This window comes from Ranitomeya imitator, chromosome 2 (assembly GCF_032444005.1).
Source record: "Ranitomeya imitator isolate aRanImi1 chromosome 2, aRanImi1.pri, whole genome shotgun sequence".
Lineage (NCBI taxonomy): Eukaryota > Metazoa > Chordata > Amphibia > Anura > Dendrobatidae > Ranitomeya > Ranitomeya imitator.
The window spans coordinates 368,838,806-368,978,423 of NC_091283.1; the positions used below are offsets into that span (position 1 = coordinate 368,838,806).

Below are 139,618 nucleotides of genomic sequence, written 5' to 3' on the forward strand. Positions count from 1 at the left end.
GTACCAGACCGGAGCACACTCTGCAGCAGTTCCTCTGAAGCCAAGCAGTTACTGCCCCTCTGGAGCCATGGTTTGAGCCACAAAGTGACGTCAGGTAAGTATAGGAGAATGTGCAGGATGGCGGGAGCTCAGCACCGATGCATCACCACAACCAATGATCTTGGATGTACCTATACGTCCAAGGTCGTTAAGGGCATGAAAATTCATAGTTACAAAGTTGTGAAATATCTTCACAAATAAAAGTAAAAAATATTGTCCTTAAATTACCACAAACATTAAAGGGAACCTGTCACATCATTTTGATGCTATAAGATGCGGCCACTGCCTTTCGGAGCTTATCTACAGCATTCTGTAATGCTGTAGATAAGCCTCCGATGTATCTTGAAGGAAAAGAAAAACAAGTTTTATTATTCTCACTCAGGGGCGGTCAATCTGATGGGTGTCGCAGGTCCCGGGTCATCTTCATGTGATGACGTCCTCTTCTTTTCTTCCTGCCGCGGCTCCTGCGCAGGCATACTTTAGCTGTCCTGTTGGGGGCAGAGCAAAGTACTGCAGTGCGCAGGCGCTGGGCCTCTCTGACCTTTCCCGGCGCCTGCCCACTGCAGTACTTTCTTCTCCCCTCAACAGGACAGCTAAAGTACGCCTGCGCAGGAGCCGCGGCGGGAAGAAAAGAAGAGGACGTCATTGTATGAAGATGACCCGGGACCTGCGACATCCATCAGATTGACCGCCCCTGAGTGAGAATAATAAAACTTGTTTATCTTATCCTTCAGGTTACATCGGGGGCTTATCTACAGCATTACAGAATGCTGTAGATAAGCTCCGAAAGGCAGTGGCCGTATCTTAAGGTACTGTCACATTTAGCGGCGCTGCAGCGATCTAGACATCGATCCCGATCACTGCAGCGTCACTGTGTAGTCGCTGGAGAGCTGTCACACAGCTCTCCAGCGACCAACTATGCGAAGTCCACTGGTAACCAGGGTAAACATCGGGTTACTAAGCGCAGGGCCGCGCTTAGTAACCCGATGTTTACCCTGGTTACCAGTGCTAATGTAAAAAAAAACAAACACTACATACTTACATTCCGGTGTCTGTCGCGTCCCTCGGCGTTCTGCTTTCCTGCACTGACTGTGAGCGCCGGCTGGCCGTAAAGCACAGCGGTGACGTCACCGCTGTAATCTGCTTTACGGCTGGCCGGCGCTGACAGTGCAGGGAAGCAGAACGCCGAGGGACGCGACAGACACCGGAATGTATGTATTTTTTTTTTTTTTTACATTTACACTGGTAACCAGGGTAAACAGCGGGTTACTAAGCGCGGCCCTGCGCTTAGTAACCCGATGTTTACCCTGGTTACCAGTGAAGACATCGCTGAATCGGCGTCACACACGCCGATTCAGCGATGTCTGCAGGAGATCCAGCGACGAAATAAAGTTCTGGACTTTCTGCTACGACCAACGATGGCACAGCAGGATCCAGATCGCTGCTGCCTGTCAAACACAACGATATCGCTATCCAGGACGCTGCAACGTCACGTATCGCTAGCGATATCGTTGTGAAGTTGGTCAGTGTGAAGGTACCTTTATAGCAGCACAACAAGACGACAGGTTCCCTTTAAGTATAATGTGTCACAACAAAATAGTCTCAGAATCACTGGGATCGAAGCGTTCCACAGTTATTACCTCATAAAGTGACACTGGCCAGAACTATAAAAATTTGTACTAGTCATGAAGGTGAAAAGCACCTTGACAACCAGCACAGCAGAGTCCTTTATAAGCTGAGGCCCCTGATCATGTGACCCCTGACCCCTCCCCTCCTGTGACCTCATCACAGGTCCTGTGTGCACAGAACAGCCATATATGTGGTGTGCGGCTCTGCAGGTGGAGGTAGGTGCTGGAGATTCCCCATTACTGGGTGGGGGCAGTAACCCCTCCATTCCCGGAGATAGTGCCCCCAGCTCTGCCATGTGTATATGTACAGTAATAGAACGCTGGCTGTGCTCATGTATACAGGGGAGGGCGCTCTGGTTTGGGGACAGATGACGCTTTCTCTCTGGGGTGGAGATTTAGAGAGGACGGTGCTCTCTTTGGAGCGCTGCACCCGCTGACGCTGCAGGAGCTCAGAGTGCACACGGTGTCAGTGCAGTCAGGCTCTCACCCCCTCTCCTGTTTGCTGCACCTGCACTGACACCGTGTGAGCTCTGGGCTCCAAAGCGAGCATGGATTGGTCAGTCACACCAAGGAGTGTGGAGGACGGTAATTGTTGTGGGGGCAGAATGGTCCCTAATTTACATATGTAATAGAACATACAATGAGGAGCAAAAGGGGTAACCGTGTTTTGAACCATTCACCACAGCTTCTAGCTAGTGATGAGCGAGCTTGCTTGGTAATACTTTGATATCACTCAAGTATCTGGGTGCTCGGCATTAGCCAGTGCTGAGAGGTTGTCCACTACTTTCAATTAACCCCCCAATGTATCCCCCCGTTTTTGCCTGTGAGCGGCGCTATTCTGGTTGCTGAGTCCGGGTCACGTGACCCCAGGCTGCAGCCGCCGCTCATTTCCGCTGACATCACGTCAATTTCCAGACTCTCGAAATTGACGTGACGTCAGCAGCAGGCGTGACCAGCCCCCACAGTCAGCAGTCACTCATCAAGAGTGACTGGGCTGTGGGCGGGGCTACCTGCAGGGCTGTGCTGGGGGTGGGCGGGGCTGTGCTGCTGTCGCTGGGGGTCTGCGCGCCGATGTCTGCCCGCCGGCATGTGTGTGCCGGCGCTGTGTGTGTGTGTGCGCAGGCATCGTCCAATGGGACTACAAGTCCCATCGGGCTCTGCCTGCTACACTGACAGTGAGTGACACATTAGCCAATGATGAGACAGTAGTAGTCCCATCATCCGGCTAATGTGTTGAATGTAAAAAAAAAACAAACATACATACATACAACATGCACCATGCAACGACATGCACCATGCGACATGCATGCACCATGTGACGACATGCTACATGAACCATGCGACGACATGCACCATGCGACGACATGCACCATGCGATGACATGCTGCATGCACCATGTGACGACATGTACCATGCGACAACATGCACCATGTGACGACATGCACCATGCGACGACATGCGACATTCACCATGCGAAATGCACCATGCGGCGACATGCACCATGCGACGACATGCACCATGCGACGACATGCGACATACAGTACATACATACATACTACAGACATACAGTACATATAGCATAGAGTAAATACTCACCATCACTTGTCACTTTGTTCCCCGAAGCCATTGTCACCTGTAAATAATATTAAAATAATAAACAAACAATATACTCTCTGTCCGCAGAAATCCAATTAAAACGAGTGTCCCACGACGATCTCCCGTGGAGAGCAGCGACATCAGCTGATGCGACCACTCTCCAGGGCTCCAGGAACACAATGATGGAAGGTATCCTTCCATCATGTATTCCTCACAAAGTATTCTTCAAAAAGTTAACACGTCACTCCTCTTATGCTTCGGTGCCTGAAACAGGGGTTACCACACCCTTATAATACAATGTAAAAAATGTAACGGCACTCAAAATGTATATGCTTGAAGAAGAAATTCTTTTATTGAGGATGCAAATTCCAGAATATCACTGTGATATTCTGGAATTTGCATCCTCAATAAAAGAATTTCTTCTTCAAGCATATACATTTTGAGTGCCGTTACATTTTTTACATTCCTCACAAGGTATTCCTATGCCCCTGTGAGAAAATAGTCCCTAGTCTCACTATTGGCATTGCTGGGTGAAACATTTTCCCACGCAGCAATTGCCATAAAGTGAGACCAGTGAACTAGAGTAACCTCAGTGGCCGGGGCCAATATCTGTAGCCTGCTATGAATACCAGCCCGCAGCTGTCTGCGTAGCCTTTCTGGCTATAAAATATAGGGGGACCCCACGTCATTTTTTTTGGGGGGTCCCCCTATGTTAATAGCCAGTAAAGGCTACGCAGACAGCTGCGGGCTGGTATTCATAGCAGGCTACAGATATTGGCCCCGTCCGTCAGCTTTCCCCCTCTGGCACAGAAAATTGCGCGAGAGCCCACGCCGTTTTTTTCCGCTTTTTTTTTTTTCTTTTTAAATTCAACGCTCATTAAGGCCTCTTTCACTCTTGCGTCGGTACGGGTCCATCGCTATGCGTCGGGCCGAACGTACCGACGCACGTTGTGAAATTTATGCACGACGTGGGCAGCGGATGCAGTTTTTCAACGCATCCGCTGCCCATTCTGAACTGCGGGGAGGAGGGGTCAGAGTTTCTGCCGCGCATGCGCGGTAGAAAATGGCGGGCGAGACGGCCAAAAAATTTTTCAATTGAACGTTTTTTCGTGCCGACGGTCCGCCAAAACACGACGGATCCGTAGCACGACGGAGGCGATGTCTGGCCATCCATCACGATCCGTCGCTAATACAAGTCTATGGGTAAAACTCATCCTGCGAGCACATTTGCAGGATCCGTTTTTTTGCACCGGATCGTTTTTTTCCGCCAGATCCGTTTATTTCAACCGGATCCGTTTTTTTCCGCCGGATCTATTTTTTTCCACCGGATGTTTTTTTTTCCCGCCAGATCTCTTTTTTTTCTCATAGAGTTGTATTAGCGCCGGATTGCGCCTGGTGGCCACACGTTTAATCCGTTTTTGCAGGATCCGTTAAAAAAGCTGTTTCCGCCGGACGGAAAACACATACAGAGGAACGGTTTTTCGGTACGTCGAAAAAATGCACAGCGACTGATCTAGCAAAAAACGGATGAAACGTGTGGCCATCAGACGCACTCCGGCGCTAATACAACTCTATGAGAAAAAAACGGATCTGGCGGGAAAAAACGATCAGGTGGAAAAAAACGGATACGGCGGAAAAAAAAGATCCAGCGAAAAAAAACGGATCCTGCGAATGTGTTCGCAGGATGCGTTTTGTACCCATAGACTTGTATTAGCAACGGATCCGTCGTGTTTTGGCGGACGCGACGCACAAAAAAAGTTCAATGTAACTTTTTTTGTGCGACGTGTCTGCCATTTCCGACCGCGCATGCGTGACTGGAACTCCGCCCCCTCCTCCACGCTCATCACAATGGGCAGCGGATGCGTTGTAAAACTGCATCCACTGCCCACGTTGTGCTAAATTTAGCATAACGTCCGTCGGTACGTCTGGCCGAACGTTTGCGACGGCCCCGTACCGACGCAAGTGTGAAAGTAGCCTTACATCTGAATTTGCTGAGTATAATGCAGCCACCCCAGAGTATAATGTAACACCCCAAATAATATAATGCAGCCCCCATAGAGTATGATGCAATCACCCCTCATAGAATATAAATATAATACAGCCCCCCATAGAATATAATGTAGCCCCGAATAGAATAGAATGCAGCCCACCTCCCCATAGAATATAATGCAGCCCCATCAAAGAGTATGATGCAATCATCCCTCATAAAATCTAATACAGCCCCCCATAGAATATAATGCAGCCCACCTCCCCATAATATATAATGTAGCCCCCATTGAATATAATGTAGCCCCCATAGAATATAATGCAGCCCCCCATAGTATATGACAGCCTCCCCTGTTATGAAAGGCAATTCAGAATCACAATGGACATGGAGGTCAGAGCACATACAGTGAACTGACAATAACCCAAAATAATAGAACGAGCTCTGAGACGTGGGAACTCTGCAGACCGCAATCCCTAAGCCTATCAAACCACACCAAAGGTAGCCGTGGAGCGCTCCTGACCAGAACCTAGGCGCCTCGTCACAGCCTGAGAAACTAGCTAATCCTGAAGATAGAAAAATAAGCCTACCTTGCCTCAGAGAAATTCCCCAAAGGAAAAGGCAGCCCCCCACATATAATGACTGTGAGTAAGATGAAAACACAAACATAGAGATGAAACAGATTTAGCAAAGTGAGGCCCGACTAGCTGAACAGAACGAGGATAGGGAAGATAACTTTGCGGTCAGCACAAAAACCTATAAAAAACCACGCAGAGGGGACAAAAAGACCCTCCGCACCGACTAACGGTACGGAGGTGGTCCCTCTGCGTCTCAGAGCTTCCAGCAGGCGAGAAAAACCAATAAAGCAAGCTGGACAGAAAAATAGCAACAAAATAACATAAGCAAAACTTAGCTTTGCAGAGCAGCAGGCCACAGGAATGATCCAGGGAAAAAACAAGTCCCACACTGAAACATTGACAGGAAGCATAGATCAAAGCATCAGGTGGAGTTAAGTAGAGAAGAAGCTAACGAGCTCACCAGATCACCTGAGGGAGGAAACTCAGAAGCAGCAGTACCACTTTCCTCCACAAACGGAAGATCCCAGAGAGAATCAGCCGAAGTACCACTTGTGACCACAGGAGTGAACTCTGCCACAGAATTCACAACACTCCCCCATTAAATATAATATACCCCCCATAGTATTTAAGACAGCCTCCCCATAGAATAGAATATACCCCCGCAATAGTATATAACACAGCCACATAGTATATAGCACGGCCTCCCCCATAGAATATAATATACCTCCCATAGTATATATCAAAGCCCGCATATAATATAGCACAACTTGCATAGTATATAGCAGAGCCTGCATAATATAGCACAGCCCGCGTAGTAGTATACAGCACAGCCCGCGTAGTAGTATACAGCACAGCCCGTGTAGTAGTATACAGCACAGCCCGGGTCGTAGTATATACAGCACAGCCCGCGTAGTAGTACTGGTATATACAGCACAGCCCGCGTAGTAGTATACACAGCACAGCCCACACAGTGATATATACACAGCACAGCCCACACAGTGGTATATACAGCACAACCCACACAGTGGTATATACACAGCACAGCCCACACAGTGGTATATACACAGCACATCCCACACAGTGGTATACACAGCACAACCCACACAGTGGTATATACACAGCACAGCCCACACAGTGGTATATACACAGCACAGCCCACACAGTGGTATATACAGCACAACCCACATCTCATCCCCCCGATAATGGCTCCACAGTCCAGTAAAAAAAAAAAAAACACTCTCCTCACCTTTCCTCTTGCCCGCGCTGCTCCTGTCTCGGCGGCTGCAGTCTGCCCGGGACACAGCAGGCGTGCGATGATATGACGTCATCACGCACCCGCAGTGTCAGAGGCAGAGCGGGGAATGATGGGAGAGGGAGCGTCAGCGGACGTGCTCTCCTCCATCATTGCATTGAACTATACCGGTGTCATAGATGCCGGTATAGTTGAATGCGGCGGCGGCACTGGCGGGAGTAGGGGGGAAAGAGTGCAGCGGCCCACTACTGGCATCGGCCCTTCTGGCATTTGCCAGAAGTGCCCGATGGCCAGTCCGGCCCTGGTCACTGCCCACACACTTCCCTCCTGAACTGTAGCGTTTCTTGGACCCACATCCGCAACAAAACTGCAGATATTTTTTACATCTCAATGAAAGTCTAAGGCTGGAGTCACACTACAGCGAGATACGGCCGAGTCTCGCAGGTTAAAGGGAACCTGTCACCCCGAAAATCGCGGGTGAGGTAAGCCCACCGGCATCAGGGGCTTATCTACAGCATTCTGTAATGCTGTAGATAAGCCCCCGATGTTACCTGAAAGAGGAGAAAAAGACGTTAGCTTATACTCACCCAGGGGCGGTCCCGCTGCTGGTCAGGTCAAACGGGCGTCTCCGGTCCGCTGCAGCGCCTCCCATCTTCATTACAAGACGTCCTCTTCTGATCTTCAGCCACGGCCGGGCCTCTGACCTTTCCGGCGCCTGCGCACTGCAGTACTATCCTCTGCCCTCAACAGGGCAGAGCAAAGTACGCCTGCGCCGGAGCCGTGGCTGAAGATCAGAAGAGGACATCTTGTAATAAAGATGGGAGGCGCCGCAGCGGACCGGAGACACCCATCCGACCTGACCAGCAGCGGGACCGCCCCTGGGTGAGTATAAGCTAACGTCTTTTTCTCCTCTTTCGGTAACATCAGGGGCTTATCTACAGCATTTCAGAATGCTTCAGATAAGCCCCTGATGCCGGTGGGCTTACCTCACCCGCGATTTTCAGGACGACAGGTTCCCTTTAAATACAAGCTCTGGCACCGGCACTCCGGAGCGGAGCGTGCGGCTCCATGTATTGCTATGCGGCCGCACGCTCCGCTCCGGAGTGCCGGTGCCAGAGCTTGGTTTTAACCTGCGAGACTCGGCCGTATCTCGCTGTGTGTGATCCCGGCCTAAGGGTGCAGAAACGCTGCAGTTCGGCACAAAAGAAGTGACATGCTGCGGAGAGAAAAAAAAGCTGCGTTTCGGTGCGGCCTTTTCCGCAGCATGTGCACAACAAGTCTGCGGCTCCCATAGACTTACATTGGTTGTGCACTACACTGCGGATTTGATGCAATTCCGTACGGCAAGAAACACTGCGATCTGCAATCAAATCCGCAACGTGTGCACACAGTCTTAACATTTAGTGAACCTCGCAAAAAGGCAAGCAAAAAACAAGTGTGGGATTGCACTTTTTTTGCAATTTCATTGCACTTTGAATTTTTTTTACATTTTCTGTTACACGATATGGTAAAACCAATGGTGTCGTTCAAAAGTAGAACTTGTCCCGCAAAAGATAAGCCCTCACATGGCCATAGTGACCGAAACATTATGGCTCTGGAAAGAAAGGGAGCGATAAACGAAAAAAGCTCCAGGCGTGAAGGGGTTTAGAAACATGGATATGGACATATCTATGGAAATAGATATATAGATATATACTGTATGTATCTATCTATCCCATATCTATCTAATTCTATCTATCTGTCTGTCTGTGTCTATCTATCTATCTAATATCTATCTAATATCTATGTAATATCTATCTATCTATCTATCTATCCCATATCTATCTAATTCTATCTATCTATCTATCCCATATCTATTTATCTAATATCTATCCCATATCTATCTATCTATCTATCTATCTATCTATCTATCTATCTATCTCTGTGTGTAATGGAGTGTAGGTTGGACAAATGTAAAAGAAGAGTTGGACGGAAATGACACCACAAATCTTTTTGGAGGGAGGGGTTTGGGTGTGTTTTTGGAGTGGGTGTGGTAGGTTCGAGCTTAGTGGCAGTGCAAAGCATCATGGAACTTGTAGTATTAGAGCACAATAACTCAGGAGAAAGGAAGTTGTCGATTAACCCCATGAGAGCTGAATCCAGCACTGAAGATGTGCTGCTACAGCATGATAACAGGTAAAATTGCTAAAATAAACACAGTAGATGTTTTCAGTGGCACATAATATCAAGATTTATGAAAAAAAAAAAACCTTTATAGTAGTGGACAACTTCTTTAATGCTCGTATCCCCGCCCTGCATGTTTGGCACCTCTTCCTCAGCCAATAAACATGCGGGGATTGTCTGCTAGCTACTGATTGTAATGCTGTTGCCGTCATGGTGGTGGCATTACCTCATCAGAGGTTATAAAAGGTCCGGCACAACCACGCTCGGCTCACTGATGCCATTGCACAGTTCAGGAACAGGTGTGATTGGAGGGAGAGAGTAGTTGTACAGGCCTGTGTGTGCACAGTTTCAGGAATCTGAGTCCCCTAGTGTTGATACTGGTGCTGATGCTGAACCACCATACGAAAAGTCCTTCTTAGGCTGGTTTCACATTTGCGGTTGTGTCCGCAGCGTTTCTACTGCATATATCCGCATGCGTTGTGTATTCCTATATTTAACATTAGGGACGCATGCGTTTTTAATTGTTCGCGTTTTGCCGCGTTTGAGTATGCATGCGTCGTTTGCGGCTTGGCGCGGAAATGCAACATGTAGTAATTTTTAGAGGCGTCAATTTACTGCCTGAAAACGCATGCGGTCGATTGCGCAAGGTTTGCGACAAAAAAAAAAATTGCTGTCTATATGAACGCATGCGTTCACAAGCACATGCATTTGGTTGCGTTCGTGAACGCATGCGTTTCAAGTGAAAAAAACATGTCTAGACACTGATAAGCCACCCCCCACATAGTAGGTGATAAAGGGAGGTAGTGGACATTTGCAGGTCACTACTCAGCAGACACTGAAGCAGACAAGACACAGGCTACATCTTGGAGGAAAACAAGACACTGAACAATGTGAGTATATCCTAGCCAATGCCTATTTTCTGTCTCTACATGTCCTAATTTCTTGCATTTCTTTCCACATGCATCAGAATGTCTTCTTCTTCTTCTTCTGATGAGGAGCAACGCCCTGGCATGGCCTTCCATACCGCCACCACCACGATGCAGCAGGACCCTGGCATAACCTTCCGTACCGCCACCACCACCACGATGCAGCAGGACCCTGGCATGGCATTCCGTACCGCCACCACCACGATGCAGCAGGACCCTAGCATGGCCTTCCGTACCGCCACCACCACGATGCAGCAGGATCCTGGCATGGCCGTCCTTTCTACGAGCGCTATGGACTCTGGCATGGCTGCCCATTCTACGAGCACAATGGACCCTGGCATGGCCTTCCGCTCTACAAGCACTATGGACTGTGATATGGCTGCCCGCTCTATGAGCACAATGGACCCTGGCATGGCCTTCCGCTCTACAAGCACTATGGACTCTGGCATGGCTGCACGCTCTACAAGCGCTATGGACTCTGGCATGGCTGCACGCTCTACAAGCGCTATGGACTCTGGCATGGCTGCACACTCTACGAGCACAATGGACCCTGGCATGGCCTTCGGCTCTACAAGCACTATGGACTGTGATATGGCTGCCCGCTCTATGAGCACAATGGACCCTGGCATGGCCTTCAGTTCTACAAGCACTATGGACTCTGGCATGGCTGCACGCTCTACAAGCGCTATGGACTCTGGCATGGCTGCACGCTCTACGAGCACTATGGACTCTGGCATGGCTGCACGCTCCACGAGCACTATGGACTCTGGCATAGCTGCACGCTCTACGAGCACTATGGACTCTGGCATGGCTGCACGCTCTACAAGCACTATGAACTCTGGCATGGCTGCACACTCTACGAGCACTATGGACTCTGGCATAGCTGCACGCTCTACAAACGCTATGGACTCTGGCATGGCTGCACACTCTACGAGCACTATGGACTCTGGCATAGCTGCACGCTCTACAAACGCTATGGACTCTGGCATGGCTGCACGCTCTACGAGCGCTATGGAATCTGGCATGGCTGCAAGCTCTACGAGCACTATGGACTCTGGCATGGCTGCACGCTCTACAAGCGCTATGAACTCTGGCATGGCTACACACTCTACGAGCACTATGGACTCTGGCATGGCTGCACGCTCTACAAGCGCTATGGACTCTGGCATGGCTGCACTCTCTACGAGCGCTATGGAGTCTGGCATGGCTGCACTCTCTACGAGCGCTATGGACTCTGGCATGGCTGCATGCTCTACGAGCACTATGGACTCTGACACAGTGCAGCCGGACTCTGACAGGTCCCCCACCACCACTCCATGCCATATGAGCCCACCAAGGCTTCCCAGAACACGGCAAACCCCCCAAAAAACAGATGACTCTTAGTATTCCTACCCCTTCACCTTCCAATGTGTCTGTAATGTCAGGTTTGTCTCGCCCTTCCAGTGCGTCTCAAGCCTCTCATGTGTCAAACCCCATCCCCGAACTTCCAGACCCCACTAGTTTCATTGCCCCTTCTCCTGTCACTTCTGCGTCGTCCACGGTTAGCCAGGCCTCAGTGCTTCACACCCAACGTTTACATCACTCTACCCCAAGCCGGCGCAGTTAAATAAATTTTTTGGTTGTTACAAAATAAATACAATTTGATTTGCCCCAATTATGTTTGGTTTATTGTGTCTATCGCGCCGGCAACACACACCGTGCACCAAATAAGAAACTTCGTCACACACTAAATTTTTGGGCCACATCATATCTCCAGTAGTTATAAAAAAGACTGCAGCTTTGTGTGTCTTTAGTATAAAGATACGAGGTGGGCCAAAAAATAATAGATGTATTATCTCCATAATCTCTTCTTTCTGCTTAGTCTGTGACTAGTGTTGCAGTCTGAAGAGAAAATGGCGGAAATACAGGGCAGAACTCTACTGAACAGGTCAGGTGTCAAAAAACTCATTAGTTAGGACACCTGACCTGGTGAGTAGAGAACTGCCTTGTATAACCTCCATTTTCTCTTCTGTGTACATAATTTATTACACACAAATTGAAGGGACGATGGTGGTCACACACAGCATATCTATGCTTACCTGCACAGGTGTCAAAAATAGTGAATTCATGAGGCTGTTATATGTGCATCATGAATTCATTATTTCTGACACGCTTAAATCCAGGTTGAAATAAAAGCTCTCCATGCGAAGATCCATCATGACACAGGATACAGGAGCAAAATCTGAAGATTACAGCTGTTCAGGGGTCTATATAAAGAAATACCATAATACACGCCCTCTGTAGTTCCATTGGCGGTGTCTGGTTATCTTGATTTTTCTCTTGAGAAATTTCTCATCATGCGCACCAAAAACGCAAACGCAGAAAAAACGCATATGAACGCGTACAAACGCGGTGTTTTTTTAAACCGCATGCGTTACCACATGCGTCTAAAAAACACCGCGTTTGTACGCGTTTATATGCGTTTTTTCCACCACTTGCGGATGCTGATTAAATGCTGCGGTTTTAAACGCAAATGTGAAACCAGCCTAAGGCTGCCGTCACGCTAGCAGTATTTGGTCAGTATTTTCCATCAGTATTTGTAAGCCAAAACCAGGAGTGAAACAATTAGAGGAAAAGTATAATAGAAACATATGCACCACTTCTGCATTTATCACCCACTCCTGGTTTTGGCTTACAAATACTGATGAAAAATACTGACCAAATACTGCTAGTGTGACGGCAGCCTAAGGACGATCATTGTGCTTTGATGTTTCTATGAGAAACATTGTGCATTTAGGAACAGCTGCTGGAGCAGGGAGAATGGCTGAATATAGCCTCCAGGCAGGGCTTAGGGCATTGCAGTCAGTTGCTAAATATATAGCTGCTGCAGGTGACCACAATATGTTTGTTTGTTTTTTGTCCAAAAATTTACTTTTGTCATCCATACAGTTTAATCTGATTCCTGTGAAATTACTGTGATTTTAAATTAAAAAAATGCTTTCCCTGTTGCAGGTGACCAATTTTTTGTTAAATTATTAACTCCTTCACGACATGCGCCGTACTAGTACAGTGCATGTCGTGTCTCCCCCTTTGATGTGGGCTCCGGCGCTGAGCCCACATCAAAGTTGCGACATGTCAGCTGTTTTGTACAGCTGACATGTGCGCGCAATAGCGGCAGGTGGAGTCGCGATCCACCCACCGCTATTAATTAGTTAAATGCCACTGTCAAACGTTGACAGTGGCATTTAACTACCACTTCTGGCCAACCGGCCGGAAATGCACACATCGCCGACCGCTGTCATGTGACATTGGGTCAGTGATGTGTCGGCATAACAACCAGAGGTCTCCTTGAGACCTCTATGATTGTTGATGTCGGATTGCTGTCAGTGCCACCCTGTGGTCGGCACTCATAGCAATGCAGGGATTCAGCTACATAGGAGCGATCTGAGCATCACTTCTATGTAGCAGAGCCGATCAGGCTATGCCAGTTTCTAGCCTCCCATGGAGGCTATTGAAGCATGGCAAAAGTTTAAAAAAAAAAGTTTTAAAAAAATATGAAAAAGTTTAAATCACTCCCCTTTCGCCCCATTCAAAATAAGACACTAAAAAAATCAAACATGCACATATTTGGTATCGCCGCATTCAGAATCGCCCGATCTATCAATAAAAAAAGGATTAACCTGATCGCTAAACGGTGTAGCGAGAAAAAAATTAAAAACTCCAGACCTACATTTTTTGGGTCGCCGCCACATTGCATTAAAATGCAATAACGGGCGATCAAAAGAATGTATCTGAACAAAAGTGGTATGATTAAAAACGTCAGCTCGGCACGCAAAAAATAAGCCCTCACCCGACCCGAGATCCCGAAAAATGGAAACGCTACGGGTATCAGAAAATTGTGCAATTTTTATTTATGTTTTTTAGCAAAGTTTGGAATTTTTTTCACCACTTAGATAAAAAATAACCTAGACATGTTTGGTGTCTATGAACTCATAATGACATGGAGAATCATATTGACCGGTCAGTTTTAGCATTTAGTGAACCTAGCAAAAAAGCCAAACTAAAAACAAGTGTGGGATTGCACTTTCTTTGCAATTTTACCACACTTGGAATTTTTTCCCGTTTTCTAGTACAAGACATGGTAAAACTAATGGTGTCGTTCAAAAGCACAACTCGTCCTGCAAAAAATAAGCCCTCACATGGCCATATTGATGGAAAAATAAAAAAGTTATGGCTCTGGAAAGGAGGGGAGCAAAAAACGAAAATGCAAAAACTAAAAAAGGCTGCGTCTTGAAGGAGTTAAAATTATTTTCAATGAATAACGGAAACAGAGACCTAGCAATTATAAAATGCCTATGATGTACAGTAAGAGACGGGGAAGTAGAAATGCTAACGATGTTGCGCACAGACAGCAAGAACGTGATGGGGGTTTGACTACGCCTATTGCTGTAGCACAAAGCTACACGCTCATCCATGGCACATAGGTTCCTGTCCCACTTTGCAAGAAGGCACAGTACACCATTTTTGAAGCTAGACCAATGCAAACAGGTGGTCAGCTGGATAGCAGATGATGCTTCCAGCATGCTTGCCAGCACCACCCAGTCTTCCTCATGGTCCAGTCTCACTAGCCAAAAATCTGGATCACTTAATCCTCAACCTGATCTTCCTTTCTCCCACCATGTCAAGTCCCGGGAGACCAGTGATTACACATTAGGACACTCCGAGGAGATCTTTACATCATCATTTCTTGATTGTGGCTAGACATGAATGAATTTCAATGTTTGGTTCAGCTCACGATTGCCGAATTTGCATTATTCGCAGATTTAATCACCGAATATAGCCGTGCTGGAGTCCTGGGCTCAAATCCCACCACGGACAACATCTGCAAGTAGTTTGTATGTTCTTCCCGTGTTTGCGTGTTTCCTCCGGGTACTCCGGTTTCCTCCCTCATTACAAAGACACACTGATAGGGAATTTAGTTTGTGAGCCCCATCAGGGACAGCGATGATAATGTATATAAGGCGCTGTCAAATATGTTAGCGCTATATAAAAAAAAATAAAGATTATAAAATAAAGATGATAAAAGATCAAAAAATGTCACCTGCCCAAAAATGGTAAAAATATAAATGTCAGCTCGCCCCACAAAAAACAAGCTCTCACATGACTCTTTTGGCCGAAATATGTAAAAATTATAGCTCTCAAAATATGGTGATGTAAAAACTAGATTTTGCAATAAAAATCGTCTTTTAGTGTGTGACAGCTGTCAAACATAAAAACCCGATATAAATCTGGTATCACTGTAATCGCACCGAGCCGAAGAATAAAGTCGCCTAATCACTTATACTGCATGAGGAATGGCGTAAAAAAGAAATAAAACCAATTCTTCACCTGCTGTTGATTTTTTTTTTTTTTTCATTCTGCCTCCCAAAGATCGCAGTAAGGCTCGGTGCACTTTTATTCAGCGCTCAGTGCTGAGCGCTTACACCGGGGTGTCTCTGTAAATCTCTGAAATTCATGATTCAGACAGAACCTCTGGCAGAAGATTCCCTATAATGAGGCAGATGGAGGCACTGTGGGCGCCATAGGACCTGTGATCCGGCAGTGTCCATCTTTTTAGGATTGCATAATAGTGCCGTCGGCCACAGTTTTGTGAACTTCTGAAAAAAGGGAACCACGGAACAGAGGCCAGATGGAGTCCAGAATAACTCTGCTGCCTCACTATAGAGGATGGATCCATCGGGGGTTTTATCTGAATCCCGTAACTCATACATTTAGATGGAAACCGCAAAGTACCGTATTTTTCGGACTATAAGACGCACCATACCATAAGACGCACCCCAAATTTGGGGTGAAAATTGCAGAAAAAAAGATTTTTTTATAAGATGGGGGTCCGTCTTATTGTCCGAATTTAAGATCTCTTACCTGAGGGCAGGCAGTGGCAGAGCAGGGTCACAGGAGGCATGGTGGTGGCAGAGGTGAGGTGATGCTGAGGTGCGATGGGCGGAACGGCGTGCACCTGAGCAGGGTCCCATCCTGCTTAGGTGGGCGACTCCATGGCCTGGTGTCCATGGGGAGGTTGCGGCAGTGCTGTGGCGGCGGCAGGTGTGCAGTCACATCCTCAGATGGCGGCAGCCAGGTTCCCTTCCACATTTGAGGTGACGCCACGGCAGTATTGAAGGAGAGCAGCAGAGCTGGGTGAGTCACGGTTTTCCCGGTGGCAGCGGGCTTACTGGCATTGTGGCGGTGACAGAGGTGCAGGGATGATGTGGCATGGTGACCGGTATGGCGTGAGCAGGGTCCCGTCCACATTTGAGGTGAATCCGCGGCCCGGTATTGAAGGAGAGCAGCAGAGCTGGGTGAGTTACGATTTTCCTGGTGGCGGCGGCCATCTTTCTGAGGCAGCACATGCGCAGATGGAGATCGCGGCGGCCATTTTCCTGAAGCCGAGATCTCAATCTGCGAACTCTGCTTCAGGAAAATGGCCGCCGCGATCTCCATTTGCGCACGCGCGGCCTCCCGCGGCCATTTTCCTGAAGCCCCAGGAAGCAGAAAACTCAATCTGCGCACGCGCGGCCTCAGGAAGATGGCCGCCGCCACCGGGAAAACCGTAACTCACCCAGCTCTGCTGCTCACCTTCAATACCGGGCCACGGATTCACCTCAAATGTGGACGGGACCCTGCTCACGCCATACCGGTCACCGCGCCACATCATCCCCGCACCTCTGTCGCCGCCACACTGCCGGTAAGCCTATGTTCCAACTATAAGACGCACCCCCCATTTTCCTCACAATTTTGGGGGGGAAAAAGTGCGTCTTATAGTCGGAAAAATACGGTAAGTGCTCAGCGTAGAGCGCCGGAAAAATGTGATTCCTAACGTTACACTCAATCCACAAAAAAAGCACGTCCCCACTCAGATCTGTCATGTGTTAGTGGAAATATAGAGGGCTTCCACGTTGCTGGTAGTACAAAGGCTCTGGAAAAGCGAAATGTCTCCTCACCTGCCAAAAGAAATTCAGCAAATTCTCCGCTCTCAAATCCAAATTTAGCGGCCACATGTTTGGCATTTCTGTAGTGATGACAGCCCGCCTAATTTACAGGTGCGTGTCTCCAAAAGCATGAGCTGGGCATAATGTACTGGTCACTACAGCATACTGGTCACTACAGCGTACTGGACACTACAACAGCAGTTTGCAATTTTCACTCTGCAACATCCACTGCTCCCTGTCCCAAAGGGGTCTAGTTTCCAAAATGGTGTCACTTGTGGGGGGTTTCCACTGTTTAGGTACACCAGGGTCTCTCCAAACACGACATGGCAACTGCTAATTATTCCAGCATTTTTTACATTAAAAAAATGGCGCTCCTTCCCTTCCAAGCACTGCCATGTGCCTAAACAGTAGATTTCCCCCACATATGGGGTATCAGCATGCTCAGGAGAAATTGCACAACAAAATGTATGGTCCATTCTCTCTCAAAAGTAAAAACAAAATAGGTATGAAGGAAAATTTTTGTGAAAGAAAAGCAAATTTTTTTCTTTCCACATTCCAAAAATTCCTGTGAAGCACCTGAAAGGTTAATAAACTTATTGAATGCAGTTTTGAGCACCTTCAGGGGTGCAGTTTTTAGAATGATCTCATTTCTGGGCATTTTGTCATATAGGCCCCTCAATGTCACTTCAAGTGTGAGGTGGTTGTTTAAAAAAAATGGTTTTGCAAATTTTGTTGTAAAAATGAGAAATCACTGGTCAACTTTTAACCCTTCTAACTTCCTAACGAAAAAAAATGTTTCCAAAATTGTGCTGATGTAGACATGTGGGAAATGTTACTTATTAAATATTTTGTTCGATATGACTCTCTGATTAAGGGTATAAAAATTAAAAGTTTGAAAATTGCTACATTTTTAAATTTTTCACCAAATTTCCATTTTTTTCACAAATAAACGCAAGTTAAATCGAAGAAATTTTACTGTTATCGTAAACTACAATATGTGAAGTAAAAACATTCTCATGATCACCAGGATCCCTTGAAGGGTTCTAGAGTTATGACCTCATAAAGTGACAGTGGTCAGAATTGTAAAAATTGGCCTGGTTATTTAGGTGAAAACAGGCTTTGTCTCAAAGGGGTTAAAAAAAATAATTAAAGAATGGTGTGGGGTCCCCCCCATTTTTGACAACCAGCCTTGCAAAAGCAGACAGCTTGGGGCTGGTATTCTCAGGCTGGTAAGGGGCCATGGATATTGGCCCCCCCAGCCTAAAATTAGCCACCTGCAGCTGCCCAGAAAAGGCACATCTATTAGATGCACCAATTCTGTCACTTTGCCCAGCTCTTCCCACTTGCCCTGTAGCGGTGGCAAGTGGGGTTCATATTTGTGGGGTTGTTGTCACCTTTGTATTGTCCCGTGACATGAAGCCCATGGATTACTAATGAGATACCTATCCATTACTAATCCTATAGTCAGTATCGTAGCTACCGGGGGGGCAGAGGGGGCCATCGCCCTGGGCCCGGTGCTCAAAGAAGGCCCATCCGGAGCTACGCTACTACTGCTGCGTGCCGATACAGTTGCCTTCTGCGGCAGAGCAGGGAGAATCTATCTCCCTGCTCTGCCGCCCGCTATGGGGCCGCTGAGCAGGCCGGGGGGGGACCCGATTTCAGTAGTAGGCCTCCCGCCCGTCACCGCACTGATGAGGGAAGGAGCTCCTACGCTGCGCTCCTTCTCCCATCATCCCCCTGTCAGCGTCTGGTGTCGCCGACACCGACGCTGACAGTGGCCGCGATTACGTCACCACCCAGGCGCCCGCTGTCAGAAGATGAGCGGGAGGTCGGAGCATCGCTGGAACAAGGAGGAAGAGCGGTGAGTATTTATTTTTTTATAGGGGCTGCCTTATACTTCAGGATCTGCCTATAAGAGTGCTGTCTTAAACTTCAGGATCTGCCTAAAGCGGGGCTGCCTTATACTTGTAACAACTCTGCTGGCATCACTGCATGGCCTCCCATCCCCCACCTGCATGACACTCAAACTCACTTACTTCACTGGGCCTTGTGGTGACTTCTCTCTGCTGCCAGCTCCATGCTGTGTGCCTCATGTCTGCTGTTTGCTCTGTGCATGCTCTGTCTGTGTGTATAGGGGGGCGGCGCCGCCAACTCCTGTTTCTTATAGAGACTGTGTGCACCTTGCTAAGGTGTCCCTGGCCAATCGCCATGAGGCTTCCTGTATTTAAGACATCCCCACCCATTGGTGGGGGCCTGTGCAACTTACTCCCTCAGTCAGTTCTTAGCTGCTGAGGTGCCAGGCCCTATCTCGTTAACTCTCATGTCTGCCACCCAGGGGGGCATTGTATCCTGGTCTGTGTCCTGTGTAGCCACCCAGCGGGGCTTCGTACCTTGGCCTATGTCCGCCACCCAGAGGGGCATCGTACCCTGGCTTGTGTCCATGTCTCTGTGTCTTGTCTCGTTCCTGACTCTGTCTTAGTTTAGTCCTATTCCGGTGTCCGTTTATATCCCTGTCTTGGTTTGCCTTTTCTGCTGTGCGTACTCTGTGTCTTGCTCTGTATTCTCACTCTGCTCTCAGCTCTGCACTCTGTGGCTTTGCTATCAGCTCTGCTCTCTTTAGCTTTGCTCTGTTCTCTGACTTTGCTCTGCACTCTGTGGCCAGGCACTGCTCAGCTCTCGCTCTGCGGCTCCGCTTCTTGTGGTCCTACCTTGCTCCACTCCTTGCGGTCCTACCTTGCTATGCTTCTTGTGGTTTTACCTGGCTCCGCTCCTTGCGGTTCTACTTCTCCAGCTCTTGGCTCCGCCTCCAGCTCTTGGCTCTGCCTCCTGCATTTCTGCACTTGGCTCCGCCTCCAGCTCTTGGCTCCGCCTCTTGCGTTTCTGCACTTGGCTCCACCTCCGGCGTCTCTGTTATTGGCTCTAGCTCCTGTGCTTTCGCTCTGCATCCGCTCTTGCGGTCTTCCTCTACCTCTAAGTCCTCCTGTCTGAACAGGTTCTTACCTGTTTTACACACCTGTCTGCAGACCGGTCCCTACCGGTTCTTGCAGTGTACCAGCCTTGTCCGCCTGTCCTGCCAGAGAGCCAGCCGTGCCCGCCTATCTGCCAGTGTCTCTGTTGTACCTGTCTGTCTGCCTGTGTCCCAGCCGTGCCCGCCTATCTGCCAGAGTGCCAGCCATGCCCGCTTGCCTGTCTGTTCCGTTCCCCGGTGGGATCAGCAGCCACAGCCAGACACCACCCTGGAGTGGTACCTGGTAGCTTCCTATTGCACAAGTCTGACCTCACCATCAGAGGCTCCAGTGAACACCTAGGAAGCTACTTAGTTACGCCCCTTCCAGGGAAGTTTGGTCTGTGGTCCAGTGGGGCCACACCCCCACGCCTACCAGTCTGGGCGCGAGCGTGACAATACTTCAGGATCTGCCTATAGGGGGTCTGCTTTATACTTCAGGATCTGCCTATAGGGGGGCTGCCTTATACTTCAGGATCTGCCTATAGGGAGGCTGCCTTATACTTCAGGATCTGCCTATAAGGGTGCTGCCTTATACTTCAGGATCTTCCTATGGGGGGCTGTCTTATACTACAGGGTCTGCCTATGGGGTGCTGCCTTATACTACAGGATCTGCCTATGGGGTGCTGCCTTTTACTAGAGTCTGCCTATGGGGTACTGCCTTATACTACATGGTCTGCCTATGGGGTGCTGCCTTATACTACAGGGTCTGCCTATGGGGCGCTGCCTTATACTTCAGAATCTGCCTATGGGGTGCTGCCTTATACTACAGGATCTGCCTATGGGGTGCTGCCTTTTACTAGAGTCTGCCTATGGGGTACTGCCTTATACTACAGGGTCTGCCTATGGGGTGCTGCCTTATACTAGAGGGTCTGCCTATGGGGTGCTGCCTTATACTAGAGGGTCTGCCTATGGGGTACTGCCTTATACTACAGGGTCTGCCTATGGGGTGCTGCCTTGTGCTATAGAGTCTTCCTATGGGTACTGCCTTGTGCTATAGAGTAGGCCTATGGGGAGTGCATTATACTATATGGAGGCTTATGGGGAGTGCATTATACCATAGTTAGGATGATCTGGTGCATTATACTATATGGAGGCCATCTAGTGGGCCATCATACAGTGTTGGAGCCTTCAAACAGTTTAGGGACTACTAAGAGGTCAGTATACTGTGTGGATGGTACTATACAGTGAGGGGGCATTATACTATATAGGGGAGCTGTACAGGGTGGCAGACTCGGGACATTATTAAGTGTAAAGTGGGCACGTCTTGTTATAGGGGATCTCAGGTTACTGTGACTATCAAAGGGGCACACAGGGCATTATTACTTTTTAGGGAGTAAAATATGGGCACTGTTTTCTAGGGCACTTGCACCCGGCATTACTATATTCTAGAGGGGTGCTTTAGAATTTAGAAGGCACAGAGAACCACACAGCAGGTGCAGTAATAGGGACACATACTGCAGCAGCGGCTCAGTATTGGGGTATCAGCAGGATGAGGAGTTTGTTGGGAATAGATGGTGATGGGGCTGGAATATGAGATGTGAAATGTGTCTTTGTTGTATTCTCAGCAGACGAGTCCTGGCTGGAAGAAGTTGTCATGTCGGTCTGAGCCAGATGGAAAAGACGGGAAAAATGAACGATTCCATCAGAGAACATCAGCGGTAAGACATTATCTGTAACTGTACAGTGATCTCTTATATGTTCTGTAGGGCTGGTATCTACCACTGACCATATGGCGGTAATATCTATGTTGTTCGTTATATAGGGATTATCTTCAGTTACAGCACGGTCATCTGCTGAGGTTCTCCTCCACTATTAGGGGGCGTCACCGAGTTGTAATGAAGGTTACCTGGTTAGGCCCACTCAGAAGCTTCGTCCCCCCCCCCCGAACCAAAACCCTAGCTACGCCTCTGCCTATAGTTGTATGGTAAATAAAGACACAGCGAGAATAAAGTCCTGTATTTGAAATAAGAAATTAAACTAAACACAGTTTTCCATACTTTTTATGCTTAGGCACGTGATGGTGCACAGGGGAAAGGACCTGTCTAGGATGATAGGGAGCGCATGTGTCAGCATAAGGTGAGTGTTGAGAGGTCACTATCTTATACCTCTCCCTACTGTCAGGGCTCCCCTTTATCAGTTTCATCACCATGCAATAGCGTGACAGGTGCAGACACCTCCCGCCTTGCACCTCTCCTTGTACATTCTGAGGCACCATCATCAAGCACTTCCAAATCCTTGTGCCAGCACAACATTCGGCTGTCCCTACCACAGGCCTCGGAATGAAAAAGAAAGTTAACAGCCACTCACACACAGGCTCAAACGTTAAGCAGGCACATCCCTAGGTTGCTTGCCATTGAAATGTTGCCGTTTAGCCTTGTGGACATGGAGGATCAACGTCGACTCATGGCTGCAGTCATGACTTGGTACTTGGTCCCCAGCTGCAACTATTTCTCCCAGTGTGGCCAAGTCTGTGGAGTTGGTGTCCATGTTGGTGAAGTCGGTATAAAATGGACGGACTTCTAAAATAATAAATTCTGTAGTTCAATGCAGTATGTGCTGTAAATGTTTTCATAAGAATTAGGAAAAGTTATGAAACGTCCTATAAATGTCTGTTCTATTCCTGTTCTAAGGATCTAGGCTTTTTGTTGAGATGAATCTGTGCTGTGTTTTGTCTACATGCTCAGTAGTGAGGCATTGCTGTGGAGTTGGAGTCAGAGTCAGGCAAATTGGCAAATTGCTATGGCTATGCTTGGCCCACGTGCTCATTAGTGGTTCAGCAATTTCTGAAAACATACCCAAATTTACCAGAACTACTTGTCAAGGTACGGCGAGTGAGTGCCTATTTCTGAAAGTCAGCTACAGCTGCCACCGCTCTGGCAATGCTGCAGCAGTTCATGCAAGTGCTAGTTCACCAACTAATGTGCGACATAATCACACTCTGGAACTCCACACTGCACTTGCTGGCAAGGCTTTGGGAACAGCGGTGGCCAGTTGTTGAATACCAGCTCCAACATGCCTGTTTATATTGTGGTCAGCCTCCGCACATAGCAACTGTAAAATGGGCTTGTATGTCTGACATTTGTGCGGTTCTCCAAGACTTTGAGGATGCCACAAAGATGGTGAGCGGCGATGATGCCATAATTAGCGCAACAACCCCCCTTCTGTGCCTACGTAAACAGTCGCTTCCCCATTATCCCATAGAATGTAAGTCCCCAAGGACCGGGTCCTCTGCCCTCTGTACCAGTCTGCAATTGCAAATTTGTTTACTGTAAGGCCGGCGTCACACTAGCAGTATTTGGTCAGTATTTTACATCAGTATTTGTAAGGTTCAAATAATTATATATTTTAGAGTAGGCTTTCTTGAAAATCATAGGTAACTCAAAAAAACAAAATTTTATTAAATAGTTAAATACTTTAAAAGGCCACCAACCTGTGGCTAAACCAAACACCCAAAAAAACAAACACTGTGAAAAAAAAGCTAGTGAGGATAACTAGTAATACCCTACAAATGATCTACGTAGTGGTCTGCCTAACAGCGGGGGTTGGCACCCTATGGGATAACGTTATGGCGCCCCCGCTCAACGTCGGCTCACCCTGGGGTCCCTATAAGGCCCTATTAACACTATGGGCCCCTCTACCCACACAATCGTGTCCTAAAGGACCCCTACCGACTATACATAGACCAACCTACGTCTAGGGAATCCTGCACCCCACAGCGTGATTAAAAACAGAATAGAACACATGTGGACGAAGGCATATGACGGCAAATAGTACTTTGTACAGCCCGCTATTTGATACTTATATAAATTTGCGTTGCTTACTAAAAAACACAAGAACCATACAAACTGGCGGTGCTGCTTATAAACAAGGAGGAAACGGCCAATTCAAAATATGGCACCAGATATCACGCTTAAGATATTAATGCTTAACTAGATAACGTACAAAAGAGCGTGTGGAGTAGTAAGTGTCTAAACCGTCTCCAATTAACCTCCTTCTTTTAGAATGCCAATCTTAGCTAATGTCTCCAGTTATGTAGGACAAATATTCAGATACAGTCCATTTTTTGTCCCTAGACAGCATAACCATCAAATTCCATCAGGAATATAAACCGATAACATGGCGCTGCATTAGGTACTCATCCTGGGGTTAATGTGCCGTTCGCCTCGTCACTGTGTAGCCTCAACGCGTTTCGCCCCTCTGGCTCATCAGGAGGCTCGATCAAATCCCATGTGTCTGGATGAGTGATAATCCTCGGTATTTGTAAACCAAAACCAGGAGTGGAACAATTAGAGGAAAAGTATAATAGAAATATATGCACCACTTCTGCATTTATCACCCACTCCTGGTTTTGGCTTACAAATACTGATGTAAAATACTGACCAAGTACTGCTAGTGTGACGGCAGCCTAAACGATATTTGTAACTCTGTATGTAACCCCTTTCTCATGTGCAGCACCATGGAATTAATGGTGCTATAAAAATAAATAATGATAATAACACTCACAATTAAAGATGAAGATTTGCATTTGGATCAGGTGTAGATAGAAGACATGATCCATGGAGATACTACCCATCACAGCCTCCTCTCACTCATTCAGCGTGGATTGAGTATCAATGAGGAGCTGGATGCCGAGGAACAGGAGCTTATTGGTAGTGTAAAAATTACAGGCTGATCCAACTTCAGTGGAAATGCCTCAGGACAAGGAAATGGTGCTCAGTATTGTGTGTGGCCTCCACGTGCTTGTTTGACCTCCCTACAATGCCTGGGCATGCTCCTGATGAGGCCGCGGATGTTCTCCTGAGGGATCTCCTCCCAGATCTGGATTAAAGCATCAGTTAATTCCTGGACAGTTTGTGGTGCAAAGTGCCATTGGTGGATAGAACGAGACATAATGTCACAGATGTACTCGATTGGATTCGGGTCTGGGCAACGGGCTGGACTGTCCATAGTCAGGGCCGGTTTTAGACAAAGTGGGGCCCTAGGCAAAAATTTAAAGTGGGGCCCCAAATGCTAACATTGTAAAATCACATAAACATTTAGGTTACATTACATGAGCAGGATGCGGATACAGTTGGTGGAGGGGCCTGGAGCCAGTGCTCACATTGTGGCCCCCATATTTAGGGGTCTTAAATCGGCCAACAGGTCTGCCACTATTAGATGTATGCAATGCAGGGGCGTTGCTAGGGTCAGAAAAGTTTTGGGGCCCAAGCCCCAAGACGAAGAGTTGCCCCCAACCCCCTCTTAATTTTTTTTTTAAACAGCACAGATAATACAGTGATAACTCTGAGTACAGATAATTTAGTAGATGTCACCTGCAGTCCTATGTAACACCAGAGATAGACATAGTGTTTCAGAGTAAGGCTATGTGCACACGTATAATGGTCCACTGCGGATTTTTCCGCAGCGGATTTGATAAATCTGCAGGGCAAGAACGCTGCGTTTTTGCTGCAGATTTACCACGGTTTTTCTGTGAATTTCACTGCGGTTTTACAACTGCAGTTTTCTATAGGAGCAGCTGTATAACCGCTGTGCAATCCGCAGAAAAAAGTGACATGCTGCGGAATGTAAACCGCTGCGTTTCCGCACAGCAGTTTTTGTTTCCCATAGGTTTACATTGTAATGTAAACTCATGGGAAACTGCTGCGGACCCCCCAGCTGCGGATATGCAGCGTTTTCCTCATCGTGTGCACATAACCTATGACTATGTTCACATGCAGCATTTTTTTCAGTAGCCAAAACCTTTTCTATTGGCAGTAAAAAATGTTGCCTTCAAAACACCCGTTTTTCAGCTTGTTTTTTGTTGTTCTTCATACTTTTTTCAGCTTTTTTTGGAGTGAGGATGTTTGCTTTGTCTACAGTATGTTTAAGACCACATTCAGTATTTGGTCAGTATTTAACATCAGTATGTGTAAGCCAAAACCAGGGGGGTGATAAATACAGAAGTTGTGACGTGTTTCTTAGGGTATGTGCACACGCTGCGGATTTTGCTGTGGATCTGCAGCCATTTTCCATGCGTTGTACAGCACCATGTAAACATATGGAAAACAAAATCCGCCATACACATGCAGCGGAAAATACCACGCAGAAACGCTGCGTTGTATTTTCTGCAGCATGTCAATTCTTTGTGCAGATTCCTCAGCGTTTTATACCTGCTCCATAATAGGAATCCGCAGGTGTAAAAACGCTGTTGAAAACCGCACAAAAAACGTAATTCCGCCGTAAATGTGCAGGTAAAACGCAGGGCGTTTTACCTGCAGATTTTTAGGAATCTGCATGGAAAAATCCATCGCAGATTCCGCAACGTGTGCACTTAGGCTATGTTCACACATAGCGTCCTGTCCCTGCGGGTTCTCCCGCAGCGGATTTGATAAATCTGCAGGGCAAACACGCTGCGGTTATCCCTGCAGATTTATCGCGGTTTGTCCTGCGGGTTCCGCTGCGGGATTTTACCCCTACTATTGATGCTGCATATGCAGCAATATGCAGCATCAATAGTAATGTTAAAAATAATAAAATCATGATATACTCACCCTCTGACGTCCCGATCTCCTCGGCGCTGCAGGCGGCGGTCCGATTCCAAAGATGCTGTGCGAGAAGGACCTTCGTGACGTCACGGTCATGTGACCGCGACGTCACCGCAGGTCCTGGTCGCATAGCAAACCTGGGACCGGACGGCTGCGTGCAGCGCTGAGACTTCAGAGGATGAGTATATCATGATTTTTTATTTTAATTCTTTTTTCTTTTTTTTACAATTATATGGTTCCCGGGGCCTGGAGGAGAGTCTCCTCTCCTCCACCCCGGGTACCACCCGCACATTATCCGCTTACTTCCCGCATGGTGTGCACAGCCCGATGCGGGAAGTAAGCGGATCAATGCATTCCTATGGGTGCAGAATCGCTGCGATTCTGCACAAAGAAGTGACATGCTGCGGTTTTTCCCGCAGCATGTGCACAGCGGTTTGCGGTTTCCATAGGGTTTACATGTTACTGTAAACGCTATGGAGACTGCTGCGGACCCGCAGCTGCAAAATCGCCGCGGTTCCGCGGTAAAAACCGCAATGTGTGAACATAGCCATAGCCTCATTGTTCCACTGCTGTTTCTGCATTACAAATACTGACCTAATAGTTTAATTCACCAAAACCACTTAAAGGGACTCTGTCACCTGAATTTGGAGGGAACAATTTTCAGCCATAAAGGCGGAGTTTTCGGGTGTTTGATTCACCCTTTCCTTACCCGCTGGCTGCATGCTGGCTGCAATATTGCATTGAAGTTCATTCTCTGTCCTCCGTAGTACATGCCTGCACAAGGCATATCTGTATTACGTCGCAACTGAACCGGAGCCTCCCGACACTGCTGACTAGTGAGCGCTCTGTCTAATTTACCCCGACCCCCGGCCCCATCCTTGACCGGTGCCAGAGGGTTCCTCGTACTCACGTCCCCAGTCGCCTCTGCAACCATACACTCCTGGCTCTTCTCATACCTGTGTCTTTTATACCTGCGTCTCCATGTGGGACCCTGGATCTGAGCTGTCCCAACCTTACCAGGGAACATCTCCAGCTCTGGGTTCGATGGGGTCCCCATGACCTCTACTGCCACATCCTCTAGGGTTAGCCTATCGGGGTTACACTCTAACCCTAAATTAGCGACCCCTGTGGCATACATCTTAGGATCTTCAGGTTCTACCCCGAAACATCATCTTTAGTTTCTCCTGCTATTACCTCTAGGGCGAGCCTATCGGGATTACACTCTGTCCTTAGGTTGGCGACCCCTATGGCAGGTATCTCAATATCTTTGGGTTCTTTACCCAGTACAACACTTTCCGTGAAAGGGTTGACTCTGGTTTCCCACAGGGACCAAAACGGGCAAATCTCTCCCCAACACAGCCCCATATGGAAGGGTCTTTGCCACTCCCACCACATGCTTAATGTCCCCACATAGTATGGAAAAATTAACCTCCGCGGTCAGGTACTCCTGATACCCATCACCTCCACTTTCGGTCCTTTGGTGTTGTCCTCGGCAAGGGACCAATGGACCAGAGTCACTTTACTCTCCGTGTCCAGGAGAGCCTCTGGTCGGCACCCATTCACAAGTACCTGGCACAATTCTGGTTCGCTGCCGGCTGTGCCCGTAGTGGTGACTGAGACTGGCTGGGCACACATAGACTCCTGACCGGTGTTCCCACAGTCCATGGGCATAGATGTCACCGAACAGTTACTAGCCCCATGCCCGGGCTCTGGTGCAATGTCCTGAGTGGACTTATACCGCTCAATCAATTCTATCACCAGTTATTATTATTATTATTATTATTATTTATTGTTATATCGCCATTTATTCCATGGCGCTTTACATGTGAGGAGGGGTATACATAATAAAAACAAGTACAATAATCTTAAACAAAAGAAGTCATAACTGGTACAGGAGGAGTGAGGACCCTGCCCACGAAGGCTCACAGTCTACAAGGGATGTGTGAGAATAGAGTAGGTGAGGATAGAGCTGGTCATGCAGCGGTTTGGTCGATCGGTGGTTAATGCAGGTTGTAGGCTTGTCGGAAGAGGTGGGTCTTCAGGTTCTTTTTGAAGGTTTCGATGCTAGGCGAGAGTCTGATGTGTTGTGGTAGAGGGTTCCAGAGTAGGGGTGATATGCGAGAGAAATCTTGTATACGATTGTGGGAAGAGGAGATAAGAGGGGAGTAAAGAAGGAGATCTTGTGAGGATCGGAGGTTGCGTGTAGGTAAGTACCGGGAGACGAGGTCACAGATGTATGGAGGAGACAGGTTGTGGATGGCTTTGTACGTCATCGTTAGGGTTTTGTAGTGAAGTGTCTGGGCAATGGGGAGCCAGTGAACGGATTGACAGAGGGGAGAGGCCGGGGAATAGCGGGGGGACAGGTGGATTAGTCGGGCAGCAGAGTTTAGAATAGATTGGAGGGGTGCAAGAGTGTTAGAGGGGAGGCCACAGAGCAGGAGGTTTCAGTAGTCAAGGCGAGAGATGATGAGGGCATGGACTAGGGTTTTTGCAGATTCTTGGTTGAGGAATGAACGGATTTGTGAAATATTTTTGAGTTGAAGTCGACAGGAAGTGGAAAGGGCTTGGATATGTAGTTTGAAGGAGAGATCAGCGTCAAGGATTACCCCGAGGCAGCGAGCTTGTGGGTTCCAGTTCGAGGTTGCCTAGGTCCCTTAGCCTGACCTAACGCTGCATGGCGTCCGGCAGAGTCCTCACCATCCGGACAGCCACGATTCTCTCCATCATTTCAAATGGGGAAAAAAAACTCAGGCTGGAGCCATTCTTCCACCAATTGCAAGAAGTCATTTGCTTGAGACCCGGCAGGCTGAGTCTCTACATAGGACCACTGATACAACCAATGATCGCCCCTTACCTTTGGGGTCTCTTCAGGACTCTGCTGTACACCCCCCATTTTAGGGGTCTCCTTTTTAACATGGTGAAGCTCTACTAGCTTCCACTGCAGCGCTTCCTGCTGCCGCTGCTGAAGATGCAGCTCCTGCTGCTGCAGAACTTCTTACTGCAAATGCTGGAACTGCAGCGTCTCTTGCTGAAGCCTTTGCTGATTGAGCACAACCTGCTCCAAAAGTTCCTCCATTTCTCCAGCAGACTTGCGCAATGATCTACAGCACTCTGGGGTATGCCGTAGTTAACATGGCCCGCATTATTTCCACCATATGTGATGCAGCGGTTGTACCATACGCAGTGAAATGGCAGTGACCCAAGCAAGTTCAAACAAAACGTTTCTTTATTGTGTTACTTCACACAGTCTATTAGCAATACACAGTAAACGGCTTCTTCATCCAGACCACTGGAATATACACAGTACATGGCTTCTTCACACAGTCCATTAGAAATACACAGTAAACAGTTTGTTTTCTGTCCCTACGCAGGCCATACTTCCCTTTGTCCAGTTTCCCTGGGGCTACCGTCCGCCGGTACCAAGTCTCTTTACTCACGCCGTGCACCATACGCTATCCTCTGGATTGCAGTCTGGCAAATACAAGACGGCCCAGGACACAGGGTGTCAGTCCCCTTGGTTCCTCTTGCCCCTGTGTTGCTCCACACAGAAAGAGCTCTGCAGACAACGGCTCTGTCTGCTTCCAAACCAACACTGACTCACCTCCCCCTCTACTACAGGGCTTTTAATCAGTCACTGCTTCACCATTCTAATTACAGATATAACTTTTTCTACAGTACGCCCTCATGGCCTCACTATGTCTCCGTGCGCATTCTGGAGAGCACACAGTGCCCCTAGCTGTAACAAGGGTCACTGCCTCACACCGCATATGTGTGTGTGCATGTACCTACGCACACACAAATTGTACACGTGTATTGCCACTATGAGGTGTGGCTTCATCAGGGACAAACTGTATTTGCAAGCGGCTCTCAAAATCATCTACACTGTGTGAAGAATTATTAGGCAAGTTGTATTTTGATCACATGATACTTTTTATACATGTTGTCCTACTCCAAGCTGTTCAGGCTTGAGAGCCAACTACCAATTAAGTAAATCAGGTGATGTGCATCTCTGTAATGAGGAGGGGTGTTGTCTAATGACATCAAAACCCTATTTAAGGTGTGCTTAATTATTAGGCAGCTAACTTTCCTTCAGAAGAGAGTTTGACGGGCTCTGAAAAGTCCAAAATTGTGAGATGTCTTGCAGAGGGATGCAGCAGTCCTGAAATTGCCAAACTTTTGAAGCGTGATCACCAAACAATCAAGCATTTCATGGCAAATAGCCAAAAGGGTCACAAGAAGCGTGTTGGGCAAAAAAGGCGCAAAATAACTGCCCATGAATTGAGGAAAATCAAGCGTGAAGCTGCCAAGATGCCATTTGCCACCAGTTTTGCCATATTTCAGAGCTGCAACGTTACTAGAGTAACAAAAAGCACAAGGTGTGCGACACTCAGGAACATGGCTGTAAAACGACCACCTTTGAACAAGAAACATTAGATAAAACGTCAAGACTGGGCCAAGAAATATCATAAGACTGACTTTTCAAAGGTTTTATGGACTGATGAAATGAGAGTAACTCTTGATGGGCCAGAGGCTGGATCAGTAGAGGGCAGAGAGCTCCACTCCGACTCAGACGCCAGCAAGGTGGAGTTGGGGTACTGGTTCATCAAAGAGGAACCTGTGGGACCTTTTTGGGTTGAGGATGGAGTGAAGCTCAACTCCCAGACCTACTGCCAGTTTCTGGAAGACAACTTCTTCAAGCAGTGGTACAGGAAGAAGTCTGTATCGTTCAAGAAAAACATGATTTTCATGCAGGACAATGCTGCATCACATGACTCAAACTACTCCACAGCGTGGCTGGCCAGTAAAGGTCTCAAAGAAGAAAAAATAATGACATGGCCCCCTTGTTCACCTGATCTGAACCCCATAGAGAACCTGTGGTCCCTCCTAAAATGTGAGATCTACAGGGAGGGAAAACGGTACACATCTCGGAACAGTGTCTGGGAGGCTGTGGTGGCTGCTGCACACAATGTTGATCATAAACAGATCAAGCAACTGACAGAATCTATGGATGGAAGGCTGTTGAGTATCATCATAAAGAAAGGTGGCTATATTGGTCACTAATTTTTTGGGGTTTTGTTTTGCATGTCAGAAATGTTTATTTCTAAATTTTGTGCAGTTATATTGGTTTACCTGGTGAAAATAAACAAGCGAGATGGGAATATATTTGGTTTTTATTAAGTTGCCTAATAATTCTGCACAGTAATAGTTACCTGCACAAAAACACTCCAACTTCCAAAAATATTAAGCTTTGATATTTGAGTCTTTTGGGTTGATTGAGAACATAGTTGTTGCTCAATAATAAAAATAATCCTCTAAAATACAACTTGCCTAATAATTCTGCACGCAGTGTAGAATCTCCTGATCTAAATTCTTCAGAAATTAAGTTTTGTTTATGAATTTACAATTTTTCATCTTTTTCCCATTCTGCTCCCTACAATATTGGTTGTCTCTCTGGAGATCTTCTATTTAAGAACATTTTCCTGATTGACCCATCAAGGATGGATTTTAACAGGGACAAGATAGTGAAGCGGATATTACACCTCACCCTAGAGATCGTCTTCCGGCTTACTGGAGAGGTGAGAGATTCTGATTTCTTGTTAGAACGTTCTTATCTATGGGAGTAACAGATGGACAGAACTGGAGAGGTGAGGACTCTGGAAATATCTGTAGTAAGATTTATTAATGTGTCTCTACACAACCAGGATTACAGAGTAGTGAAGAAAACCACTAGTGAGCGCTGTCAGGCCCCTGTGTCTAAGGGATGGGGAAGACCCCTGAGCCCAATCACTTGGACTCCACCTCACCCCCTGATACATGAGGACATCAATGACCAGAAGATCCTAGAACTCACCTACAAGATGATTGAGCTGCTGACTGGAGAGGTGACACTGCTGGGAATGCTGGGACATTATACAGTAACGCTATGAAGGGATCAGGGGATGATGGTATCGTTGTATGTGTCAGGTTCCTATAAGGTGTCAGGATGTCACCATCTATTTCTCCATTGAGGAGTGGGAGTATTTAGAAGAACACAAAGATATGTACAAGGACGTCATGATGGAGGTTTCCCGGCCTCTCACATCAACAGGTAATGGGTCTAAATACACACGGCCTATAATTATCTGTATGTAAAGAATGAATTCAGTCCCTGTATGTGTTTCCTCCAGTTCTATCCAGTAAGAGGACAACACCAGAGAGATGTCCCCGTCCTCTTCTTCCACAGGACTGTAAACAAGAAAATCCCAGTGTTCCTCAGGGCCATCAGGTAGATGGGGAGAAGGTGTCATGAGATCTCCCCTATGATGTGTAGACGGCTGTGAAGGTCTTGTGCTCAGTCTTGTTTTATCCACCAGTATTATATGTTTTATACTTGTGTAATGAAAATGATGGAGATATCAGGATTAGAGCTGATTATAAATGTGATTTCTGATTTCTTCATCTGTCTGTAATTTTTAAAATATTTATTTCAGAGTGAAGATCTGACACATATTAATACTACAGAGACATATGTGATTGGTGATGAGCGGTGTAAAGAGGAGATTCCTACAGATGACTACCCAGGTGAGTAGTAACCACTAAATGCAGAGAAGTCACAGATTCTCCTCAGTCACTGGATGGTTCCATTTTGTATAATTTGTTGTGAGCTCTGTGGCCTTTCATTTTTTTTTTGTTTAGATTTGTTTAGATTCACTTCTGTTACACAGCTTTGCATAGCTGTATATTGCTACTGCAATTTAATTTATCCATCTGAGGTGGGCAAATTTTCTTTTTCGCAATAATACTGTAAAGTTTGAAACTTGGAGGGCCAGCAGGCAGCTCCCACTATTTTTAAAGGGCCAGCATGTCTTGTGGACAGATGAGACTAACATAGTTTTTTGGTAAAGCACATCATTCTACTGTTTAGTGTAAATGGAATGAGACCTTCAAATAAAACACAGTAGTTACAGTCAAATATGGAGGTTTAAGTATATTTTGGGGTTCTTTTGCTGCCTCTGGCCCTGAGTGCCTTGAGTGTGTGAAAGGCAAAATGAAATGTGAAGATTCCCAAAGGATTTTGGGTTGCAATGTAGCTCCTGTGGTCAAAAAGCTGGATTTGCATCCTAGGTCATGGGTCTTCCTGCAGGACAGTGACCCCAAACATACTTCAAGAACCATCCAGAAATAAATGGGGGGGAAAAAAGCACTGAAGAGTTTAGTAGTGGTAATTCCAGCTCCCCCCACTACCTCTTACATACAGATCCTACATAGAAAATGCGAATGGACACATTAAATCAGTTTTTGCCTGCTTTGAAGAATTTCTGAGAACAGTTCACTGTAAAAAAAAAACATGAATCTGTCAATAAGTGCATGGAAAAGACAGCAGCAAGGCTTAGAATGAATTTATAAGGCAATAATCCCTGATTAGATGCCTGTCATAGACTACATCTAGTGTCACACCTCAACATAGACAAATTGCGGATAATAGTGATATTTTTGTAGAATATAGAAGGGATTTCAACTGACCCTGAAAAGATATTTTCTTGTACATGGCAGCAACAAACTCTGGAGGAATGCAAGTAACACTGCCATCTTAGATGAATTTCACAGTATAGATGACAAAAAAATATTTAGAATTTAGAGTCCTCAGTGGTTGATACCTTTTAATGGCTAACTGAAAAGATGGTAACAAATTGCAAGCTTTCGAGACTACACAGGTGTCTTCTTCAGGCAAAGACTAAAGGTACCTTCACACTCAGCGACGCTGCAGCGATACCGACAACGATGCCGATCGCTGCAGCGTCGCTGTTTGGTCGCTGGAGAGCTGTCACACAGACAGCTCTCCAGCGACCAACGATCCCGAGGTCCCCGGTAACCAGGGTAAACATCGGGTTACTAAGCGCAGGGCCGCGCTTAGTAACCCGCGTAAACGTTAAAAAAACAAACACTACATACTTACCTTCAGCTGTCTGTCCTCCGGCGCTCTGCTTTCCTCTGCTTTCCTCTGCACTGTCAGCGCCGGTCAGCCGGAAAGCAGAGCGGTGACGTCACCGCTGTGCTTTCCGGCTGGCTGGCGCTGACACAGGATGCAGGAGGAGTGCAGAGAAGCAGAGCGCCAGGGACAGACAGCTGAAGGTAAGTATGTAGTGTTTGTTTTTTTAACGTTTACGCTGGTAACCAGGGTAAACATCGGGTTACTACGCGCGGCCCTGCGCTTAGTAACCCGATGTTTACCCTGGTTAACAGTGAAGACATCGCTGGATCGGCGTCACACACGCCGATCCAGCGATGTCAGCGGGAAGTCCAGCGACGAAATAAAGTTCTGGACTTTCCTCAGCGATCAACGATCTCCCAGCAGGGGCCTGATCGTTGGTCGCTGTCACACATAACGATTTCCTTAACGATATCGTTGCTACGTCACAAAAAGCAACGATATCGTTAACGATATCGTTATGTGTGAGGCTATATTCACACTTTGCGGATTTTGCTGCGGATCCGCAGCGGATTTGACCACTGCGGATCCGCAGCAGTTTCCCATGAGTTTACATTTCAATGTAAACCTATGGGAAACAAAAAACGCTGTGCACATGCTGCAGAAAAATCCGCGCGGAAACGCTGCGGATTACATTCCGCAGCATGTCACTTCTTTTCTGCGGATTTTCAGCTGCTCCAATAGAAAACTGCAGTTGAAAATCTGCAGAAGAAAACGCAGTAAAAACCGCGATAAATCCGCAGTAAAAACCGCGATGGGTTTTCACTGCGGATTTTGCAATTCCGCTGCGGAAAAATCCGCAGTGGAATCTGCAAAGTGTGCACATAGCCTCAAGGTACCTTAAAAGAAATTCTGAAGAGTCACATATTTATGCACAACATAGCACAGAGAAAAAAAAAAGGAAAAATCATGGATAAGACAGGTGACATGAAGCAGAATTACCATGAGTGATAAACAGTTATGTCCATAAATATTGGGCCAGTTCTTAGATAAGGATTGTTTTATTGGGGTCTGGTTCTGTTGTGATGACCCCTCATAGTCTGAGGGGCAAGTCCCTTAGTTGATGTAAAAAGACATAAATCCGTGTGACACATTCATTCCTGCTCCGAGTGTGTCACAGGTCGTCATCAGTTTATATTCCCAGACTCTCCTGTCTCTGAAATTTGAAGCTACCTTTTAACCCAAGTAATTTCATGTCCATAATGTTATGATTTGGGAGACAAAAATGTATTGCCACAGGTAGATCCATTGTTCTTATTGTGTGGCGGTGAGAATTCATCCTTGTCCTCAGTTTTTGCCCTGTCTCCCCCACATACAGACCCCCAGTTGGACATTTAGTACAAACAATTAGGTACACCACATTAGAAGTGACGCAGCTGAAAGTACCTGCTATCTTGTAGTCCTGATGTGAATTGGGGATCTTTATCTTGTCCGTGGTCATTATAAATGGACAGGTTTTACATTTTTTCTGGTTGCAAGGAAAGGTTCCTGTAGCTGTGGGAGAGGACAGGGAGCTCTTGACAATGATGCTTCTTAGATTTGGGGGCTGCCTAAAACACAGTAGTGGGGGGTCTGGAAAAATGGATTGTAAGCGGGCATCTTTTTGTAGTAAAGGTTGTAATTTCCGTGCAGCTCCCCTTAGCACCTCCAGATTTGAATTGTAGGTGACTACTAGAGGCACCCGGTTATTTTCTTCTTTAGCTTTGTAATGTAGCAGGTGATTTCTTGATATTCTGGTGGCTCATGTAATCTTTTTTTCAATTGTTCTTGGATGGTAGCCCTGATTCAAAAAGGTCTTTCTGAGGCGACCAAGGTGTTCATCCCTATCCATTGGGTTGGAACATATACGATTGTATCTGATAGCTTGGCTGTAGACAATAGAGTTTTTTATGTGTTTTGGATGGAAACTGTCCCATTTAAGGCATGTGGGCGGTCGATTGGCTTCTGATACAGGGATGTCTCTATTATATTGTTCTGCAGCTTAATGATGGTGTCCAAAAAGTTAATTTCAGGCTGTGTTATATACTATGGGGGTACAATATTTTTTATGGAGGAGGCTGTGATATATACTATATGGGACACATTTATATTCTGTGGGGGAGGCTGTGTTATATACTATGGGGGGCACATTATACTCTAGGGAGGAGGCTGTGTTATATACTATGGGGGTACATTATATTCTATGGAGGAGGCTGTGTTATATACTATGGGGGTGCTACACTATATTCTATGGAGGAGGCTGTGTTATATACTATGGGGGTACATTATATTTTATGGAGGAGGCTGTGATATATACTATGTGGGGCACATTTATATTCTGTGGGGAGGCTGTGTTATATACTATGGGGGGCACATTATACTCTATGGAGGAGGCTGTGTTATATACTATGGGGGTACATTATATTCTATGGGGGAGGCTGTGTTATATACTATGGGGGGTACATTATACATTGTTTTCTATGGAGGAGGCTGTGTTATATACTATGGGAGGTACATTATATTCTATGGAGGAGGCTGTGTTATATACTATGGGGGCACATTATATTCTATGGAGGAGTCTGTGTTATATACTATGTGGGGGCACATTATACATTATATTCTATGGAGGAGGCTGTGTTATATACTATAATGGGTACATTATACATTATATTATATGGGGAGGCTGTGTTATATACTATGGGGGGGCACGTTATTTTCCATGGAGGAGACTGTTATATGCTATGGGGTGGTCCATTATATTCTATGGGGGAGGCTGTGTTATATGCTATGGGGGCGCTACACTATATTCTATGGAGGAGGCTATGTTATATACTATGGGGGGGCACATTATATTCTATGGAGGAAGCTGTGTTATATACTATGGGGGGTACATTATACATTATATTCTATGGAGGAGGCTGTGTTATGTACTATGGGGGTACATTATATTCTATGGGGGAGGCTGTGTTATATACTATGGGGCGCTCCGCTATATTCTATGGAGGAGGCTGTGTTATATACTATGGGGGGTACATTATATTCTATGGGGTAGGCTATGTTATTTACTATGGGGGCACATTATTTTCTATGGAGGAGACTGTGTTATATACTATGGGGGAGTACAATACACATTATATTCTATGGGGGAGGCTGTGTTATATACTATGGGGGGTACATTATATTCTGTTGGGGGAGGCTGTATTATAATTTATGGGGGGGCTGTATTATATTCTATGGGGGGCTGTATTATATTCTATGGGGAGCTGTATTATATTCTATGAGGGGGGCTGTATTATATTCTATGGTGGAGGCTGTATTATAATCTATAGGTGGGCACATTATAATATACTGTATGGAGGACTATGGGGTGTATTATACTAAACAAACAAAATGCTGCATATTCATTGAGTGATTGGATTGTTTATGCCGGAACAAAAATCATTGTTCTCAGCAGCACATCACCGGTGTAAACTGTAGATATGGTGCTGATAACATGATACTGTATGGGGACAGATTGTTGTAATAGTGATTGTTCAGTTCCCATCATTTTCTCAGTTGGTGTAAAGAGGCCGGGAAACAAGCGTCGGAAGACTTCAGTATTGTCGATCACTCTCATTTAGCGGCCTGAACTCAGCGCATGTAAATACAACAGAAATGCTTCTGTGTGATGTGCAATATGTTAGCATTTGGGGCCTCATATTAAACTTTTGCCTAGGTCCCCACTTTTCCTAAAACCGGCCCTGCCTGACGCTTCCTCATCCTTCCTAATCTCTACTGGGAACTTGTGGATCCTTCTTAAAAGGGAAATTTACTTTGAAGGAAAGTGGTCACCTCTATGATCAGTGTCTGGGGGGGATATGGTTGGTGCTGCCCAAAAAGTTGATCGTCATCACATTAAGAAACTGACATTTTCTTCCCATTTAGGCCCTTACAATATTGGTTCTCTCTCTGGAGATCTATATAAGAAAATGTTCCTGATTGACCCGTCAAGGATTGACAGGGACAAGATGGTGGAGAGGATATTACAGCTCACGCTAGAGATCTTCTTCCAGCTTACTGGAGAGGTGAGAGATTCTGATGATGTCACATTACATCATTCTTATCTATGGGAATAACAGATGGACAGAACTGGAGAGGTGAGGACTCTGGAAATGTCTGTAGTCAGATTTATTAATGAGTCTCTCCATAACCAGGATTACACAGTAGTGAAGAAGACCTCTAGTGAGCGCTGTCAGACCCCTGTGTCTGAGGGATGTGGAAGACCACTGAGTCCAATCACTGGGCCTCCACCTCACCCCTTTATTCATGAGGACATCAATGACCAGAAGATCTTACAACTCACTTACAAGATGATTCAGCTGCTGACTGGAGAGGTGACACTGCTGGGAATGTTGGGACATTATACATTAACGCAATGAAATTATCGAGGTGATGATGGTATCATTGTATGTGTCAGGTTCCTATAAGGTGTCAGGATGTCGCTGTTTATTTCTCCATGGAGGAGTGGGAGTATTTAGAAGGACACAAAGATCTGTACAAGGACGTCATGATGGAGGTTCCCCAGCCCCTCACATCACCAGGTAATAGACAGGACTAAATACACATGGCCTACAATTATCTGTATGTAAAGAATGAATTCAGTCCCTGTATGTGTTTCCTCCAGTTGTATGCAGTAGGAGGACAACACCAGAGAGATGTCCACATCCTCTTCTACCACAGGACTGTAAACAAGAAGATCCCAATGTTCCTCAGGATTATCAGGTAGATGGAGAGAAGGTGTCATGAGATCTCCTCTATGATGTGTAGATGGCTGTGAAGGTCTTGTGCTCAGTCTTGTTTTATCCACCAGTATTACATGTTTTATACTTGTGTAATGAGGACGGTGGAGGTGGCAGGATTAGAGCTGATCATAGATGTGACTTGTCCATCTGTCTATGACTTTTACAATATTTGTTTCAGGGTGAAGATCTGACCCATATTAATACTACAGAGACCTATGTGAGGGGAGATGAGCGGTGTAAAGAGGAGATTCCTACATATGACTACCCAGGTGAGTAGTAACCACTAAATGTAGAGAAGTCTCAGTTTCTTCTCAGACACTGGGTGGTACCATTTTGTATAGTTTGCTGTGAACACTGTGGTCTTTCAGGTTTTTTTGATTTAGATTCACCACTTCGGCCAAAGTGCTATATAAATATACATGGCTATATGATAATAGACGATAAAATAAGGATTTCAAAATATAGACGGAACATGAAAAACAAGGATGGTTTATTACAGTCTCTGCCTTACTTATACAGCACTGTGTATACAGAAATAGGTGGTTATGTGATCGCTGGATGTAGGGAAGGGGCAAGAACTGCTGGACCCCAGAAGACCCAGTCAGCTCTGCTGTACAGCCAGGAGGCTAAAATTCCACTGTAATTGGGACAAATATGGCAGCCCCTGTTACAGAAGAAATAGGATTATAAAAATAGTATTTTGTTGATAAAATGCCACCAATAGTTCTCTATGTGTAAAATAAATGAAAAATAAACTAATAAAAAACAAGCTGCTGCAAATCTAAATAGCTATTACTCATCCTGCCCCCAGTTAAATAGCAAAACCAAAGTGTCTCAGTAAACCGTAAACTTCGGCACTCAAAAAAAAATTAATATTTTAAATTTGAATATTTTCATATGGAAAAATAAATCATATCCAAGTGAATACAGATATAAACACGTTCAACGTTTCGGCCCATTCATGGCCTTTTCCAAGAGCTATCTTTGTATGAAAAACGTAAAATATTATAAACAGTTTAAAAGCGTCTTTATACTAAACATATATTCATATATGAAATAGGTTTATTAATGCAATAAAAAATGAAATAACTAGAATCCTCAAATCTATCACAATTACTGCTAAGGGAACTGGTACTAAGTGAGAAAATATTTTTTAAGTAAAGTTTTCTTGGTAGCAAGTAGGGTTGAGCGTATTTCTTTTTATCGGGTCGGGTTTCACGAAACCCGACTTTTTCAAAAATCGGGTCGAGTGAAATGGGCCGATCCTATAGAAAAGTCGGGGTCGGCCAAAACACGAAACCCAATGCAGTGCATTGGGTTTCTAATGGTTCCCAGGGTCTGAAGGAGAGGAAACTCTCCTTCAGGCTCTGGGATCCATATTGAAGTGTAAAATAAAGAATCAAAATAAAAAATATTGATATACTTACCCTCGGACGCGCCCTGGTTCTCACCGGCAGCCTTCTTTCCTAAGAATGAGCGCCTGAAGGACCTTCGATGACGTCACGGCTTGTGATTGGTCGCGTGAGCGGTCACATGGGCGTCACGTGACCAATCACAAGCCGCGACGTCATCTAAGGTCCTTCAGGCGCTGATTCTTAGGAAGGAAGGCTGCGGGTTAGAACCAGGGCGCGTCCGAGGGTGAGTATATACCTATTAGGAATATACTCACCCTCGGACGCGCCCTCGGACGCTTCCTTCGTAAGAATTAGCGCCTGAAGGACCTTAGATGACGTTGCGGCTTGTGATTGGTCGCGTGACGCCCATGTGACCGCTCACGCGACCAATCACAAGCCGCGACGTCATCGAAGGCCCTTCAGGCGCTGATTCTTAGGAAGGAAGGCTGCCGGTGAGAACCAGGGCGCGTCCGAGAGTGAGTATATCAATATTTTTTTTTTTATTCTTTATTTTACACTTAAATATGAATTCTGATACCGATTCCCGATATCTTAAACATATCGGGAATCGGTATTGGAATTCCGATTCAAGATCAGAAGATCGCGGACCTCATGGCCGACCCCACACAGGGGTCGGGGTCGGGTTTCATGAAACCCGACTTTGCCAAAAGTCGGCGACTTCTGAATCTGGCCGACCTGTTTCGCTCAACCCTAGTAGCAAGAGTAGTCACCGCAGTATATGTCAATTATTTATTGATGGTCATATCATGATATTTGTCAAAAATAGTAAGAGTTCCTGCATGGAGACACACTGGGAGAGAGAGGCTTAGGCCGGGGTCACACTTGCGAGAAACTTGCGCATCAATACCCGGCACTCGGATGGGAGCGTGCGGCTGCATGTATTTCTATGTAGCCGCACTCTCCGATCCCGAGTGCCAGTGGCAGTGCCGGGTATTGATGCGAGAGACTCACTCGAGTGTGACCCCGGCCTTAGGAAATAAAATGCAGATAAATATTATTTTCCCTTTATGGCCACATAATAGAGAAAAGCACATGCATAAGAACTGTACATGAAGTAGACTCTAAAGGCGCTGTAGAGAATATGGGCCCTGGAACATATTAAAATCCATTTACCTGTGTGATGTTGGATCATAGTAGTCCGTGCTGCAGTGTTCAAATTGCCATGGAGTGCAGTGTGACGCGAGTGGCCTTTTACATGTATGTGGTGGTAATCGTGAGGTGCGCTTCCGGGTACTCAGGAAAGCAACGTTGAATGCTCTTTGCGCATGCGTGAGCCGGAAAAAGCTGAAGATCAAGTGCACCGGCGTGCAAGCGTATTACTAAGCAGAACAGGAGTGCGCCTGCATGGCTAAGCCACGCCAGAGATGTGTAGAAGGCATATAGAGCGGAAATGAGAGTTAACGGTACGATAAACATATATATATATATATAACGTCTTGTTAGTGAGGGGAAGGAATGGTTAGTAGATGGGAGAAGGTCAGTAATGGGAGGAGAAAATTAAACGAGGAAAAAGGTCATGAATGGGCCGAAACGTTGAACGTGTTCAGAGTCGGACTGGAGTGCCTTGGGCCCACCAGAGAAAAATCATTCTTGGGGCCATCATGCAGTTATATAGAAATAACACCACTTCTGTTGAAAAATGAGGTAATATCAAACCAAGTGTTTATTAGCCAATAAATAACCAATTTAACTTAATGTATAGGCGACAAATTTAAGAAACACTCCAGGCAAAAAATAAATACTTTTATCTCATTCAGGGCCTGTTGCAAAGTTGCAAAACACAACAATAAATACTTTCCAGGTACATTTCCCACAGATGGAACTTGCATCTATTTTGAGCATGGGGCCCCGTCACACATGCATCCGTTTAGTGGAGAGATGGCCAGAATTTTGTCTACCTCACCAAAATTCTGGAACATGGCAGTGCAGATGAGGCCTAATAAGCAGCTCACCGCACAGATAAGGAACTATATTTTAAGGGCTTGCTCACTCGAGCGTATAACACGACAGTGCAGATGTGCAATTATTAAAACAATGGCAGCACCATGCAAGTGTATCCGATATTCGGATGACACGTATCCATACTAGTCTATAGGTGTGTGCAGTAGTGTAGCTATTGGTAGGGGGCAGAGGGTGAGGTGACCCCGGGCCCCACACTCTGAGGAGCCCACCCGGAGCTGCACTACATTTAACTGTATTGGTGTGCACAGGGAACCAATACAGTTAAACTCAGTGACAGAGAGGTGAGTGTTTGAGCCGAAGGACATTACCCTAATCGGACCAATTCTTTTGCATGAGAGAAGCGATGGCCGTGTGAGCGAACCCTAAACCTCACATGATTGAAGATGAAGAGAACCCTGTTCCTAAATGTGGAACATTCAGAAAACCATGACATCCCATCTATAAAATCATGAATGATCATTATTAAATGGAACCTGTCACCCCCAAAATGGAAGTTGAACTAAGCCCAACAGCATCAGGGGCTTATCTACAGCATTCTGGAATGCCGTCTATAAGCCCCTGATGTAACCTGAAAGATGAGAAATAGAGGTTAGATTATACTCACCCAGGGGCGGTCCGATCCGATGGGCGTCGCGATCCTGGGCCTCACCACCTTCTTACGATCACGTCCTCTTCTTGTCTTCACGCTGCGGCTCCGGCACAGGCGTACTTTGTCTACCCTGTTGAGGGCAGAGCAAAGTACTGCAGTGCACAGGCGCCAGGAAAGGTCAGAGAGGCCCGGCGCCCGCGCACTGCAGTACTTTGCTCTGCCCTCAACAGGGCAGACAAAGTACGCCTGCGCCGGAGCCGCAGCGTGAAGACAAGAAGAGGACGTCATCTGATGAAGATAGGAGGTGCCGGACCGGACCGCGACACCCATCGGACCGGACCACAGCGGGACCGCCCCTTGGTGAGTATAATCTAACCTCTTTTTCTCATCTTTCAGAATACATCAGGGGCTTATCTACAGCATTACAGAATGCTGTAGATAAGCCCCTGATGCCGGTGGGCTTAGCTCACCTTCGATTTTGGGGGTGACAGGTTCCCTTTAATAGTGGAAACTGGGGCACTACTCACAATTCTGAGGCTGAGATATCAAAATTGAACTCACCTGTTAGATTGTCTGGTGTCGGCTCATTATGGCAAGGAAAAGATAGAAGTGAGCAGAAAACAAAATACAGGTCAAGCACCTAATATAATGACATTAGGCTTCCTATAGATTTACTGTACTGACGGATCTCAAAATATGTATGTGCATGGTACATTAATAATAGGAAATAGTTCATTAAAGTGAACCTGTCACCAGTTTTGGCCGATACGAGTTACGGCCACCGCCCTTCAGGGCTTATCTACACCATTCTATAATGCTGTAGATAAGCCCCGATCTGACCTAAAAGATAAGAAAAATAACTTTTATTATACTCAACTGTGCAGGCGGTCCGATTCGATGGGTGTCGCAGGTTTGGGTCCAGCGCCTTCCATCTTCTTGCGATGTCATCCTCCTGCTTGCTTCACAGGCTCCCCGGTATTGGGCTCCAGTGCAGGCGTACTTATCTGTCCTATTGAGGGCAGAGCAAAGTACTGCAGTGCGCAGGCGCTGGGCCTCTCTGACCTTTCCCGACACTTGCGTACTGCAGTACTTTGCTCTGAATAGCAATAAAATTTGACCAGCAATTTCTAATTTTTCCAAAAGAATTAACAAAATCATATTTTTAAGGGACCAAATCACATTTGATGGTAGAAGGTTTACACAGTAAAATATCGATATTTGCAGATGATACAAAACTATGTAAAGCAGTTAATACAAGAGAAGATAGTATTCTGCTACAGATGGATCTGGATAAGTTGGAAACTTGGGCTGAAAGGTGGCAGATAAGGTTTAACAATGATAAATGTAAGGTTATACACGTGGGAAGAGGGAATCAATATCACCATTACACACTGAACGGGAAACCACTGGGTAAATCTGACAGGGAGAAGGACTTGGGGATCCTAGTTAATGATAAACTTACCTGGAGCAGCCAGTGCCAGGCAGCAGCTGCCAAGGCAAACAGGATCATGGGGTGCATTAAAAGAGGTCTGGATACACATGATGAGAGCATTATACTGCCTCTGTACAAATCCCTAGTTAGACCGCACATGGAGTACTGTGTCCAGTTTTGGGCACCGGTGCTCAGGAAGGATATAATGGAACTAGAGAGAGTACAAAGGAGGGCAACAAAATTAATAAAGGGGATGGGAGAACTACAATACCCAGATAGATTAGCGAAATTAGGATTATTTAGTCTAGAAAAAAGACGACTGAGGGGCGATCTAATAACCATGTATAAGTATATAAGGGGACAATACAAATATCTCGCTGAGGATCTGTTTATACCAAGGAAGGTGACGGGCACAAGGGGGCATTCTTTGCGTCTGGAGGAGAGAAGGTTTTTCCACCAACATAGAAGAGGATTCTTTACTGTTAGGGCAGTGAGAATCTGGAATTGCTTGCCTGAGGAGGTGGTGATGGCGAACTCAGTCGAGGGGTTCAAGAGAGGCCTGGATGTCTTCCTGGAGCAGAACAATATTGTATCATACAATTATTAGGTTCTGTAGAAGGACGTAGATCTGGGTATTTATTATGATGGAATATAGGCTGAACTGGATGGACAAATGTCTTTTTTCGGCCTTACTAACTATGTTACTATGTTACTATGTTACTATGATGTGACTTTAAGGGGCCTATGTGACAGAAAATACCCAAAACTGACACCATTCTAAAAATCACCCCTCAAGGTGTTGAAAACCCTTCAGGTGCTTCACAGGAATTTTTGGAGTGTGGAGGGAAAAAATTAACATTTAACTTTTTGTAGCAAAAATTTAACTTTAGACCCCAATATTTTTTTATTTTCACAAGGGATAAGAGGAAAAAATGAACCCCAAAAATTGTTGTGCAATTTCTCCTAAGCATGCAGATACCCCTTATGTGGTGAAAAAAACATTATTTTTGGCACACAACAGGGCTCAGAAGGGAAGGAGCGCCATTTTGAATTTTTTTATGTAAAATTTGCTGGAATAATTAGCGGTTGCCGTGTCGCTTTGGAGAGCTCCTAATGTGCCTAAATAGTGGAAACCGCCATCAAGTGACACCAGTTAGGAAACTAGACCACCTCAGGGAACTTATCTAGATGTGTGGAGAGTATCTTGAACCCTCAGATGCTTTGCGGACATTTATAATGTAGAGCCATGAAAATAGAAAAAAAACACATTTTTACCACAAAAAATGTTATTTTTGGCCCCAATTTTTTATTTTTGCAAATATAGCAAGAGAAAATGCACACTAAAATTTGTTGTGCAGTTTCTCTTGAGTACTCAGATACCCCATTTGTGGTGTAAAACTACTGTTTAAGGTGCACAGCAGGACTCGGAAGGGAAGGAGCACCATATGAATTCTGGAGCTCAATTTTGGCTGGAATAGATTGCGAATGCCATGTCAAATTTGACGAGCCCCGAACATGCCAAAACAGCAGAAATCCCCACACGTGACCCCATTTTGGAAACTGCACTTCTTGAGGAATTTTTGTAGAGGTGTGATAAGCATTTTTAGGCTTTAGTCAATTTATAAAACTGTGTAACATTTGGCTGAGTAAATGGAAAATTTCCATTTATTCCACTAAAATGTACTGCTTTTGGCCCCAAGAGAAAATTAATGGTACAAATTGTGTGACAAATTTTGGTGCCATTTCTAAGGTGCTTTCACATTGCGTTTGTGGGTCCTGCCGATGCATACATCTAACCCCTCTGAAAAACAGAATACAGACATATGCGCCGATGGGACCTGAGACTGTTATGGTATTGGCAGAGCAAATGTGCACTCTGATGTGCATCATTTTTGGAAGTTTCCGCCTACTGGGGGCAGACACTCAGACCTAGGAGACTGCATCTGAAAGTCCTCCTCCAGTAGGCGGACACTCCCTAAAATGATGCACATCAGAGCGCACAATCCCTCTATGGCTCTGTAGGCCCATACGTCTGAACCCCGTCTTGCGCAGGGGGTGTTTGGAAGTATGCCCTGACTGGATCCACGAAAGCAATGTGAAAGCACCCTTACCCATTTTCCCATGTGAAAATAGAAAATCTGGGGCTAAAACTAAATTGGTGTGATAAAAATGTAATTGTTTTCTTCACCGCCTAATGGTATAAAATTCTGTGAGGCACATAAGGTGTCAACATGCTCACTGCACCACTAGATGAATACATTGAAAGATGTAGTTTGTAAAATGAGGTTACTTATGGATGGCTGCGCTGTTCTGACACCTCAGGGGCTCTGCCAATGTGACATGGCACCCTCAAACCATTCCAGCAAAATCTGAACTCCAAAATGGCGCTTCCCCCATTTTGAGCTTTGCACTGTGCCTCAAAGGTAGTTTTTAACCACATATGGGGTATTGGCGTACTCAGGAGAAATTGTAGAACAAATTTTGGGGTCCATTTTCTCTTGCTATCCTTGTAAAAATGACAAATTTGGAACAAAACCAACAGTTTTGATGGAAATTTTTGTTTTTTATTTTCACTGTTAAACATTATGAAATTCTGTGAAGTATCTGTGGGTTCAGGATGCTTACCACACCTTTGAAATTTTTTTTTGAGGGGTGTGGCTTCCAAAATGGGGTCACTTGTGGTGGATTTCCACCGTTTAGGCACATCAGGGGCTCACTGTTGTGAATTCTGTGGCTGAATTCACTTCTGTGGTCACAAGTGGTATTGCAGTCTCTGGGCTTCCTCCCTCAGGTGTTTTGGTGAGCTCGTTGGCTGCCTTGCTATTTAGCTCCACCTGAGTCTGTCTTCCTTGCTCCTTGTCAATGTTCCAGTGTTGGATCTGAGCTACTGCATCTTTCCTTGGGCCTGCTGCTCTGCTAGATAAGTGCTTCTAGTTTGTTTTCTGTTTTTTCTGTCCAGCTTGCTATTAACTTTTGCTGGAAGCTCTGAGAAGCAAAGGGGTGCACCGCCGTGCTGTTAGTTCGGCACGGTGGGTCTTTTTGCCCCTTTGCGTGGTTTTCGTTTTAGGGTTTTTTGTAGACTGCATAGTTCTCTTTGCTATCCTCGCTCTGTCTAGAATATCGGGCCTCACTTTGCTGAATCTATTTCATTCCTACGTTTGTCTTTTCATCTTGCTAACAGTCATTATATGTGGGGGGCTGCCTATTCCTTTGGGGTATTTCTCTGAGGTAAGTCAGGCTTGTATTTCTATCTTCAGGCTAGTCAGCTCCTCAGGCAGTGCCGAGTTGCATAGGTAGTGATAGGCGCAATCCACTGCTGCTTATAGTTGTGTGAGGATAGATCAGGTACTGCAGTCTACAGAGATTCCACGTCTCAGAGCTCGTCCTATTGTTTTTGGTTATTGCCAGATCTCTGTATGTGCGCTGATTACTGCACGCTGTGTTGCCTGATTGCCAGCCATAACAGTACAAGGAGCCACACCAATGATTCCCAATAGAGGGAAAAAAGAAATCCTGACAGCATTTTTTTTTCTTAGCTCTGTCTTCAGTCTTTTTTTTCCCCTAGACATTAGAGTGCTTCAGGACACAGCTGTGGACATGGATATTCAGGCTCTGTGCTCCTCAATGGATAATCTCGTTGTAAATGTACAAAAGATTCAAGATACTATTGATCAGAAATCGATGCTAGAACCAAGAATTCCGATTCCTGATTTGTTTTTTGGTGACAGAACTAAATTCCTGAGCTTCAGAAATAATTGTAAGCTATTTTTGGCCTTGAAACCTCATTCTTCTGGTAATCCTATTCAACAGGTTTTGATTATTATTTCTTTTTTGCGCGGCGACCCACAGGACTGGGCGTTTTCTCTTGCACCAGGAGATTCTGCATTGAGTAATGTTGATGCATTTTTCCAGGCGCTGGGATTGCTTTACGATGAGCCTAATTCAGTGGATCAGGCTGAGAAAAATCTGCTGGCTTTATGCCAGGGTCAGGATGATGTAGAAGTATATTGTCAGAAATTTAGGAAGTGGTCAGTACTCACTCTGTGGAATGAATCTGCACTAGCGGCTTTGTTCAGAAAGGGTCTCTCTGAAGCTCTTAAGGATGTAATGGTGGGATTTCCTATGCCTGCTGGTTTGAATGAGTCTATGTCCTTGGCCATTCAGATCGGTCGTCGCTTGCGCGAGCGTAAATCTGTGCACCATCTGGCGGTATTGTCTGAGAGTAAACCTGAGCCTATGCAGTGCGACAGGACTATGACTAAAGTAGAACGGCAAGAACACAGACGTCTGAACAGACTGTGTTTCTATTGTGGTGATTCTACTCATGCTATTTCTAATTGTCCTAAACGCACTAGGCGGTTCGATAGCTCTGCCGTTATTGGTACTGTACAGTCCAAATTCCTTTTGTCCATTACCTTAATGTGCTCTTTGTCATCGTATTCTGTCATGGCGTTTGTGGATTCAGGCGCTGCCCTGAATCTGATGGATTTGGATTATGCTAAACGTTGTGGATTTTTCTTGGAGCCTTTGCGGTGTCCTATTCCGTTGAGAGGAATTGATGCTACACCTTTGGCCAAGAATAAGCCTCAGTACTGGGCCCAGCTGACCATGTGCATTGCTCCTGCACATCAGGAAGTTATTCGCTTTCTGGTACTGCATAATTTGCATGATGTGGTCGTGTTGGGGTTGCCATGGCTACAAACCCATAATCCAGTATTGGATTGGAACTCTATGTCGGTAACCAGCTGGGGTTGTCAGGGAGTACATGGTGATGTTCCATTTTTGTCTATTTCGTCATCCATTCCTTCTGACATCCCAGAGTTCTTGTCGGACTTTCAGGATGTATTTGAAGAGTCCAAGTCTGATGCCCTACCTCCGCATAGGAATTGTGATTGTGCTATCGATTTGATTCCTGGTAGTAAATTCCCTAAGGGTCGTTTATTTAATTTGTCCGTACCTGAACACACCGCTATGCGCAGTTATGTGAAGGAGTCCCTGGAGAAGGGACATATTCGCCCATCGTCGTCACCATTGGGAGCAGGGTTCTTTTTTGTAGCCAAGAAGGATGGTTCGCTAAGACCGTGTTTTGATTACCGCCTTCTTAATAAGATCACTGTTAAGTTTCAGTATCCCTTGCCATTGATTTCTGACTTGTTTGCTCGGATTAAGGGGGCTAGTTGGTTTACTAAGATTGATCTTCGTGGTGCGTATAATCTGGTGAGAATCAGGCAGGGAGATGAATGGAAAACGGCATTTAATACGCCCGAGGGTCATTTTGAGTATCTGGTGATGCCGTTCGGACTTGCCAATGCTCCATCTGTTTTTCAGTCTTTTATGCATGACATTTTCCGTGAGTATCTGGATAAATTCTTGATTGTTTACTTGGATGACATTTTGATCTTCTCAGATGATTGGGAGTCTCATGTGAAGCAAGTCAGAATGGTTTTCCAGGTACTGCGTGCTAATTCCTTGTTCGTGAAGGGATCAAAGTGTCTCTTCGGTGTGCAGAAAGTTTCATTTTTGGGGTTCATCTTTTCCCCTTCTACTATTGAGATGGATCCGGTTAAGGTTCAGGCCATCCAGGATTGGACTCAGCCGACATCTCTAAAAAGTCTGCAGAAATTCCTGGGCTTTGCTAATTTTTATCGTCGCTTCATCTGTAATTTTTCTAGCATTGCCAGACCATTGACCGATTTGACCAAGAAGGGTGCTGATTTGGTTAATTGGTCTTCTGCTGCCGTGGAAGCTTTTCAGGAGTTGAAGCGTCGTTTTTGCTGTGCCCCTGTGTTGTGTCAACCTGATGTTTCTCTTCCGTTCCAGGTCGAGGTTGATGCTTCTGAGATTGGTGCAGGGGCGGTTTTGTCACAGAGAGGTTCTGGTTGCTCAGTGTTCAAACCATGTGCTTTCTTTTCCAGGAAATTTTCTGCTGCTGAGCGTAATTATGATGTGGGCAACCGAGAGTTGCTGGCCATGAAGTGGGCATTCGAGGAGTGGCGTCATTGGCTTGAGGGTGCTAAGCATCGCGTGGTGGTTTTGACTGATCATAAGAACCTTACTTATCTTGAGTCTGCCAAGCGCTTGAATCCTAGACAGGCCCGTTGGTCGTTATTTTTTGCTCGTTTTGATTTTGTGATTTCATACCTTCCGGGCTCTAAAAATGTGAAGGCGGATGCTCTGTCTAGGAGTTTTGTGCCCGACTCTCCGGGGTTATCTGAGCCGGCGAGTATCCTCAAGGAAGGAGTCATTGTGTGTGCCATCTCCCCTGATTTGCGGAGAGTGTTGCAGAAATTTCAGGCTAATAAACCTGATCGTTGTCCGGCCGAGAAACTGTTCGTCCCTGATAGGTGGACTAGTAAAGTTATCTCTGAACTTCATTGTTCGGTGCTGGCCGGTCATCCAGGAATCTTTGGTACCAGGGAGTTGGTTGCTAGATCCTTCTGGTGGCCATCTCTGTCGCGGGATGTGCGTGCTTTTGTGCAGTCCTGTGGAATTTGTGCTAGGGCTAAGCCCTGCTGTTCACGTGCCAGTGGGTTGCTTTTGCCCTTGCCGGTCCCGAAGAGGCCTTGGACACATATTTCGATGGATTTCATTTCTGACCTTCCCGTTTCTCAAAAAATGTCGGTCATTTGGGTGGTCTGTGATCGCTTTTCTAAAATGGTCCATCTGGTGCCCTTGGTTAAATTGCCTTCCTCCTCTGATTTGGTGCCTTTGTTCTTCCAGCATGTGGTTCGTTTACATGGCATTCCTGAGAATATTGTTTCTGACAGAGGTTCCCAGTTTGTCTCGAGGTTCTGGCGAGCCTTTTGTGGTAGGATGGGCATTGACCTATCTTTCTCCTCGGCCTTCCATCCTCAGACTAATGGCCAGACCGAACGAACCAATCAGACCTTGGAAACATATCTGAGATGTTTTGTTTCCGCTGACCAGGATGATTGGGTGTCATTTTTGCCGTTGGCTGAGTTCGCCCTTAATAATCGGGCCAGCTCGGCTACCTTGGTCTCTCCATTTTTCTGCAATTCTGGGTTCCATCCTCGTTTCTCTTCAGGACAGGTTGAGTCTTCGGACTGTCCTGGTGTGGATTCTGTGGTGGACAGGTTGCAGCAGATCTGGACTCAGGTAGTGGACAATTTGACCTTGTCCCAGGAGAAGGCTCAGCTTTTCGCTAATCGCAGACGCCGTGTGGGACCCCGACTTCGTGTTGGGGATCTGGTTTGGTTATCTTCTCGTCATATTCCTATGAAGGTTTCCTCTCCTAAATTTAAACCTCGTTTTATTGGTCCGTATAGGATTTCTGAGATTCTCAATCCGGTGTCTTTTCGTCTGATCCTCCCAGACTCCTTTTCCATACATAATGTATTCCATAGGTCGTTGTTGAGGAGATACGTGGCACCTATGGTTCCATCTGTGGAGCCTCCTGCCCCTGTTTTGGTGGAGGGGGAATTGGAGTATATTGTGGAGAAGATTTTGGATTCTCGTGTCTCTAGACGGAAACTCCAGTATCTGGTCAAATGGAAGGGTTATGCTCAGGAAGATAATTCCTGGGTTTTTGCCTCTGATGTCCATGCCCCAGATCTTGTTCGTGCCTTTCATGTGGCTCATCCTGGTCGGCCTGGGGGTTCTGGTGAGGGTTCGGTGACCCCTCCTCAAGGGGGGGGTACTGTTGTGAATTCTGTGGCTGAATTCACTTCTGTGGTCACAAGTGGTATTGCAGTCTCTGGGCTTCCTCCCTCAGGTGTTTTGGTGAGCTCGTTGGCTGCCTTGCTATTTAGCTCCACCTGAGTCTGTCTTCCTTGCTCCTTGTCAATGTTCCAGTGTTGGATCTGAGCTACTGCATCTTTCCTTGGGCCTGCTGCTCTGCTAGATAAGTGCTTCTAGTTTGTTTTCTGTTTTTTCTGTCCAGCTTGCTATTAACTTTTGCTGGAAGCTCTGAGAAGCAAAGGGGTGCACCGCCGTGCTGTTAGTTCGGCACGGTGGGTCTTTTTGCCCCTTTGCGTGGTTTTCGTTTTAGGGTTTTTTGTAGACTGCATAGTTCTCTTTGCTATCCTCGCTCTGTCTAGAATATCGGGCCTCACTTTGCTGAATCTATTTCATTCCTACGTTTGTCTTTTCATCTTGCTAACAGTCATTATATGTGGGGGGCTGCCTATTCCTTTGGGGTATTTCTCTGAGGTAAGTCAGGCTTGTATTTCTATCTTCAGGCTAGTCAGCTCCTCAGGCAGTGCCGAGTTGCATAGGTAGTGATAGGCGCAATCCACTGCTGCTTATAGTTGTGTGAGGATAGATCAGGTACTGCAGTCTACAGAGATTCCACGTCTCAGAGCTCGTCCTATTGTTTTTGGTTATTGCCAGATCTCTGTATGTGCGCTGATTACTGCACGCTGTGTTGCCTGATTGCCAGCCATAACAGCTCACAAAACGTGACATGGTGTCCGCTAACGATTCCAGACAATTTTGCGTTCAAAAAGTCAAATGGCGCTTCTTCCCTTCCGAGCCCTGCCGTGCACCTAAACAGTAGGTTTTCCATATTGGAATTTCTTCTGTTAACCTTGTGAAAATTAAAAAAAATTGGGGGGCTAAACAACATTTTTATGGCAAAAATAACATTTTTCATTTTTTTCTCTTCACATGGCTTTAGTTCTTGTGAAATACCTGAAGGGTTAATAAACTTCTTGAATGTGGTTTTGAGCACTTTGAGGGGTGCAGTTTTTAGAATGGTGTCACTTTTGGGTATTTTCTGCCATATACAGACTCCTCAAAGTGACTTTAAATGTGATGTGGTCCCTAAAAAAAAATGTTTTTGCAAATTTGTTGGAAAAATAAGAAATTGTTGATTAACTCCCTCCTAACTTCCTAACAAAAAAAAAAATTGGGTTTCGAAAAAAGTTTGAAAGTTGCAAAATTTTCTTAATAGCAAAAAATATTGTTCTTAGTTTACCACTAACATTAAGTACAATGTGTCACTATGAAACAGTCTCAGAATCCGCGGGATCCACTGAAGCGTTCCAAAGTTATTACCACATAAAGTGACGCTGGTCAGGATTGACAAAATTGGCCTGGTCAGGAAAGAGAAAACAGGCTGTGTGGTGAGGAGATGTATGTGGCGGGCTCACTCCGTGAGCCTGCTCAATACCACTTCTGCTAATGTGCTTTGTACATGTATGGCGTATGTCTTTAACCCCTTCATGACCCAGCCTATTTTGACCTTAAAGACCTTGACGTTTTTTGCAATTCTGACCAGTGTCCCTTTATGAGGTAATAACTCAGGAACGCTTCAATGGATCCTAGCGGTTCTGAGATTGTTTTTTCGTGACATATTGGGCTTCATGTTAGTGGTAAATTTAGGTCAATAAATTCTGTGTTTATTTGTGATAAAAACTGAAATTTGGCGAAAATTTTGAAAATTTCGCAATTTTCATATTTTGAATTTTTATTCTGTTAAACCAGAGAGGTATGTGACACAAAATAGTTAATAAATAACATTTCCCACACGTCTACTTTACATCAGCACAATTTTGGAAACAAAATTTTTTTTTGCTAGGAAGTTATTTGACCAGCGATTTCTCATTTTTACAACGAAATTTACAAAACCATTTTTTTTAGGGACCACCTCACATTTGAAGTCAGTTTGAGGGGTCTATATGGCTGAAAATACCCAAAAGTGACACCATTCTAAAAACTGCACTCCTCAAGGTGCACAAAACCACATTCCAGAAGTTTATTAACCCTTCAGGTGCTTCACAGCAGCAGAAGCAACATGGAAGGAAAAAATGAACATTTAACTTTTTAGTCACAAAAATGATTTTTCAGCAACAATTTTTGTATTTTCCCAATGGTAAAAGGAGAAACTGAACCACGAAAGTTGTTGTCCAATTTGTCCTGAGTACGCTGATACCTCATATGTGGGGGTAAACCACTGTTTGGGCGCACGGCAGGGCTTGGAAGGGAAGGAGCGCCATTTGACTTTTTGAATGAAAAATTGGCTGCACTCTTTAGCGGACACCATGTCAAGTTTGGAGAGCCCCCGTGTGCCTAAAAATTGGAGCTCCCCCAAAAGTGACCCCATTTTGGAAACTAGACGCCCCAAGGAACTTATCTAGATGCATAGTGAGCCCTTTAAACCCCCAGCTGCTTCACAAATTGATCCGTAAAAATGAAAAAGTACTATTTTTTTCACCAAAAAAATTCTTTTAGCCTCAATTTTTTCATTTTCACATGGGCAATAGGATAAAATGGATCCTAAAATTTGTTGAGCAATTTCTCCCGAGTACGCCGATACCTCATATGTGGGGGTAAACCACTGTTTGGGCACACGGCAGGGCTCAGAAGGGAAGGCGCGCCTTTTGACTTTTTGAATGGAAAATTAGCTCCATTTGTTAGCGGACACCATGTCGCATTTGGAGAGCCCCTGTGTGCCTATGCAATGGAGCTCCACCACAAGTGACCCCATTTTGGAAACTAGACCCCCCAAGGAACTTATCTAGATGCATACTGAGCACTTTAAACCCCCAGGTGCTTCACAGAAGTTTATAATGCAGGGCCATGTAAATAAAATAATAATTTTTCTTTTCTCAAAAATGATTTTTTAGCCTGGAATTTCCTATTTTCCAATGGTAATAGGAGAAATTGGACCACAAATGTTGTTGTCCAGTTTGTCCTGAGTACGCAGATACCCCATATGTGGGGGTAAACCACTGTTTGGGCGCACGGCAGGGCTCAGAAGGGAAGGCACGCCATTTGGCTTTTTAAATGGAAAATTAGCTCCAATCATTAGCGGACACCATGTCGCGTTTGGAGAGCCCCTGTGTGCCTAAACATTAGAGATCCCCCACATATGACCCCATTTTGGAAACTAGACCCCCAAAGGAACTAATCTAGATGTGTGGTGAGCACTTTGAACCCTCAAGTGCTTCACAGAAGTTTATAACGCAGAGCCATGAAAATAAAAAAAAAAAATTCTTTTCTCAAAAATGATTTTTTAGCCCGCAATTTTTTATTTTCCCAAGGGTAACAGGAGAAATTTGACCGCAAAAGTTGTTGTCCAGTTTCTCCTGAGTACGCTGATACCCCATGTGTGGGGGTAAACCACTGTTTGGGCACATGTGGGGGCTCAGAAGGGAAGTAGTGACTTTTGAAATGCAGACTTTAATGGAATGGTCTGCGGGCGTCACGTTGCGTTTGCAGAGCCCCTGGTGTGCCTAAACAGTAGAAACCCCACACAAGTGACCCCATTTTGGAAACTAGACCCCCAAAGGAACTTATCTAGATATGTGGTGAGCACTTTCAACCCCCAAGTGCTTTACAGAAGTTTATAACACAGAGCCGTGAAAATAATAAATACGTTTTCTTTCCTCAAAAATAATTTTTTAGCCCAGAATTTTTTATTTTCCCAAGGGTTACAGGAGAAATTGGACCCCAAAAGTTGTTGTCCAGTTTCTCCTGAGTACGCTGATACCCCATGTGTGGGGGTAAACCACTGTTTGGGCACACGTCGGGGCTCAGAAGGGAAGTAGTGACTTTTGAAATGCAGACTTTGATGGAATGGTCTGCGGACGTCATGTTGCGTTTGCAGAGCCCCTGGTGTGCCTAAACAGTAGAAACCCCCCACAAGTGACCCCATTTTGGAAACTAGACCCCCCCCAAGGAACTTATCTAGATATGTGGTGAGCCCTTTGAACTCCCAAGTGCTTCACAGACGTTTACAACGCAGAGCCGTGAAAATAAAAAATCATTTTTCTTTCCTCAAAAATGATGTTTTAGCAAGCAATTTTTTATTTTCTCAAGGGTAACAGGAGAAATTGGACCCCAGTAATTGTTGCGCAGTTTGTCCTGAGTATGCTGGTACCCCATATGTGGGGGTAAACCACTGTTTGGGCACACGTCGGGGCTCGGAAGTGAGGGAGCACCATTTGACTTTTTGAATACAAGATTGGCTGGAATCAATGGTGGCGCCATGTTGCGTTTGGAGACCCCCTGATGTGCCTAAACAGTGGAAACCCCTCAATTCTAACTCCAACACTAACCCCAACACACCCCTAACTCTAATCCCAACTGTAGCCATAACCCTAATCACAACCCTAACCCCAACACACCAGTAACCCCAACACACCCCTAACCCTAACCACAACCCTAATTCCAACCCAACCCTAGCCCTAAGGCTATGTGCCCACGTTGCGGATTCGTATGAGATTTTTCAGCACCATTTTTGAAAAATCCACGGGTAAAAGGCACTGCATTTTACCTGCGGATTTACCGCGGATTTCCAGTGTTTTTTGTCCGGATTTCACCTGCGGATTCCTATTGAGGAACAGGTGTAAAACGCTGCGGAATCCGCACAAAGAATTGACATGCTGCGGAAAATACAACGCAGCGTTCCCGCGCGGTATTTTCCGCACCATGGGCACAGCGGATTTGGCTTTCCATATGTTTACATGGTACTGTAAACCTGATGGAACTCTGCTGCGGATCCGCAGCGGCCAATCCGCACCGTGTGCACATAGCCTAATTCTAAAGGTATGTGCACACGCTGCGGAAAACGCTGCGGATCCGCAGCAGTTTCCCATGAGTTTACAGTTCAATGCAAACCTATGGGAAACAAAAATCGCTGTACACATGCTGCAGAAAAACTGCACGGAAACGCAGCGGTTTACATTCCGCAGCATGTCACTTCTTTCTGCGGATTCCGCAGCGGTTTTACAACTGCTCAAATAGAAAATCGCTGTTGTAAAACCGCATTGAAGTGCGCAGAAAAAACGCGGTAAATCTGCCATAAATCCACAGCGGTTTAGCACTGCGGATTTATCAAATCCGCAGAGGACCAGAATACGTGTGCACATACCGAAACCCTAACCCTACCCCTAACCCTAACCCTAACCCTAGTTCTTACCCCAACCTTAGTGGAAAAAAAATAAAAAATATTTTTTTTATTGTCCCTACCTATGGGGGTGACAAAGGGGGGGGGGTCATTTACTTTTTTTTTTTATTTTGATCACTGAGATAGGTTATATCTCAGTGATCAAAATTCACTCTGGAACGAATCTGCCGGCCGGCAGATTCGGCGGGCGCACTGCACATGCGCCCGCCATTTTGGAAGATGGCGGCGCCCAGGAAAGAAGATGGACGGTCCCTGGGAGGCCAGGTAAGTATAAGGGGGGGGGAGATCAGGGCACGGGGGGGGGGGCGTCGGAGCACGGGGGGTGGATCGGAACACGGGGGGGTGGATTGGAGCACGGAGTGGGGGATCGCTGTGCGGGCGGGTGGAACGGATCGCTGTGCGGGGGGTGGATCGGAGTGTGGGGGGGTTTGTTTGGAGCACGGGGGGTGTGATTGGAGCACGGGGGGAGCGGGCAGGAGGACGGGGGAGCGGAGCACAGGACCGAGGGGAGCGGACCACAGATCGGGGGGCTGGGAGGGCGATCGGAGGGGTGGGGTGGGTGCACATTAGTGTGTCCAGCCATGGCCGATGATATTGCAGCATCGGCCATGGCTGGATTGTAATATTTCACCATTTTTTTAGGTGAAATATTACAAATCGCTCTGATTGGCAGTTTCACTTTCAACAGCCAATCAGAGCGATCGTAGCCACGAGGGGGTGAAGCCACCCCCCCTGGGCTAAACTACCACTCCCCCTGTCCCTGCAGATCGGGTGAAATGGGAGTTAACCCTTTCACCCGATCTGCAGGGACGCGATCTTTCCATGACGCATATTCTGCGTCATGGGTCGGAATGGCACCGACTTTCATGACGCAGCGTATGCGTCAAAGGTCGGGAAGGGGTTAAGGGGCTAAAGGGCTAACATTGCTACTAACCCAATTACTTTTCTATAAGTAGAATGGGAAATATTCTTCTTATTCAAAATAGCCATATTATGACCAAGAAATCTCTTATCCCTCAGACCCTCCAGACATTTTTATATACATGTGCATGGGTATTATGGGAAATTTCAGTATTCCGAAGTTTGAATTATAAGACTGTGTGCACACGGTGTGTTTTTGAAGTATTTTTTCCACATGGAATTGGCCCCAAAAACGCTAGGGAATCTTTATGCCAGCAAAGTCAGTAAGAATACTGGACTGCTGTCCACATGATCAGTATTTGTACTTTCTGGATTTGTGCTGCTTTTAAATCCTAAGAAGGTCAATTCTTTGTGTGTTTTTGCCATGTTTTTCACCCATTGACTTCATTTGAGTCGGTCAAATACGCAGCAAAAATGCAGGTATTAAAATGTTTGAGAATTTGCTGCGTTTTGCTTGTTTTTTTACGGACTTCCTATATTGGATGGTTTCCCTTCACCCATGACAGCACACCTGAGAGAGGGATCCACCCCACAAGGACAGGAAAACTACTGAAATAAAAGGTCGATATCAGTGATGAGCGAACGTGCTTTCCTCTACTTGTTACTCACCTGAGTATCAAGGTACTCTGCGAGCACCGAGCATTTCCGGGATTATTCGGCGGGAGCTTGGGTCTCCGTCCTGCAATTTTGGCACTCTTTAGAACATGCAGGGATTGTCTGCCATGCACTGTAATACCGCAGCCATCTTTGTTGTGGTATTACAGTGATTGGCTGGCCGCACAGCGTCATCAGGTCTATAAGAGACCTGGCACCGCCCTTCTCGGCGCATTCTGCTTCGGACTTAGCGAGTGTAGGGAGATCAACTGCTGATATAGGGTCAGAATCGTTCATTTACTAGTTAGTGTGGGTCTACTAGTGTTCAATCCACAAATCCTGATAAACCAACAGTCCTTTTTAGGGCTAATTCGGGGGTATATAGATTGCAGTGCTAGGTAAGCAGGGGATTCTATGTGCGCATATCCACATCATGTATGTGAGTCTATAGATCTCCCTGCATACATCAAGAGAGTCCATTATTGTCTGCTGCTGCGTATTTTATATATACACCTAGCTTCAGGTATCTGTGGCTAGGATTAATTTTTTTTGGCACCTGAATCCTTCTAATTTTATTACAAAGCAATCCAGAGCCCCCTTTTTTTATATTTATTTGCTTGGTCACACTGCAGACTACAGCCAGGTTATTTTAACACAACAGCGTGAAAATCTAGCAATTTAAAATGGCTTTTTCTGTGTCCCAGGCATGAGATGTGAGTGCGCATAAAAATCTGGCCTTTTTGGTACTGTAGTATTTTTTTGGAGTGTCTTACAACATTTTTGGACACCATTTTGCTGACCAAAAAATCTTTAGCTGGCCAAAAAATATTTAGCTACAGTTCTTATATTTATCACTGTGTTTTGTACGCCACGCGCATCGCATATCATTGCGCTAAATATTCTACAATTTTAGTACTCCAACATTTTTATTTATTTATTTATTTTTTTAGTGTCATAGCCTACTTATTGACACAATTTTGGTGGGCCCAAAAAATACCAGGCCACATGTGTTCTATCTCCATCAGACGCCAGATCTATCTGTGCTCTACAAATAGTTGCTTTTCAGACCTATATTCCACTTTTTTGGCTGTCCGCTACCCTAGGTAAATACACTATTTTGGAGTAAAAAATAAAAAAATACAGGCCACGTATTGAACAGTCTGGTATCTCCCTCAGACTCCTGGTCTATCTGTGCCCTACAAATAGTTGCTTTTCAGGCCTACTTTCCACCTTTTTTGGCTGTATGCTACCGTAGGTCTATACAGTATTTTGGGGTAAAAACAAAATTAAAAAACTCGAGGCCACATATTGAAAAGTGTGATATCTCCGACAGACCCTTGGTCTATCTGTGCTCTCCAAATAGTTGCTTTTTAGGCCTACATTCCACTTTTTTGGCTGTCTGCTACCCTAGGTCTTTACACTATTTTGGGGTAAAAAATACAGGCCACGTATTGAACAGTCTGTTATCTCTGTCAGACGCCTGTTCTATCTGTGCTCTACAAGTAGTTGCTTTTCAGGCCTACATTCTACTTTTTTGGCTGTCCGCTACCCTAGGTCTATACAGTATTTTGGGGTAAAAAAAAATGTTTTTAAAACTCGAGGCCACATATTGAAAAGTGTGATATCTCCGTCAGACTCCTGGTCTATCTGTGCTTTACAAATAGTTGCTTTTCAGGCCTACATTCCACTTTTTTGGCTGTCTGTTACCCTAGGTCTATACACTATTTTGGGGCAAAGAATAAAAAAATACAGGCCATGTATTGAACAGTCTGGTATCGCTGTCAGATGCCTGATCTATTTGTGGCCTACAAATTTTGTCAATTCAGGCCTACATTACACTGTCTTTGCTGTCTGTTACCCTTGTTATGTACACTATTTTGGGGTAAAAAATAAAAAATACAAGCCACGTATTGAACAGTCTGGTATCGCAGTCAGATGCCTGATCTTTGTGGCCTACAAATTGTGGCAACTCAGGCCTACATTACTTTTTTGCTGTCTAGTACATGGGTGTCAGACTGCATTCCTCGAGGGCTGCAAACAGGTCATGTTTTCAGGATTTCCTTGCATTGCACAGGTGAAAATTTAATTACCTGCAGAGAATGATTCCAGCACCTTGTGCAATGCTAAGGAAATCTTGAAAACACGCATGGTTTGAGGCCTGTTATGACCTGGTGGTTAGGACAATAATGGACCTGGTGGTTAAGAGCACACGGAAAGACCTGATAGTAACAATAATACAGGACAAGCTCTGGGAAGTGGGAACTCTGCTGACCGCAATCCCTAATCCTATCACACACACTAGAAATAGCCGTGGATTGCTCCTACCGCTCCCTATGCAACTCGTCACAGCCTCAGAACTAGCTAGCCCTAAAAGAAGGAAAATAAAGCCTACCTAGCCTCAGAGAAATTCCCCAAAGGAAAAGGCAGCCCCCCACATATATTGACTGTGAGTTAAGATGGAAATCACAAACACAGAGATGAAATAGATTTTAGCAAAGAGAGGCCCGACTAACTGAACAGACAGAGGATAGGAAAGGTATCTTTGCGGTCAGCACAAAAACTACAAAAAACCACGCAGAGTGTGCAAAAAAAAACCTCCGCACCGACTCACGGTGCGGAGGTGCCACTCTGCATCCCAGAGCTTCCAGCAAGCAAGACAAAATCAAAATAGCAGGCTGGACAGAAAAATAGAAAACAAATAAATACTAGCAGGAACTTAGCTTCTGCTGGAGTAGACAGGTCACCAGAAAGATCCAGGAGCGAACTAGACCGATACTGGAACATTGACAGCTGGCATGAAGCAATGATCTAAGTGGAGTTAAATAGAGCAGCCAGCTAACGAATTACCCTCGTCACCTGTGGAAGGAAACTCAGAAGCAGCAGCTACACTCACAGCCACCAAAGGAAGTCCATGGACAGAACCCGCCGAAGTACCATTCATGACCACAGGAGGGAGCTCGACAACAGAATTCACAACAGAGGCCCTCGAGGAATGCAGTTTGACACCCCTGGTCTAGTATACACTATTTTGTGGTATATCTGTGACACGCCTCATCTATCTGTGGGCTACAAATGTGCTTTTGAGTCTTCCATTCACCTTTTTTTGCTGTATGTAACCTAGCTCAAAACACTATTTTGGGGTAAAAAATTGAAAAATACAGGCCACATATTGAACAGTCGGTATTGCTGTCAGATGACGGAGCTATTTGTGGCCTACAAGTTGCGGCAATTCAGACCTACTTTCCACTGTATTTGCTGTCTGTTACCCAAGTTCTGTATATTATTTTGGGGTACAATTTTTTTTTTTTTTAATCAGATAAATTTTTGTTAACGAAATTTAAATAACAGATAATCTCAGTATTGTCAAATTTAGCAGGGTCACAAATTTTACAGTAAACTTTCCTACCCCTCCCATTGCATACATGAACAGCAAGTGATTGATAGTACAACCTTCAGTCGGGATCATCTTATCTCCACCCATGGTGCCCCCAATGTCTCACATTTTTCCCCTTTCCTTTTAGCATAAATACTCTTTTCTATGTTCACAATAGAATCAGATTGTCTAAGAAATTCTATTAACGCCGGCGGTTCATTATTTATCCAGTATCTGGCAAGTAGTTTTCGCGCAATATATAATACTAGCTATTGAACCCGTTCTACGCCCGGGTGGCGAGCATTTATATTGGTATATGGTCTCCATCCTGTCATGTGCTGCTCCCATCCTGCGCCCCCATCCTGTCGTGTGCTGCTCCCACCCTGCGCCCCCATCCGGTAATGTGCTGCTCCCATACTGCACCCCCATCCTGTCATGTGCTGCTCTCATCCTGCGCCCCATTCTGTCATGTGCTGCTCCCATCCTGCGCCCCCATCCTGTCATGTGCTGCTCCCACCCTGCGCCCCATCTTGTCATCTGCTGCTCTCATACTGCGCCCCATCTTGTCATGTGCTACTCTCATCCTGCACCCCCATCCTGTAATGTGGTGCTCCCATCCTGCGTCCTTATTCTGTCATGTGCTGCTCCCATCCTGCACCCCCATTCTGTTGTGCTGCTCTCATCCCGTGCCCCCATCCTGTCACGAGCTGCTCCCATCCTGCATCCCCAATCTGTCATGTGTTGCTCTCATCCCGCGTCCCCATCCTGTCATGTGCTGCTCCCATCCTGCGCCCCCATTCTGTAATGTGCTGTACCCATCCTGCGCCCCAACTGGTCATATGCTGCTCCCATCTTGCGCCCCCATTCTGTAATGTGCTGCACCCATCCTGCGCCCCATCTGGTCATATGCTGCTCCCATCCTGCGCCCCCATTCTGTAATGTGCTGCACCCATCCTGCACCCACATCCTGTCATGTGCTGCTCTCATCCTGCACCCCATTCTGTCATGTGCTGCTCCCATCCTGCACCCCCATCCTGTCATGTGCTGCTCCCATCCTGCGCCCCATTCTGTCATGCGCTGCTCCCATCCTGCACCCCCATCCTGTCATGTGCTGCTCTTATCCTGTGCCCCATCCTGTCATGTGCTGCTCCCATCCTGCGCTCCATCCTGTCATATGCTGCTCCCATCCTGCTCCCCATCCTGTCATCTGCTGCTCTCATACTGCGCCCCCATCTTGTCATGTGCTACTCTCATCCTGCGCCCCCATCCTGTAATGTGCTGCTCCCATCCTGCGCCCCCATTCTGTCATGTACTCCCATCCTGCACCCCCATTCTGTCATGTGGTGCTCCCATCCTGCGTCCTTATTCTGTCATGTGTTGCTCCCATCCTGCGTCCCCATTCTGTCGTGCTGCTCTCATCCCGCGCCCCCATCCTGTCACATGCTGCTCCCATCCTGTGTCCCCAATCTGTCATGTGCTGCACTCATCCCGCTTCCCCATCCTGTCATGTGCTGCTTCCATCCTGCTCCCCCATCCTGTCATGTGCTGCACCCATCCTGCGCCCCCATCCTGTCATGTGCTGCTTCCATCCTGCTCCCCCATCCTGTCATGTGCTGCTCCCATCTTGCTCCCCCATCCTGTCATGTGGTGCTCCCATCCTGCGCCTCCATCCTGTCATGTGGTGCTCCCATCCTGCGCCTCCATCCTGTCATGTGCTGCTCCCATCCTATGCCCCTATACTGTCATGTGCTGCTCCCATCCTGCACCCCCATTCTGTCGTGCTGCTCCCATCCTGTTATGTGCTGCTCCCATCCTGCGTCCCCATTTTGTAATGTGCTGCACCCATCCTGTGCCCCCATCCTGTCATGTGCTGCTCCCATTCTGCACCCCATCCTGTCATGGGCTCCTATCCTGCTCCCCCATCTTGTCATGTGCTGCTCTCTTCCTGCGCCCCCATTCTGTCATGTGCCCCATATGCTGCTCTATAAAGGTTGATGTCCCCTATAAGATGCTCCATTGCATAATATGCCCTGTTTGCTGCTCCATAAAGGTTAATAATGGCCCCATAAGATGCTCCATAGCATAATATGCCCCGTATGCTGCTGCTGCGATAAAAGAAAAAAAATTACATACTCACCTTTCGTCTCTGGGCGCCGAGTGCGAGGGGCCAGAGCAGTGTCAGGTGTTGGAATCGCCGCTGGCTCACGCCCCCGGCACTTGCGATATTCACCTGTCCCCGTTCCACCGCCGGGAACCGCTGTGTCTTCCTGGTCTCTGCTTGCATTAGGGACCAGGAAGGAGCCCCTGGTCCTAGGACACCAGACAACAGAGTCATGACACCTAGGTCTTGGTATCATGGACAGTTGCTAACACCAACCCCTAATCCCATTATTATTATTATTTATTTTTATAGCGCCATTTATTCCATGGCGCTTTACATGTGAACAGGGCAAATATAGACAAGTACAATAAACATGAGTAAAACAAGGCACACACAAGTACAGGAGGAGAGAGGACCCTGCCCACGAAGGCTCACAGTCTACAGGGTAATCCCATTACCCTGATGTGACTGCCCCAGGGAATCAGGAAGAGCCTGTGCCGAATCCCTAAGCGCATGCCGAGGGGGCGTCCTCGGAAGAAGCCAAGGGTGAAACGCGCGTCAGGGCGACAGGGGAGCACGGAATCACCCGATATCGGACCCACTGCTTTATTAGATCCACAGCTGGGAGGTAATATACGCTTTAATACCTGTGCCTACATGAGTATGATCTATTAAGTATGCCCGGTTAGGGTACTGTCTAATGTTCAATTTTCATTTCATGTGTTGGGCAGATTAGGAAATATTCTAGTGGCCTACAGCATTGATTAACCCTTAGAAATTTCAGAATCTCCTCTTTTGCTGTGTTTGGTGACATACAATCATGCAATATGAGTAAGGGTGTGTTCCTGGTCCCCTGGGTGTTTTTTGTGTTTGTACCATACCTGTTGAGTTTTAATCTTTGATAATCGATGTGAATACTTTTCTGCCCTATGATGACAGAAGTATTCTGGGAGTGATACCTTTGATAATAAAATACGATATTTTATGGGTATTTTTTTGTTTTCTTCTTTGGGCTCAGGGGTTAATTCGTCCCTTATATGTTGATTTTGAAGTGCCAATTAGGCTAGGTTCACATTGCGTTAGGGCAGTCCGTTTAGCGCATAGCGCTACGGACTGCGCTAACGCAATGTCCCAAAAGGGATCGCGTTTGCCGATCCCGCTAGCGCAGATACCCGATCTGCGCTAGCGAGGAACGGACCTCGGACGCTGCAAGCAGCGTCCGCGGTCCGTCCGAAACCAACGGGACATCGCTAGCGTGTGCCGAAAATGGCATGCGCTAGCGATGCGCTAGAGATCCGTTAGCACATTGCCGTCAATGGGTGTGCTAACGGATCCATTGCATGGCGTTAATTGCGACAATTTCGCCATGTAACGGAGTCCGCTAGCGTTAACCCATTAACGCAATTTGAACCTAGCCTTAGCATTCTGGGACATTTGGTTGAATAATTATGTGTTTATTAGTAAGTGCCTTAATAACACAATAACGCTACATTAGATTACACAGTGATTTATCAGAAGTCTGGATTTATCCCCTTATAATTAATCATGTATACAATTTCTATAAAACAATATATTATACAATAATAAAAAAAAAATCAATTTTATTCCCAGCAGGTGAATATATCAGAAGCGCAAAGAGACATGTGAGATCTGATTTAAAATTATTTGACGATGATATCACACAAGATGAAGAGCATGTCAGTATCCCAGATCTAACGTCAGCCCTTCAGAGCAAAGATTTATCATCTGACCCTTTTCAACAGGTCCTATCTCCTGATTCATTACAGAAAAATAAAAATAAGAGAAAGAATGCTGAACATGAAAGATCTCCCAAAGAGGAGAATCTATGTTTACAAGGTGGAAAGTATCATGAAGATGCATTAAATCTTGTTACACCTGTCAAAAGTACCACAAAAGTAAAGGGATTTTCATGTCCAGAATGTGGGAAATGTTTTACGACTAAATCAAAACTTGTTATACATGAGAAAATTCACAAGGTGGGTAAGCCTCATTCATGTTCTACATGTGGAGCATGTTTTAACCGTTACTGGAATCTCAAAATACATGAAGGAAGCCACACTGGAGTGAAGCCATTTTCATGTTTAGAATGTGGGAAATGTTTTTTAACTAATGCAAAACTTGTTAGACATGAGAAAATTCACAAGGTGGAGAAGCCATATTCATGTTCTACATGTGGAGCATGTTTTAAGAATTGCTCGAATTTCATTAGACATGAGGCAAGTCACACAGGATTGAAGCCATTTTCATGTTCAGAATGTGAGAAACGTTTTACACGGAAGTCAGATCTCGTAATTCATCAGAGAATTCACACAGGAGAGAAGCCATTCTTATGCACAGAATGTGGGAAATGCTTTTGTCAAAAAACACATCTTATTAAGCATTTGCGATGTCACACATGTGAGAAGCCTTATCCATGCTCAGAATGTGGGAAATGTTTTACAACTAATACAAAACTTGTTAGACATGAGAGAGTTCACAAGGTGAAGCCTTATTCATGTTCTACATGTGGAGCATATTTTAAAAATTGCTGGAATCTCAAGAGACATCATGAGGGAAATCACACCGGAAAGAAACCATATTCATGCACAGAATGTGGGAAATCTTTTACAACTAATACAAAACTTGATAGACATGAGAGAGTTCACAAGGTGAAGCCTTATTCATGTTCTATATGTGGAGCATATTTTAAACATTTCTTTAATCTCAGTATTCATGAGAGAACTCACGCAGGAGTAAAGCCATTTTTATGTTCAGAATGTGGGAAGTGTTTTTCACGGAAGGCAGATCTTGTAGGTCATCAGAGAATTCACACAGGAGAGAAGCCATTCTTATGTACAGAATGTGGGAAATGTTTTAATCAGAAAGCACATCTTGCTCGGCATCTGAGAAGTCACAGAGGAGAGAAGCCATATTTATGCTCAGAATGTGGGAAATGTTATTCTCAGAAATCACATCTTAATGTCCATCAAAAATCTCATACAGGAGTGAAGCCGTATTCCTGTTTGGAATGTGAGACATATTTTAAACGGAAGTCAGACCTTGTTACCCATCAGCAATTCATACATGTTATAAGTTGCTCTGATGTGCAGAATTTGGAAAGTGTTTCAACTAAAAAATCATGTTATACTACACCTCATATAAGTCACACCGAAGAGGTGCCACTTTCAGGCTTAGAAAGCAGAAAATGTTTTTCTAAGGAATCACATCTTGTTGACCATGACTACATTAAAACAGGGCACACTCCATATTCATGTCCTTAATGTGATACATGTTTTTCAGCTGGTTCAATACTTCCTGGTGATGAGCAATTTGATTCAGTATGACTCAATTTCTTGTTGAATTTGTAAGAATATGGCGGAGTCAAACAATCTGCTATTTACTTCACTTGAATTGTTAAAAATTACCACTGCCATTTTATGCATTGAAGATTATTGTCGCCAGAAAATATGACATGACTTTGGGCGTGTCTGTGTTGTCTTCCACATAATGCCCTACAGGTATCACATCACATTCCCAGCCAATCAGGAGAGACTGTAATAGCCCGTATAAAAGAAGCAGTGAATGCATCAGCCAATTTGTGGTGAATCTATATAGTGAGAAGATCATTAAAGGGAACCTGTCAACAGGATTGTCCAGAGTAACCTACAGACAGTGTCAGGTTGGCGCTGTTATGCTGAATAAAATGATACCATGGTTGATGAAATCCATCATGTTGTTGTTTTTAATCTTTATTTTCAGTTTTGAGTTAAGTATATTCTCGGGGCGGCCTGTGGGGGTTCTTTATGTGGTGCTCTGATTAGATATTCATAATGCAGACTGCTGACAGGTAACTGATCCCACAGTGACTTGCCCCTAGGTTACATAATGAATATAATATGTGCATACTGAAAAAACCCTTCTGCAGGCAGGTGCTAGCCTTGGCGACTGCGCTACAGCATAATTGCATGTGTACTGTGTATAATTATTGTGATTGAGGTTATCCTGCTATTTAAAAAAATCCATTTGAAAATGGCGCCTGCTGCGCCTGTGCCTGTGCAGTAGCAGCTATCAGTGTATATAGAGGAGATCCAATAGCTGCTATTGCACAGGCGCCATCTTGCTAGAGAAAGAAGAAAATTTCCTCCTCCAAGATAGCATCGCCGACACCTGCACAATACAATTTGTATTTAAGCAGATACCATTTACTAAAGAACTCAGAAACTGGCCTAAAGAGAAATGGAGAATCATTTTGTAGACCGATGAAAATAAAATTGTTCTTTTTGGGTCCAAGAGCCACAGACAGTTTGTTAGACGACCCATAAAATCTGCATTCAAGCCACAGTACACTAAAGAAAGTGAAGCATGGTGGTGCAAGCATCATGATATGGACATGTTTCTCTTACTATGGTGCCAGACCTATTTACTGCATACCAGGGATCATGGACCCGTTTATATACATTAAAATACTTGAAGAGGTCATGTTGCCTTACGCTGAAGAGGATATGCCCTTGAAATGGGTGTTTCAACAAGACATCAACCCTAAAAACACCAGTAAATGAACAAAATCTTATTCCTAGTTCAACAATATTTGGGTTATGGAGTGGCCAGCCCAATTCCCGGGACCTTAATCCAATCACTCATGGGGTGATATTAAAAATGCTGTTTCTAATTCAAAGCCAACAAATGCCAAAAAAATGTGGGATGTAGTTCAAGCATCCTGGGATGGAATAACAGTTGACAGGAGCCAGAAGTTGGCTGACTCTATGCAACATAGATGTGAAGCAGTTCTAAAAAACTCCAGGTATATAATTAAATATTAGGTTAGTGATTCACAGGAATGCTGTTCTAAAAAATAGCAATGTTCATTTTATGTTATATTCTGTAAAGTAGTTAAAATTATCTACATTTCTCTTCATGTTTTGAATTAGAAAATAGTGTGCAATGTTCCCAATGCTGGAAATAAAAACTAGTATAAAGATTTTGTGATTAACTCATGTTTTTGAACACACTATTATTATTTTGAACATTACTGTAATGCAATCACAAATCGAAATAACCTGTATTTCTACTTTTACGCTCTCAGGTGGCCAACGTATTTTGTGGACCTACTGTGCCACTGACCGGACCTACCCTGGAGGGGCATAACTAAGCAGCTACCTTGGTGTTCACTGGAGCCTCTAGTGGTGAGGTCAGGTTTGTGCGGCAGGTAGCTGCCAGGTGTCATTCCAGGGCGGCGTCCAGAAGTAGCAGCTGACCCAAGGGTCTAAGCCGTTGATCCAGGTTCCTACACGGGGCCGGACGTCCACTGTGAAGTACAGACTGTGCAGAAAAGACGGTCACTTGATGCAGGTTCAGACTGTTCTGACAGAATGGCCACTTGGGACAGGTTCAGACTGCAGTCACTGTTATTTCAGCATTTTGACATATATTGCAGTTATTTATGTTTTTTGTCTTATATTGAGTTATGTAATGTGTTTTGACATTGACAGATTGTTATTTTGATCCTTATTTTTCTTTTTTTCTATTTTGTATAATCTCTGTATTAAATTAGATAAACTTGCTCTGAGGAAGGTCCACAAAGGACCGAAAACGTTTAGCAAGATACGAGCTACAGCTGATCTGTTTGTCCTGATGCAAAATAAATGACTTTATTTTCTACAAGCATTATTGAGTGCCAAGTTTTTTGATACAACAGAAATGAAATAGGTTTCAGCAAAGGGAGGCCAGACTTACTAAACAGACTGAGGATAGGAAAGGTAACTTTGCGGTCAGCACAAAATACTACAAAAGACCACGCAGAGTGTGCAAAAAGACCTCCGCACCGACTCACGGTGCGGAGGTGCCACTCTGCATCCCAGAGCTTCCAGCAAGCAAGGCAAAATGATAATAGCAGGCTGGACAAGAAAGCGATAAACAAATAATAAAACTAGCAGGGACTTAGCTTCTGCTGGAGAGACAGGTCACCAGAAAGATCCAGGAGTGAACTGAACCAGTACAAAACATTGACAGCTGGCATGGAGCAATGATCTGAGTGGAGTTAAATAGAGCAGCCAGCCAAAGAATTAAGTACGTCACCTGTGGAAGGAACCTCAGAAGCAGCAGCTCCACTCACAGCCACCAGAGGGAGTCCATGGACAGAACTCGCCGAAGCACCATTCATGACCACAGGAGGGAGTTTGATAACAGAATTCACAACAGTACCCCCCCTTGAGGAGGGGTCACCGAACCCTCACCAGAGCGACCAGGACGAGCCAAATGAAAGGCACGAACCAGATCGGCAGCATGAACATCAGAGGCAAAAACCCAGGAATTATCTTCCTGACCATAACCCTTCCACTTGACCAGGTACTGGAGTTTCCGTCTCGAAATACGAGAATCCAAAATCTTCTCCACCACATACTCCAACTCCCCCTCAACCAACACCGGGGCAGGAGGATCAACGGAGGGAACCATAGGCGCCACGTATCTCCGCAATAACGACCTATGGAACACATTATGGATGGCAAAAGAAGCTGGAAGGGCCAAACGAAATGACACAGGATTGAGAATTTCAGAAATCTTATACGGACCAATGAAACGAGGCTTAAACTTAGGAGAGGAAACCTTCATAGGAACATAAAGAGACGACAACCAAACCAAATCCCCAACACGAAGTCGGGGACCAACACAGCGCCGACGGTTAGCGAAACGTTGAGCCTTCTCCTGGGACAATGTCAAATTGTCCACCACATGAGTCCAAATCTGCTGCAACCTGTCCACCACAGTATCCACACCAGGACAGTCCGAAGACTCAACCTGCCCTGAAGAGAAACGAGGATGGAAACCAGAATTACAGAAAAAAGGTGAAACTAAAGTAGCCGAGCTGGCCCGATTATTAAGGGTGAACTCAGCCAAAGGCAAAAAGGACACCCAATCATCCTGATCAGCAGAAACAAAGCATCTCAGATATGTCTCCAAAGTCTGATTAGTTCGTTCGGTTTGGCCATTTGTCTGAGGATGGAAAGCCGAAGAAAAAGACAAATCAATGCCCATCCTAGCACAAAAAGATCGCCAAAACCTCGAAACAAACTGGGAACCTCTGTCCGAGACAATGTTCTCCGGAATGCCATGCAAACGAACCACATGCTGGAAAAACAACGGCACCAAATCAGAGGAGGAAGGCAATTTAGACAAGGGTACCAAATGGACCATCTTAGAGAAGCGATCACAAACCACCCAAATGACCGACATCCTTTGAGAGACAAAGAGATCTGAAATAAAATCCATAGAAATATGCGTCCAGGGCCTCTTCAGGACCGGCAAGGGCAAAATCAACCCACTGGCACGAGAACAGCAGGGCTTAGCCCGAGCACAAGTCCCACAGGACTGCACAAAAGAACGCACATCCCGCGACAAAGAAGGCCACCAAAAGGATCTAGCCACCAAATCTCTGGTACCAAAGATTCCAGGATGACCAGCCAACACAACAATGAACCTCAGAGATAGCTCTACTAGTCCATCTATCAGGGACAAACAGTTTCTCCGCTGGACAACGGTCAGGTCTATCAGCCTGAAACTTCTGCAGCACCCGCCGCAAATCAGGGGAGATGGCAGACAAAATTACCCCCTCTTTGAGAATACCCGCCGGCTCAGGAACATCCGGAGAGTCAGGCACAAAACTCCTTAACAGGGCATCAGCCTTCACATTCTTAGAGCCTGGAAGGTACGAAACCACAAAATCAAAACGGGAGAAAAACAGCGACCATCGAGCCTGTCTAGGATTCAACCGTTTGGCAGACTCGAGATAAGTCAAATTCTTGTGATCCGTCAAGACCACCACGCGATGCTTGGCTCCTTCAAGCCAATGACGCCACTCCTCGAATGCCCACTTCATGGCCAACAACTCTTGATTGCCAACATTATAATTACGTTCAGCAGGCGAGAACTTTCTAGAAAAGAAGGCACATGGTTTCATCACCGAGCCATCAGAACTTCTTTGCGACAAAACAGCCCCTGCTCCAATCTCAGAAGCATCAACCTCGACCTGAAACGGGAGCGAAACATCTGGCTGGCACAACACCGGGGCAGAAGAAAAACGACGCTTCAACTCCTGAAAAGCCTCTACAGCCGCAGAAGACCAATTGACCACATCAGCACCTTTCTTGGTCAAATCAGTCAATGGTTTAGCAACACTCGAAAAATTAGCGATGAAGCGACGATAAAAATTAGCAAAGCCCAGGAACTTCTGCAGGCTCTTCACAGATGTCGGCTGAGTCCAATCATAAATGGCCTGAACTTTAACAGGATCCATCTCGATAGTAGAAGGGGAAAAAATGAAACCCAAAAATGAAACCTTCTGTACTCCAAAGAGACACTTTGACCCCTTCACAAACAAGGAATTCGCACAAAGGACCTGGAACACCATTCTGACCTGCTTTAAATGAGACTCCCAATCATCCGAAAAGACCAAAATATCATCCAAATATACAATCAGGAATCTATCCAGGTACTCTCGGAAGATGTCATGCATAAAGGACTGAAATACAGATGGAGCATTAGAAAGCCCGAATGGCATAACCAGGTACTCAAAATGGCCCTCGGGTGTATTAAATGCTGTTTTCCATTCATCGCCCTGTTGAATACGCACAAGATTATACGCCCCTCGAAGATCTTGCAGTATCCTCTCAATGGAATAGGATACTGCAAGGGCTCCAAGAAAAAACCACAGCGCCTAGCAAACTCCAAGTCCATCAAATTCAGGGCAGCGCCTGAATCCACAAATGCCATAACAGAATAGGATGACAAAGAGCAAATCAGAGTAACGGACAAAAGAAATTTAGACTGTACCGTACCAATAGTGGCAGACCTAGCAAACCGCTTAATGCGCTTAGGACAATCGGAGATAGCATGAGTGGAATCACCACAGTACAAACACAGCCCATTCCGACGTCTGTATTCTTGCCGTTCAGCTCTGGTCAAAGTTCTATCACATTGCATAGGCTCAGGCCTATGCTCAGAGAATACCGCCAAATGGTGCACAGCTTTGCGCTCACGCAAGTGCCGATCGATCTGAATGGCCAAAGACATAGACTCATTCAGACCAGCAGGCGTGGGAAACCCCACCATGACATCCTTAAGGGCTTCAGAAAGACCCTTTCTGAAAATAGCTGCCAGGGCACACTCATTCCACTGAGTAAGCACAGACCACTTTCTAAACTTCTGACAAGATATCTCCGCTTCATCCTGACCCTGACACAAAGCCAGCAAGATTTTCTCTGCCTGATCCACTGAATTTGGTTCATCATAAAGCAATCCAAGTGCCAGAAAAAACGCATCTACATCACGCAATGCAGGATCTCCTGGCGCAAGGGAAAATGCCCAGTCTTGAGGGTCGCCACGTAACAAAGAAATAATGATCTTTACTTGTTGAACAGGGTCACCAGAGGAGCAGGGTTTCAAAGCAAGAAACAGTTTACAATTATTTTTGAAATTCAGGAACTTAGATCTATCCCCAGAAAACAAATCAGGAATTGGAATCCTAGGCTCTGACATCGGATTCTGAACCACAAAATCCTGAATGTTTTGTACCCTTGCAGTGAGATGATCCACACAAGAGGACAGACCTTGAATGTCCATATTTACACCTGTGTCCTGAACCACCCAAAGGTAAAGGGGAAAAGAAAGACAAAACACACTGCAAAGAAAAAAAAATGGTCTCAGAACTTCTCTTATCCCTCTATTGAGATGCATTAACACTTCTGGCCAGCTGTACTGTTATGGACCTGATGGTTAGGACTGTTATGGACCTAGTTGTTAGGAGCACCCGAAAAGACCTGATAGTTAAGCAACACAGGACAAGCTCTGGGAAGTGGGAACTCTGCTGACCGCAATCCCTAATCCTATCACACACACTAGAAATAGCCGTGGATTGCTCCTAACGCTCCCTATGCAACTCGACACAGCCTAAGAGCTACCTAGCCCTAAAGATAGAAAATAAAGCCTACCTTGCCTCAGAGAAATTCCCCAAAGGAAAAGGCAGCCCCCCACATATATTGACTGTGAGCAAAGATGAAAGTCACAAACACAGAAATGAAATAGGTTTCAGCAAAGGGAGGCCAGACTTACTAAACAGACTGAGGATAGGAACGGTAACTTTGCGGTCAGCACTAAATACTACAAAAGACCACGCAGAGTGTGCAAAAAGACCTCCGCACCGACTCACGGTGCGGAGGTGCCACTCTGCATCCCAGAGCTTCCAGCAAGCAAGGCAAAATGATAATAGGCTGGACAAGAAAGCGATAAACAAATAATAAAACTAGCAGGGACTTGGCTTCTGCTGGAGAGACAGGTCACCAGAAAGATCCAGGAGTGAACTGAACCAGTACAAAACATTGATAGCTGGCATGGAGCAACGATCTGAGTAGAGTTAAATAGAGCAGCCAGCCAAAGAATTAAGTACATCACCTGTGGAAGGAACCTCAGAAGCAGCAGCTCCACTCACAGCCACCAGAGGGAGTCCATGGACAGAACTCGCCGAAGCACCATTCATGACCACAGGAGGGAGTTTGATAACAGAATTCACAACAGCCACCTACCACCTCTTCAGCTCGTGTTGTAGCCTCTTCCTCCAGCTCACACACAGCTGGTTCAGCTTCCTGACAGGATCGCCATGGAAGAACCTCTGGCACTGTTGTACAGAGACCCAGTGTAATTCCACCCACAGCACCACGTCCCCTGTCATCCTCACACTCCCAGCCCAGTCTACAGCCATCGGTAGCACAGGCATGGGAGAAAATGCAGCCATTCTCGTCAAACCACCCCCGAGCACAGGCTCTGAATGCTGGCATTGCAAACCTACTGTCCCTTGAAATGCTCTCATTCAGGCTGGTGGAGACTGACACCTTCCGTAACTTCATGGCATTGGCAGTCCCACAATACAATGTGCCCAGCCGCTTTTATTTCAGTAGGCAAGCCGTCCCTGCCCTGCAAAAGCATGTGGAGGGAAACATTAAACATGCGCTACTAAACACCGTCAGTAGCAAGGTCCACCTCACCACCGATGCGTGGACCAGTCACCATGGACAGGGATGATACATTTCCCTCACTGCCTATTGGGTAAATGTGGAGCCGGGTACAGATCTTGAGAGTGGCGCTGTATGTGTTCTGCCAACTCCAAGGATTGCAGGAATCCAGTCTGTACACATTGGCTCCTCCTCATACTCCAGTTCATCTGAATCAGCGCTACAGGAGCCGTCACAGTCTACCTCCACATGGACCCGTGAATGCTTACCTGTTACGACCGATATGAGCACAGCCGTGGCCAAACGTCAACAGGCCGTATTGAAATTAATTTCTTTGGGGAATCGAAGCCACACAGCACATGAGCTCTGGGATGCCATCAAGCAGGAGAGTGACATGTGGTTTGTGCCAGTAAATCTCCAGCCAGGCATAATAGTGTGTGACAATGGCCGAAATCTGGTGGCAGCTCTGGGCCTAGGCAACCTCACTCACATCCCATGTCTGGCACATGTGCTCAACTTGGTCATGCAGAGTTTTTTGAGGGACTATCCGGATCTTGATGCACTGCTGCACAAGGTCCGCCTAGAGTGTGCTCACTTGCGGCATTCCAGCATGGCAAGATCGCGCATTGCAGCGCCGATTCCGCCTTCCGGAACATCGCATCATATGTGACCTACCCACCAGGTGGAATTCAACGTTACATGTTTTGGAGCGGTTGTGTGAGCAGCAGTAATGGAGTATCAGCTGCATCAGGCACAAAAAAAGTCACACTGCGCGCTGTTCAGACTTCACCACCACTGAGTGGGCCACTATGAAGGACATCTGCCAGGTTTTGCGTGCCTTCGATGATTCCACGCGGATGGTGAGTGCAGATGATGCGCTAGTCAGCATGACTATCCCCCTTATCTGCGTGCTTGAAAAAACACTGCAAGTGCTAAGAGAGGAGGTTGTGGCAGAGGTGGAGGATGAGGAGTCACAAATGCCATTTGCTTCTGGACAGTCTGCGCAATGTGTTTCCTCACAAAGGCCTAGGCTAGGGACACTTTGTGAGGAGGAGTCAATGGAGGAGGAAGACATCTTTCCAGAGGAGGGAGTTACACAATGTTCTAGTAGTCAGTATGTAGAGCGAGGGTGGGGTGATGCAAAGCAGGCAGAGATCACGCCTCAAGCAAGGGACAGCATTTATTGGCCAGTTGGCAGTCTGCAGCACATGGTTGATTTCATGCTGCAGTGCCTGAGAAACGACCGCCACATCGCACACATTCTCAATACGGCTGATTATTGGGTGTACACCCTCCTAGATCCTCGCTACCGGGACAACTTACAAAGCCTCATAACACCGTTGAACCGGGAGCATAAAATGCGGGAGTACCAAGACACACTGGTGCATTCCATCATGTTCTCCATTCCAACTGAGAGCAGTGCTGCTAGTGCTTTACAAAGCAGCTCAGTGCGTCGAGGCAGTGGAGGAAGCTCTGCACAAAGAGGGAGCAGAAGCAGTGCCTCAGCACAAGGCAAGACCAGTTTGGCCCAAATGTGGCAAAGTTTTGTGTGCCTGCCACAAATGTCTACACCATCACAGACGGCTCCAGTCAGCAGGAGGCAACGTTTCTGTCAGATGGTGACAGACTACATGTCTTGCCCTCTCAGTGTACTCCCAGACGGCTCTTCCCCCTTCAAGTTTTGGGTCTCTAAGCTGGATACATGGCCAGAGCTTAGCCAGTATGCATTGTAGGTGCTGGCTTGCCCTGCTGCTAGTGTATTATTGGAACACGTCTTTAGTGCCGCAGGTGGTGTACTAACAGACCGTCGCATGCGACTATCCTCCGATAATGTTGACCGGCTTACTTTTCTGAAAATGAACAAGGCCTGGATCTTGCAGGAATTTGTCACTCCTCTTCCAGATTAAATAATTGGTTGGCAATAGTATCCAAGTCGGTTGTGTTCATGTTTCTACCACCTGAACTGTAATCCCTGGGCTCCAACATCACCAGTTGCTGCTCAGAAGTGCCATCTGCACAGTCAACACTTGCTGCCGTGTTATTGGGGTTCAGTAACGTTAGCTGTTCCCCTGCTGTGTATCCGGCAATTTCTTCTGCTCCGTCCACTCTCACACTACAACAGATAATAAACTGCCTCGAGTGTAGGCCTCAGCCGGCACAAACAACACTTGCTGCCGTGTTATTGGGGTTCAGTAACGTCAGCTGCTCCCCTGCTGTGTATCCGGCAATTTCTCCTGCTCCGTCCACTCTCACACTACAACAGATATTAAACTGCCTTGAGTGTATCCCTCAGCCTACACTCTGCTTCTAGCATTGACCCTGGGCTCCAACACCGCCAGTTGCTGCTCTGAAGTGTCGTCTGCACAGTCAACACTTGCTGCCATGTTATTGGGGTTCAGTAACATCAGCTGCGCCCCTGCTGTGTACACGGCAATGTCTCCTGCTCCGTCCACACTCACACTACTACAGATATTAAAGCGAACCTGTCACCCCCCAGGCGTTTGTAACTAAAAGAGCCACCTTGTGCAGCACGAATGCTGCATTTGGACAAGGTGGCTCTTTTAGTTATGCTCCTTGCACATGCTGAACTTAACACTTATAAAATGTGGCCCCTCATACCGTGAAACTGTCCTGGAGGCGGGACTTTCCTTTATAATCAGACATGGCACAGCCATCATTCATACCCCCTTGGCGCACGGGCGCCGCCTCCTGAGCGTTGTTTGAATCTGTCCCAGAGCCTGTGCTGTTATGTTATGGCAAACAGGAAAAGAAATCCAGCTTCCAAAAATATCAAAATTTATTGAGGATAAAATCCAAAGTCCAATGACATGGTTCACAGGAGAATGAGTAGCAGCAGGCTACGCGTTTCGAACAATGAGTTCTTTTTCAAAGCTGCTCACTATGCATCACAGTATGGTTAACCCCTTTCTGCCATTAGACGTACTATTCCGTCCATGTGGGGTGGGCCTTACTTCCCAAGGACGGAATAGTACGTCATGGCCTTTAATGCGACACTGCGACTTAAGTCGCAGCGATCGCATTAAAATTCCGACGCCATCTTACCTGCAGGAAGATGGTGTCGGCATCCTAGGGCCTGTCGCTGTGATTGGCTGCTCAATTCTGAGCAGCCAATCGCAGTCTTTCTCATTGTTTAAGCCAATCAATTTGTTTGAAACAGTGAGGTACCAGCCTAGGATCGAGTACCGATGTACTCGATCCTAGGCCAGTGCCTGGCAATGCCAGGCATGGGCCCAAACCCCCCCAGGATTGGCGCGATCGAGATCGATCGATTGCGCCAATCGCAGGGCACAGCGGCGGTGTTACCGCTCTGTGCCATGCCTGTACCTGCGCACTCTGCAGCCCCGGGCCATGGCTTTGGATCCCCTGCCATGGCTCCGGAGCATTCAAGTCTGATTGGCGCGATCGACGATCACATCGATCGCGCCAATCGCAGGACACAGCGGCGGTGTTACCGCCGCTGTTACCGCCGCTGTGTCCTGCCTACCTGCGCGCCCTGCAGCCCCGTGTTCCCTGCCTCCGGATCGGGATCCTTCCAGTCTGATTGGCGCGATCGATGTGATCGGCGATCGCGCCAATCACAGGGCACAGCAGCGGTGTGACCGCGCTGTGCCCTGATGGTGACCTGCCGGTCACCTGCCTGTCACCTGCTGGTGACCTGCCGGTGACCTGCCTATGATCGGAGCTGTGAGCTCCGATCGTAGGCTGGTGCATAGCAACACCAGCGTCACCAGGGCCTTCTTTGATTGGTGGGATCGATGTGATCATCGATCCCACCAATCACAGGTCACAGCAACGGTGTGACCGCTTTGTGATCTGTCTCACCTGCCCCTGACCTGTGTAACTGCTCTGAAGGAATCCTCACACTTGGTGAGGATTGCATCAGAGCGGTCACGCTGTGAGATCCCCTCCTGTGCTGAGACTTGTGGTGCCACAGTAGCCTGTGACACCACAATTCTAGCTGAAGAAAGAAGAGAGACTACAAACCGTAAGTGTTGATACCCCGATCCCGGCCCGATCTCTATTCATCCCCCCTTCTCCCATCCCCCCTTCTCCCATCCCCACTCCTTGCGCCATATCCGTGCCCAAATTTAGCCGCCGAGCGTTGATTGGTGACGCAGTTCACCTATCAACACTCATGCTCACTTTTTTTCCCCATCCCCGTGCGCTCCCCCAGCCGCTGCGTCTAATCCGTGCCTTTTCTTTTTTTTTCCCCCATCCCCTTGCGCTCCCCCAGCTGCTGCGTGTAATCTGTGCCTTCCCTTTTCTTTTTTCCCCATCCCTGTGCGTTCCCCCAGCCGCTGCGTCTAATCCGTGCCTTTTCTTTTTTTTTTTCCCCCATCCCCTTGCGCTCCCCCAGCCGCTGCGTCTAATCCATGCCTTTTCTTGTTTTTTTTTCCCCCATCCCCTTGCGCTCCCCCAGCCGCTGCGTCTAATCCGTGCCTTTTCTTCTTTTTTTTCCCCCATCCCCTTGCGCTCCCCCAGCCACCGCGTGTAATCTGTGCCTTCCCTTTTCTTTTTTTTTCCCCATCCCCGTGCGCTCCCCCAGCCGCTGCGTCTAATCCGTGCCTTTTTTTTTTCCCCATCCCCTTGCGCTCCCCCAGCCGCTGCATCTAATCCGTGCCTTTTCTTCTTTTTTTTTTTCCCCCATCCCCTTGCGCTCCCCCAGCCGCTGCGTCTAATCCGTGCCTTTTCTTCTTTTTTTTCCCCCATCCCCTTGCGCTCCCCCAGCCGCCGCGTGTAATCTGTGCCTTCCCTTTTTTTTTTTTCCCCCCCCATCCCCGTGCGCTCCCCCAGCCGCTGCGTCTAATCCGTGCCTTTTCTTTTTTTTTCCCCCATCCCCTTGCGCTCCCCCAGCCGCTGCGTGTAATCTGTGCCTTCCCTTTTCTTTTTTCCCCATCCCTGTGCGTTCCCCCAGCCGCTGCGTCTAATCCGTGCCTTTTCTTTTTTTTTTTCCCCCATCCCCTTGCGCTCCCCCAGCCGCTGCGTCTAATCCATGCCTTTTCTTGTTTTTTTTCCCCCATCCCCTTGCGCTCCCCCAGCCGCTGCGTCTAATCCGTGCCTTTTCTTCTTTTTTTTCCCCCATCCCCTTGCGCTCCCCCAGCCACCGCGTGTAATCTGTGCCTTCCCTTTTCTTTTTTTTTCCCCATCCCCGTGCGCTCCCCCAGCCGCTGCGTCTAATCCGTGCCTTTTTTTTTTCCCCATCCCCTTGCGCTCCCCCAGCCGCTGCATCTAATCCGTGCCTTTTCTTCCTTTTTTTTTTCCCCCATCCCCTTGCGCTCCCCCAGCCGCTGCGTCTAATCCGTGCCTTTTCTTCTTTTTTTCCCCCATCCCCTTGCGCTCCCCCAGCCGCCGCGTGTAATCTGTGCCTTCCCTTTTTTTTTTTTCCCCCCCCATCCCCGTGCGCTCCCCCAGCCGCTGCGTCTAATCCGTGCCTTTTCTTTTTTTTTCCCCCATCCCCGTGCGCTCCCCCAGCCACTGCGTCTAATCCGTGCCTTTTCTTTTTTTTTTCCCCATCCCCTTGCGCTCCCCCAGCCGCTGCGTCTAATCCGTGCCTTTTCTTCTTTTTTTTTCCCCCATCCCCTTGCGCTCCCCCAGCCACCGCGTGTAATCTGTGCCTTCCCTTTTCTTTTTTTTTCCCCATCCCCGTGCGCTCCCCCAGCCGCTGCGTCTAATCCGTGCCTTTTTTTTTTCCCCATCCCCTTGCGCTCCCCCAGCCGCTGCATCTAATCCGTGCCTTTTCTTCTTTTTTTTTTCCCCCATCCCCTTGCGCTCCCCCAGCCGCTGCGTCTAATCTGTGCCTTTTCTTCTTTTTTTTTCCCCCATCCCCTTGCGCTCCCCCAGCCGCTGCGTCTAATCCGTGCCTTTTTTTTTTCCCCATCCCCTTGCGCTCCCCCAGCCGCTGCATCTAATCCGTGCCTTTTCTTTTTTTTTTCCCCCATCCCCTTGCGCTCCCCCAGCCGCTGCGTCTAATCTGTGCCTTTTCTTCTTTTTTTTTCCCCCATCCCCTTGCGCTCCCCCAGCCGCTGCGTCTAATCCGTGCCTTTTCTTTTTTTTTTTCCCCATCCCCTTGCGCTCCCCCAACCGCTGCGTCTAATCCGTGCCTTTTCTTCTTTTTTTTCCCCCATCCCCTTGCGCTCCCCCAGCCGCTGAGTCTAATCCGTGCCTTTTCTTTTTTTTTTCCCCCATCCCCTTGCGCTCCCCCAGCCGCTGCGTCTAATCCGTGCCTTTTCTTTTTTTTTTCCCCATCCCCTTGCGCTCCCCCAGCCGCCGCGTGTAATCTGTGCCTTCCTTTTTATTTTATTTTTTTCCCCCATCCCCTTGCGCTCCCCCAGCCGCTGCGTCTAATCCGTGCCTTTTCTTTTTTTTTTCCCCCATCCCCTTGCGCTCCCCCAGCCGCTGCGTCTAATCCGTGCCTTTTCTTTTTTTTTTTCCCCCATCCCCTTGCGCTCCCCCAGCCGCGTGTAATCTGTGCCTTCCCTTTTCTTTTTTTCCCCCATCCCCGTGCGCTCCCCCAGCCGCTGCGTCTAATCCGTGCCTTCCCTTTTCACATCCCCGTTCGCACACCCAGCAGCCGCCGAACTCTGATAAGAGAACCGTGTCACTTATCAGAGCTCTCGTGCCTGGCGTTTTTTCCACATCCCCGTTCGTACACCCAGCAGGCGCTGAAATTTGATAAGTGACGCGGTTCACTTATCAGAGCTAGGGCCTGCTGTTTTAGACTTTTCTTTCACAGGTATTTTTTTCCTTTAGCTTTTTCTTTTTAGAATAGTTTGCACCAAACACTATCCCCCCACACGTACATATAGTTCCCAATAAAGTACACAAAAGCACCATACTCACAAAAAAAATGTCCCGTTCGTCCCAACTGCGCTATTCAGCGGAGGAGGCATATGCTTTCCTTGCCTCCAACACTGATAGCGAGGGAGAGGATCCCACTTTTCTTTATTTTTTTGATTCTTCCTCATCCTCTTCCTCATCCTCTTCCCCCTCCTCATCTTCCTCCTCCGGCCTTGCGGAACCGCCACGCAGACGCCGCAGGACAGAAGTGCCCATCATTCATGAAGATGAGGCAGGGCCCACTCCTGAAGATGAACCAGCGCGCCCCTCTTCGGACCCCGTATGGACCTCGAACCCCATGAAAATTACGAGCCACTGATTCCTGATTTTGTGGCAGAATCAGGAATCAGGTTTGACACCACCGGCCTCACAGAAATAGACTTTTTCAAAGTCTTTTTCTCTGAGGATTTTGTTAACCTCATGGTGGAGCAAACTAATTTGTACGCTCGTCAATTTTTGGAGCAAAACACCGGTTCATCGTATTCTAACTGGTCTCCTGTAGACGCAGTAGAAATGATGCAGTTTTGGGGCCTGATGCTTCATATGGGGCTCCTGAAGAAGCCAGAAGTTCGGCAATATTGGAGTGTTGATATTTTATTCGACACTCCAGTGTTCCGAATGGTCATGGTCCGAACGCGTTTTGAGGCCATCCACAAATTCCTGCATTATAACGATAATGCACAGTGTCCCGCACGAGATGACCCCAACTTTGACCGTCTGTTCAAAGTTCGGCCTGTCATCGAACACTTCAACAAAAAGTTCGGTGAAGTGTACGTGCCCAAAAGGGACATCTGCGTGGATGAGTCCTTGGTTCATTTTAAGGGGCGGCTTGGATTCCGTCAATACCTGCCCAGCAAGAGGGCCAGGTACGGAATCAAACTCTACAAGCTGTGTGAGAGTAGCTCAGGGTACACCCACAGCTTTAGAGTTTACGAAGGGAAGGACACCAGGATTGAACCGCCTGAGTGTCCCCCTGTCCTGGGAGTGAGTGGGAAAATAGTGTGGGATTTGGTGCACCCACTGCTGGATAAAGGTTATCACCTCTACACTGATAACTTTTATTCCAGCATCCCACTCTACAAATCCCTCTCTGCGCGAGGTACCGCAGCCTGTGGTACTGTCCGCAAAAATCAGAGAGGCCTCCCAAAGACGCTACTTGGCCAGATGCTCAGAAACGGTGAGAGCAGAGCCCAATGTAGCGACCACCTGCTGGTGGTCAAGTTCAAGGACAAGAGGGATGTCCTTCTCTTGACCACCATACACGGTGATGGCAGTGCCCTCAGCACTGTACGGGGTACCTCTACACAGGTCTGCAAACCGGACTGTGTACTGGGGTACAACAAAAACATGGGGGGCGTTGATCTCTCCGATCAACTTCTCCAACCGTACAGTGCTTTGAGGAAGGCCAAGGTGTGGTACAAAAAGCTGTCCGTGCACATCGTACAAATGGCAATGCTCAACGCTTTCCTGCTGTCACGATGTGCACGCCACAGCGATACGTCGTACCTTCAGTTCCAGGAGGTAGTGGTTAAGGCCCTGTTATTTGGCACAAGGGAAGGAGCTGGCCCCAGTACTTCCAGAACTGAAGGTGCTCGTATCGTAGCAGGTCTGCATTTCCCGGGGGTGGTCCCGCAAACTGGAAAAAGAGGCAAGTCGCAAAAAAGGTGCCGAGTGTGTTACAAAAGAGGAATACGCAAGGACACCATTTATCAATGCAGTAGAAAAAAGATCGGGCTGACAGCACTCACACAAACGGGCGCTCGTTCCTTGTCCAGGGAACCAACCTGGATATGTACAATAGTCCAAAGGAAGATGAACAGCGCTCCAGCCGGGTGTCGTGGTATCAAAAAAGGAAACTTTATTGGTCCATGTAAAAGCAACGTTTCGACCAGTATCCTGGTCTTTTTCAAGCATGTAGCACAGTACAAAGTGTCGGCTTAAATGGTGTGGATACCACACAGGGCACCAATCACCAACCAGCCGCTAATTACATATACAAATACAAAAAGTAACATCAATCAAACTATATATAATACATTAAAATAGATACATACAATATCTGCAGCGTTAGAAACAAAGAAAATCAAATCTCAAAAACATATAACATAATATTGCTGCAATGTTTATATTCCGTCCAGCCAATTAGGTTCCGGCATATCCGTAGTCACGGCTACAAATTTCGAATGAAACAGTCCTTGCAGCGATCCTCCTGTCCAATCCGGATCAATTCTGTGGTGGGCGCCAAAATTCAACCAGCCTATCAAACCCCATCATGCTTCCAAGCCAGTCCCAGGTAACCAATCAGGCAAACACTTATATCATATACCATGACTACATCACAACCCTGCGACTCACTACGGCAAGCCACCTGGCCGCAGAGGACTCAGAAGCACCCTGATAGGTGTAGCTGTGCGTCATGACAACAGCCCGCCCACCTCACGTGATCACACAACCGGGTCCGCCCCACAGTGACGCAACCATCCATCCCCCATGCACAGGGGAAGCCGCGGATGCGCGCAGACTCAGTACCGCCGGAAACCGCCGCATCGTAAGCCACGATACAGGCAGATCCAGCGGCACAGTGAGATGCCACGCCCCCCGCCAACCCACATGCAAAGAGGACGCCGGCGCGCCACAACCAGGACGTCCCAGATGCGACGTCACAGAGTCAGCTAGCCAGATGCCAATACACAGGCGCCTATAACCATTGGATCTGTGCAGCCACGGCCACAACGGGTTGCCAAGGGAACCTAAATAAATATAAATAGATATAATTAGCCATCTATAAGGTGTAACTCAAGATAAAACATGGAAAAAGCCATTTTGATCAGATAGATCAATAGAGTGACACTACCTAGGGACGGAAAAGGATATTGTATAATCAATCGCTAAAAACAATAAAAAACGACAAAAACACTATAAAAACAATATACCGATGAATAATGCCATAACCAAGAGGAGAGAGAACAATAAACCAGGGGAGAGAAAATATTACCTAGGAATGCAGACCTGTAAATTAAAGTCTAAATTAAGGCCTCCAGGTTGTAAGGTCCCTAATGAGTAAATCCATCTCATTTCTTTCTTCCTAAGCAACGATAATCTATCCCCACCTCTCCTCAAAACCGGAACACTATCTATTACCCTAAAGCGTAATTGGTTGACAGAATGTTTATTGTCCAGAAAATGTTTGGGGATCGGCAAATCTGTAAGTCCTGTACGTATCGTGCTTTTATGCTTACTGATTCGCGCCCGCACCTCCATCGTGGTCTCCCCCACATAAGCTAACCCGCACGGGCACGTAATCATGTAAACAACAAAGCTCGAAGAACAAGTGTAACGTTCCTTCAGATAAATCTTCTTCCCCGTATGAGGGTGATAGAAAAATTCCCCTTTAAGCATGTTGTTACAGCTCGCACACCCCAGACATGGAAAATTTCCAAGTCTGGGTGTGCTTAGAGTCGATTGGACTAGGGAGCTCTTAGATGATCCAATATCCGATCTCACCAAACTATCACCCAGATTGCGACCCCTTCTGTATGACATCATTGGATAGTTTTTAAACGCTGGTATAGATGGTAAACCGCGCTGCAAACCCATCCAATGTTTTTTCAAAATCCTGTCAATTTGACCACTAGCTGAAGTGTATGTAGATACAAAAGGGATACGTTCCCCGGGCTGCTTCAAGGACCCTGATTTACGAGTGGACTCCCGTGATATATTCCGAGCCTTATGACTAAATCTGCAAAGCTCCTTCTTGGGATAACCCCTGTTGGAGAACTTCAGACACATTTCATCCAGCCTCCGATCAACCACAGTGTCATCCGACACTATTCTCCGCACCCTCAAGAGTTGGCTCCATGGTAAGGAGTTAACCATTCTCCGAGGATGGTTGCTATCAAATAGCAACAGGCCATTTCTATCGGTCTCCTTCACAAAAATGTCTGTCTTCAATTTATCTCCTTCTTTATAAACAAGGGTATCCAAAAACTGGAGCTGAGAAGTAGAAGAGGTCAAAGTAAACTGTAATTCCACGTATACTCCATTAAGATAATGGTGAAACTCATTAAGTTCTGTCACATTACCATCCCAAATCAAAAAAATATCATCAATGTAACGCCACCAGGCTCTGACGTGGCGCCAGAGGCTGGAACAGTACACAAACCTGTCCTTGAATACCGCCATATAGATGTTTGCATAAGTGGGGGCCACATTGGACCCCATGGCGGTACCCCTCAACTGTAAAAAGAACTCATCCCCAAAGAGAAAATAATTCCTCCTGAGGATGAGCTCTAACAGTGTGAGGACAAGTCGTGCACTCTCCGGGGCCACGTCAGAGCCCGATAGCGCACAAGAAACTGCGTCGAGCCCCTTGTCATGCTCGATCGACGTGTATAAAGATACAACGTCAAACGATGCAAGCAAGGTGGTCTCAGACACAGTGATGCCTTCAAGTTTGTCAAGGAAATCATTCGTGTCACGAATGTAAGATCTAGCTGATATAGCATAGGTACGCAATACTTTATCTAAGAAAATCGCTGTCTTATTAGAGAGCCCCTCCCCGAGACAATAGGCCTTCCGGGGGGGTTTTCCAAATCCTTATGAATTTTCGGTAGTATATATATCACCGGTATCACTGGTGCATCAACGATCAAAAATTCTGACAACTTGTGGTCAATGAGTCCCATGGCTAGGGAGTCACTGACCACAAGTTGTAATTCCTTCTGAAAACGAGTAGTGGGATTACTTGGTAGTTTCTCATAGACACATCGATCTCCCAGTTGCCGTAAGATTTCTGCTTTGTATTTTACACTGTCCATAACGACAACCGCCCCGCCTTTATCGGCCTGTTTAATGGTCAACAAAGAATTATCTGCCAAGGCCCTCAAAACTTTCTTATCAGCCACTGTCATATTACAATTGCTCGGAGGTTTAAATGTCTTTTTTAATCTATCGATATCCCTCTGAACCAATACAATATAGGATTCTACAAAATGATCCCTATTGGGTGGCTGAAAATCACTTTTGGTATATAACCCCAACTCCCGCAGAGTAAAACCCCGTAATGGTACATTCGTACTAAACGACTCATCATTACATTTATCAGCAAAAAATGAAGATAGTCTTAACCTCCTAAAAAGGCATACAGGTCAACTTCTAACGAAAACCAATCAGGGTTACTAGACGGGCAAAATGAAAGGCCTTTAGACAATACTTTGAGTTCAATTTCAGAGAGAGTGACAGAAGAAATATTTACCACCAAGCTCCTATTATCATTTAACTGTCCTTCGTGTTCCTCATTTTCATCGTGTTCTTCCTCGTTGGACGTTGTTCTCTGTGCATACTCCGATTTTCTGTGTTTCCGGCCGCCTCTCCGGCCCCTCCTCCTGGATCTGTTTTGTCCATATTTTCTCTCTCTAAAAAAGGCAAACGCCTAGCGCCCTCCATATTAGAATCCTCTGTGGAATCAGATTCAGCTGAGGTGAAGCCAAAATTCGAATGATTCTTCACCTGTTGCCTCCTGCGCTTTTTAGGCACCCCGGGCTTACCCCTACCCTTATAGGGGAGATGATTAGGTCCCATATGCCATGAGAAAACCCGGCCCGCCTTATAGTCTTCCACGTCACGGAACCACTTTACCCGTTTAGTGGATTCAATGTCTGCCCGGAACTTCCCCAAATTTACCTCGATTTTATTTTGTAGGGAGCCCCAGTCCTGTGCTGTCAGCTGCGATTTCAGTTGTTCCTCCAGTTCTAAAGTACCTTTCTTCAGCACCTCCATCTCCTTCTTTAGAAATTAAATGTTCAATAACATGATGTCAAATGCAAATTTATTAGTAATTGACTCGAACTTAGAGCAAAATTGTTCATTATCTGGTAAAAGGGTGGGTCTAAGATGTGGCCGTAGCCCACGTGGAATTCTCCTCGCTCTGAAATATTCCATCAGAGTCACCACATGGAGTTCCAGGGAAATGTATCTCCTTCTGTCATTCTCCCACTTCTTTTTAAGCATATCTGCCGTGGGTTTACTCAAGAATGACATATCCGCATTAGAGCCAGAAAGTATCCGTCTGGCATCATCGTCAGTATACGAAAAAATCATGGCATTATCTAGGCCACCCACCTCTAGATTGGCATTCACATCCATATTTATGGTTGGGGTGCACATCAGTCCAGGTTCAGTCCATGTAGTAGAAAAAAGATCGGGCTGACAGCACTCACACAAACGGGCGCTCGTTCCTTGTCCAGGGAACCAACCTGGATATGTACAATAGTCCAAAGGAAGATGAACAGCGCTCCAGCCGGGTGTCGTGGTATCAAAAAAGGAAACTTTATTGGTCCATGTAAAAGCAACGTTTCGACCAGTATCCTGGTCTTTTTCAAGCATGTAGCACAGTACAAAGTGTCGGCTTAAATGGTGTGGATACCACACAGGGCACCAATCACCAACCAGCCACTAATTACATATACAAATACAAAAAGTAACATCAATCAAACTATATATAATACATTAAAATAGATACATACAATATCTGCAGCGTTAGAAACAAAGAAAATCAAATCTCAAAAACATATAACATAATATTGCTGCAATGTTTATATTCCGTCCAGCCAATTAGGTTCCGGCATATCCATAGTCACGGCTACAAATTTCCAATGAAACAGTCCTTGCAGCGATCCTCCTGTCTAATCCGGATCAATTCTGCGGTGGGCGCCAAAATTCAACCAGCCTATCAAACCCCATCATGCTTCCAAGCCAGTCCCAGGTAACCAATCAGGCAAACACTTATATCATATACCATGACTACATCACAACCCTGCGACTCACTACGGCAAGCCACCTGGCCGCAGAGGACTCAGAAGCACCCTGATAGGTGTAGCTGTGCGTCATGACAACAGCCCGCCCACCTCACGTGATCACACAACCGGGTCCGCCCCACAGTGACGCAACCATCCATCCCCCATGCACAGGGGAAGCCGCGGATGCGCGCAGACTCAGTACCGCCGGAAACCGCCGCATCGTAAGCCACGATACAGGCAGATCCAGCGGCACAGTGAGATGCCACACCCCCCGCCAACCCACATGCAAAGAGGACGCCGGCGCGCCACAACCAGGACGTCCCAGATGCGACGTCACAGAGTCAGCTAGCCAGATGCCAATACACAGGCGCCTATAACCATTGAATCTGTGCAGCCACGGCCACAACGGGTTGCCAAGGGAACCTAAATAAATATAAATAGATATAATTAGCCATCTATAAGGTGTAACTCAAGATAAAACATGGAAAAAGCCATTTTGATCAGATAGATCAATAGAGTGACACTACCTAGGGACGGAAAAGGATATTGTATAATCAATCGCTAAAAACAATAAAAAACGACAAAAACACTATAAAAACAATATACCGATGAATAATGCCATAACCAAGAGGAGAGAGAACAATAAACCAGGGGAGAGAAAATATTACCTAGGAATGCAGACCTGTAAATTAAAGTCTAAATTAAGGCCTCCAGGTTGTAAGGTCCCTAATGAGTAAATCCATCTCATTTCTTTCTTCCTAAGCAACGATAATCTATCCCCACCTCTCCTCAAAACCGGAACACTATCTATTACCCTAAAGCGTAATTGGTTGACAGAATGTTTATTGTCCAGAAAATGTTTGGGGATCGGCAAATCTGTAAGTCCTGTACGTATCGTGCTTTTATGCTTACTGATTCGCGCCCGCACCTCCATCGTGGTCTCCCCCACATAAGCTAACCCGCACGGGCACGTAATCATGTAAACAACAAAGCTCGAAGAACAAGTGTAACGTTCCTTCAGATAAATCTTCTTCCCCGTATGAGGGTGATAGAAAAATTCCCCTTTAAGCATGTTGTTACAGCTCGCACACCCCAGACATGGAAAATTTCCAAGTCTGGGTGTGCTTAGAGTCGATTGGACTAGGGAGCTCTTAGATGATCCAATATCCGATCTCACCAAACTATCACCCAGATTGCGACCCCTTCTGTATGACATCATTGGATAGTTTTTAAATGCTGGTATAGATGGTAAACCGCGCTGCAAACCCATCCAATGTTTTTTCAAAATCCTGTCAATTTGACCACTAGCTGAAGTGTATGTAGATACAAAAGGGATACGTTCCCCGGGCTGCTTCAAGGACCCTGATTTACGAGTGGACTCCCGTGATATATTCCGAGCCTTATGACTAAATCTGCAAAGCTCCTTCTTGGGATAACCCCTGTTGGAGAACTTCAGACACATTTCATCCAGCCTCCGATCAACCACAGTGTCATCCGACACTATTCTCCGCACCCTCAAGAGTTGGCTCCATGGTAAGGAGTTAACCATTCTCCGAGGATGGTTGCTATCAAATAGCAACAGGCCATTTCTATCGGTCTCCTTCACAAAAATGTCTGTCTTCAATTTATCTCCTTCTTTATAAACAAGGGTATCCAAAAACTGGAGCTGAGAAGTAGAAGAGGTCAAAGTAAACTGTAATTCCACGTATACTCCATTAAGATAATGGTGAAACTCATTAAGTTCTGTCACATTACCATCCCAAATCAAAAAAATATCATCAATGTAACGCCACCAGGCTCTGACGTGGCGCCAGAGGCTGGAACAGTACACAAACAGTACACAAACCTGTCCTCGAATACCGCCATATAGATGATAATGAGTTTCACCATTATCTTAATGGAGTATACGTGGAATTACAGTTTACTTTGACCTCTTCTACTTCTCAGCTCCAGTTTTTGGATACCCTTGTTTATAAAGAAGGAGATAAATTGAAGACAGACATTTTTGTGAAGGAGACCGATAGAAATGGCCTGTTGCTATTTGATAGCAACCATCCTCGGAGAATGGTTAACTCCTTACCATGGAGCCAACTCTTGAGGGTGCGGAGAATAGTGTCGGATGACACTGTGGTTGATCGGAGGCTGGATGAAATGTGTCTGAAGTTCTCCAACAGGGGTTATCCCAAGAAGGAGCTTTGCAGATTTAGTCATAAGGCTCGGAATATATCACGGGAGTCCACTCGTAAATCAGGGTCCTTGAAGCAGCCCGGGGAACGTATCCCTTTTGTATCTACATACACTTCAGCTAGTGGTCAAATTGACAGGATTTTGAAAAAACATTGGATGGGTTTGCAGCGCGGTTTACCATCTATACCAGCGTTTAAAAACTATCCAATGATGTCATACAGAAGGGGTCGCAATCTGGGTGATAGTTTGGTGAGATCGGATATTGGATCATCTAAGAGCTCCCTAGTCCAATCGACTCTAAGCACACCCAGACTTGGAAATTTTCCATGTCTGGGGTGTGCGAGCTGTAACAACATGCTTAAAGGGGAATTTTTCTATCACCCTCATATGGGGAAGAAGATTTATCTGAAGGAACGTTACACTTGTTCTTCGAGCTTTGTTGTTTACATGATTACGTGCCCGTGCGGGTTAGCTTATGTGGGGGAGACCACGATGGAGGTGCGGGCGCGAATCAGTAAGCATAAAAGCATGATACGTACAGGACTTACAGATTTGCCGATCCCCAAACATTTTCTGGACAATAAACATTCTGTCAACCAATTACGCTTTAGGGTAATAGATAGTGTTCCGGTTTTGAGGAGAGGTGGGGATAGATTATCGTTGCTTAGGAAGAAAGAAATGAGATGGATTTACTCATTAGGGACCTTACAACCTGGAGGCCTTAATTTAGACTTTAATTTACAGGTCTGCATTCCTAGGTAATATTTTCTCTCCCCTGGTTTATTGTTCTCTCTCCTCTTGGTTATGGCATTATTCATCGGTATATTGTTTTTATAGTGTTTTTGTCGTTTTTTATTGTTTTTAGCGATTGATTATACAATATCCTTTTCCGTCCCTAGGTAGTGTCACTCTATTGATCTATCTGATCAAAATGGCTTTTTCCATGTTTTATCTTGAGTTACACCTTATAGATGGCTAATTATATCTATTTATATTTATTTAGGTTCCCTTGGCAACCCGTTGTGGCCGTGGCTGCACAGATTCAATGGTTATAGGCGCCTGTGTATTGGCATCTGGCTAGCTGACTCTGTGACGTCGCATCTGGGACGTCCTGGTTGTGGCGCGCCGGCGTCCTCTTTGCATGTGGGTTGGCGGGGGGCGTGGCATCTCACTGTGCCGCTGGATCTGCCTGTATCGTGGCTTACGATGCGGCGGTTTCCGGCGGTACTGAGTCTGCGCGCATCCGCGGCTTCCCCTGTGCATGGGGGATGGATGGTTGCGTCACTGTGGGGCGGACCCGGTTGTGTGATCACGTGAGGTGGGCGGGCTGTTGTCATGACGCACAGCTACACCTATCAGGGTGCTTCTGAGTCCTCTGCGGCCAGGTGGCTTGCCGTAGTGAGTCGCAGGGTTGTGATGTAGTCATGGTATATGATATAAGTGTTTGCCTGATTGGTTACCTGGGACTGGCTTGGAAGCATGATGGGGTTTGATAGGCTGGTTGAATTTTGGCGCCCACCGCAGAATTGATCCAGATTGGACAGGAGGATCGCTGCAAGGACTGTTTCATTGGAAATTTGTAGCCGTGACTACGGATATGCCGGAACCTAATTGGCTGGACGGAATATAAACATTGCAGCAATATTATGTTATATGTTTTTGAGATTTGATTTTCTTTGTTTCTAACGCTGCAGATATTGTATGTATCTATTTTAATGTATTATATATAGTTTGATTGATGTTACTTTTTGTATATGTAATTAGTGGCTGGTTGGTGATTGGTGCCCTGTGTGGTATCCACACCATTTAAGCCGACACTTTGTACTGTGCTACATGCTTGAAAAAGACCAGGATACTGGTCGAAACGTTGCTTTTACATGGACCAATAAAGTTTCCTTTTTTGATACCACGACACCCGGCTGGAGCGCTGTTCATCTTCCTTTGGACCATTTATCAATGCGACACCTGCCCCGAAAAACCTGGCCTGTGTATGAAGGATTGCTTCAGATTGTACCACACTTCCATGCACTACTAATTTACTTTACAGTAGATTAGTTCCAAAAAGGGGGCACATCTATGTAAGTTCATTGGGGGTCTAGTTTACAAAATGTCACTTGTGGGTTTTTTTTTTTACTGTATGGGCACATCAGGGGCTCTGCAAACGGAACATGATGCCTGCAGACCATTCCATCAAAGTCTGCTTTCCAAAACGTCACCACATCCCTTCCGAGCCCCGACGTGTGCCCAAACAGTATTTTTTCCCACATGTGGGGTATCAGCGTATTCAGGACAAATTGGACAACTTTTGGGGTCCAATTTCTCCTGTTTTTACACTTGGGAAAATTAAAAATTGGGGACTAAATGATCATTTTTGTAGGAAAAAATAGGATATTTTATTTTCATGCCCGGGCGTTATAAATTTAAGTGAAACACTTGGGGGTTCAAAATTCTCACCACACACCTAGATAAGTTCCCAATTAGGTCTAGTTTCCAAAATGGGGTCACTTGTAGGGGATTTCTACTGTTCAGGCACATCAAGGGCTCTGCAAACGGAACATGATGTCCGCGTACCATTCCATCAAAGTCTGCTTTTTTTTAAATCCCTTCCGAGCCCCAAAGTGTACCCAAACAGTAGTTTTCTCCTACATGTGGGGTATCAGCGTACTCAGGACAAATTGGACAACAACTTTTGGGGTCCAATTTCTCCTGTTACACTTGGGAAAATTAAAAATTGGGGACTAAATGATCATTTTTGTGGGAAAAAATAGGGTGTTTTTTTTTCACGCCTGGGCATTATAAACTTTCGTGAAGCACTTGGGGAATAAAAGTGCTCACGACACATCTAGATAAGTTCCTTTGGGGGTCTAGTTTCCAAAATGGGGTCACTTGTGGGGGGTTTCCACTGTTTAGGCACATCAGGGGCTCGCCAAACGCGACATGGCGTCCGATCTCAATTCTAGCCGATTATAGCTTGAAAATGTCAAACGGCGCTCCTTTCCTTCTAAGCCCTGCCATGCGCCCAAACAATGGTCCCCCCCCCCACATATGGGGTATCGGCGTACTCAGGACAAATTGGACAACAACTCTTGGGGTCCAATTTCTCCTTTTACCCTTGAGAAAATAAAACATTGGGGACTAAACGATCATGTTTGTGGAAAAAATAGGATTTTTTATTTTCACGCCCGGGCATTATAAACTTTTGTGAAGCACTTGGGGGATAAAAGTGCTCACGACACATCTAGATAAGTTCCTTAGGGGGTCTAGTTTCCAAAATGGGGTCACTTGTGGGGGTTTTCCACTGTTTAGGCACATCAGGGGCTCGCCAAACACGACATGGCGTCCGATCTCAATTCCAGCCGATTTTAGATTGAAAATGTCAAACGGCGCTCCTTTCCTTCTGAGCCCTGCCATGCGCCCAAACAGTGGTTCCCCCCCACATATGGGGTATCAGCGTACTCAGGACATATTGGACAAGAACGTTTGATGTCCAATTTCTCCTTTTACCCTTGAGAAAATAAGAAATTGGGGACTAAATGATCATGTTTGTGGAAAAAATAGGATTTTTTATTTTCACGCCCGGGCATTATAAACTTTCGTGAAGCACTTGGGGGATAAAAGTGCTCACAACACATCTAGATAAGTTCCTTAGGGGGTCTAGTTTCCAAAATGGGGTCACTTGTGGGGGTTTTCCACTGTTTAGGCACATCAGGGGCTCTGCAAACGTGACATGGCGTCCGATCTCAATTCCAGCCGATTTTAGCTTGAAAATGTCAAACGGCGCTCCTTAACTTCTGAGCCCTGCCGTGCGCCCAAAAAGTGGTTCCCCCTCACATGTGGGGTATCAGCATACTCAGGACAAATTGGACAACAACTTTTGAGGTCCATTTCATCTTTTTACCCTTGGGAAATTAAAAAAATTATTGCTGAAAGATCATTTTTGTGACTAAAAAGTAAAATGTTAATTTTTTCCTTCCATGTTGCTTCTGCTGCTGTGAAACACCTGAAGGGTTAATCAACTTCTTGAATATGGTTTTGCACACCTTAAGGGGTGCAGTTTTTAGAATGGTGTCACTTTTGGGTATTTTCTGCCATATAGACCCCTCAAAATGACTTCAAATGTGAGGTGGTCCCTAAAAAAATGGTTTTCTAAATTGTGTTGTAAAAATGAGAAATTGCTGGTCAAATTTTAACCCTTATAACTTTGTAGAAAAAAAAAATTTTGTTTCCAAAATTGTGCTGATGTAAAGTAGACATGTGGGAAATGTTATTTATTAACTATATTGTGTCACATATCTCTCTGGTTTAACAGAATAAAAATTCAAAGTTGGAAAATTGCGAAATTTTCTAAATTTTCGTCAAATTTCCGTTTTTTTCACAAATAAATGCAAGTTATATTGAAGAAATTTTACCACTATCATGAAGTACAATATGTTACAAGAAAACAATCTCAGAATCACCGGGATCCGTTGAAGCGTTCCAGAGTTATAACCTCATAAAGGGACAGTGGTCAGAATTGTAATAATTGGCCCGGTCCATAACGTGCAAACCACCCTTGGGGGTAAAGGGGTTAAATAGCAGCTGTGACAAATCACAGTGAGTAAACCTATCACCTGACACATAAGTAAATATATACAATAAAAACATCAAAATAACAGAAAAAGAGGAAAATTAACATACAAGTGCATCAAACATTACATACAAGCTAAACAATGTTGATATCTTAATAGTGGAACATGATTTCTTTGCGAGCATTCAAGCCCGCAGGATAGCAAGTGTTAAGGCAGAACATCCAGTAAGCTTCACGCGTCATTAAGCGTCTTTTGAAGTCTCCTCCTCTGGCTGACATCGCAAGCTTCTCAATGCCGACAACCCGGAAAAATGCTGTGTTCCTCTGGTGACAGGTAATAAAATGCTTAGAGGCATAAGACATGGAGCGATTACTATCAGTAAATACAACAATGTCAGTAATATGCTCAGAAATACGGATCTTAAGCGTACGAGTAGTGCAACCTATATAACTCAGTTTGCATTTTGTGCATATTATCATATGTACCACATTTCTGCTGTTACAATTAATAAGTTGCTGAATTCTATATTCCTGTATGTTGTCGCTATCATGAAAAGAATGTGCAACAACAGAGTGAGCACATGTTCGGCATCTAGGGGCACCGCAGCGGTAGAAACCTGTATGATATAACCAGGTGCGAGAGACATTACCAGAATTGAAAAAACTGGGAGAAAGAATGTCAGATAAAGTGGTGGCCTTCTTTGCAACCACTTGACACCCTGAAGACAAAATCTTGGAAGGAATTTCGTCCTCATATAGAATAGGAATGTTTTTTAGAATAAGAGATTTAATACTATTATATTGAGGACTGTATTTAATAGAGCAAAATATCTTTTGATCTTGATTAGAATTCCTCTCCTTATCTTTTGGCAAGAGCTTATTGCTCCGTTTTTTCCTTTTCACTATATTTTTAGCTCTATCAAGCGACCAATTAGAGTAGCCTCTTTTTTCTAGTCTCTTGCAGCACGAATCAATTTCTTGCCTGAGAATACCAGCATCATTGCAGTTTCTATTTATCCTGGTTAATTCACCTACTGGTATATACTTAATAGTATGTCCAGGATGGCTACTAGATGCATGCAAGATGCTGTTAGCCGACAATGGTTTACAATATGTGGAAGTGGTGATAACATCACCTACAATACCACGCAACGTCAGATCTAAAAAATAAATTACATGTGAATCAGTGTTACAGGTAAAACCAAGATTGAATTCATTGGAATTAAAATAACTCAAAAGTTCCGGTATGGCAGATACATCGCCACTCCAAATAAGGAGCATATCATCGATGTATCTGCCATACCAGAATATATCCAACAAAAACGGATTACAGTCCGAGTATAGAAACAATTCCTCCCAATATGACATGACCAAATTGGCCACGGATGGTGAATGTTTACCTCCCATAGAGACTCCTTTGCATTGGAGAAAAAACTGTTGGTCAAAAGAAAAATAATTGTGAGTCATCAGAAAATAGCTTGCATAATGTAATTGCACAAATCAATAGTATAATTGCTATATTTGTGCAGATGAAATTCAAGCGCTTGAATGACAATATTCTGTGGAATACATGTATAAAGAGAGATGACATCACAGCATATCCAATGAAAACTGTCACTCCATACAGTATTAGAAAGTTGGTGCAAAACATCCCTTGAGTCTCTCAGAAATCCTGGAACTCTCATAACAAGAGGCTGCAACAAAGAGTCCACCCATTGACTTAAATGTTCCATGAGGGAACCCATCCCGGATATAATAGGACGCATTGGAGGAGGTGTAGTACCCTTATGCACTTTGGGCAAGCCGTACATCGTGGGTATAATAGGGTGACCCACCTTCAAATATTCCACATGCGTTTTAGTTAGTATACCCAAAGCTGCACCATCATCTACTAGGCTAAACAATTCATTCTTAAAAGAAAGTGTGGGATCTGAAGGCAATCTCCTATATGTCGTACTATCACTGAGCAGACAATTAATTTGATCTTTGTATGTCGATGTGTCCATCACTACAATTAAACCACCTTTGTCTGCCTTTTTATAGTGATCTCGTCCATGTTTCTGATTTCTTGAAGAGCTTTGCGCTGCTTCGAATTGAGATTACCTTTACATGTTTTCTGCTGAACAGATATATCTAGAGATCTCAAATCCCGTTCAATAACAGCTTGAAATCTGTCCATGCAATCCACTCTCGATTGAATGGGATAGAATAATGGATTTTTGGTGTTAAATTGTTCAGCTTGATTTACATCTCTATTCATGGATACATTGAGTTTATTTAGATTGTTCAAATTTCTCAATAGACATTGTTCATTAAATGTGAGATCACAATATTCATTCTAAACAGCAGAAACACCCACAGTTGTAACCGATTCCTGTCCAAAGAAATGTCTTTTAACTGTTAGGTTACGAATGAATCTGTTAACGTCCATTAATGTATGAAACAGGTCAAACCATTGATCCGGTGCACATTTAAGTCCCAGAGAAAGAACTTGCAATTGTTCCACTGAAAGATTACAACTAGAAATATTTAAAACGTTAGAAAAATCACCTTGAAAAGTAGATGTTATTTCCTGTTGCGGGTAGCCATTCGGAAATTTCCTGCGGTGCTTGCGGCCCCCGCGCCTCTTGCGTTTTTTTGAATTGTGTCTTCTTGGTTTGCGATAGTAAGTATTAGTATTGTCCATACTTCGATTGATATTTTCATCAGCGCAAACTTCATTAGAACCATTATCCGTAGAATCCACATCTGAAGAACTGAAAGAGACTCGGCGCTCAGATGCATCAGAGGAATTAGTGCGTTTGAGAATTGGATGAGGGTTTCTGTTTGATTTCTGCCACCTGCCCCACTCACACACCTGATTCATTTTATAATCTCTCAAATCACGTTGGAATTTACTTTTCTTCCGACTCATAATACCATCTTCTGATTTAGAGAGAGATATCTTGATGTTTTTTAATTCCTCATTATATTTGGCAATATTTTTATTTTCCAAGCCCATTTTAATGTCATTAATTTCTGACTGAATATTTTTAAGCTTGGTGTCCTCATATTTCATAATTAATTGCATCAATTGAATAGAGCAGTTACTCAGGATCAAATTCCATTCCTCCACAAACTCTTGTGTGTATATAGTGGTGGGAATTTTTTTTATACGCAATCCTCTAGGGATCATATCTTTTCGCACATAATTGTCCAATGTAGTGAAATCCCACCATACTTTCATTTCACTTATCATAAGTTTTTCCAATTTATTAATATCTATGCTGAAAAGGTCGGATTCAGATCCATCAGCTGTTGAGGATTGATCCATTGAAAATAATTGAACAGCTTTTCGAGCTCTTTCTGGACTTTCGTTCATATTTTAAAGATATTTCCAAAAAAAATCCACAAACAAAAAAAAAAATGTTATGTTATCCCTTGGCCATGCACAGTTAGCGCTGCCCGTCTTCTGACATCATTTGATGTAAGGCTGACTGCGCCTGTGCGGCCGCGCTGCCCGAGATCCCGCCCTGCTGTTGTGAATTCTGTGGCAGAGCTCCCTCCTGTGGTCACAAGTGGTACTTCGGCTGATTCCCTCTATGAGCTTCCGTTGGTGGAGGAAAGTGGTACTGCGGCTTCTGAGTTTCCTTCCTCAGGAGATGTGGTAAAGTCGTTAGGTGCTGCTCTATTTAACTCCACCTAGTGCTTTGATCCTGGCCTCCAGTCAATGTTCTAGTATTGGACTTGTTTCCTCCTGGATCGTTCCTGTGGCTTGCTGCTCTGCATAGCTAAGTTCCGCTTTTGTTATTTTTGTTTGCTGTTTTTTTCTGTCCAGCTTGCTTTTTTGTTTTTTCTTGCTTGCTGGAAGCTCTGGGACGCAGAGGGTGTACCTCCGTGCCGTTAGTCGGTACGGAGGGTCTTTTTGCCCCCTTTGTGTGGTTGTTTGTAGGGTTTTGTGTTGACCGCAAAGTTACCTTTCCTATCCTTGCTCTGTTCAGAAAGTCGGGCCTCACTTTGCTAAATCTATTTCATCTCTACGTTTGTCTTTTCATCTTAACTCACAGTCATTATATGTGGGGGGCTGCCTTTTCCTTTGGGGTATTTCTCTGAGGCAAGGTAGGCTTATTTTCTATCTTCAGGCTAGCTAGTTTCTCAGGCTGTGCCGAGATACATAGGGAGCGTTAGGCGCAATCCACGGCTGCCTTTAGTGTGGTTGGAGAGGATTAGGGATTGCGGTCAGCAGAGTTCCCACGTCTCAGAGCTCGTTCTATGTTTTTGGGTTATTGTCAGGTCACTGTATGTGCTCTGACTTCTATGTCCATTGTGGTACTGAATTACCTAATCATAACAGTACTGGAGGCCCAAAGTACTAATGATTCTCAATAGAGGGAAAAAAGAAGTTCTGAGACCATTTTTTTTTCTCTGTACTGTGTTTTGCCTTTTTTTTCCCTAGACATTTGGGTGGTTCAGGACACAGGTGTAGCGATGGACATTAAAGGTCTGTCTTCATGTGTGGATGAGCTCACGGCAAGAGTACAAAATATTCAAGACTTTGTGGTTCAGAATTCTATGTTGGAACCAAGAATTCCTATTCCTGATTTGTTTTTTTGGAGATAGAACTAAATTTCTGAGTTTCCAAAATAATTGTAAACTATTTCTGGCTTTGAAACCTCACTCCTCTGGTGACCCAGTTCAACAAGTTAGGATCATTATTTCTTTTTTTGTGGCCAAGAAGGATGGTTCGCTGAGACCTTGTATAGATTACCGCCTTCTAAATAAGATCACGGTTAAATTTCAGTACCCCTTGCCGCTGTTATCTGATTTGTTTGCTCGGATTAAGGGGGCTAGTTGGTTCACCAAGATAGATCTTCGTGGTGCGTATAATCTTGTGCGTATTAAGCGAGGCGATGAATGGAAAACTGCATTTAATACGCCCGAGGGCCATTTTGAGCACCTAGTAATGCCATTCGGACTTGCCAATGCTCCATCAGTGTTTCAGTCCTTTATGCATGACATCTTCCGAGAGTACCTGGATAAATTCCTGATTGTATACTTGGATGATATTTTGGTCTTCTCGGATGATTGGGAGTCTCATGTGAAGCAGGTCAGAACGGTGTTTCAGGTCCTGCGTGCTAATTCTTTGTGAAGGGATCAAAGTGTCTCTTTGGTGTTCAGAAGATTTCATTTTTGGGGTTCATTTTTTCCCCTTCTACTATCGAGATGGACCCTGTTAAGGTCCAAGCCATCCATGATTGGACTCAGCCGACATCTCTGAAAAGTCTGCAAAAGTTCCTGGGCTTTGCTAATTTTTATCGTCGCTTCATCTGCAATTTTTCTAGTATTGCTAAACCATTGACCGATTTGACCAAGAAGGGTGCTGATGTGGTCAATTGGTCTTCTGCTGCTGTGGAAGCTTTTCAAGAGTTGAAGCGTCGTTTTTCTTCTGCCCCTGTGTTGTGTCAACCAGATGTTTCGCTTCCATTCCAGGTCGAAGTTGATGCTTCTGAGATTGGAGCGGGGGCTGTTTTGTCGCAGAGAAGTTCTGATTGCTCGGTGATGAAACCATGCGCCTTCTTTTCCAGGAAGTTTTCGCCTGCTGAGCGAAATTATGATGTTGGCAATCGAGAGTTGCTGGCCATGAAGTGGGCATTCGAGGAGTGGCGTCATTGGCTTGAAGGAGCTAAGCATCGCGTGGTGGTCTTGATTGATCATAAGAACTTGACTTATCTCGAGTCTGCCAAGTGGTTGAATCCTAGACAGGCTCGTTGGTCGCTGTTTTTTGCCCGTTTTGACTTTGTGGTTTCGTACCTTCCGGGCTCTAAAAATGTGAAGGCGGATGCCCTGTCTAGGAGTTTTGTGCCCGACTCTCCGGGTTTATCTGAGCCGGCGGGTATTCTCAAAGAGGGAGTAATTGTGTCTGCCATCTCCCCTGATTTGCGGCGGGTGCTGCAAAAATTTCAGGCTAATAAACCTGATCGTTGCCCAGCGGAGAAACTGTTTGTCCCTGATAGGTGGACGAATAAAGTTATCTCTGAGGTTCATTGTTCGGTGTTGGCTGGTCATCCTGGAATCTTTGGTACCAGAGAGTTAGTGGCTAGATCCTTTTGGTGGCCATCTCTGTCGCGGGATGTGCATTCTTTTGTGCAGTTCTGAGGGATTTGTGCTCGGGCTAAGCCCTGCTGTTCTCGTGCCAGTGGGTTGCTTTTGCCCTTACCGGTCCCGAAGAGGCATTGGACACATATCTCTATGGATTTTATTTCAGATCTTCCCGTCTCTCAAAAAATGTCAGTCATTTGGGTGGTTTGTGATCGCTTCTCTAAGATGGTCCATTTGGTACCCTTGTCTAAGTTGCCTTCCTCCTCTGATTTGGTGCCATTGTTCTTCCAGCATGTGGTTCGTTTACATGGCATTCCAGAGAATATCGTTTCTGACAGAGGTTCCCAGTTTGTTTCGAGGTTTTGGTGAGCTTTTTGTGCTAGGATGGGCATTGACTTGTCTTTTTCCTCGGCTTTCCATCCTCAGACCAATGGCCAGACCGAACGAACCAATCAGACCTTGGAAACATATCTAAGATGCTTTGTTTCTGCTGATCAGGATGACTGGGTGTCCTTTTTGCCTTTGGCTGAGTTCGCCCTTAATAATCGGGCCAGCTCGGCTACCTTGGTTTCGCCGTTTTTCTGCAACTCTGGGTTCCATCCTCGTTTCTCTTCAGGGCAGGTTGAGTTTTCGGACTGTCCTGGTGTGGATACTGTGGTGGACAGGTTGCAGCAGATTTGGACTCATGTAGTGGACAATTTGACCTTGTCCCAGGAGAAGGCTCAACATTTCGCTAATCGCAGACGCTGTGTGGGTCCCCGACTTCGTGTTGGGGATTTGGTTTGGTTGTCTTCTCGTCATATTCCTATAAAGGTTTCCTCTCCTAAGTTTAAACCTCGTTTCATTGGTCTGTATAGGATTTCTGAGGTTCTTAATCCTGTGTCTTTTCGTTTGACCCTTCCAGATTCTTTTTCCATCCATAACGTATTCCATAGGTCATTGTTGCGGAGATACTTGGCACCTATGGTTCCATCTGTTGATCCTCCTGCTCCGGTTTTGGTGGAGGGGGAGTTGGAGTATATTGTGGAGAAGATTTTGGATTCTCGTGTTTCAAGACGGAAACTCCAGTATCTGGTTAAGTGGAAGGGTTATGCTCAGGAAGATAATTCCTGGGTCTTTGCCTCTGATGTCCATGCTCCCGATCTTGTTCGTGCCTTTCATATGGCGCATCCTGGTCGTCCTGGGGGCTCTGGTGAGGGTTCGGTGACCCCTCCTTAAGGGGGGGGGGACTGTTGTGAATTCTGTGGCAGAGCTCCCTCCTGTGGTCACAAGTGGTACTTCGGCTGATTCTCTCTATGAGCTTCCGTTGGTGGAGGAAAGTGGTACTGCGGCTTCTGAGTTTCCTTCCTCAGGTGATGTGGTGAAGTCGTTAGGTGCTGCTCTATTTAACTCCACCTAGTGCTTTGATCCTGGCCTCCAGTCAATGTTCTAGTATTGGACTTGTTTCCTCCTGGATCGTTCCTGTGGCTTGCTGCTCTGCATAGCTAAGTTCCGCTTTTGTTATTTTTGTTTGCTGTTTTTTTCTGTCCAGCTTGCTTTTTTGTTTTTTCTTGCTTGCTGGAAGCTCTGGGACGCAGAGGGTGTACCTCCGTGCCATTAGTCGGTACGGAGGGTCTTTTTGCCCCCTTTGCGTGGTTGTTTGTAGGGTTTTGTGTTGACCGCAAAGTTACCTTTCCTATCCTCGCTCTGTTCAGAAAGTCGGGCCTCACTTTGCTAAATCTATTTCATCTCTACGTTTGTCTTTTCATCTTAACTCACAGTCATTATATGTGGGGGGCTGCCTTTTCCTTTGGGGTATTTCTCTGAGGCAAGGTAGGCTTATTTTCTATCTTCAGGCTAGCTAGTTTCTCAGGCTGTGCCAAGTTGCATAGGGAGCGTTAGGCGCAATCCACGGCTGCCTTTAGTGTGGTTGGAGAGGATTAGGGATTGCGGTCAGCAGAGTTCCCACGTCTCAGAGCTCGTTCTATGTTTTTGGGTTATTGTAAGGTCACTGTATGTGCTCTGACTTCTATGTCCATTGTGGTACTGAATTACCTAATCATAACACCTGCAGAGTCTTCTGATTTATTCCTACTGCGGGGCTGGGATTCATGGGCATGCGCAGTGCATATCTTCGCCTCTCTCTCATCTCCCTCCGCCTTCTTCAGACTGTACGGCGTCAGCTGATCCCTAATCACCGTGGCATGCGCTTAGGGATCAGCTGACGCCGCACAGTCTGAAGAAAGCGGAAGGAGATGGGTGAGAGGCGAATATATGCACAGCACATGCCCATGAATCCCAGCCCCGCAGTGTGGATAAATCAGAAGACACTGCGGGCGGGATCTCGGGCAGCGTGGCCACACAGGCGCAGTCAGCCTGACATCAAATTATGTCAGAAGACGGGCAGCCCTAACTGCGCATGCCCAAGGGATAACATAACAGCACAGGCTCCGGGACAGATTCAATCAATGCTGAGGAGGCGACGCCCGGCACGAAGGGGGTTTGAATGACGGCTGTGCGGCGTCTGATTAGGAAGGAAAGTCCCACCTCCAGGACGGTTTAACGGTATAAGGGATCACATTTTATAAGTGTTTAGTTCAGCATGTGCAAGGAGCATAACTAAAAGAGCCACCTTGTCCAAATGCAGCATTATTGCTGCACAAGGTGGCTCTTTTAGTTACCAACGCCTGGGGGTGACAGGTTCCCTTTCAACTTGCTCCAATTCGTTCTCGGCCTACACTCTGTTTGTCCTGTAATCCCTGGGCTCCAACACCGCCAGTTGCTGCTCGGAAGTGCCGTCTGCACAGTCAACACATGCTCCAATGTTTTGGGGTTCAGTAACATCAGCTGATCCCCAGCTGTGTGTGCGGCAATTTCTCCTGCTCCCTCCACATTCACACTTCTCCAGATTTTAAACTTGCTCCAATTAGGCCTCGGCCTACACTCTGTTTCTCCCGTAATGCCCGGGCTCCAACACCGCCAGTTGCTGCTTGGAATTGCCGTCTGCACAGTCAACACATGCTCCAGTGTTTTGGGGTTCAGTAACGTCACCTGATCCCCAGCTGTGTGTGCGGCAATTTCTCCTGCTCCCTCTACATTCACACTACTCCAGATTTTAAGCTTGCTCCAATTAGGCCTCGGCCTACACTCTGTTTCTCCTGTAATCCCTGGGCTCCAACACTGCCAGTTGCTGCTTGGAAGTGTCTTTGGTACGGGTACTCCCTCCTGCTCAGCCTGGTTCCAGCACGCCAGCTGTTTCCGGGTAGTGTCAAGGTCACTTTGCCTCCAATACGTTGTCCTGTCGGGTTGCGGTCGGGTTAGCCGACTCTATGGTGCCTGCCATTTAGGTGCTTCCTATGTGGGATGTGGGATCTGGCTATCCAGGCTGGTTCAATAGTGCCAATAGGACAACCTCCCCCTGTAGGACTGTAGGTTTTCGGTAACTCCGGCCGGCTCACGGCCTTGCAATTTTTGTTTCATGTGGACCTTCTGCTTCCTATATGAGTTCCAGCACCATTAGCTGGTTCTTTGGAATTCAATCTTGAATAGGTCCCCCTGGGTTCCAGTACCGTCAGCTGGTTCCAGGCAGAGCCTTTGGCTTAGGTGCCTCCTTCTTGGTATCCGAGTTCCACCAACATCTGGTGGTCCTTGGTAGTGCTTTCTGGCACGGGTACCTCCTGCTTATTAACCGGGTTCCAGTACCGTCAGCTGGTCCTCGGTAGTTCCATTGGCTCTTGGACCTTCGGGTAGCCATCGGAGTTCCAGTTCCATCAGCTGGTTCTCGGCATTTTCTCAGCCTTCTTGTACCTTCGGCTACCCATCCAGGTTCCAGTACCATCAGCTGGTTCTCGGCAGTGTCTTTGGCACGGGTACTCCTGCCCAGCCAGATTCCAGCACGCCAGCTGTTTCTGGGGAGTGTCAAGGTCACATTGCCTCCAATACGTTGTCCTGTCGGGTTGCGGTCGGGTTAGCCGACTCTATGGTGCCTGCAGTTTAGGTGCTTCCTATGTGGGCTGCGGGAACTGGCAATCAAGGCTGGTTCCGTAGTGCCAATAGGACAACCTCCCCCTGTAGGACTGTGGGTTTTCGGTAACTCCGGCTGGTTCGTGGCCTTGCAATTTTTTTTCATGTGGACCTTCTGCTGCTGGAGTTCCAGCACCATTAGCTGGTTCTTTGGGTTCCAGTACCGTCAGCTGGTTCCAGGCAGAGCCTTTGGCTTAGGTGCCTCCTCGTTATCGGAGTTCCACCAACGTCTGGTGGTCCTTCGTAGTGCTTTCTGGCACGGGTACCTCCTGCTTAGTAACCGGGTTCCAGTACCATCAGGGGGTCCTCGGTAGTACCATTGGCTCTTGTACCTTCGGCTACCCATCCGGGTTCCAGTACCGTCAGCTGGTTCTCGGCAGTGTCTTTGGCTCTTGTACCTTCTGCTCCCCATCCTGGTTCCAGTACCGTCAGCTGGTTCCAGGCAGAGCCTTTGGCTTAGGTGCCTCCTTCTCGGTATCTGAGTTCCACCAACGTCTGGTAGTCCTTGGTAGTGCTTTCTGGCACGGGTACCTACTGCTTAGTAACCGGGTTCCAGTACCGTCAGCTGATCCTCGGTAGTTCCATTGGCTCTTGTACCTTCGGGTAGCCATGCGGGTTCCAGTACCGTCAGCTGGTTCTCGGCAGTTCCTCAGCCTTCTTGTACCTTCTGCTACATTTCCAAGTTCAAGCTTTTGGAAATGGTTTTTGCTAATCACTCTGAATCTCCCTGATGATGACCCTAAAGACGACAACCCTGAAGACCACCCCGAAGAAGATGACAACCCGAAGATGATGACCCCAGAGACGAGGACCCCGGAGAAAACGACCCTGAAGACCACCCCGAAGAAGACGACGACCCTGGAGACGACGACCCTGGAGACGACGACCCTGAAGACCACCCCGAAGAAGACCAAGAAGCAGAAGAACAAGAAGCTGCAGAACAAAAAGCAGAAGTACATTAAGCATAAGACTTTAAATCAGAGCAAAAGATATTATCTACATTATAAGCAGAAGAAGACTAAGCAGTGTATGGGGGTGAGTCCATTCCTCCTCATGGTGCCCCTGGAAAAAACCTGCTGCTGCAGCCAAAACTGAACAAGGACAAATCCTGTTGCAAATCTTTTGGGACAGGCAGAATGGAAGGTGTAATCTTCAATCTTTTATAGATAACAACTACAGGAATGCCTGTCACAAATAAGAATATGATGAAGAAGTAGAAGATGAAGAAGTAGAATATGAATGAGAATAATAGTTGAATATGAAGAATGTAAAAAAAAAGGAAGAATAGGAAGAAGGTGAAGAAGAAGAAGATGAAAAGGTGAAGAAGTTGATGAAAACGATGCTGCTGAGGATGATGAAGGAGAAAGTGTGGGAGAAGTAAAAATTAAGGTGAAGAGCATGGAAGTAGTGAAACATAAATATCTGACAAAATATAAAAAAGCTTAACATAGTCAATATCTTTGTAACTCCGAACGTCTTAAAAAAAATTAATTCCTGCTATTCCATTTGATTGGCCTAAACATCTATGCCTTTAGTGTCTCCTCTACCTCCCCCAATACATTCTACATCAGGGGTGTCAAACTGCATTCCTCGAGGGCCTCAAACCATGCGTGTTTTCAAGATTTCCTTAGCATTGCACAAAGTGCTGGAATCATTCTCTGCAGGTGATTAAATTATCACCTGTGCAATGCAAGGAAATCCTGAAAACATGACCTGTTTGCAGCCCTTGAGGAATGCAGTTTGACACCCCTGTTCTACATTATTCTTGTTTTCCTTCCTGTAGAATTAACCTACAAGGAAAGAAAGGGTTTATTTTAATTCCAATATTTTTGTCACATTGACATGGGATTTGCATTGGTTTCCGATATCAGTATTGGCGATATCCGATATTTTTTTGATATCGGCCGATCCAATCCGATACTGATATTTCCAGATATCGGAAAGTATCGCTCAATACTAGGTCAGACACATCCTGTGTAATTTATGAAGGAACTCTGAAAATCACAAAGCCTATGCGGACAACGCAAGAACTGCCAAAAAAAAAAAGACGAGAGACTCTGATACACGCTGTATCCCTGGACCCTATAAGGAGGGCCTCATAAATATTCTGTTCACATTAAGTAGCGGGACACCTAGACTCATAAAGCCTACTCAGTACATACAAGGGTAGCCAAAAATTAGGAACAACTGCAATATACCTTGGAAGACATGTAGAGGAGGTCTCAGAAAATAATTTTTACAATTTTTGAGGAGTAGGACTCCTAAACTGGTAAAGCTTGTGAACTAAGTGCAAGGACTGAAAAACATTTACTCCTGTGAGTTATACATATATAATAGAGTACGTCAGTGAATTTCAGAGGTAAGGCTCATACACATCCTGTAAAGATTATGACTAGTGTTGAGCGATACCGTCTGATATCGGAAAGTATCAGTATCGGATTGGATCGGCCGAAATTCGAAAAATATCGGATATCGCCGATACCGATACTCGATACCCGATACCAATGCAAGTCAATGGGACCAAAATATCGGAATTAAAATAAACCCTTTCTTTCCTTGTAGGTTCATTCTACATGAAGGAAAACAACTAAGAATAATGTAGGATGTATTGGGGGAGGTGGCGGAGACATTAAAGGCATAGAGGTTTAGCCCAATCAAATAGAATAGCAGGAATTTTATTTTTATTTAAGACGTTCGGAGTTACAAAGATATTGACTATGTTAAGATATTTTTTATTTTGGCAGATATTGATGTTTCACTACTTCCACGCCCTTCACTTTTTTTTTTTACTTTTCCCACACTTTCTTCTTCATCATCAGCATCTTTGACATCAACTTCTTCTTCACCTTATTCATCTTCTTCATCTTCTACCTATTTTTTTGTGACATTCTTCATATTCTTTTTATTCAACTATTATTATTCTTCATATTCTACTTCTTCATCATATTCTTATTTGTGACAGGCATTCCCGTAGTTGATATGTATAAAAGTTTGAAGATTACACCTTCCGTTCTGACTGTCACAAAAGAGTTACATTTGTCCACGTTCAGTTTGGCCTGCAGCATCAGGCTTTATCCAGGGGCACCACGAGGAGGAACGGACTCACCCCCATACACTGCTTAGTCTTCTTCTGCTTATAATTTAGATAATATCTTTTGCTCTGATATTAAGTCTTATGCTTAATGTTCTTTTGCTCTTTGTTCTGCAGCCTCTTGTTCTTCTGATTCTCGGTCTTCCATGTCGTCGTCTCCAGGGTCGTCGTCTCCGGAGTCGTCGTCATCGTCGTCATCATCGGGGTGGTCTTCAAGGTCGTCGTCTCCAGGGTCGTCGTCATCTCAGTGGTTGTCGTCTCTGGTGTCGTCGTCATCTTAGGGGTGGTCTTCCGGGTCGTCGTCTTTAGGGTCTTGAACTTGGAAATGTAGCAGAAGGTACAAGAAGGCTGAGAAAATGCCGAGAACCAGCTGATGGAACTGGAACTCCGATGGCTACCCGAAGGTCCAAGAGCCAATGGAACTACCGAGGACCAGCTGATGTTACTGGAACCCGGTTACTAAGCAGGAGGTACCTGTGCCAGAAAGCACTACCAAGGACCACCTGACGTTGGTGGAACTCGGATACCCAGAAGGAGGCACCTAAGCCAAAGGCTCTGCCCGGAACCAGCTAACGGTACTGGAACCAGGATGGGGAGCAGAAGGTGCAAGAGCAAAAGAAACTGCCGAGAACCAGCTGACGGTACTGGAACCCGGATGGGTAGCCGAAGGTCCAAGAGACAATGGCACGACCGAGGACCAGCTGCCAATTCCCGCAGCCCACATAGGAAGCTCCTAAACTGGAGGCACCATGGAGTTGGCTAACCCGACCGCAACACGACGGGACAACATATTGGAGTCTAAGTGACCTTGACACTACCCGGAACCAGCTGACGGTGCTGGAACCAGGCTGGGCAGGAGGGAGTACCCGTGACAAAGACACTGCCGAGAACCAGCTGATGGTACTGGAACCCGGATGCGTTGGCCAAGTATGCAAGAGACAATGGCACGACCGAGGACCAGCTGACGGTGCTGGAACCCGGTTGCTAAGCAGGAGGTACCCATGCTAAAAAGCACTACCAAGGACCGCCTGACGTTGGCGGAACTCGGATACCCAGAAGGAGGCACCTAAGCCAAAGGCTCTGCCCGGAACCAGCTGACGGTGCTGGAACCAGGATGTGGACCAGAAGGTCCACAGGAGAAGAGAGAACAGCTAGGCCGCGAAGCTGCCGCAGTTACCGAACACCAACAGTTCTACAGGGGGAGCTTGGCCTACTGGCACTACAGAACCAGCCTTGATTGCCAATTCCCGCAGCCCACATAAGAAGCTCCTAAACTGGAGGCACCATGGAGTTGGCTAACCCGACCGCAACACGACAGGACAACGTATAGGCGTGTAAGTGACCTTGACACTACCCGGAACCAGCTGACGGTGCTGGAACCAGGATATGGACCTATTGAAGATTGTCTTCCTAGAGCCCCAACTAGCGGTGTTGGAGCAAAGGGTCAGCAGGGGGAGCAGAGTGTAGGCCGAAGCCTGCACTGGAGGCAGCTTTGTGTCTGCATGGCGTTTGCAGGACACGTTGCCGGGTACACAGCAGGGGAACAGCTGGCGTTGCTGAACCACACTGACACATTGGCGGGTGTTTTTCTCTGTGCAGCTAGCACTTCCGGGCACCAACTGGCGGTGTTAGAGCCCAGGGTCAGCAGGAGGAGCAGAGTGTAGGCCGAAGCCTAATTGAACCAATTTCAAAGGTAACCTTTAACACCCCCTCAGGTGTTACAAACTAGAAGAGCCACACCTTGTGCAGCAGAATTGCTGAACAATTAAAAGGTTGCTCGTTAAATTTTGCTCCTTGCACACGCTGAATCAAACACGTATACAATTTAGCCCATTATACAGTCTAACTGTATTGGAGGCGTGACTTGCCTCTTTAATGAGACGCAGCACAGGTGTCAAAAATAACACCTTGGTGCTGGGCGCAGCCTCCTGAGCGTCGTTATTTGCTGTACAGGAGTCTGCGCTCTTGTGTTCTCCCTTGGCCATGCGCTGTTAGTGCTGCCCGTCTTCTGACCTCATTTCATGTTGGCCGGTGCGGTTAGCGATGCCCATGAATCTCAGCCCCGCAGTGTCTTTTGATTAATTCACACTGCGGGGCTGGGATTCATGGCCTTGCGCAGTAAATATGTTCGCCTCTCACACATGTCCTTACATCTGCTTCAGACTGGGCGGCCTCCGCTGATCCCTTATCGCATGCCACGGCCATGAGGCCGCACAGTCTGAAGAAGGCAGAAGGAGATGAGTGAAGAGTCAGACAGGCGAAGATATGCACTGCTCATGCCCATCAATCACATCCTCGCAGTCAAAATAAATAAGACACCGAGGGGCGTTGTGTCGGGCAGGGCGGACGCACAGGTGCAGCCAGCCAAACAATGATGTCAGAAGACGGGCAGCGCTACCAAGGGGGTTGCTGCCTGTCATTACAAAGGAAAGTCAAACCTCAGGGACGGGGGACACATTTTAGATGTGTTGAGTTCGACGTGTGCAAGGAGAATAACTTAATGAGCCACCTTGTACAAATGCAGCATTACTGCTGTACAAGGTGGCTGTTATATATTCTAACGCCTGGGGGGGCAGGTTCCCTTTAATTTCAGTTCTGGTGTCTGCGTGGTGTTTGCAGGACATGATGCCGGCTACGCAGCAGGGGAACAGCTGGCGTTGCTGAACCCCACTGACACATTGGCTGGTATTTTTCTCTGTGCAGCTAGCACTTCCGGGCAAAAACTGGCGGTGTTAGAGCCCAGGGTCAGCAGGAGGAGGAGAGGAGCAGAGTGTAGGCCGAAGCCTGCACTGGAGGCAGCTTTGTGTCTGCGTGGCGTTTGCAGGACACAATGCCGGCTACACAGCAGGGGAACAGCTGGCGTTGCTGAACCCCACTGACATATTGGCTGGTGTTTTTCTCTGTGCAGCTAGCACTTCCGGGCAAAAACTGGCATTGTTAGAGCCCAGGATCAGCAGGAGGAGGAGAGGAGCAGAGTGTAGGCCGAAGCCTGCACCGGAGGCAGCTTTAGGTCAATTGTGTCTGCGTGGCGTTTGCAGGACACGTTGCCGGCTACACAGCAGGGGAACAGCTGGCGTTGCTGAACCCTACTGACACATTGGCGAGTGTTTTTCTCTGTGCAGCCAGCACTTCCGGGCACCAACTAGCAGTGTTAGAGCCCAGGGTATGCAGGAAGAGCAGAGTGTAGGCCGAAGCCTAATTGAACAAATTTCAAAGGTAACCTTTAAAACCCTCAGGTGTTACAAACTAGAAGAGCCACACCTTGTGCAGCAGTAATGCTGCACAAGTAAAAAGTTGCTCTTTAAATTTTGCTCATTGCACACGCAGAATGAAACACGTATAAAATTTTGTCCCTTATACAGTCAAACTGTCTATGAAGGTGTGACGCAGCACAGCTGTCACAAATCCCACCTTGGTGCTGGGCGCAGCCTCCTGAGCGTCGTTATTTGCTGTACAGGAGTCTGCGCTGCTGTGTTATCCCATGGCCATGCGCTGTTAGCGCTGCCCATCTTCTGACCTCATTTCATGTCGGCCGGTGCGGCTAGCGATGCCCATGAATTCCAGCCCCACAATGTCTTTTGATTAATTCACACTGCGGGGCTAGGATTCATGGCCTTGCGCAGTAAATAGGTTCGCCTGTCACTCATGTCCTTACACCTGCTTCAGACTGGGCGGCCTCCGCTGATCCCTTATCGCATGCCACGGCCATGAGGCCGCACAGTCTGAAGAAGGCGGAAGGAGATGAGTGAAGAGTCACAGGCGAAGATATGCACTGCTCATGCCCATCAATCACACCCTCGCAGTCAAAATAAATAAGACACCGAGGGGCGTTGTGTCGGGCAGGGCGGACGCACAGGTGCAGCCAGCCAAACAATGATGTCAGAAGATGGGCAGCGCTACCAAGGGGGTTGCTACCTGTCATTACAAAGGAAAGTCACACCTCAGGGATGGGGGACACATTTTAGACGTGTTGAGTTCGACGTGTGCAAGGAGAATAACTTAATGAGCCACCTTGTACAAATGCAGCATTACTGCTGTACAAGGTGGCTGTTATATATTCTAACGCCTGGGGGGGACAGGTTCCCTTTAATTTCAGTTCTGGTGTCTGCGTGGCGTTTGCAGGACACAATGCCGGCTACACAGCAGGGGAACAGCTGGCGTTGCTGAACCCCAATGACACATTGGCTGGTGTTTTTCTCTGTGCAGCTAGCACTTCCGGGCACCAACTGGCGGTGTTAGAGCCAAGGATCAGCAGGAGGAGGAGAGGAGCAGAGTGTAGGCCGAAGCCTGCACCGGAGGCAGCTTTAGGTCAATTGTGTCTGCGTGGCGTTTGCAGGACACGTTGCCGGCTACACAGCAGGGGAACAGCTGGCGTTGCTGAACCCTACTGACACATTGGCGAGTGTTTTTCTCTGTGCAGCCAGCACTTCCGGGCACCAACTAGCAGTGTTAGAGCCCAGGGTATGCAGGAAGAGCAGAGTGTAGGCTGAAGCCTAATTGAACAAATTTCAAAGGTAACCTTTAAAACCCTCAGGTGTTACAAACTAGAAGAGCCACACCTTGTGCAGCAGTAATGCTGCACAAGTAAAAAGTTGCTCTTTAAATTTTGCTCATTGCACACGCAGAATGAAACACGTATAAAATTTTGTCCCTTATACAGTCAAACTGTCTATGAAGGTGTGACGCAGCACAGCTGTCACAAATCCCACCTTGGTGCTGGGCGCAGCCTCCTGAGCGTCGTTATTTGCTGTACAGGAGTCTGCGCTGCTGTGTTATCCCATGGCCATGCGCTGTTAGCGCTGCCCATCTTCTGACCTCATTTCATGTCGGCCGGTGCGGCTAGCGATGCCCATGAATTCCAGCCCCACAATGTCTTTTGATTAATTCACACTGCGGGGCTAGGATTCATGGCCTTGCGCAGTAAATAGGTTCGCCTGTCACTCATGTCCTTACACCTGCTTCAGACTGGGCGGCCTCCGCTGATCCCTTATCGCATGCCACGGCCATGAGGCCGCACAGTCTGAAGAAGGCGGAAGGAGATGAGTGAAGAGTCACAGGCGAAGATATGCACTGCTCATGCCCATCAATCACACCCTCGCAGTCAAAATAAATAAGACACCGAGGGGCGTTGTGTCGGGCAGGGCGGACGCACAGGTGCAGCCAGCCAAACAATGATGTCAGAAGACGGGCAGCGCTACCAAGGGGGTTGCTGCCTGTCATTACAAAGGAAAGTCACACCTCAGGGATGGGGGACACATTTTAGACGTGTTGAGTTCGACGTGTGCAAGGAGAATAACTTAATGAGCCACCTTGTACAAATGCAGCATTACTGCTGTACAAGGTGGCTGTTATATATTCTAACGCCTGGGGGGGACAGGTTCCCTTTAATTTCAGTTCTGGTGTCTGCGTGGCGTTTGCAGGACACAATGCCGGCTACACAGCAGGGGAACAGCTGGCGTTGCTGAACCCCAATGACACATTGGCTGGTGTTTTTCTCTGTGCAGCTAGCACTTCCGGGCACCAACTGGCGGTGTTAGAGCCCAGTGTCAGCAGGAGGAGGAGAGGAGCAGAGTGTAGGCCGAAGCCTGCACTGGAGGCAGCTTTGTGTCTGCGTGGCGTTTGCAGGACACGATGCCGGCTACTGTTATGACCTGGTGGTCAGGACAATAATGGACCTGGTGGTTAAGAGCACACGGAATGACCTGATAGTTACTGATAATATAGGACGAGCTCTGGGACGTGGGAACTCTGCTGACCGCAATCCCTAATCCTATCAACCACACTAGAAATAGCCGTGGATTGCTCCTAACGCTCCCTATGCAACTCGGCACAGCCTAAGGAACTAGCTAGCCCTAAAAATAGAAAAATAAAGCCTACCTTGCCTCAGAGAAATTCCCCAAAGGAAAAGGCAGCCCCCCACATATGACTGTGAGTAAAGATGAAAATACAAACACAGAGATGAAATAGATTTAGCAAAGTGAGGCCCGACTTACTGAACAGACTGAGGATAGGAAAGGTAGCTTTGCAGTCAGCACAAAAACCTACAAAAAGACCACGCAGAGGGCGCAAAAAGACCCTCCGCACTGACTCACGGTGCGGAGGCGCTCCCTCTGCGTCCCAGAGCTTCCAGCAAGCAAGACAACAATCAAAATAGCAAGCTGGACAGAAAAATAGCAAACCAGAGAAAAACAAGCAGTCACTTAGCTTCTGCTGGGAAGACAGGTCACAAGAACGATCCAGGAGTGAACTAGACCAATACTGGAACATTGACAGGTGGCATGGAGCAAAGATCTAAGTGGAGTTAAATAGAGCAGCCAGCTAACGAATTAACCTCGTCACCTGAGGAAGGAAACTCAGAAACACCCACAGCCACCAGAGAAAGTCCATGGACAGAAGCAGCCGAAGTACCATTCATGACCACAGGAGGGAGCCCAACAACAGAATTCACAACAGTACCCTCCCTTGAGGAGGGGTCACCGAACCCTCACCAGAGCCCCCAGGCCGAGCCAAATGAAAGGCACGAACCAGATCGGCAGCATGAACATCAGAGGCAAAAACCCAGGAATTATCTTCCTGACCATAACCCTTCCACTTGACCAGGTACTGGAGTTTCCGTCTCGAAATATGAGAATCCAAAATCTTCTCCACCACATACTCCAACTCCCCCTCAACCAACACCGGGGCAGGAGCATCAACGGATGGAACCACAGGTGCCACGTATCTCCGCAACAACGACCTATGGAACACATTATGGATGGCAAAAGAAGCATGAAGGGCCAAACGAAATGACACAGGATTGATAACCTCAGAAATCTTATACGGACCAATGAAACGAGGCTTAAACTTAGGAGAGGAAACCTTCATAGGAACATAACGAGATGACAACCAAACCAAATCCCCAACACGAAGTCGGGGACCCACACAACACCGGCAGATAGCGAAACGTTGAGCCTTCTCCTGGGACAATGTCAAATTGTCCACCACATGAGTCCAAATCTGCTGCAACCTATCCACCACAGTATCTACACCAGAACAGTCCGAAGACTCAACCTGCCCTGAAGAGAAACGCGGATGGAAACCAGAATTGCAGAAAAACGGCGAAACCAAAGTAGCCGAGCTGGCCCGATTATTAAGGGCGAACTCAGCCAACGGCAAAAAGGACACCCAATCCTCCTGATCAGCAGAAACAAAGCATCTCAGATATGTTTCCAAAGTCTGATTAGTTTGTTCGGTTTGGCTATTTGTCTGAGGATGGAAAGCCGAGGAAAAAGACAAATCGATGCCCATCCTAGCACAAAAAGATCGCCAAAACCTCGAAACAAACTGGGAACCTCTGTCAGAAACGATGTTCTCCGGGATACCATGTAAACGAACCACATGCTGGAAAAATAATGGCACCAAATCAGAGGAGGAAGGTAATTTAGACAAAGGTACCAAATGGACCATCTTAGAAAAGCGATCACAAACCACCCAAATGACCGACATCTTTTGAGAGACGGTGAGATCCGAAATAAAATCCATAGAAATATGCGTCCAGAGCCTCTTCGGGACCGGCAAGGGCAAAAGCAACCCACTGGCACGAGAACAGCAGGGCTTAGCCCAAGCACAAGTCCCACAGGACTGCACAAAAGAACGCACATCCCGTGACAAAGACGGCCACCAAAAGGATCTAGCCACCAAATCTCTGGTACCAAAGATTCCAGGATGCCCAGCCAACACTGAACAATGAATCTCAGAGATAACTCTACTAGTCCATCTATCAGGGACAAACAGTTTCTCTGCTGGGCAACGGTCAGGTCTATCAGCCTGAAATTTTTGCAGCACCCGCCGCAAATCAGGGGAGATGGCAGACAAAATTACCCCCTCTTTGAGAATACCTGCCGGCTCAGGAACACCCGGAGAGTCAGGCACAAAACTCCTTGACAGGGCATCAGCCTTCACATTCTTAGAGCCCGGAAGGTACGAAACCACAAAATCAAAACGGGAGAAAAATAACGACCATCGAGCCTGTCTCGGATTCAACCGTTTGGCAGACTCAAGATAAATCAAATTCTTGTGATCTGTCAAGACCACCACGCGATGCTTGGCTCCATCAAGCCAATGACGCCACTCCTCGAATGCCCACTTCATGGCCAACAACTCTCGATTACCAACATCATAATTGCGCTCAGCAGGCGAAAACTTTCTAGAAAAGAAAGCACATGGCTTCATCACCGAGCCATCAGAACTTCTTTGCGACAAAACAGCCCCAGCTCCAATCTCAGAAGCATCAACCTCAACCTGAAACGGGAGCGAAACATCACAACACAGGGGCAGAAGAAAAACGACGCTTCAACTCCTGAAAAGCCTCTACAGCTGCAGAAGACCAATTGACCACATCAGCACCCTTCTTGGTCAAATCAGTCAACGGTTTAGCAACACTAGAAAAATTAGCGATGAAGCGCCGATAAAAATTTGCAAAGCCCAGGAACTTTTGCAGGCTCTTCACAGATGTCGGCTGAGTCCAATCGTAAATGGCTTGGACTTTAACAGGGTCCATCTCGATAGTAGAAGGGGAAAAAATGAACCCCAAAAATGAAACCTTCTGAACTCCAAAGAGACACTTTGACCCCTTCACAAACAAGGAATTCGCACAAAGGACCTGGAACACCATTCTGACCTGCTTCACATGAGACTCCCAATCATCCGAAAAGACCAAAATATCATCCAAATACACAATCAGGAATTTATCCAGGTACTCTCGGAAGATGTCATGCATAAAGGACTGAAATACTGATGGAGCATTGGAAAGCCCGAATGGCATAACCAGGTACTCAAAATGGCCCTCGAGCGTATTAAATGCTGTTTTCCATTCATCGCCTTGTTTAATACGCACAAGATTATACGCCCCTCGAAGATCTATCTTGGTGAACCAACTAGCCCCTTTAATACGAGCAAACAAATCAGACAGCAACGGCAAAGGATACTGAAATTTGACTGTAATTTTATTGAGAAGGCGGTAATCAATACAAGGTCTCAAAGAACCATCCTTCTTGGCCACAAAAAAAGAACCCTGCTCCTAACGGTGATGACGACGGGCGAATATGGCCTTTCTCCAAGGATTCCTTTATATAACTCCGCATAGCGGCGTGTTCTGGCACAGATAAATTGAACAATCGGCCCTTAGGAAACTTACTACCAGGAATCAAATTAATTGCACAATCGCAATCCCTATGAGGAGGTAGGGCACTGGCTTTGGGCTCATCAAATACATCCCGATAATCCGACAAAAACTCTGGAACTTCAGAAGGAGTGGAAGACGAAATAGACAAAAATGGAACATCACCATGTACCCCCTGGCAACCCCAGCTGGACACAGACATAGATTTCCAGTCCAATACTGGATTATGAACCTGTAGCCATGGCAACCCCAAAACGACCACATCATGCAGATTATGCAACACCAGAAAGCGGATATCCTCCTGATGTGCAGGAGCCATGCACATGGTCAATTGGGTCCAGTACTGAGGCTTATTCTTGGCCAAAGGCGTAGCATCAATTCCTCTCAATGGAATAGGATACTGCAAGGGCTCCAAGAAAAAACCACAGCGCCTAGCATACTCCAAGTCCATCAAATTCAGGGCAGCACCTGAATCCACAAATGCCATAACAGAATAGGATGACAAAGAACAAATCAGAGTAACGGACAATAGAAATTTAGACTGTACCGTACCAATGGTGGCAGACCTAGTGAACCGCTTAGTGCGCTTAGGACAATCGGAGATAGCATGAGTGGAATCACCACAATAAAAACATAGCCCATTCCGACGTCTGTGTTCTTGCCGTTCAGCTCTGGTCAAAGTCCTATCACATTGCATAGGCTCAGGCCCATGCTCAGATAGTACCGCCAAATGGTGCACAGCTTTACGCTCACACAAGCGTCGATCGATCTGAATGGCCAAAGACATAGACTCATTCAGACCAGCAGGCATGGGAAATCCCACCATGACATCCTTAAGGGCTTCAGAGAGACCCTTTCTGAAGATTGCTGCCAGGGCACATTCATTCCACTGAGTGAGCACAGACCACTTTCTAAACTTCTGACAATATATCTCCGCTTCATCCTGACCCTGACACAGAGCCAGCAAGATTTTCTCTGCCTGATCCACTGAATTAGGTTCGTCATAAAGCAATCCAAGCGCCAGGAAAAACGCATCAACATCACGCAATTCCGGATCTCCTGGCGCAAGGGAAAATGCCCAGTCTTGAGGGTCACCACGTAACAAAGAAATAATGATCTTTACTTGTTGAACAGGGTCACCTGAGGAGCGAGGTTTCAAGGCAAGAAACAATTGACAATTATTTTTGAAATTCAAAAACTTAGATCTATCCCCAGAAAACAAATCAGGAATTGGAATCCTAGGCTCTGACATCGGATTCTGAACCACAAAATCTTGAATGTTTTGTACACTTATAGTGAGATTATCTATCAAAGAGGACAGACCTTGAATGTCCATGTCTACACCTGTGTTCTGAACCACCCAGATGTAAAGGGGAAAAGAGAGACAAAACACACTGCAAAGAAAAAAAAATGGTCTCAGAACTTCTCTTATCCCTCTATTGAGATGCATTAGTACTTTGGGCCACCTGTACTGTTATGACCTGGTGGTCAGGACAATAATGGACCTGGTGGTTAAGAGCACACGGAATGACCTGATAGTTACTGATAATATAGGACGAGCTCTAGGACGTGGGAACTCTGCTGACCGCAATCCCTAATCCTATCAACCACACTAGAAATAGCCGTGGATTGCTCCTAACGCTCCCTATGCAACTCGGCACAGCCTAAGGAACTAGCTAGCCCTAAAGATAGAAAAATAAAGCCTACCTTGCCTCAGAGAAATTCCCCAAAGGAAAAGGCAGCCCCCCACATATAACGACTGTGAGTAAAGATGAAAATACAAACACAGAGATTAAATAGATTTAGCAAAGTGAGGCCCGACTTACTGAACAGACTGAGGATAGGAAAGGTAGCTTTGCGGTCAGCACAAAAACCTACAAAAAGACCACGCAGAGGGCGCAAAAAGACCCTCCGCACTGACTCACGGTGCGGAGGCGCTCCCTCTGCGTCCCAGAGCTTCCAGCAAGCAAGACAACAATCAAAATAGCAAGCTGGACAGAAAAATAGCAAACCAGAGAAAAACAAGCAGTCACTTAGCTTCTGCTGGGAAGACAGGTCACAAGAACGATCCAGGAGTGAACTAGACCAATACTGGAACATTGACAGGTGGCATGGAGCAAAGATCTAAGTGGAGTTAAATAGAGCAGCCAGCTAACGAATTAACCTCGTCACCTGAGGAAGGAAACTCAGAAACACCCACAGCCACCAGAGATAGTCCATGGACAGAACCAGCCGAAGTACCATTCATGACCACAGGAGGGAGCCCAACAACAGAATTCACAACAGGCTACACAGCAGGGGAACAGCTGGCGTTGCTGAACCCCACTGACACATTGGCTGGTGTTTTTCTCTGTGCAGCTAGCACTTCCGGGCACCAGCTGGCGGTGTTAGAGCCCAGGGTCAGCAGGAGGAGGAGAGGAGCAGATTGTAGGCCGAAGCCTGCACTGGAGGCAGCTTTGTGTCTGCGTGGCGTTTGCAGGACACGATGCTGGCTACACAGCAGGGGAACAGCTGGCGTTGCTGAACCCCACTGACACATTGGCTGGTGTTTTTCTCTGTGCAGCTAGCACTTCCGGGCAAAAACTGGCGGTGTTAGAGCCCAGGACCAGCAGGAGGAGGAGAGGAGCAGAATGTAGGCCGAAGCCTGCACTGGAGGCAGCTTTGTGTCTGCGTGGCGTTTGCAGGACACGATGCCGGCTACACAGCAGGGGAACAGCTGGCGTTGCTGAACCCCACTGACACATTGGCTGGTGTTTTTCTCTGTGCAGCTAGCACTTCCGGGCAAAAACTGGCGGTGTAAGAGCCCAGGGTCTGCAGGAGGAGCAGAGTTTAGGCCAAAGCCTGCACTGGCGCAACTTGAAAGGGAACCAATAACCCCCCCCCCATGCGTTTGTTGCTGAAAGAGCCATCTTGTACAGCACTAATGCTGAAAAAGGAAAAGGTGGCTCTTTTAATCATGCTCCTTGCAAACGCTGAACTAGACACTCATGTAATGTGTCCCCTCACACCGTAAAACTGTCCCGGAGGTGGGACTTTCCTTTGTAATGTGACGCAGCACAGCCGTCATTCCTACCCCCTTGGTGCCGTGCGATGCCTCCTCAGCGTTGTTTTATTCTGTCCCGGAGCCTGCGCTGTAATGTTATCCCTTGGCCATGCACACTTAGCGCTGCCCGTCTTCTGATATCATTTGGTGTCAGGCTGGCTGCGCCTGTGCGTCCACGCTGCCCGAGATCCCACCTCGCAGTGTCGTCTAATGTAATCCCACTGCGGGCCTGGGATCCATGGGCATGCGCAGTGCATATCCTCGCCTCTCACTCCCCTCCTTCCGGCTTCTTCATACTGTGCGGCGTCACGGCCGTGGCATGCTATTAGGGATCAGCTGACGCCGCACAGTCTGAAGAGGCCGGAAGGAGGGGAGTGAGAGGCGAGGATATGCACTGCACATGCCCATGGATCCCAGGCCCCCATGTGGAGGTGGACTGTGACGGCTCCTGCAGCGATGATTCTGAGGAACTTGTGTATGAGGAGGAGTCAATGCGTACAGACTGGATTCCTGCAATCCTTGGAGTGGGCAGGACACGTCCTGCGCCACTCGCACGATCTGTACCCGGCTCAACAACATTAACCCAATGGGCAGTGAGGGAGAGGTATCGCCCCTGTCCATGTTGACTGGTCCACGCATCGGTGGTGAGGTGGACCTTGCTACTGACGGCGTTCAGTAGCGCGTGTTTTATGTGTCCCTCCACATGCTTGTGCAGGGCAGGGACAGCTTGCCTGCTGAAATAAAAGCGGCTGGGCACATTGTACTGTGGGACTGCCAATGCCATCAAGTCACGGAAGCTGTCAGTCTCCACCAGCCTGAATGAGAGCATTTCCAGTGACAGAAGTTTGGCAATGCCTGCATTCAGAGCCTGTGCTCGGGGGTGGTTTGCTGAGAATGGCCGCCTTTTCTCCCATGCCTGTACTACCGATGGCTGTAGACTGGGCTGGGAGTGTGAGGATGACTGGGAACGTGGTGCTGTGGGTGGAATTACAGTGGGTCTCTGGACAACAGTGCCAGAGGTTCTTCCATGGCGATCCTGGGAGGAAGCCGAACCAGCTGTGTGTGAGCTGGAGGAAGAGGCAACACGAGCTGAAGAGGTGGTAGCTGCCGCTGTTGGTTGGCCTAGGTCTTCAGTGTGTTTTTGTAACTCCACTGCGTGCCTGTTCCGCACATGTTTCCACATATTTGTGGTATTGAGGTTGCTGACACTTTTCCCTCTTTTGACTTTCTGATTACACAGCTTGTATTTGACAAAGCAAATGTCATCTGCAACTGTGTCAAAAAAGGACCAGGCACTGCAAGTCTTGGGAGCGCCCTTTTTGGCTTTTGGAAGAGACAAGCTCCTAACGGGTGCCAAAGTGGAGGCTACAGGCTCCGCAGTCTTCCCCCTTCCTCTTTGGCCCGTTCGGGGAATTTCTTCCTCAGAGCTGCTCCCACCACCTTACTGTACCTCACGCCACGATGGGTCAAGGACCTCATCATCTACAATACCCTCTGCCACCAACTGCTCCTCCTGTGTAGTCTTGGCAGCACAGTACGCATCATAAAGCGGCACCTGAGTTTCATCATCAGATGCGTACTGCGCTGTGGTGACCGGAGGCACTGGCCCACCCACCTCTTCAGAGTCAGAGAGACAAAGCTGTTGGGCATCACTGCACACTGCCTCTTCTTCCATTTCTCCAATGCTGCTTGGCTGGCCCCCTGTTTCCAAGCCAAGAGATTCAGAGAACAGAAGTAGAGACGGCTCCTGTCCTGGGCTCTCTGACTGCCTGGCCAATTTGGCAGGTGGTGAAGAGACAGATGGCTGCTCTCCAGTGCTCGGTGTCTGAGAGGATGTGGCACTAATTGAAGTCGATGCGTTAGCTGCCATCCATCCGACAACGGCTTCAATTTGATCTTCACGCAGCAGCGGTGTACGGCGCTCTCCGACAAAGCTGCGCATGAAGGACTGTTCCCTGCTGAAACTGGGTGATGAGTCACCGGTGCCCGCAGCAGGGACAGAATCACCACGTCCTCTCCCTGCTCCACGCCCACGGCCACGTGCCTTACTCCCTGCCCTCTTCATCTTGGTTGACAGATAAAGATAAGCAGAAAAGTACTAAAGGCTTAGTGTGCTTATTCCTGAACAGCTCCTCCTAACAGGTATAAGAAACACTAATTTTCTAAAGTGTGGACTAGAGTTTATTATGAGCTAATGTGGCCTACACAACTGTGAAGTGGTGTGTTTGGTGAACTTTATTTTTGTTTGCTTTTTTTGGGCAGATCTGACTACAGAGCGAGTTTCACTCACACGGAGACTGTGCAGCCGTAAACGGTGCTGCAAGACCCAAAAAACCTCCTCTATGTTATCCTATGTAGTGTTTTTCCACTATTTTGCTGGATACGGGTGGAAAGCCACTAATAGGAAATTTTTGAAAAAATGTGCACCAGGATGCACTATATTAGCAAAAAAGGACAATGTATTTTATGGTATGAGTCAGTAACGCACCCTGAGCTGAATACAACCGGCTGTGGCTGCACACAGACTACAGGGCAAGCTGCACTCACACGGAGACCGTGCAGACAGCCGTAAACGGCGCTGCAAGGCCCAAAAAACCTCCTCTATGTGATCCTATGTAGTGTTTTTCCACAATTTTGCTGGATACGGGTGGAAAGCCACTAATAGGAAATTTTTGAAAAAATGTGCAGCAGGCTGGTCTATTAGCAAAAAAGGACAATGTATTTTACGGTATGAGGCAGTGACGCACCCTGAGCTGAATACAACCGGCTGTGGCTGCACACAGACTGCAGGGCGAGCTGCACTCACACCGAGACCGTGCAGACAGCCATAAACGGCGCTGCAAGGCCCAAAAACCTCCTCTATGTTATCCTATGTAGTGTTTTTCCACAATTTAGCTGGATACGGGTGGAAAGCCACTAATAGGAAATTTTTGAAAAAATGTGCACCAGGCTGCACTATTAGCAAAAAAGGACAATGGATAGAACAGTATGAGGCAGTGTGAACCCCCCTGAGCTGAATATAACCGGCTATGGCTGCACACAGACTACAGAGTGAGCAGCACACACACACACACACACACAGAGACCTTGCAGAACGCTGTTAAAACAGCGCTGCAAGGCAAGAGCAAGGTGAACACACAGTGGTTGCTAAATTAGCCTGGGAAAAGCGCAATGAAGCAATTCGCTATCTCAACTGGCCCTCAGTTAGAACAGAGCGTCCTGTCCCTAACTGAAATCACAGCAGAGTGAGCGCAAAATGGCGGCAGCGTTTTTTATAGTGCATCATGACATCATTTCAGCAGCGAACCACAGCCTTGCCAGTAGTTACATGCCCACCATGCTGAACAGGATGTGCCCACACTTGCAATCATTCCTCATTGGCTGAATTCGTGCAGTTTGAATTCTGGGGCCTGGGCACTTCCAATTCCGGTATCCGATATGCGGTAAATATCGGAACTCGGTATCGGAATTCCGATACCGCAAATATCGGCCGATACCCGATACTTGCGGTATCGGAATGCTCAACACTAATTATGACCCTCTAAAAATTTGGAGCGATTGTCGAATGAAGAACCTTTAAAGGCTTTTAACGAGGATCGCCTGCTAGGTGTTCCCCAGTGTGGCTCTTTTGAAGAAAGTCCAGACGTTAAAAGAAACATCATTTGCAACCTGCACCGTGTGAAGATCAGCAGGGGCCTGACCACTACCAAACTGACCATCACTTGCATGCTCAGGCACATGTCATCAAAGCACTCGACTAGCTGGGTCAAATGCCTGTGTCCACAATCAGTGTCTGCAGGTGACACCACTTGCACTGTGCTACGAGTTTGCCAATCCCCTGTCCAAGACACAGATGTGGATGCCTCCCACCCTGCACATGTCATTGCACATTTGCAGGCATCATCAGAAATCACATCCAATTCTTTGTCCGAGCACAGCGTTCACCAGTCCTTACCCCAAGCCTTAGAACACAAACGCAAATACCCAGCCAACCACCCACAGGTCCAAACACTAAATGGGACTGCTTGCCCTGGAAATGCTGCAGTTTAGGCTTGAGTTCACTGGCATTGGACATCCTTCGGTACTCGGTCCCCGGCCACCACTATTTTTCCTGACGCGCCGTCCCCACCTTACACCAGCATGTGTACCGTAACATCACCTATCCCCTGACCAACACAGTTACTGGGAAGGTACTCTTAATGACCGACATGTGGACAAGTGTTTGTGGCCAGGGAAGCTACATTTCCCTGACTGCACCCTGGAGAACCTTGTGGAGGCCGTGGTCAATTCAGTCTCTGGGACGGAATATGTGCAACTGGCGCCAATAATTGGCTTACCCTTGTTCCGTCAGGGTTTCCTCCCCCTCCTACATTAAGTCCTGCATTCCCTCCGAATTGTATCTGGGACCACGTTGTCCATAATAGTCAGAAGCTGTAAGCACTGCCGTGGTTAAGCAGCAACAGGCTCTGGTGATTCTAATTTGTTTAGGTGGCAAACAACATATGGCCATAGAGTTGTAGAAAGGTATATCAGACCAGACAGCTCTTTGGTTCTCGCTGCTGCTCCTACAACCAAGCATGGTAATGTGTGATAATGGACGCAATGTGGTGAGGGCTCTGATGTTTGGAAAGATCGCTTATATACCATGACTGGCCCACGTGCTCAACTTAGTGGTTCAACAGTTTCTCAAAACCTACACCGGTTTGTCTGGGCTACTTGTGAATATAAGCCGTGTGTGCGCCCATTTCCGCAAGTCAGCTAGAATCTCCTCTGGTCTAACAGTGCTAACTCAGACTGGTGTGATTATGCATTGCAACTCCACATTACACGTTGGCAAGGTATTGTGAGCAGCAGATGGCACTATTGCCTGTCGGTATGATGGTCAGCCTCACACATAACAACCGATGAGTTGGCATGGATGTCTGAAATCTGTGAAGTTCTACCAAAACTTTGAAGAATCAACCAAGCTGGTGAGCGGTAATGATTCTATAATCAGCATAATCATCCCGCTTCTGTGTGTACTCAAATGCTTGTAGCTCACTATTAAAGAGGAAGCTTTGCATGCGGCCCAGGTGGAGATGGAGGAAGAAAGTAAACAGGGTGATGCTACCCAGCCTCATCTAATCTTTTCAGCAAGGATTAGGTGATAATGAGAAGGATGAGCAGGAGATGGTTGCCTGTGCTACAGTGGGTACTACCTACACCAGCTTCATCCTGTCTGTTCAGTGTGGATTAGATGAAGGGGAGGAGAAGATGGAGAGTCGTCTTCTGGGTGGGGACAGGGAAGTCTTACCTAGCACACATGGCTGACTTTATATTTCTCTGCCTTTCCTGGTACCTTCGCGTTATACGCATTTTGCCCAACATTGATTACTGGTTGTTCACCCTTCTCGACCCACTATACAAGGAGATATTTCCATCTCTCCTTAATCCAAAACTATCACTGCACTGAATGCAGGTAACAGTGGTTTTACTAGAGAAATGAAAATATTTAGCCCTGAAAAGGACTGTTGTTATAATGCTGCCAGGGTTTATCCTTGCTCTAAAATACTCTCTCCGTTCTATAACAACTCTCCCTGTACTGCTTTCTGACCACACTGTACTGAGCATCACATGACTGGGTCTTATATTAGACCCCATGACAAGCTGCGGCTGTCCAATCACAGTAATGCCATATACAACATGGCTACGGCATTACTGTGTATGGCGGGTAATCCCCACATGTTCATTGCCTGTCTAATAAGGGCCAAACATGCTGGGCGGGGACTCAAGCATGGCCCTCGAGCACTGGCAATATTCGATAGAGTAATAACTATGCCTGAGCACCCCCATGCTCTTCTGCTCATCACTAGTCATAACCCCTTTACTAAAGAAAGACAAATCCCTTGACCACAACTGCTTTGCTAATTGCAGATCTGTCTCTAATCCCCTTTATATCTAAATTCCTGTAACTTACAGTAGTCTGCTGTGGTCTGATCCACTATATTTCAGATAACGCTTTTCTAGGCCCTTTACAATCTGGTTTCCACTCTTTCCGCTCTACTGAACTGAACTTTGTTAATCATTAGAGACTTTACTATCTGCTAAATCTAACGGTCACTACTCCCTGCTGATTCTCCTGGTTCTTCCAACAGCATTTGAAAGTGTAGATCACCATCACCTCCTCTGTAAAAGGTACCTTCACACTGAGCGACTTAACAACGATATCGCTAGCGATCCGTGACGTTGCAGCATCCTGGATAGTGATATTATTGTGTTTGACATGCAGCAGCGATCTGGATCCTGCTGTGACATCGTTGGTCGGAGCAGAAAGGCCAGAACTTTATTTCGTCCCTGGATCTCCCGCAGACACCGCTGAATCGGCGTGTGAGACGCCGATTCAGCGATGTCTTCACTGGTAACCAGGGTAAACATCGGGTTACTAAGTGCAGGGCCACGCTTAGTAACCCGATATTTACCCTGGTTACCAGTGTAAATGTAAAAAACAAACAAACAGTACATACTTACATTTCGGTGTCTGTCCCCTCGCCGTCAGCTTCCCGCACTGACTGTGAGCGCCGGCCGGCCGTAAAGCACAGCGATGACATCACCGCTCTGCTTTACGGCCGGCCGGCGCTGAGACAGTGCAGGGAAGCAGAACGCCGGGGGACAGACACTGGAATGTAAGTTTGTACTGTTTTTTTTTTTTTTTACATTTACAATGGTAACCAGGGTAAACATCGGGTTACTAAGCGCAGCCCTGTGCTTAGTAACCCGATGTTTACCCTGGTTACCAGGGGACTTCAGCATCGTTGGTCGCTGGAGAGCTGTCTGTGTGACAGCTCTCCAGCGACCACACAGCGACGAAACAGCGACGCTGCAGCGATTGGCATCGTTGCCTATATCGCTGCAGCGTCACTTAATGTGACGGTACCATAAGTGTCAGTGATATCCATTTATTTTGGTAGTTGAGTTATAGTTTAAGATTAAAAGAACAAAAAGACTGAGTGTGGAAAGGGGAAGCAATGTTCTGCCCTGTTGCTGTTGTGCATAGGGTGTGGATAAAGTGCTACCTGGTGTAGGAAACAGACCTACTGTAGAGATTTAACATCTAGCCCCCACCCCCCACCCCCTGTCGGTTTTCTACTAGTGCATTACTGCCCCTCAAAATATTGACCCAGTGAGCCATGAAAGACATATGCTATTCCTGTACATAATGGCTGTTTCATGTGATGATGTTGCATTTAACTTTCAAGGTCAATGACAAGTTCAGGGAGTAGCACACGTTCTCCTGCATGTGAGAGCAAACTGCAGGCACCCCTTTCTGTGAGAAATAATGGGAGCTGCTTATCTGCCTGCAGTATGGGTGCATACTATCCTACTGAAAAGTAGTGGAATCCACAAAGCGTTTTGGCAGCAACTGCACCACCAGCAACTTAACCTAGTAGAAGTTGTTGAGTTGCCTTTGAAGCAAACTTAACTCATTTTTAAACTCGTTGGTAGGATCAGATTTTAATGGTGAATAAGTATTACATAGTAACATAGTAACATAGTAACATAGTTAGTAAGGCCGAAAAAAGACATTTGTCCATCCAGTTCAGCCTATATTCCATCATAATAAATCCCCAGATCTACGTCCTTCTACAGAACCTAATAATTGTATGATACAATATTGTTCTGCTCCAGGAAGACATCCAGGCCTCTCTTGAACCCCTCGACTGAGTTCGCCATCACCACCTCCTCAAGCAAGCAATTCCAGATTCTCACTGCCCTAACAGTAAAGAATCCTCTTCTATGTTGGTGGAAAAACCTTCTCTCCTCCAGACGCAAAGAATGCCCCCTTGTGCCCGTCACCTTCCTTGGTATAAACAGATCCTCAGCGAGATATTTGTATTGTCCCCTTATATACTTATACATGGTTATTAGATCGCCCCTCAGTCGTCTTTTTTCTAGACTAAATAATCCTAATTTCGCTAATCTATCTGGGTATTGTAGTTCTCCCATCCCCTTTATTAATTTTGTTGCCCTCCTTTGTACTCTCTCTAGTTCCATTATATCCTTCATGAGCACCGGTGCCCAAAACTGGACACAGTACTCCATGTGCGGTCTAACTAGGGATTTGTACAGAGGCAGTATAATGCTCTCATCATGTGTATCCAGACCTCTTTTAATGCACCCCATGATCCTGTTTGCCTTGGCAGCTGCTGCCTGGCACTGGCTGCTCCAGGTAAGTTTATCATTAACTAGGATCCCCAAGTCCTTCTCCCTGTCAGATTTACCCAGTGGTTTCCCATTCAGTGTGTAATGGTGATATTGATTCCTTCTTCCCATGTGTATAACCTTACATTTATCATTGTTAAACCTCATCTGCCACCTTTCAGCCCAAGTTTCCAACTTATCCAGATCCATCTGTAGCAGAATACTATCTTCTCTTGTATTAACTGCTTTACATAGTTTTGTATCATCTGCAAATATCGATATTTTACTGTGTAAACCTTCTACCAGATCATTAATGAATATGTTGAAGAGAACAGGTCCCAATACTGACCCCTGCGGTACCCCACTGGTCACAGCGACCCAGTTAGAGACTATACCATTTATAACCACCCTCTGCTTTCTATCACTAAGCCAGTTACTAACCCATTTACACACATTTTCCCCCAGACCAAGCATTCTCATTTTGTGTACCAACCTCTTGTGCGGCACGGTATCAAACGCTTTGGAAAAATCGAGATATACCACGTCCAATGACTCACCGTGGTCCAGCCTATAGCTTACCTCTTCATAAAAACTGATTAGATTGGTTTGACAGGAGCGATTTCTCATAAACCCATGCTGATATGGAGTTAAACAGTTATTCTCATTGAGATAATCCAGAATAACATCCCTCAGAAACCCTTCAAATATTTTACCAACAATAGAGGTTAGACTTACTGGCCTGTAATTTCCAGGTTCACTTTTAGAGCCCTTTTTGAATATTGGCACCACATTTGCTATGCGCCAGTCCTGCGGAACAGATCCTGTCGCTATAGAGTCCATAAAAATAAGAAATAATGGTTTATCTATTACATTACTTAGTTCCCTTAGTACTCGTGGGTGTATGTCATCCGGACCCGGAGATTTATCTATTTTAATCTTATTTAGCCGATTTCGCACCTCTTCTTGGGTTAGATTGGTGATTGGTCTATTACCATCAGACAATTATCTATATGCTTCTTCTAAATAATAATCCCTAGATAACAAAACTGTATTATCAGACTTTCTAATTAGAGTATCTTTACAATTTTTAATTGTGAAAAGAGCTTTAAAAATTAGATAAGAATAGTGCTGAGCGAGTATACTCATTGCTTGGGTTTTTCCTAGCACGCTCGGGTGTCCTCCGAGTATTTTTTAGTGCTCGAAGATTTAGTTTTCATTGCCGCAGCTGAATGATTTACAGCTGCTACACAGCTTGAATACATGTGGGGATTCCCTAGTAACCAGGCAACCCCCACATGTACTCAAGACTGGCCAGCAGCTGTAAATTATGCAGCTGCGTCAACAAAAACTATATCTCTGAGCACTTACAAATACTCAGAGACCACCCGAGCAACGAGTATACTCGCTCATCACTCGTTAAGAACCTCCCTCAGAAAACAGGTGGACATGGGGTTTTCTCTCGCAGACAGGCAGAAAAACTCTTGCCAGAATTCCCATGCAGAACCCACTGGTATCATATACCCCCCTGGAATTCCCATTGTTTCTTGGTTTGGCTCATTGTCAGAACCTTTATTAAAATATATTGATTGGCTACTCCGTCCCCTTTTGAAATCTGTACCGTAGATACGGGTGAATTTTTATCGGCTTTGAGAGAATTTGACTGGCAGGATAATTTCTCATTGGTTTTAATAGCTGTAGAAATCTTATACACGAGAATACCACAAGGGGAAGGGTTGGGGGCAATTAAAATAGCTTTATTTAGTACAGATAATAGCAAGGACTTCATTAATTTTATGTGTGAGGGGATAAGATTTATTTTGGAACACAATGCCTTCAAATATTTGGATCCTAGGTTTCTGCAACGGGTGGGAACATCAATGGGTACCACCGTTGCATGTACTTTTGCTAATTTGCACCTAGCGGTTTTTGAAGAGAAATCTGTATATTTTTGAAGCATATTAGGCTTTTTTTTAGATTAGTTAATGACATATTCATGATTTGGGACGGTTCCCAGGATTCATTTACTGAGTTTGTGGAGTTTTTGGACACGTCCAATGCAATGAATATAGAATTCACCTCCAAATTTGGGGGCAGTGAGTTGGAGTTTTTGGATGTGCGGGTTAGGGTAGTGGAGGGGTTTCTGAAGACAGAGGTTTTTCAGAAGCCCTCCTCTACCAATTCATTGCTGCACTTCGACAGTGCCCATCCTTTACATTTAAATCTCTACCATTTAGCCATTTTTTAAGATTAAATAGGATTAACAACGATCCTGAACGGTTTAGAAAACAGTCTCTGGATCTGTATGACAGATTTTTGAAAAGGGGCTATCCCAAAAGTTTTAGATATAGCCCTAGATAGAGCTAATGCCTCTAATGATGGTAACCTTTCTACTGTACAGAGAAAGAAGATTCAAGCACCATATAATAAAGTAAAAGATTTATATTCACTTTTGAATTTGGTCCAATGGATATGCAAATTACAACAGCGATAAATAATAACTGGCATCTGTTAGAGAAGGAGGTTGAAATCTCAGATATAGTTGCAAGAGGTCCATTGGTGAATAATAGGAGGACTAAAAATCATAAAGACCTATTAGTGCAGAATCGGACCTGAGCTGAATCAAAAAACTGTTTGAGCATACCAATGGGTAATTTTAAATGTGGGAACTGCTCATCTTGGTAAAACCATTTGCCCACTTTTTGTCCACTTTCGAGAGCGTTTTAATTCTATTCTTTCTCGTAAAGGGGTCCCTAGATTGATTAATCATATTAGAGAAATCCACGCTGGCAATCCAGAAGTATTACAGTTTGCTGGTATCGAGGTAGTGAAATTGCCTGCACAAGGAGGAAATCTCAATAAGATGCCACTTAGAAAGGAAGCCAGGTGGATTATACATACCCGCGCTCAGGCTGCCTCAGGATTTAATGACAAAGTAGACATGTCTGTTTTTCTATAACTCAAGCAATGTTTTTAATTAGAAAATGTATGTGTTTTCTGTAGATGTTATTTTGTTTTTATATTTTGTTGTTCACTAAGTTTTAATAGGTGGTTTGAGGTCTGCACTGATTCAGATGACGTAGTAGGAGAGACTTTATACGTGTATATGAGGTTCGTCATTTCCTCCCCACCTAGGTCCCATAGAAGCGCAATTCAGCGCAAAATAGCCATCGTCCATTGCGTTTCCACTAGTAAGCTTCACTGCCTCTGTTTTATATGAATCCACAATAAATGACATTTGTTTGGGATGGTGAGTGCCATTTCCTTCCTTGAATGGTGAATTAGGACCTTTACTCAGCATTGTTTCATATGGTTGGCACCCGTGTCCCTGGAGTCGATGTTGCCTTGATTTCCCGGAGTGGTGCAGCTGTGCCAGTCACCTGTTTTTCTCCATGATAGTTAAATATAAATCCTGCTCTCAGAATTCTCTTCTCTTGTGGCAGTGGGTGGCTGTTCCAGTCGAAGTGCATGTCTACAAACTCCCCAAGAGACATTTTCATCCTCTAATACAGTGTTCTCCAACTCCAATCGTCAAGAGCCACCAACAGGTCATGTTTTCAGGATTTCCTTAGTATTGCACAGGTGATGCAATTATCACCTGTGCAATACTAAGGAAATACTGAAAACATGACCTGTTGGTGGCTCTTGAGGACCGGAGTTGGAGAACACTGCTCTAATAGAAGAAGCCGGTCTTCCTACACAGCTTCACTGGATTCTCCAGATCGGTCTGCCTGTCACACAATCGGGTGGACATACACACACAAGCCACAAGAAAACTATACAGGTGCCACATTCATGCACTTGTCAGAGTTGGCATCCAACAGCTGGTCATAGTATATATAATTTATCCAGTTAACATTTTTATTTACTGTAATGATGGGAATTAGCGATTTAAATCCTGCTGCTACTTGATGTCTGGCTTTGAATACATCTGGTATTCCTCTTGGAATGCCAATAAAGTCATTATACATGTGAGGGTCAAAAGAAGTAGAAAGTCTGGTGTCATGAATCACAGGGAGGATAACTTTATCCTCCCCACCGCTCACACCAATATGTCATGAACCGGGGTTGTTTGGTTGCCCCAGTTCTTTTCTGAAGGGGATTTATCTATATCCCACTTCCCAGTTCCGGTTTGGAACTTGCAGCTCTCTGGCGCCCCCCTTACCCTCGGGTCAGACCAGGTACTGCACCCAGGATGATTAGTTGCCAGAAAGGCTGCTGTACTATGTACTGGCTAATGGGCACACTGCAGCAAGGGCGATATAACTACTCCAATAATTATCAACGCCATCCGTCGCTGCCAGTTTTCCCCAAAAGCACAGGACAATTTCTGCTGCCACCAGCTCCCATCTCTAAATTAAAGGGTCTGGAGCCAACGTACGTGACAGCACGTTATAGAGCAAGGAGAAACAAAGCTAGTAATTTTATATATTTTACTCCAAAAGGTAGGCAGTGTTTACAAGTGGGTAAAAAGATATTATGAAAGAAGTCAAGTATCGTATGTATAAACAATTACAAATAAAAAGGGATTAAAGTTGAAAAAACACTTCCAGTTCCCTACGTCATTTCATAGCAGAACATGCGGTGCAGGGGAGGGGTGATACATCAAGATGCATTACAGACCGTCTCTCAGCTAGCTTCCTGGTCAAAGGCTAGTGAAAAATGAGCTCTCATGGTCTTATACCCCTTGGTTGTGACATCACTGAGTGGGCGGAGCTATGGGGTGCACTCCTACTTTCTCAGAGGGACTCAGAGTTATGGAACATTCATATCCACTGTAGCTCCAGGATGCAACCTCGTATAGCGATGACAGAATTGCAATCGATCTTGTTTTGCAACTAGCATTCTATTAAGACCAAACATGACCTGGCTATGCACCACGAGTAAGCAGTAATTTATTTCTCGGATACCAAGGGTACAGGAAGTTGGAAAACGCAATGGGTGATGGCCCAGCTAATGCACCTATCAAATATATAACTTTCATATCTCTGTCACTAATTGGGGTGAAGTTATGCCTTACTATTAAGTTTGTACATGAACAAAAGAGCACATGGTTTCAGACAAAGGACTGGTTTTCTGCACACTCCTGCATTCGAGACGGAGGGAGGTCAGAGTCCCACACTAAAGTTTCATGTTACAGCTGTATTGTCAGCAGGGAGCAAGAGTTGGGAGGAAGAGGGGTCAGAAAGCCTGCAGCATGTCTATGCTCAGCTTTAATGGACGTAGCAGATCTCAGTGTGTGATCATAAACAATCAAATACACCGTATTAATGACAGCTGGTGTTATGCTTGTGTCTCTGGTTTTCAGTTGCATATTTGTATAGTTTGTACTTGGAGTCACAATATGGAATGGTATCATGAATTTAACAATAGCATATGTACCCTTGCTGCTTATCTTTTCTGGGGCTAAGGAAAGTGTTGTAGGCCCAGTTTTCCACTCCACCATATTACAGGACTCACAATCAGACCCATAGCCAGTATTGGTGGTGGTGACGCATATATTTAGTTTTGGGTGAGTTTATAGGTGTCCCCATGCTGCCACGCCACCCTAGGGCAGGAGACCATGTCCACCCTAGGGCAGGAGACCATGTTACACTGGTAAAATTTATAATTGACTACAGGGTCTGAGGCATTAAACCAGAAAGTAGTTACTAGCTCCCCATTCTTTCTATCTTGGGAAATAGCCCTCAATGAGGCCCCATTTATCAAGGCAAAAAGGATAAGGGAGAGGGTGTGCATCCACATCATTTGGTGGTTATCTTGGGCTCGGCTGTCTCCTTGCAATGTGAGGTGTGGATTAAGTTGGGCATTCCCTCCATCTTTTCAGCCATCTCGGTTGTTCGCAGAACTTGGAAGGGTCAATCAAATAAAGGCTCAAGGCCTCTCCTAACATGTCTCTGAACCACCACCTAGTCTCGGGGCTCCAGGGGGTGGCTCGCTTCCACAGAATCTGGATCTGGAAGAGTAGAGTAAACTCGAGGGAATATGTCAATTGTTTTGTAAGTGCAATAACATAAGAATACAGCCTATCATGTTGCATCTGGAACTGCTGTGCAAAATATAAATAACCCCTCATATGGGCTAAGGCCTGTCTTTTTGCTGGGAGTATACCTGATTGCACTCTTCTCAAGGGGCAAGCATTCGGTCTATGGTCTACCCGTGACCGCCATGGCTTTTTGGATTTTCAGGTTCAGGATCCCATTCAATCTCTCCAGTCTACCGCTACTTCATGGATGGTACTGAGTAAAAGCCTGTTCCACTTCCAGGGTGGACATTATTGCCTGCATTACTCCTCAGGTAAAATAGGTAGCTCTGTCACTCTATGGTCTCAGGCACATTGTGTCTGCAGACGACTTTTGAGATCAGTTTCTTCGCTGTAGCCTTGGCAGTTTCTTTACATACTGGGTACGCATCTGGCCATCCTGAGAAGCGGTCGACACACACAAGTACATATTCATAGGTTTGCATCTTGGGAAGTTGAATGTATTCTATCTAAAGATGCTGTAATGGGTACAGGGGCCTTGGTGTGTGTCTCATAGGCATCTTAGTGGTGCGCACCACGTTGTTGAGCACACAGATCAGACAGGCTTGAACGTGTTTTGCTGCAGTGACACTGAACCCAGGAACATACGAATGGTGGTGGACGAGGTCTGTCATGGCAGTCTTTGATGGGTATTGCCTGAGGTGGCTTGAGCCATCATGGGATACAGAACCCCAGAAAGGTAAACTTTGTCCCCCATATGCCACAATCGTTCTGGTGACTGCAAAGCTTCCTGTTATTGCCACCTTGCGAGTTCATAAACACCAGCCTGTTGCAGCTGCTGGAGAAGGTCATAGGACACAGGTGGGTCTGCGGTGGAGGCCATTTGTACAGCTCCCATCCCAACAGGGATGTCTTTAGTTGGCAATCTGCAGATTTTGCAGCCTGGTAAGGCAGGTGGTTACATTTAGATGGCCTTTGACTTTCACTATGGCAACTTTCTTGGCTAAAAGTAGGGCCTCCATCAGGGGTTGGACAGATTTATAATTCTAGATAGGCTTGCCTGCCACTGTGAGGAAAGATTGAGTTCTCCATATAGGTCCTTAGTCGTGAGCAATGCCAAAAGCATAGCGGCTATCTGTATAAATGGTGGCAGTATGGTCTTTAGCATGTCTGCAGGCTTCTTCTAGGGCAGGGGTCCCCAACTCCAGTCCTCAAGGCCCACCAACATGTCATGTTTTCAGGATTTCCTTAGTCTTGCCCAGGTAATAATTGCATCACCTGTGCAATGCAAAGGAAATCCTGAAAACATGACCTGTTGGTGGGCCTTGAGGACTGGAGTTGGGGACCCCTGTTCTATGGCATGGAATTTAGCTACCTGGGTGGACATGTGTGAGGGCAGCGGTTCTGCATTTAAGGTTTCATGGAGAGAAACCACAGTATATTCAGTGCAGAACTGGCCATCCACACTATACCACGATCCATCCACAAACATCTCATGGTCTGGGTTATCTAGTGGGACATTGGTAACATGACTGAAACCCCAGTTTCCTGGGTAATTTTATCAATACAGTCATGTTCTATTAGATGCGCCATTTCTGGCACTTTGCTCTGCTCTTTTCCCACTTGCGCTGGTGCTGTGGCAAGTCGGGTAATATTTGTGGGGTTGATGTCAGCTGTTTTATGGTCACTGATATCAAGCCCACAGGTTAGTAATGGAGAGGTGTCTATAAGATGCCTCTCCATTACTAACCCCATAGTTAGATTGTAAAAAAGACACAGCCAGAATAAAGTCCTTTATTTGAAAGAAAAACCCTGACTTCCTTATTTGAAATAAAAAGCAGTCATACTCACGTTACGCCTATCCCATTGAAGCCATTGTCACCTGTAAAATGCATAAAAAAATTAAATAACCATATACTCACCTTACGACTAATCCATCGATACCCATGTCCCCTGGAATAAAACAAAATATAAAATAAACAACCATTTATCCTATGTAAAGATAATCCATACTGTTCCATGATGATTTGGAGAGCAGTCACATCCATGACCACTCCCTGTCATCCGGATGACACTGACAGGCACGTAATCGCTCCTGCAGTCTCTATCGCTGAGCTGTCGTAGAAAGTTCTCATGCAGCGTGAGGTGCCTGTGGAGACACGTGGGGGGCCTGATCACCTAGCCGAAACTACATGGACCTGGGTTTGTCCCTCCAAACGCCTGCTCTCCCTTAAATGTGGGCATAACGCTACTCAGAAAACACAATGTGAAGGTAAAACAGTGTGGCAATGCTTTATTGAACCACAAAACGGGCAGATAAAATGTAGAACAGTCCCAGCACAATTCCACAGGATGGTGCACATTAGAGTCTCACCCTTCTGCTGACTCGCTAGTATAATAATAGCAGATGTTGCTTGAGAGCTTCCAGGGTCGCTACCCCACCTGTGGCATGCACAAAGAGAGGAAGTAACAAGTGTAGGAAGATGACACTCCATACAAGGCCGGTTGATCCGAGGATCACAACCTGGCTTCATCTTCCAGGGTCGGTTGCTCCAGCTGTGGCATGCACACAGACAGGAGGTAACGACAAGCATAGGAAGATGAGTCCATTGAGGTACAAAGCCAGTTAACCCCAGAGTCACAACCTGGCTTTTCAAATGTATCCATGGTTCAGAGTTCAATTGGGCAGATTTGTATTCTTCCAACCGGGGCCGAAAACCCCTGGGTTGTTTCCTGTAGAATGATAGATTCCTTGTGAATGGTGCCATGATGTAAAATGGCTGCTGTCCTGTCTCTGGTCCTTTTGGATGTATAGATGTCTTGGCTGTTTCTCTCTCTCGGTCTCTGAGTCTCTTTATACAGAAGCATGTAACCTATTTTTAGATTTAACAAGTGTCCTTCAGTCCAGCATCACAGATAATGGGAAGAATGGTGATGAGATCAATAGCGTTACTTGATTATTTAATCTATTTGCATAGTTTTTCCCTCTCTGCTTTCGAAGTCAACAGACTGGATCCATAATACAATGCATAATTAGAATATCTGCAAACATCACTAGTCAAAGATAAGAGGACACTATTTTATATGAAATATTAGCTTACAATTCAATATTACAGGCTTACACAAGCAAAAGTATAGATAACAGCATATTCTTTTGGTTTACTAAAAATAGTTGTCTGGTTAATTAAGATTCAATCCTGTTTCTTCACAGTGCTGTAAGTGAAATCACCAGGGTTCAGCTATAAACTCCAGTGAACTTTCTCACGGGAGCTCAGCGCTAGACATTGCAGGAGTGATTACGCTCCTGTCAGTCAAAGCATTTTCTGCAAAGTATTAGGAGATACAATTAATTTTTCAGATGACATCCTTTGGTACGACAACTGGACTCGAGGAAGCAGGATTTATGTCAAGTATTAAAGTCCAGGGCCAAATACCACAAAATAGGTTTGATGCTTCCTGTAGCATATGAAGACCCAACATTTTTACAAATTTACTTTTACATAATATTCCACGAAGCAGCGGGTATTTTGCTAGTATTTCACAAAAATAGTTGTGGGAAGAAAGAAGAGATCCCAAGTAAAAAAACAATGTTTATTGGTATACTTTAAAAATACATTAAAAAAAACATTAAAAAGCAAAATAACCGTAGGGGACACCAAATAGACAAGGAATAACAAAGGTAGACCTTACTCAGTAAGCCCTCAGATTCTGACAGTAAATATTGCACTCCAGAGTATTAACACAAAGTTATATATCTGTCCAATACAAATATCGCTCCCAGATCCCCACCTACCCACCATAAAGCAACCTCAACATCACTAACACAATGGCTATATTGTAAAGTATTGATGGTGGTAGGAGAATCCAGGCTAACCGCACTGGGGCAACCTAGCTGACAAGAAAATATCCATAGTGGCAGAGAGAGGTAGTATTACCTTGTGTATAGATGGCGTCCCCTCACCCCGATGCGCGTTTCGCCTCCTGCTTCTTCCGGGGGCGTGCCGAGGTGAGGGGCAACTGTGCTTTAT

At 46.2% G+C, this 139,618-nt stretch overlaps 1 protein-coding gene across 1 annotated transcript; it reads left to right on the forward strand.

Moving 5' to 3' along the window:
• The first annotated feature begins 1,832 nt into the window (after positions 1-1,832).
• Positions 1,833-70,313, forward strand: LOC138663907 (zinc finger protein 135-like). The gene is made up of 12 exons (XM_069750273.1): positions 1,833-1,883; positions 32,120-32,238; positions 32,365-32,544; positions 32,627-32,750; positions 32,830-32,927; positions 33,133-33,223; positions 38,535-38,674; positions 38,804-38,983; positions 39,067-39,190; positions 39,274-39,371; positions 39,570-39,660; positions 66,261-70,313. The coding sequence occupies exons 2-12, from the start codon at positions 32,161-32,163 to the stop codon at positions 67,928-67,930; spliced, it is 2,874 nt and encodes a 957-aa protein (XP_069606374.1). The 5' UTR covers positions 1,833-1,883; positions 32,120-32,160; the 3' UTR covers positions 67,931-70,313.
• The last annotated feature ends 69,305 nt before the right edge of the window (positions 70,314-139,618 follow it).

Excerpts from the sequence above, each read along its gene's own strand:
- LOC138663907 (XM_069750273.1), top strand. The coding sequence starts at position 32,161 with ATGGATTTTAACAGGGACAAGATAGTGAAGCGGATATTACACCTCACC. Across the intron at positions 32,239-32,364 it reads TCTTCCGGCTTACTGGAGAG|GATTACAGAGTAGTGAAGAA; the intron begins GTGAGAGATTCT and ends CTACACAACCAG. Across the intron at positions 32,545-32,626 it reads TTGAGCTGCTGACTGGAGAG|GTTCCTATAAGGTGTCAGGA; the intron begins GTGACACTGCTG and ends TGTATGTGTCAG.